Consider the following 143,848-nt stretch of genomic DNA (forward strand, 5'->3'; position numbering starts at 1 on the left):
GCAGAACATGTTCCTGACGTGTAGCCCTGGGCCTGCAGGGACTGGCAAGACTACTTTTCATTAGACTGGATGTGCTATGCATGTTAGCTAGTGTACACCGTGTTGGCTGTGGTCCTGGTTGTTAGGGATGCACCGCCCTGACTACAGCCGCCTGACATCCTTTTCTACTCCATGATTCTTAGGGGATTGCTGTTGTGTATCTGGCCCATCACCAGTCACAGAGATGTGACTCATGGCTTCAGTAACTGACTTTTGAATCTACCTCTATTATAGCCTATGATTTCCATAGCACGTGACTATCTCCTGAAGGTTCGTCTGAGCAGCATATGGCTCATTAGAAATGATGACACACTTGGGAGGCAGAGGCAGGCGGATTTCTGAGTTCGAGGCCAGCCTGGTCTACAAAGTGAGTTCCAGGACAGCCAGGACTACACAGAGAAACCCTGTCTCAAAACAAACAAACAAACAAACAAACAAACAAAAAACAAAACAAAGAAATGATGACAAATGAACCTCTCAGTCGTATGCGTATGCTGCAAACCATGGCTTTTCTGTTGAAGCTGGCTGTCCTTCCCACATCCTATGCTCTGACTTTGTTTCTGTCGTCACCATAAAACTCATTGACGAGAAGCAATGTGAGGGGGGAAACAGTTTATTTGGCTTTCAATTCCAATTACAGTTCATCATTTTGGGGAAATCAAGGTAGATATTTGAAGCAGGAAGCATCCCATCCAGTCAAGCAGAGAGAAATAAATGCACAGAAGCTGCTTGCTGCTCACTTTCAACAACCCAGAGGCACACTTGTTGGCACTGCCAGTCTTTTGGACTAGAATAGCTGGAATACCTTACCCCACCACCTCAGCTTGGAGGCGGCCACTGAATCCGATTTTCATTACAGAATTCTGATTTGATCAGTAGGAAACCACGAGACAACGAGCAAGCAGGGGTGTTTGAGCTAACCATAGTTAAAGCAAAGAGCCTGAAGTTTCCAACAACAGAAGCCGCATCCCCATTCTTTGAATGGATCATTTTGGGGGCCCTGCAGAATGGTGTATGCCTTTAACTCAAGTACTCAGGAGGCACAGAAAGGTGGATCTCTGGGAGTTCAAAGCCAACCTGATCTACAAAACGATTTTCAGGCTATATGGTGAGATCCTGACTAACAAACAAACAAACAAACAATCAATGATTAGAGAAAATTACACCCAGAAAGCAAAGACAGTAAATATGGAAATTATGAAAATGCTGTTCACTCTGGAGCCCTTGATGATCGACTAGACTTCCCTTTTATATATAACAGTGTCTGGTGCAATGTCTTAGCCTTGGGAGTCTCATATTAAAGTACTGCAAGCTGTCTACCTGGGTTCCTGTCCTCAGTTTGGTCCTCTGATTTCACTTTCTACTTAGTGTTTCACTGATATAATGAGAATTGTCCAAAGGTGGTGGCTCATCCAAGGGTGGCTCAAGGTTCAGATCATCCTCTCTGAACACACATTGCAATCCCCATCCCACCTCCAATGCACAGGGCTGCAACACCACGTGTCCCACCCACTCTCTCCAGCGTGTGTAACAAGGTCACTAGAATCCTACAGCCAGATGCTCCCAGAGGATGGCCCAAGGCAATGGCTCCTCCATCGATGTTGACCTACAGGGAAGAAGAGTGTTAAGTCAGTCCTCTGGGCACAGGCTAATACCTGTTTTACATTTCTCTCCTCGGTGTTATGCTGGCAGACCATCCTCTCAAACTCAACTTCCATTGAAAGCTTAGGAATAAGTAATGCCTATCTCCCTAGTTTCTAGGATGTTCCATTGATTCTGATATGAATTAGTTCTTTACTATAAAAAGCAACATGGATTGTGCAAGTTCAGTGACAAACACAACTTCATGTTGGTTACCTTCTCAGGGTTTAATCCAAGTTCTTTAGCTATTGCCGCAGACACCGCTGCAAAGGCTTCATTGATTTCAAACACGTCAACATCCTCCAGGGACCAGCCTGCCTTTGCAACCTACAGGAAAGATTAACTGAGGTTAAAGCATTCATTACTAACATAAAGATATATATGAGTTGCTGGAGCGATGGTTCAGTGTTAACAACACTCACTGTTCTATCATGAGGACCAAACCTCAGACCCCAGCACTCATGATGAGTAGATGGCTCACCAATGCCTGTAACTCCAGCTTTATGGTAGTATATATCCTCTTATGGTCTCCATTGGCACCGCGTATGCCCACGTGCACACACAGTAATAACCGAAAATTTATTAAATTGACAATTTAAAATGAAGAATATATATATAAATAAAATACTCTTCAAAGATACACCTCTAGTAGAAAACTGCCACTATGAGGCTAGGTGTGCCATGGTGGCCTGTGCCTGTAAACCAGGGCAGGGGAGGCTACAGTCAGCCTGCATAATGATACCCCAGCCAGAACCACTGTCAGTTTGGAGAGTTCCTTTATGAGCCCTGTGACAAACAGTTCCCTCAGTGAAGCTGATTCCATTCAAACGGTAGATGATGTTCTCTAGGGAGATGTGGTGACACGCACTCCTGTAGTCACAGCACTTTAGAAGCTCAGGCAGGGCAGTTGTCTACATTTAAGGCTATCCTGGGCTAAAGAGCAAGGCCTAGCCTCAAAACTAAAAGACTGCATGCTAAAATACCCCTTAAGGCAGAAGTCTACACTGTCCGAACTATTATGTGAAGTTAATACAGCATACTTGATCTGACTTAGAAGGATCCAGGGCTGGAGAGATGGCAGGCTGCACTGGCTGCTCTTCCAGGGACCCATGTTTGATTCCTCACACTCACATGGAGACTCATAGTACCCAGGTGATCTTACACCTCCACTGGCACACAGTGGTTTGTAGATATATGCAAACAAAGCATCTATGCATATAAAATATAATTTAAAAAGAAGCTGACCTGGGGCTGAAGAGATGACTCAGTAGGTAAAGTGCAAGTGTCCTGAGGTAAATGCCCAGAACCCAAATTTAAAAAAAAAAAAAGCATGAAGAATGGTGGTGCATCTATGACCACACTGCTGAAGGCTGAGATGGGCAGATCTCTGAAACCTGAGGGCCACCCAGCCTGGCCCACTGGGAGCATTTCAGACTAGTGTGAGACTTGGTATCAAAGATGCAGAGGAAAGCAGTCAGTACCCTCAGCTCAATGAATAATGCACTTGATGTCATTCACTCCTGAGTTTTCCAGATCCCATGAGTAGAACAATAATAACTCCTGCAAGAAGCTGTCCTCTGACTTCAACACGTGCACCAAACCTACACACACACACACACACACACGCACACAACCCCCAGACCAGGAGGTCATTCTTCATGACAGGGTCCTAAAGCACATGACCAGGAGGTAAGAAGATAAAGAAGATAGAAAGGTGTGACCAGAATGTTCTGTATAAGCTTATATTGAGCAAGCCTATTAATAAGCACAGAACCTTATCTGTATGCAGCTTTTAGGGGAGATGTGAGACAATGGGATGAAGTCAGCAGGAAGCCAATCATTCAGTGTTGTACAAGAGGAACACAGGTATCTTCAGTGTGCCACAGATGAGCACAAAATGGCCTTAGGATTGATAATTCTGTCTCTTCATGGGTAAACACCAAGCTCCCAGGAACTGAAACTTCTCCAAGGCCCTGAGCCCAGCTCCAGACTGGATTTTGCCAAGTCTGCTCCTGGGCAAGGACATTAAACTAGGTTCCCTTTATCCTATCAACCCAACCTTTGAGAAGCCTTGATTGGCCTGGATCTCAACATAAACACACACACAGACACAGAGACAGATATACACACAGACATACACACACACACACACACACACACACAAATATACACACAACACACATATACACAGACTCATAAACATACACGCAGACACTAATAGAGAGACATACACACAGACATATATATATAACACATAGAAAAATACAAACACACAGACATATAAACAAAAACAGATATAGACACACAGAGACAGACACACACAGATAAGACACAGACACATACTAAATAAAGAATGTATGTAGTTAATTTTTTTAAAATTTTATTTCGTGTATGGGTGTTTTGCCTGTATGTATGTAAGCAACTGCATCACATGCATGCCTGGTACCTGTGGATTTTAGAAAAGGTCCTGAAATCCTCTAGGACTGGAGTTACAGATGGTTGTTATTTTCCACATGGGAGCTGGGACTCTAACCAAGGTCCTCTGAAGAACAGCCACTCTTAACCACTGAGCCATCTCTCCAGCCCTCATATATGTAGACCTTTTTTTTAAAAGATGAAATAATATCCAATGTCTCCTCTGCTTCATACAAACCCAGAGTCACAAGTACCTACATAAGTATGTGATCCAAATGTAAGGAAACAAAGTAAATTCCCTTTAGGCTTGTGGAACACAATGCTACAAAAGGCGAACAGCAAATAAAACCTGGTGGAAATAAAATCTGGCACATCTTGGCACTTCAGAGTGGAAAGGGGGATGGAGGGCGTAAGGAGAGCCGAGAACAGAGCTGCAGGTCGGCTGCTCTCAAGGTCAACAGAGCCAGGTGAGGTCTGCAAAGGAGGCAGATGGACATGCAGGTGCAGGCCTGTGGTCTCAGCTGGGAGGAAAAGGCTAAAGGCCTAAAGAGTTCCAGGTGTTCAAAGTCATCTTCAGTCTGAAGGCAGCGTGGGCTATTAGGAACAGTCATAGACAGACAGACAGACAGACAGACAGGCAGGCAGACAGACAACAAACCAACCAAACAACTGAAGGGCTACAGAGTAAGACTCACAGCTTGCTTTATGGCTGGAATTGGTCCTACTCCCATAACAGATGGCTCCACACCAGCTTGTGACCAGGAGACTATTTGTGCTAAAGGTTTCAGCATCCGACGCTCAGCGTCTGTCTTCTTCATAAGAACCACAGCAGCGGCACCATCGTTCAGTCCTGTAAACAAGTGACCTGGTGTCTCCAGTGCTCCTTTCCTTCAGGTATGGACCCAGGGCTTCCTCCTTTCCATCTGAAAGCATTAAGCTACTGACATCTTGCCAAATGGTTCTGTCAGCTGTGATTCATCAGACGTCACAGCACACTTAGAAATGGTTAAGTTTGGAGTGTGATACTGACCACACAATATTACAAGAGTCCCCCAAAAGCAATGGGGAGGGGAGAAGGATACTGAAGAGAAAACCCTAGGGCTCATTCACAGGTTCTGAGATTTTCCAGAATTTGAAAAGTGTGAAGGCAAGTAACCTCTGAAGCCAGGGTCTCTTACCCTTGGGTGGCCTGGAATTTCCTATGTAGACCAGGCTGGCCTCAACCTCACAGAGATCTGGTACAATGCAGGGATTAAAGGAGTGCCTCGCCATGCTTAGCAACTTCAGAGTTTGTTTGTTTGTTTATTTATTTATTTTGGTTTTTTGAGACAGGGTTTCTCTGTGTAGCCCTGGCTGTCCTGGAACTTACTCTGTAGAATAGGCTGGCCTCGAACTCAGAAATCTGCCAGCCTTTGCCTCCCAAGTGCCAGGATTAAAGGTGTGTGCCACCACTGCCCAGCTGAGGTTTTTATTTTTGTTCTCTGTGTAGTCCTGTACTAAATCTGTAGACCATGTTGGCTTCAAACTCACAGAGTACTGAGATTAAAGGTGTACACCACGATTGTCTGGACAACTTCAGAATCTTAATTTTATTGTTTTATGTTTAAATTTGTATGCTTAGTCTAGATGTCAAAAAAAGCAAATCACTTCATTCAGTATATATTAAGTTAATAGCTAAGCATACAGAAACTATAAACGGTCCCTTAAACACAGCTTTAGGAATCATGTTGTGTAGAAAGAAATTCACTTGTTAGACCTCCTCATAGTTCGTATTTCCCCCAATGCCCCTCAGAACTCAAACCTGATGAGTTTGCTGGGGTGACTGTTCCTGTCCCATCAGTAAGAAAGTAAGGTTTCAGCTTGCCCATGGCTTCAAGGTTACTCCCATGACGAGGAAACTCATCCACTTTCACTTCAGTAAGACCTGCAGAGAGCAAAACCAGTTACTTGGAACGAATACAGAGAAGGCAGGGTTCTGGGACTGAGGACTCAGAATCAAGAGGAGTGACATTTGGAAGAAAAGTCTATTACCATTTACCCACTTCCATTCCAGTAGGAATTGCTAGAATTACTGCATGCTCTCCCATGAGAACTCTTCGAGAGACACTCACCCTGTGTTGCAACTCCACAGCCCTTCCTAAGGGCAACTGTTCTCTGTATTGTATGGACACAGGTTTGGGTCATTGCATTTAGCTAGATACACCTGAGTGGGTCAGAAGTGGTGCAATCCACCTTGTGTGAGCCGCACATCGGTGTCAGATTCCGCTTCAGATCATGGTGAGTGTGTCCTTAAGGAGCTGGAGAGATTGAGCATTTAAGAGTGCTTGCTGCTCAATTAGGTGATCAGAACTCACCCCTATCTTCAGCAGCTCATAAATACCTGTAATTCCAGCTCCTAGGGATCCGAGGCCTTTAGACAACCTCCAAGGGTATTCACACACATGTGTGTGCATATACTCACTCACACAGACACAGACAGACAGACTTCCTAAAGGTGTTCCCTTTAGAATGTGAATGTAAAAGACACACAAGATCAACTAGGTGAACAGATGCCATTCCTGAAAGGTTTGGAAAACTGTTCTCTTCTGACAACCACAAACTGATGTTCCACGTCTCATGGAACCCGAGGGAGACACACTGCAGCTGTGGACAATTTGAAGATGACAGTTTCCCATGTGTCCATACCCTGCTGTGTTGACAGTATCTTCCAGCTAGGTGTGCTGGCACACACTTGCAATCCTAGCACTCAGCAGGTACGAAGCAGGAGGATCACCCAGCAGTTGGAGCCCAGCCTGGTCCACACAGTGAGCACTAGGCCATCCAGGGTACACAGCAAGACCATGTCTCAGAACACACACATCACCACCTGCCCTCCCCCATTCAGACGTAGAACGCCTACACCTTTATAACCTGCAATGACCAAAATCCACACAGGTGTCATCCATGCCTACAAACAGGCTCAGCGCAACTGTGGCCTCCACACTCACCTTTTCTGGAAGACACCAGCACTGGCACAATCTCCTTGTCAAAGTGGCCAGCTTTCTGCGCATGCTCCGTCCTGTTCTGGGACAGAACTGCAACCTTGTCCTGGGCCTCTCTGCTCACTTGCCATTTTTTGGCTACGTTTTCAGCTGAGAAGAAGAAAAGGCAGACACAGCATCTTCATGAGCCGGGCTTTGGTAGCTCAGGTTACTCAGGTGTAAGACTCTTTCCTTTTCTATGTGTGTAACTTACAGATATCTGTATCCAGATTTACCACTGATGCTTCTGCCCCTTTACTTAACACCTCCTATATGAACCTTCTGAGACAAAGTACAAGTACACAGACCGCCCTTTCCTTATATGGATGCCCCCCAGATAAAGGTGCCTGCTGCCATGCATGGTGACTTGAGTTTGACCCTGGGATGAACATGGTAGAGGGAGAGAACTATAGCAGGCTTTCTCTCTCACTTTTTTTTTTTTTTTTTTTTTTACATCAGGATATTTAGCATTAATATTAACTCTTGGCTTATCTTCAAACCTTACCTTTGGTTGTAATAAGACTTAGGGGTAAAGCAGCTGGATGGGCATGGTGGCCCCAGCTAGGCAGCGGATCTGTGAGCGTCAGGCCACTCACCACTCAGGACTGGGGCTCGGTACCATCCATACCTTTGGATCTTCAGACTGTAACGCTCTTTAGGCTTGATATTCTTTTTTAATTTTAAAAGGATTTATTATTCCTTATATGTATATATGTGTCTATATGTGCACTTTGTGCAGTTGTCTATGGGGCCACAAGAGGGTATCAGATGTCTGGAACTGAGTGCTGACATGGCTGCTGGGAACTGAACGCTGGTCCTCTCAAAGTGCACTTTTAAACAGTGAACTGTCTCTCTAACCCATGGCTTGATATTTGTGAAGAATAAGAGGCCCCTCCTTTCATCACTTCATCTGTTTCCTCACTGAATGGCTTGTTGGCATACATGATAATCCGTTATGCTTGGTGCCTCTGGAGATAGGTTTCTACATATTTTTGGTTTGTTTTGTATGGAGCCCAGGGCATTGCACATGCTAAACAAATGCTCTAACACTAAACTATACCCCTGGCTTCAGGATATACGTGTGTGTGTGTGTGTGTGTGTGTGTGTGTGTGTGTATGTATGTGTGTTTAAAATGTGTATTGGTGTTTCAGGGGCCTGTGTAAGGCTGTCAGATCCCCTGGAAATGGGGTCAAGACAGTTTTGAGCTGCCATGTGGGTGCTGGGAGTTGAACCTAAGTGCTCTGGAAGAGCAGCCAGTAATCCTAATCTCTGAGCCATCTCTCCAGGCCCAGGACCTAAATATTTAATAATCATCTTGGTGATTTTTGTACAGGTAGTCTGGATATCACTTAAGAAACTGGCTAGTTGGAAGTAGTGGTGCACACCTTTGATCCCAGCACTCGGAAGGCAGAGGAAGACGGATCTGTGAGTCTGAGGCTACTCTGGTAAAGAAAGTAGGTTTTAGGATTGACAGAGATGCACAGAGAAACTCAAGTCTCAGAAAGAAAGAAAGAAAGAAAGAAAGAAAGAAAGAAAGAAAGAAAGAAAGAAAGAAAGATGGATGGATGGAAGGAAGGAAAGAAAGAAAGGAAAGATGGAAGGATGGAAGGATGGAAGGAAGGAAGGAAGGAAGGAAGGAAGGAAGGAAGGAAGGAAGGAAGGAGAAAGCAAGCAAGCAAGCAACTGGCTAGATACTAGGACAACTAGGATCCATAGCACCTTCTATCGTCTCACTGGAGCAGAGAAACCTTGAGTCTGTTTCTCACATCTCAAGACCCTTCTCCTTCCTTACACTTGCACACCTTATCTCTTGTGCTTCTGCTTGTAGCCTTTTCCCTATGACCTTACTCATATGCCTCATACTTCTCATAGAGCCAAGGCCACAGCTGCCAGCTTTTCAACAATGTTCTTTACTTCTCAGTTTATTTAACTCATAGACAAATGCTACTTCTGTTTAAGTTATATTTCCATATGGTAAAGGTATTATTTTAGTTTTCCTATTGTGTCAACTGTCAACACAGGAAACAAGGACCTAGACACAAGGCTAATGACACAATCATGTGTAACCAGAGAAGTATGAGTTTATCTGATAGAACCTGACAAGCTAGCATCTGATAAAATGAGGGGATCGATCAGGAAGAACCAAACATTCTTCCACACCGAGGATTCACAAGGACAGAGTGTTCATGGAGGAAAGCTGTCTGAGGAGGAACACACCGGGTGAGTGCACACCACTTCCAGCATTGCCTGAGGTCTCTCTGGACTGGGGTTCACATAGTGCTGAGGTTTCTGAGGCTGTGACGCCCTCTACCACCAGCTTCCTGGACAGGATGAGCCTTTGGGAATACACCTTTCTTTCTTTTACAAATTGATTTACTTATTTCATTTCATTGCGTGTATGTTTATATACCATATGCCTGGTTAGTGAACTAAGCAGAAGAGATCAGAAGTGGGCACTATGTCTGGGGAAATCACCTTGTGGGTCGCAGGAACTGACCTGGGTCCTCTGCAAGAGCAACAAGTGCTTTTAAGTGCTAATCCCTCTCTCCAGACCCTGAACTACACACAGTAGTCACCTTTTTTAACTTTTTTGGGGTTTTTTGAGTTTTTTTTTTTTTTTTTTAAAAAGACAGGCGTTCACTAACACCATGTGGTATATCCCGGGCAGGTCTAAAAACTCACTGAGTCCAGCTAGACCAGGCTAATCTAAAACTTACAGATCTGTCTGTTATTGTACCTCAGGTGCTGGGATTAAAGGTATGTGCCACTGTGCCTGGCTAAGGCCTTAAAAATGTTTTTACTTATTTTTATAATTTATGTGTATTTGTATGTCATGTAAAAGGCTGAATTAGCATATGTGCACCCTATGTCTACAGTGCATACGGAGGCCAGAGGATCCTCTGGAAATGGAGCTGCACATGGTTCTTAGCCACTTGATGTGAGTGCTGGAGCCACACTCAGATTTTTGTAAGAACCAGAGCTCCTGACCACTGGACGTCATCTCTGCAGCTGACATTAGTCATCACTGAACTGGTAGCTCAGGCGCTCATTAGCAACATGTGCCTTTCAGGAAGTCACTTGCTGCCTCTTCAGGTTCATGAGTGCATTGTCTAATACTGTCTCACTTATTTTTGCTCTTATGACTTTAAAATGTGGTGAAAATCTGTCATCCTGATTTCCTTTCCTTTTTCAAATTTCTTGTCTCATCTTAGAGCTGACTGTTTTATATTGGTATCTACCCTCTTCCAGTAAAATATGGGTGATATTTTTAGTAGGCACTGTAGGGAACTTTAAGGACAGAATAAGCGAGCTACATACATTTGGAAGGCATGGAATCTTGCCTGTGTACAAGGTCCAGCCACATAAGTCCTATTCATACCAAGGACACAATCACAACAAGCTTTCTGCATCAGTCAAAAGTAGACCACAGGCCATCTAGGGAAGCTCATATCTATGACTCTCTGGGTACCACTGTATGCCTCAGCTTCCTGACCACATAGATGGTGGACAATGGATGGACGTAGGATGCCTCCAGACTCAGAGCTATGCAAATGAGCCTCACTGTCACATACCCTTGTCAACCTTTTGAAAGATAGTGTTTGCAGGCATATTGTCCTTACCTGTGATGCCCATGTGGTAGTTGTGAAATGCATCTGTGAGGCCATCACAGAGTATGCTGTCAGCCAGCGACATCTCACCCATCTTGACCCCTGTTCTCAGGTGAGCCAAGTGAGGAGCCTGGACGCAGGAAGGAAGAACAGATTTAGGATGGTTGCCACTCGTCCTCTCAGCATCCCACTCAGATTCAGGAGGCTCTGGCTTGTACTTCCTCCCTCTTCATTACCCATCAAGCCCTTCTCCCCACTACCTGCTCTGCAGGTCAGGACCTGAAACCTCTTGGTGTTAGCAGACAATCCCACCTGCCTTATATCATATATGCTAGGCATATATGATAAAACAGTGTAAGAAGGGATCAAGAACGCCGGGCAGTGGTCGCACGCCTTTAATCCCAGCACTTGGGAGGCAGAGGCAGGCGGATTTCTGAGTTCGAGGCCAGCCTGGTCTACAAAGTGAGTTCCAGAACAGCAAGGGCTACACAGAGAAACCCTGTCTTGAAAAACCACACACACACACACACACACACACAAAAAAAAAAAAAAAAAAAAAAAAAAAAAAAAAAAAAAAAAGAAAGAAAGAAAAGGAAAGGAAAGACAACTTATAAAGTTTAGACTATTGAAAAACATCCAAAGATTTTAAAAAAAACTTTTGCTAGGCACGGTGGCACATGCTTGTAATCTTAGCACTCCAGAGGCAAAGCAGGAGAGAAAAGCATTTAAGGGTAGCCCAGGCTATATAGCAAGTCTTGGGCTAGCCTTGGCTACATAGTAAGCAGGGATAGCAACCAAATGATATTGTGAGTTCATTTCAGAAAACACTGTATGCTCTGGAACAACAGCTTAGAGAAATGATATTCTCCTCCAGCTGCCTGGCTGATAGGTTGTTCCTCACATGGGATTTCTCATCCAACCTGGAGAGAAATGGGCACTCAGGCAGAGGTCAGGCTGAGTCATGTCCTGTGTGTTCCTCAGCAGGACATGCTCCCTAGGTGGCCAGGATGGTGATCATCAGCACCTCTGCACTTACCTTGCTCATATTCTCCATGCCTCCAGCAACCACAATGGTGGAGTCGCCCATAGCTATGGACTGGGCTGCAAGACACACAGCTTTTAGGCCTGAGCCACAGATCATCTGGCAGCTCCATGCTGGAACCGAGTAGGGGATCCCTGCACCCACACTGGCTTGTCGAGTAGGATTCTGCCCACAACCTGGAACGAGGAACACAGAGCCTCGAGTTCTGTGGTTCTCAACCTGTGGGTTGAGACCCTTTAGGGGGCTGTGGATCAGATATCTACATTACAATTCATAACAGTAGAAAAATTCAGTTATGAAGCGGCAATGACATCCTTTTATGGCTGTGTGATCACCACACGAGGAACTGTATGAAAGGGTTGCCGCCTTAGGAAGGTTGGGACCTGCTGCCCATGAAGAAGGAGAAAGGATTTTAAAACATCAGGGGTCAAGTGTGGGCTAAGTGCCAGGAGACCGCCTGCCACAGCAGCAGAGAAGCCTGTCCTCCTCTCTCCAGCCCTGGGACAGATGCCACCTTTGTGCAACTGCTAGTAGTCTCAGAGAGAAGCTTCCTCCTCCCCAGTGTTTCTGATACCTTAACACAGAACCTTAACATCTTCACATCTAGAGAAAACTTGACTTTTCCTCCTATTAAGCAAGAAACTTAATTAAGACCAAAAGTAATAGCCAGCTAATTACACTTCTATAAACACAGGCAGAATTCAGGCATGCAGAACACTGTGCTTCCAGGTTCAGGGCATAAAACAACTAGATAGAAAGAAGGGTTATTTAAGGAGAAAATCTGTGCACAAAAGCTATGTATGAAAGTTTGCTGGTGTGGTAGCTCATACTAGTAACCCCAGCATTTTGTAAACTAAAGCAGAAATATCTCAATAAATTTGAGGTTAGTTTGGGCTACATATTAAGTTTGAGTGAAGCATGACCCAAATGGTCATTTCAAAGGCATTCTGAATTACATTATGAGTGAATTTCAAGCCAGCTTACACTATATAGTAAGGCCTTTTCTCAGAAAGCAAAAAATGAAATTAAATACACTTAACAAATTAGAATCAACAATTCACCTAAGATTTCCTCCAGCTACCAACAAAAAGAAACAAAGAAACATTCCATTTCCTTAAAAGTAGCAGAAGAGACAGGCAGTGGTGGCACACGCCTTTAATCCCAGCACTTGGGAGGCAGAGGCAGGCGAATTTTGAGTTCGAGGCCAGCCTGGTCTACAGAGTAGGCTCCAGGACAGCCAGGACTACACAGAGAAACCCTTTCTCAAAAAACAAACAAACAAAAAAGTAGCAGAAAAGTGATAAGAGTCAAAACTCAAATGCTATCAGTCACACATAATGACAAAGAGTTGTTTCCTTTTTTTCCAAGTTCCAGATCCACATATATCTATATTCTTTCTTTAGTATGTTTGTTAGAAAAGTACTAATGGAACACTGTCAAAAACTTAGGTTTATTAACTAGGGCCATTAATCTGAGGTTTGTTTAGAAGTAAAAAACACATAAAATTATTTATCTCTTAATCCTTGCCCTCAGGAGGAAGCAGTAGGTGGATCTGAATTTAAGACAGGCCAGAGCATCAGGCAATTTTCTGGTTGAGAGTAGTGGCTCCTGCCTGTAATCCAATGACTCAGGAGTTAAAGGTAACAGGTTTTCTTCAGGGATTACATATGTTGAAACACAGCCTTTCAATGTCTCAGAAATTAAAAATTAAACAAAAAGATACTATTCAGTAAAGGTATTACTATATAAGGTACTTATTCTTTAAACAACAAATGGCAAATATTTAGCAAATAACTTAACACACACACACACTCCCCATCCTCAAGGTACTTAGGGTTCAGAAATGAGTACTGGATTTGATATTGATAGTTTAGCAGACTGTGAGCCCCATGACAGAGACCTGACATAGATGGTATTTATCCCTCACTTCTAAAATAGCTTTCTAAGTGGAGAGATGATGGTTCAATAGTCAAAAGCACGTACTGTTCTTGTAAAGGCACTGAGCTTGATCTCCAGCATCCACTGCCTACAATTCTACCTCCAGGGGATCTGATATTTGTGTGTGTTTAAAGAAAAAAAAAATAGGGGTGGAGAGATCCTTTAGTAGTTAAGAGTTCTTGCTACTCTTTCAGAGAACACTGGTTTGATTCCAAGCACCTACATAGTGGCTTACAATCATCTGTAACTATGGTCTCGGGATTCAATGTCTTCTTCTGGCCTCCTTGGCCACCAGGCAGGCACTCAGTGTTTAGATATACATGTAGACAAAATACCCATATATATAAAAATATATTTTTTTAATTCTCTGGATGTTGGTGGTACACATCTTTAATCCCAGCACTTGGGAGGTAGAAGAAACAGGCAGATCTCTGAGTTCAAGGATAGCATGGTCTACCGAGTGCATTCTAGGACACACAGAAAAACCCTGTTTCCAAAACAAAACAAAAACAAACACCAAGCAAAAAAATTGAAAGGTGAGCTACAAACCCAAAACTTTAAAATACATGTCAAATACCTGTATTTTTAAAATCTCAGATGCTCCCAAGTGCAAAACTTATCATTATTTTCACGTTTTAGTAGCTTTGAAGATATTAGGCAAGTGTTCGATAACATCTCCAGCCTTTCCTGTCTTTCCTTCTAAGAAAGGCTCTTGCTCAGAGCTCAGCCTAGTCTTAATCTCCTGATCCTCAACTGCAGGCCTCAAAGCACTGAGGTTACATTTATAGACCACCAAGCAAGGCAATGTAAAACTTCTGAATGCTGAGGTGCCACTGCACGACTCAACACTTTCCAGCTAAAGTCAAGAGGCAGTTTGACTCATAATAGTTTGGTCAGTGTGAAAGACCAAATGTGTCTCTGTGTACATGGGACACACAAAACTTTTTTTCATGCACAAAATCATAAACCTTTTTTGTATAACATTCAGGCTCTGTATATAGGCAATACATAAATATATATTCCTGAATGTTCTATTAGGTTTTATATATATGAATATAACAGGTAGTCTGTAAATGATGATGATGAGATTTTCTATTCAGAATTGGGCTCCAGCCAGGACATAACCATCTTTGTAGAGATGAAGATAAAGAACACACACACACACCCTCCCAAGACAGGGTTTCCCCAAGTAGCTCTGGCTGTCCAGGAACTGGCTCTATAGACCAGGCTAGCCTTGAACTTACTGAGATTCACCTGCCTCTGCCTCCTGGGTGCTGGGATTAAAGGCATGCACTACCACAACCTGGTGATATATTATGTGTATGGATGTTTTTCATGAATGTATGTATGTTTATATGTTTGTTTGAGGGTGCCTGGTACTTATGAAGGCCAGAAGAGGGTTCTAGATTCCCTGGAAGAGTGGAAAAGGGTGTAAGAATCCAAGAGGGTGCTAGGAAACAAACCTGGGACCTTTACAAGAACAGTAAGTGCTCTCAACAGCTAAGCAATCTCTAATCTCTAAGAGATGAAGAAGCTATTTCTTAGAGTCACTTGGGTTCCTTAATCTATCAGGCTACTGAAACAATGAACTCCCCAAACACTGGAAGTCCCCTCATGCTGGGAGAAGAAAGAAGTTGAAGCCTGGTACTAGGCAAAGGGGATCTTTCCTCAAAAATATCTCATACTCTGATGACTCAGACCACCTTGCTATAGAGAGCTAGACAATGGGTCAATAGTGGTAGGTGGGGCAATAACAAGACCAACGTGTTTAGATGTGTAAATCTTCAGCTATCTGTTTAAAGTTTAATCTCACTTCTAGAGCATGAAGATGGACATGAGTGGGGTTCCTGGATCTCCTCCCAATTTAACCAAATTAAATAAATCTCCCTTTTCTGCTATTTACTATCCATTTTGCGGTTCCACTTAGCTTATGAAGGACAACTGGATGAATCTGGTTTCTTGTGATAAAGACTGTGAAACCAAGTTCTGTAACAATAATACTTCATATATACAGATGTTGCAAAATCTAGGTATTGGGATATCTGATATCAAAACAATTCTAGCACCAAGTGTTTCAGACATGAATATCCAACAAGCACACATACAAATGGTCTCTGACCGAGTAAGAGCAGAAGTTGGTCCTGAATATTAACAATTTTCTCTACAGTTGATTCCTATGTGTGCTGAGCAAGCACAGGGCAGGGCAGGAGGGTGAACTCATGACCACAGGCATGCTAACCACACACTTCACCACTGAGCTACACACCCAGGCCCCAAATCAACCATCAACACGAATGGTATGTAGTCACTGGTCTACAAACCCAGCAGGAGTCAGAGGTAACATGAAGCATTCTTAGACTCTCCTGTCTTCCTGCAGAACCCAGGAGTGAGGAACAGCCTATCTCAGGACAGGTGGACCAGGGTATAGCTGTTCTGCTGCAGCCTCACTTGCAGCTCTGGCACAGTGCCAGGCCCACACACATTTACTGACTGTGACATTTTAGGGGTATGTAGAGGACTGTGCATGCTTGACTGTGCATCAGGCTGGTCCTGCTTCTAACAGTGCAAAGGTGGTACAGACCAGTGGCCTAAGATCACTCAGGGGAAAAGCTTGTAAAGAGGCTGTGACTTCAGCTAGCAGAAGGAGGAGGGACAGAAGGAATCCTAGCAGAGGGAACTCCAAGCAAAGCAATGTATGGTAGTGGTGGTGGTGATGAGAGTGGGGGTATGTGTGTGTGTGTGTGCAAATAAATGCTTTTGTTTCTAATGAATCAGACCTGTCCTGGGGTACTGAGGACTTACCTGCCGTCAAAACGTGTCCAAATATGACCTCGGACACCTCTTCTGGAGCCACCTTGGCCCTCTGCAGGACTTCTTTGATGACAGCTGTCCCCAGGTCGTGGACAGGCACGGTGGACAGGGCACCACTGAAGGAGCCTATAACAGAATGGGGAAGGGGGGAGGCGTCTGAACCAAGAGCACGATGGGGACCACGGAGGGGGCGGATGGGGACAGATGCTTTCTAAACAAAACCGGCTGGAGCTGAGGCGAGCAAAGGCGACGGGGACTTCCAGGACGATGCCAAGGCCAAGGCCTGCCTGGAGGACCAGCTCAGACCACCAGCTCCGGTCCCCCGCCACCACAGCGTGATCCATGGTGCTCCGCTGAGCGGACCAATCAGCAATCAGCACAGAGAGCGCGTCCCAATGTCAGCCAATAGGTGAGCTTGGCAGAGCGGTGGCTCTACTGGGAGGAACCAATCGCAGCATGAGGGGCGGGGTCGCGGGCGAGGCGCGGGGCACCGGGCTGTGGAGTCCGTGGCCGGCCTCCCCCCCTCCCCGTCACGAGCGCCCGGGTCTCCGTGCACCTGACGGGGAGGTGGGTCGCAGGCCTAAATGAACCCGCGAGACACTCACCTATGGCGGTCCGCGCCGCTGAGACGATGACCACGGGGTCTGAGCCTGCACTCATCGTGTTGCTCTGCTATCTGCTAGCCCTCAGCCTTGTGCTCTCTGCGACTGAGGTAAAACTTCCTCCAGCCTGACAGGCCGTGCTGGGGGGCGGGGCTGTGGCCTCCACGCCACGCCTCCTCACGCCTGCGCAGGGCGCTGGGCGGGTCTAAGTCTCGGAATTGGATGAGATGAAGACTCCGGTTTGGGATGGATGGTATCTAAGCAACCTAGGCGTGTCGGGTTAGAGTGGGGTGTGGAGGATCCAGGGATGTTGGGTTGGAGGCACACAGCCTAGGGATGTCGTAGAGCGGTGTGGTGTGCACACTGTCTAGGTGTCATAGGTGGGGTCGGGTGTAAACTGTCCAAAAGTAAGGTTTTTCTCCAGGTGACTCTCCCGCACCTAGACTAACCTTTTCTGGATAGGTATCTCCGGTCTTTTCTGGAAGATCCTCCTCCTTAGCCCCGACAGCTTCTGACCTCGTAGCCTCTTTAGTAACAGAGATCCTTAGGGCATAGGATCTCTGCTGTCCAATCCTTTCAGACTTCTTTTTCAGCTATACAGAGTCATCCTGGTTTGCCTCTGCAGCTTACTGGCTCACAGAGAATGCCATCTGTTTAGGAAAGCAGAATTCTGTGGTGGAAGGAAAGGCTTTCTAGGCAAGTCTTGCTGTCATTAGGGACTGTGGACAGTGAAGTAAGAGAACAGCGTCACGGGTTGTGAGAAAGAAAAACAACCAAACCAAACAACAACAGCAAGTCGTCAACCTGGGATATCCTTCTGAAATGTAAAGCAAACTGAAAAATTAAGATTTTGAGAGAGGCGGATGGATCAAATCAGATGAATAAGTAGGCTCTAGAGAAGAGGCTAAATTCTGGATTGCGTTCCTTGTTTTCTCATGGGTCCAAGAGATGCTAGGCACTTCCCATGGTTCCATGCTTCTTTTAGATGTATTATTCTATGCATATGGATGTTTTGTTTGCATGTATGTCTGTGTACTGTGTGTCCAAGCCATGCCAGGGTAGACTAGAAGAGATTGTTGGATCTTCTGGGACTGGAGTTAGAACGAGTTGTCAGCTGCCCTGTAAGTCCTAGGAACTGAACTCTGGTTCCCTGAAAGACCAGTAAGTGCTCTTAACCCCTAAGCCACCACTCTATGCCCCGTGTTTATTACATTGCTTCCTTCTTCAGTGATTTCTCTTTATGTGTTTTTGTTCGCATGCATGTATGTGCACTTTCATGTGAGCCTAGTGTCTGCAGAGGCAAGAAGAGGATGCTGGATCCCCTGGAACTGGAATTGCAGACAGTTGTGAGCTACCACGTGGGTGCTAGGTACCAAACCCAGTTCTCTGCAGGAGCAGTAAGTGCTTTTCACCACTGTGTCACCTTCCTATCCCTCCCTCTGTTTGCCCACTACTCTGGCCATTCTTCAGTCGCCTTTGTGGCCTTACTCCCTGACTGCCCCTCACCCAACAGCAGCTCCCTGGGAAACAGCATGTTCACACCATCACTTCAGTTGCCACCAGTTATGCCGACAGCTCTGGAATCCTTTGTTGCCCGAGAGATTGGCCCTCTCTATTTACACTTTTTATAAAATCAGCAATTTATCGCATCTAACCCAAACTCATATTTACCTCTTCAGCTATTTCTTCTGGCTGAAGAAAGTCTCAGTGAGTGGTGTGACCTTCTGTTAGCTAAGCTAGACATCTCTGGAACTCCTCTTAGGCTTTACTTCCTCCAGGAAATCTTCCTAAACCCTACCCTCGGCTCTTATAGTACCTAGTCTTATCTTTGTACTTAACCATATAATTCTTAGTTTTCAGTTTTTTCTGTTATGTTATTCAAAGTATTCTTGACCCCTTCTTACACTGTTATATCATATATGCCTAGCATAGTTTACACTGTTATATCATATATGCCTAGCATAGTTTACACTGTTATATCATATATGCCTAGCATAGTTTAGGTAGCGAAGCTGATGAGCACTAATATATTCCATATATTCTGTGCATATGAATGAATACGTGGATATGGGCCAGGGGTAGTGATAGGGGCCTAGAAGCTGAACATTTTGAAAACTGACAAAGGAGGATGAGGAGCTCAAGGGTAGACTGGGCTACATGTGCCTTGGTTTTATTTTTTTTAAACAAACAAACAAACATGGGTCTATGGAGTTTGCTCACTGACTAAAGCATTTGTGCTAATAAGAGGATCAGAGTTTGGATCCTGAGAGAGACTGCATGTAAATGTTGGTTGGATGTGATCCACCTATAATTCTAGTTTCATGGCAGAGGCAGGGGATCCATTGACTGGGAGAAGCTGGCTAGTTAGATTGGCTGTATTGCTTAGCTGTTGGCTTACTGATCAACCATGCCTCAAAAGAAGCAAGACCAGTGCCCATGCAACCTAAAAGAGGTTGTTGCATCTTTTGGGACTGGAATTAGAACAGGTTGTCAGCTGCTCTGTAAGTTCTAGGAACTGAACTCTGGTTCTCTGGGAGACCAGTAAGTACTCTTGAGGAAGATCTCTGACACCAGTCTCAGGCCTCCACACATAAACACGCATGAAAAAAATGAGCAGAATACTTTCTTCTAGGAACAAGGTGTGTGTTCACTTGTCTCCTTCCTGGAGGCTCTACCGGAGTGAGTAGTGCTAACTGCTTTTGTTGAATGACCAACAGCAGCACCCAGAAGTCTTCACTTTAGTTCCTTAGAATGGTCTACTGAGATATGTATGTGCCAGATACAAGCCAAAGTTAATGATTGGAGAAAAGAATAAGAGGATAATTTCTACTTTTCCTTTACAGTTCCAAAGGGATAGAGTCCATGATGGCAATAGGCAGAGGAAACATGGTAGAAGGGAGCTGCTACTGGTCACATATACAAGGAAGTAATGAGCTAGAATATTTTTGTTGTTTTGCTTTTTTGAGATAGTTTCTTTGTGCAGCCTTGGCTGTCCTAGAACTTGCTCTGTAGACCAGGCTAGCCTTATACTCACAGACATCCACTGGGCTCAGCCTCCCAAGTGCTGGGATTAAAGGTGTACACCACCACTGCTTAGCTGTTTTGAGACAGAGACTATAATTCTGGCTGGTCTGGAACTCTGTAGACCAAACTGACTTCTAAATCCCCCTGCCTCTGCTTCCTGAGTGTTGGGATTAAAGGTGTTTACCACCATACCTAGTTTTCTTTTCTTAAATATTTGTGTGCACCACATGTGTGCAGGGGCCTGTGGAGGCCAGACAGGGCTTTGGATCTCCTAGAACTGGGAGTTACAGATTGTCGTGAACTGCCTTATGGAAGCCAAGAATGGAACCCAAGTTCTCTGCAAGAACAGTAAGTGCTCCGTATTGCTGAGCCATCTCGCCAGCCCCTAGATTAGTTTCTTAAATAACAACTAGATCTAGATTCATATGCTATTAGGCTGGGGAAAAAAAAGAAAAAAAATTAACAGTGCTGAAGGGGCCTTACAATCATTCTGGGGTTATTTCATGACTAGTTACAGAGTCCAACTGTCAGAAAAATGCTGTTTCATGAATACTGTTTTTACAAAAGGCCATATTAAACAGTTGAAAGGACAAGCTCATCTGTTGAAGTGTCTTTGTAATAAGCATTTTACACATGCTCACATTCATCTTCCCAATAGTAGCATTCACAGTGAGATAGATAGTAGCTTCAGGGTGGCCCTGACTTCTCAATCCTGGGTCACCCTCTCAAAGTGTTCCGATGATCAGACATCAAACAGCTACCACCACAACCAACTGCTCACTCACTGAACTGAGGATATGACAACCAGCCCATCTTCTAATGCTAGACTTAATGCTGCTTTTAATTCCTTTTGTCTATTAACTTTTTTGTTTGCATTCTCTTTTTTTGGATAACCTGGGCTGTGACCATGCTAAGTAAGCAGTCTACTACTGAGCCACACCCCTATCCGCAAATTGCTCCCAAGGACTGTATTTAACCAAGCTTGTTGTCTTAGCCTGCCATCTTTAACTATATACTTAAACAAGCTTTTGTAGTTTGCAGCCATCACATTCATCATTTCTGGCTCCAATCTCCAAATATTTGGCACAGCAACCTCAAAGACTGTCCTCCCCAGCACAGGATTTTTGTTTCTTTTCTTCCTCTTATTCAAAATCATGAAGGGAGGCAGGAAAACACTAAGGGCTGAGCTCAGAATCATGGTTGGGTGACCTGCCAGCTTAAGAGTGGATGTTGTCAAGGAAGCTTAAATCTAGTCCTCTAAGTGTTACAAAAGTATTGGAGCGTCCCAGGTATCATTGTCACATCTTATGAAAAGAATGATGGCAAACTAAGGCTATAAATCTGGCAGATGCATGGGTGGGGAGAAGCAGGAGAGAAGGTGGGCAAAAAGGGAGTGTGGTGACTAAGGAGATGGCACAGCTGTTAAGGGTACTTGCTTCACATGTCCACACCCATAGACCTCCATGCAAGGAGGCTGTTCAGGAAAAAGCTTTACTTGGCCAATGCTTTAAAGCAGACAGCCCTGAGTAAAGATAGAAATCAGATCTCAAGAACTGCTCTTCAATTAAAACTTAAAAATTAGTTAGCTTTAAAAAAATAAGATCTTTATGTTAAGGGAAACAAACAAACAAACACCCCAAACCCCTTGAACTGTAGTCAAACTCCCTTCATTCTGCAAAGAAAAGTGCAAATTAAAATTAGGTGCACAGTCAGACTATGCATAGACTGTTTTTATGTGACCTTTGTATATGTTACAGGGTAAGTAGGAATTCAGCCATTCAGTGAAAGTAAAGGACAATCACTGAACACACAAGACAAAAGGGAAAAACTGAACAGGAATCATAATAAAAATTTTTATTTAGGTTTGGTCAGTACAGGTGAGATATACTGGAGTCACAGGGCAATATGCATTAACGGGACACAACAGTTCATAAAAACTTAGTAACTATGCACACGGATTTCTTAACATTCAGTCACCTAAAGATGAATGCACAGATGTATGGTGGAAAAACTTTATCTAACGCTGAAACTACTATAGGACTCCAAGTCCAACTTTGAAGTGATAAAAACTATTGTACTGGGCAAACTCGGCAGTCCTAACCCCACATCTACTCTAACAAGTCTGAATGGTGCATGAGTAACAACAGCGTGAGGAAGAGCGCCCTGACAGCACAGGTTCTAGAGACACAGATTTATACAGACATCATTGCTATAGATTCCCATTTACAACTTCACATTAACTCATATAAAAATAACTTGACCCTACACAAAATGTCCTTTTAGCAACGTTCAAAGTAATTAACTGTTACAATTTTCAAAGTGGCAGAGGTATTGAAGCAATTAAAAAAAAAAAAAAAAAAAAGGAACCAAACAAAACAAAAACACACCCACAAAAAGGTAAATTGTGACAAAAGTATGCATTAATATTTTGACAGTATCCTCTCCCCAATTAAATGACACTGTATAAAAATTTGCTGGAAAAATATTACAAAACCGAACCCTGTACATTTACACTTGAGTCCAAGCCATTCTGAACATGGCGGGAACCCACAGTTCGATTACCTTTCCCACTCACTGCTTTCTCCTCTTGAGGGTCATGACTGGAGTCTGTGTCATTTGAGTGATGTGTGAGAGAGTTTTCACTGCCCGTGGGAGAGTCTACACTTTCATACCCCGCACTGAGTGGGTTTATGTAACTACTACCTCCTCTGCCAGTTCTCTCCTCTGAGGTGTTGGAGGCCTTATTACCATTCCCTGAAGAAGAAGGAAAGTCATCCTCAGGTGTGCTCCCCTCCCTGTGAAATCCAGACCCAGACGTCCTCTGGCGGGAGGAGCTGCCATTACTTGGTCCATTTGCCAGACGACTGCAGTCTTTGCTTGTGGCCTCTGTCTGATCTACAGGTTCAGAAGATGTAGTCCTGCTGGTACTTGGAGCTGAGGCTTGAGACTGCTGCTGCTGGTACTGTGCCAACTGCTGTCGTGTCTCCTTCAACTGCTGCTGAAGAACTAGAATGGTGCTCTGCATACCCTCTACTTCTTCATCAAGTTGAATGATGAAATCATTCAGTTCTGTGCAAAGGAGAGCCAAACTTACTTTAATATGTTAACATATTTTAAAACATTTCTGTGTTATATGTGCACACATGCACTCACCTGTGCATGCGTGTGCATGAGAGGCTAGAGGGAGGTCAACACCAGATGTCTCTTTTCTACAGCTTTTTACCTCTCCCTGAACCTGGACCCTACCCTTTGGCTAGAATAGTTGACCACCAAGGCCCCAAAATTCACCCACCTTCCACACCCTAAGCACTGGAGTAACAGACATCTAGCTCCATACCTAGCTTTTTATATCAGTGCCAGAATCCAAACTGTGGTCCTCTAATTTGCATGTCAAGCACTATACCCATTGAGCCACTTCTCCAGTCCCCTTAAATATTACATGCTAGGGACAAAGCTAAGTAGTTGATAAATGTTTACCAAGTAAATACTATTTTAAAACTGGAATAGCATTCTTAAAAGAATTTACTTGGAATTTTAATCACCATTGAAGAATGAAACGTTTGGAGGGTGGCTGGATATTTTAAATACTAATGTAGTAGAAATCAAGCTAAAATTGATTCCAACCATCCTGCATCATACAATTGACAACAACCTGTAAAATCTTACCTGTGTCCCTTTTCTTCACACTTAGCCAGGGCCTTAAATTAAATCTACAGCATCTGTAGCCCTCAGGACTGTTAGTTTTTTTACTCTAACACCCCAAAGAGGTATGTGTATGATGAACCAAAGTCTGCTCCACATACAAAAACATGATCATATAAGAAATACCTGGGGGTTGCTAAAATATACAAATCTATTTTAAGCTTTTTTTTGGTAAGGCTTTAAGAACAATATGCTACATATTGCTACATAACATCTCCCAATTTAGCAGCTTTTTTTGAAACCAACAATCAACTACACTTGTTCTCAGTTTATATCTTCACAGTGTAGCTGCACTTTTTACTATTAATCCACTTCACAAGACAAGAAAAAAAATGCAGCTACACTTGCACAAAAAAAGGACTATGGTAACAAGCACATTTAGTTTGTCTCAGCAAATTTAAATACTAAATTCCCCTTTCACTGAAGAGTACCTTAAGGAAGTATAATTATGTTACTTTTTAACCACAGAAATTACCAAGTTTCCAAGATTTATATTTAAGAGAAACTGTTAATGATACTCATGCACTGATTATCAATTTTTACACCTTAAACAAAACACCTGACAAACACTTAAGAGAAATTTCACCATATGCTATCAGTACCTTGGGGAACACTCTTGAACACGAAATGGCAGGGCTGCATGCACAATTTTAGGTAGCCATTATCTAAAAGTGTGCACAGAGTCTCATCTACCACAAGGCTGGTAGCCATAAAGCCAGTATGGAGTTAAAACTCCCTTACCATCCTGACTGCTTTTAAGCTCCTCACTGTATTTCTTCTGTAAAGCCAACTCTGCTTCAAGCTGTGCAATACGGCCCTGGGACAGCTGCCTTCCAAGCTCTTGGTTCTCCTGGATAAGCATTCGACACTTCGCCATTAACTTTTTGCCTGTTTGGCTGCAAAGGAAAGAGCCAATCATCACAAAATGAAGACAAAGCTCTCTTAGCCTTTGCTCACAATTATTACAGGAGATTAACACGTACAGAACATAACTATGTCACAGCAGATGCCACCCTGTAATTACCATCTTCTTTTCTGGAACATGTCCATCTTCTGCACTTCGGTATTTACCAATAGAGCAGCAAAAAAAAATAAACCTTAAACAAAAAGTGCCAAATCGCCGCTTCTTGTTTCTACTGTATCAAGGTTTTCATCCTAAATTATCATTTCAAGTATTAGCAGGCCATTTATTATGTATCTCAGATTTAACTGTTAATGCAACACCAAGGCACTAATTCATCAAACAGAAAGGTTCTTTGTGTAGTTTGTGTAGTGCTGGGCAGTGGTGGCGCACGCCTTTAATCCCAGCACTTGGGAGGCAGAGGCAGGTGGATTTCTGAGTTTGAGGCCAGCCTGGTCTACACAGAGAAACCCTGTCTCGAAGCCGCCCACCCCCACCCCCCAAAAAAGAAAAAAAAGTTTTTGTAGTATCAATTACAAATGTATGCCCCTTCATCACCTATAACATACCTATAAAAGAATGAGAATATATTCTTACTAGGAAATACACATAATGGATTCCTTTTACTAGGGGTAGTTCTAGACAAGAATGTATCTTTTAAAAGACTTCCCAAATAGAAATCCATTAATCCCTTGTTTAACTTAACTGAGACATAGTTTTCTTTCTTTTTGCTGTGTAGTAGAGGATGATGTTAATCCTACTTCTTAAGTACTCTGAGGCTGTAGGTGTGAGCCATTATGCCTGATGAACATATAACACTAGTATGTGATTAAGATTGTATAATACCAAGTCACAAAGATATGGGTTATTTTCCAAACTTTGAATTACCTGCCAGATTATGAGTGCCATAGAACAGTTTAATTTTCAACAATATTGCCCTAACTATTAGTCAACTCCTACAACAAAAATGGTAATCAAAACTACAAGTAACAAGACAATAAAATCCCACTGCTTTCAGCCTTAGCAATAATAGCAGAAATAATTTTAAAGGTATTTGACTTAAATATGTAATTGTGATACTAACTTTGAGACTTGTATAGGAACAATTTAATGTTCTTCGAATTGTGTTAAGAACACTTTGGTACTGTAGTGTTTTTCCCATATATAGCGGGACTCGCAGATACACAGATTTTCATCTGATCCTAGAAAACACCAGAACCCTAAAAATAGTAGTACTTTGTAGACAATTCTTTTACAGGTAATGTTGTAGGATTCCTTAACTTATAGCTTATATTATAGACTACAGTTCAATAACAACAAAAAAATGCAATTAAAATTTCCTTACAGATATTCTGGAACACTAAAAACCAGGTTACTAATGTTCAAAGGAGTCAAGAAGCCCTGAGTGCACGAAGTTTTAATTGTTTGACCATTCCCTTCAGTTACTGTAGCTCCACATCCTCCTTACTCCCACTTCCTATCAACCTCCTCAGAAGTTAGTTCCACTGAACAAGTGCTTAGAAATTAACAAGGAAACAAGACATGGACACCACTGTCAAAGACACTGGAACTCCTTCCTTCTAGTTGTCTGCCCACATTCCAATAACTTCAATTCTTTTTTTTTCTTTTTTGAGACAGAGTCTGGCCCAACATGGTGTTTGCCTTTAATCCCAGCAGAGGTAAGAGGATTTGTGAGTTTGAGTCTAGCCTGGTCTACAGAGTGAGTTCCAGGACAGCCAGGACTATACAGAGAAATCCTGTCTCAAAAAACCAAAACAAACTATGCATGCCATGCCTGGCTGACTTAGAACTGACTATCCTTGCACTCAAGTATTAGATTAAAGTTATGTGCCGCCACACTTGGCCAACTGTTTCTTGGAATCATATACAACAGATTTTCTAGCCAGAAAATTCTACTTTTCTGTGAATTAACAAAGATTTAAAAACAAGTGTAAAGTATATTAATTGGTCACTTGACTCCAAGGAAAAACAAAAATTTTAAAGTATTTTATTTAAAAATGTGTAACATAGCTTAACTAATGTGGTTGAACGCTTAGTAGGCTGATGTAGTCCTAGCATAAGCTAAAGCTAGTTCTAAGCCAGCACTGATCACACAGAGAAACCCTGTCTCAAGATTCACCTCTAAATTTACTCTTACTTAAAATACCTCAAAACTGCTTTAATTTTTATGTTAGCAACTATGTTGTATAAAATCAGTAGTTGTGGTTTGTAACAGCACACATAAATACACTCCACACATAAAATGTTGAGGGGGCTGCCAGGGTACTCTGAGTTTTATTTAGCAAGTGAGGCCATAGGTTCAATCCTTAGTACTCTTCACCAAAGAAAAGGCTAAGGCTATATAGCTCTGCTGTTGTAAAGTGCCCATCCAGCATGGTCAAGACCCTAGGTTCAAGCCTCAGCATCACAACGTAAGTAGAGAGAGAACCTAACTACAAGGAATTCTTTTTAAATGGATAGTAGAAACTATGCCTTTCATTTAATTTTTTTTTTTTAAATAGGGGCTGGAAAATTAGGCCAACAGTTAAGAACACTGGCTACTTTTTCAGAGGACACAGGTTTGATCCCCATCACATACATAGTAGCTTCCAACCTTCTATAATTCCAATTCCAAAGGATCTGACATCCTCTTCTGGCCTCCATATGCACATGGTGCAGAGAAAGACATGTAGACAAATCACTCATATACACATAAATCCAATGCCTTCGTATTTTAAAAATATTTCTGTCCTCTTTTCACATGTGTGGGTATTTTGCTTGCATGTAAGTCTATGCAACACACGCATGCCTGGTGCTGGAGGGAAGCATATTAGTTCCCCTGGTCTGGAGTTTTAGATGGCTGTAAGTTGCTATGTAAGTACTGGAAATTAAATCTGGGTCCTCTGGAAGAGCAGCCAGTGTTCTTAACCACTAGGCCAACTCTCTAGTTCCTTTAGTTTTTAAGAGTCTCAATGTGAAATCCTGGCTGACATGAACTCCCAGAGATCTGCCTGCCTTTGCCTCCTAAGTGCTAAGATGACTCCTAAAACCAAATAATCAAAGTAACAGGAAATACTAAGGACTTCAAAAAACAAGGGACATCAGTATATTACTTTAATTATCAAGGGAAGGAAGCAAGGTTAACTTTGTAAAATTGTACATACAACTGCCTAAATGACTAAGTTCAAGTTGAAAATTACCAGTATATTCCTAAACACTCTAAAATGAATGTGTTGTGAAATGAAATAGTGTGGAGAAGAAAATATCATGGAGGAATTCACAGTCCATCTCTTAGTTCTTTTGTTTACTTTTTGAGACACTAGTCTATGAATATACTCCTGAATTCCCTCTCCTACCACCTCAGCCTCACCACTGCTGGGATTAAAGGCATGAGCCACCACATCCAGCTAAAAAGATCTTTATCCCTCAAAATTAGAACTGCAGCAAAGGGAGGGAATGCCATATACATATAAGAAACCTTAAAACCCAATCATTGGAATCATTTGACACTGATTATTAATTAAGCACTACTTATTTTCAAATTTAAAATGTATTTTTAGTACTTGATTCATTATATCATATGGTTCAGTTTTAAATAATAAAACCTTGTTGATGGGTTGTTAAAATAAGATTAATAAAAAGAAATACTAAGTAACCATTTAAAAGGTAGCAATCTAGATATGCTAAAAAACCCCTAAAAGATGAAAAAAAAAAAAAAAAAAAACCCTTGAAGCATGTGTATGTATGATTACATTTCTTTAAAACCAATATACATGAAATCATTGCATATCCACAAATTATCCTGATGATACCCAAGATATTTAACAGTGGTACTGGTCCTGCAGAGTAGAATGGGGCAGGCAGTCTGACATCAGGTCCAGGAGTGACACTTTCCATCTCCCATCTTTCTCTAGCATTTCATTTGTATACATGAACATGTATTGTCTTATTGAGAGAAGGTTAACAATTAACAAGAAAGCAGGCCCATAGGCCTCAAAGTTACTGTATTCAAGTAGCAGAGAAAGACTGGCTAAATCTGAGTACATATTAGCAATACATTTTATGAATTACTATTCAACCTACTAAAACTATATTCAGGGCCATTTCAACCATGAAACTGAAAATGCATAAAATAAATACAAGATCCAATTTTGTCACAATAAACTACTTTTAAACAGATTGGTTACTTACCCTCCAAACCCCCAGTGACAATTTTAGAAGCAGACTCGTTCCTGAAAAGTCATTCAAATAACTCCTCCAACCCACCCCTGCCCACAATCAGTTCACTAAAGCACAAACATACAAGATACTTACAATTGATTGGAACGATTAAGAGAGAACTTAAGTCACCCTTGTTAAAACTGCACTTAAACGTTGGGACATGCTGGAACATTTATCTTCTACTCATCTCAGACTCCATTATCACCAAGGGAAAATTCAAACTGGTGACTTATAGACGAAAAAAATTCACCTCCAGGATTGGATGGAAGCATGAAGAATATAGTGCCTCATTTATCTAAATGAGCAAATGAGTTTGCTAGAAATGATCACTATACCTTTTTCAATTCACAGAACATCTCACTTGGGCCAGCCCAGAGTTCCAACACATTATTTCCCCAATCTTCTGTCAGGAACCTTGTGAGACTGTCCCACAATATGTTCTACTGCAATATCCTGGGGCCAAATGCCAAGTCTCCTTGTCTTTTATACCATCTGGAATAGTCTTTTAAGTGAGACAGCCTTTTCCTTCACTTTGAAGAGCACAGAATAATTTTTCCAAAGTGTTGATCTGCTCTCCATAGCCCCCCAAAGTAAAATATTGAGTACAACAAAATTATCAGATTATTCCTTGAATTAAAAAAAAAAAAAACCCAACTATTTCAAGGCACATTTAATTTAATACCAAGAATTCGATACAAAAGGCCCCAAATACAATGAAGGAACACATTCCCCCATTTAACACCAACGACAATGCTGTTTAACATGTGCCTGCTGAATGAGATGAGGGTTTGCTGAATAATGGGAATCTCATCACAGCCAAATACCATATACAATCTAGTTGTGAAATGAATGCTTATTAATGCTTCAAACAGTTTTAAACCTGAAGTGTGAGACCACACCTTCACGTTTGTACAGTCCTTGTTTAAGGTTATCTACAGTTTCCACAACCATTCAAAAAACAAACCATTGATTAAAACCACATAGATTTAAGGCTCCATTATGTAATATAGAGCTCAGCACTAAATGGATAAATATATGCACTACTTGCACTGGTGGCTATGACGTGATTCTCTCACGGCTATTAGAAGTTGGTTCTTAGCCAAGTAAATCCTTTAAAGGCAAAATTCACCTCATTTGAGTTTTGACCCAGTAGTTCAACAATCATGAAGTCCACAGTCTTATTGGCATAACTGCTGTACAGTGTCTCTAAGTCACTATGCTCATGGCTAAGAGCGATGCATATTCCATTTTTACATTTTACTGGAATTTTACATGTTCAATTCATGATTTAAAACCTCTAGGTTTTCAATCCTCCAAACTGTCTGAAGACACAGTGTGCCACAGACTTAAGACTTCTGCTTTTCCCTCTATTTTCTTCAAACAGAAACATTTCTCAAGTGTCTACATGTCCTAGAAGGGGAATTTTTCGGAGTTGGCCTCTTCTTCGGAATAGTCCGACGGCATCAGGCCTCTGAAGCAAGGGGGAGGGGAAGAGAAAGAAGCTGAAACACAAGGTTCATCTGGTAAGTTTTACATTAACCATTACAAGCTGGACAGTATAAGAATGTGGCTTTTTTGGCTCAAAAAGTCTGAGTCTTGGTGTGGAAACGAGTACTTGGCTGTCCCACCACAGCTTTCTCGAGGTGGGACTGTCAGGGAAGTCTTGACTGGGGAGTATGATTTGTTTACCTATCAGGCGTAAACTTCCAGGCACTCAGTTCATTTTGGGCTTGTTCCAGTTTGTCTTTAGTCTGTTCCAGTTCACCTTTCATTTTTAGGAAAAACAAGTTGATCGCTGGGTCTACCATTGTTGATCTCAGTTGGGCCACACTCGGCTGCTGAACTTGCTTGAGGTACTGGATTTGAGTCTGTGCAAAGCAAAAGAAACAATTAACATCAAATCAAAAGAAACCCTTAAGATAAGAAATACCCTTTTATTAACTGGACAGTCAGCCTATTTGTTAGGTCTGTACCCCTTTGATATTAAGTCTTCCTAAGGTTAAGGGTGTAACTCTGTAACAGACAGCACACATGGAACAAGGTCCTTGAGTCCAGCCTCCATTACAAATACACACAATTTCAAACACCACCACCACCACCACAAACTCTAGAAAAAGTATCAAAACTGAGAATGATGGCACATGCTTATAATTACAGCCCTAAGGAAGTACAGGGATGATTTTAAGCTCCATGCCAGCCTGGAAAACAAAGCAACACCTTGTTTTAACAAAACAAAGATACCAAAAGCTAGGGATGTAGCCTAGCAGTAGATCACTTGAATTATATGTACAAGTCCCTAGGTTTTGGTCCCTAGAACCACAAAGGAATAAAGGGAACAAATGAAAAAACAAGTGTTTAAGGCAATTCATGAGGCTACATTTCACTGTACAACCAAAACAGCATTAAAACAAAGCAAAACAAGGGCCGTATCTTAAGCTGGGCAGTGGTGGTGTGCACCTTTAATCCCAGAATTTGGGAGGCAGAGGCAGGCCTCTGAGTTCAAGGCTAGCCAGGTCTACAGAGCAAGTTCCAGGACAGCCAGGGCTACAGAGAAACCCTGCTGAAAATCAAACTAAACCAAACCAAACCAAACCAAACCAAGGCTGCATCATGCTCAGCAGTTAAGAGCATCAACTGGGGTCTGGAAAGAGAGCTCAGTGGTTGAGGGCACAGACTGCTCTTTCAGAGGATCCAAGCCCACAAACTGTCTGTAACTCTTAAGATCTGACACCGTCACAAAGACATACACAGACATGCAGGCAGGCAAAATACCAATGCACATAAAATGGAAATAAGTAAATAAGTAAGAGCATAAACTGCTCTTACAGAGTTCCAGCTCTCAGCATTCTCAATGGACAGCCCAAAACTGCTTATGACTCCAGCAGGGTTGGGGGTGGGGCTGTGGGTGGGTGGATCCAATACCTCTGGCATCCTCCAGCAGAAACCCATACAGGCACATGCATTAGTAAAAATAGTAACTTAAACCAAAACCCAAACCAAACTGGGCATGGTGGTACATGGGAGGCAGTCTGATCTACGAGTTCTGAGCCAGCCAGGGTTATACAGTGAGACCTACTCTCAAAACAAAACCAAAAAACAAGCAACATTTTTTTATTTTAAGGACTGACAACTGCTAGAAAGAAGCAAAGTTTAAAATTTTATTATAGAAGAACTGGTGAGGTCTTAGCTTACTTTCTGCCTAAGCTACATAAAACTATATAAACCTTCCACAGACAAGATTAAAATTTAATACAATTTCCACTTCTAAATTTAAAACAGTAGTGACATTATATCTTTATATTAGTGAAATTCTATAGCATCTTAAGTAGTTTCTCTGGGTAGATGTAACTCAGAAAATAACAATGTTGTACATAATTGACCTAGGCTAAGCAGATAAGGCTAGGATAAGTAGAATCCTAGCATTTATGCCTCTTGACTTCTAATGTAGAACTTTTTACATGGTACTAGAACCCTCTTACTTACGTATGAAACTTTCAATTTCAACTTCAGTTGTGTGTCATTTACTAGCACTCTAAAATAACTTTTTCTAAAATATGAATTAAAATTTCCCTAATTTCCTTCATACCCAAAGAACAACTGGATCAAGAGTCTTGTGATGCTCTAGCATCTGCTTTTAAAGTTTTAAAAAATTACACTTATTATTTTGTGTGAGTGCAGTCCCCTTCCTCCCACCATGAGGGTCATGGGGGTTGAACTCAGGACATTCACCTTAGTAGCCAGCATCTTTGACTTCTGAGCCACATAGTCAACTCTACCCTACCCTAAGGGTAATAAAATGAAAGTTTAAATACCCTACCATAAATTTAGTAGAAGGCACAAGTATACTGATAGACTTGAGACTACATTTACTTATGAGTTCACTGCACACAAATAGAAAAGAATAATTCATAGAGATACTATGTTTTTCTTTTGAGACAAAGTCTAATTATGGAGACCTGGACCGCATGGAATTCAGAGACCCATACTATACAGAGCAGGGACTAAAGCCATGAGCCCATCAAGCTTGCTCTAACAGTATTTACTTAATTTTTGTATCTATATGTTAGTATGACTGTGTGCCTGAGGGTACCCCCAGGGGCCATCAGATCCCTGGGGCTCGAGTTATATAGGGAACTGAATGTACTGGGAAAAATGTCTTCTACACAAGCAGTAAGCAAACACTTTAACCATTAGACCATCTTGCCCATCCCCTTATGGAAAAATGTAAAAGAAATTAATTTTAAACATAAAGTAAGTTATTCAAAGCGCCGCTAGCTACTAACATATTAAGAGGGGAGTAAAAGGACATCATGTAGTGTGTCTCATGTGCTCTCCCCATTATTTCAACAGTCTCACACACTGATTCAGACTAAATCCCAACAGTCAGCACTGCTGGTCCTGAAAAGGAGGTGAGTGTAACCAGAACAAACTCCTTTTGCTAGGGAAGAAAACAGGAGGAAAGATGGTTTTAGGGCTGGCAAGATGACTAGGCAGGTAAAAGTACCTGCTGTCAGACCTGATAATCTGAATTTAATTCCCAGGATCCACAAGATGGAAAGAGAACCAACTCCCACAAGTTGTCCTCTGACTTAAATATGCAAGTCATAAAATATCCATACTAAATAAACAAAATATAATAATAAAAAAGTCTTAAGGACTAGCAAGATTTTCAGTGGGTGAAGGCACTTGTTGCTAAGTCTGTTGACCTGAGTTCAATCTCCAAGATCTGCAAGGTGAGAGGACGAGTTGCTGCAAGTTGTCCTCTGACTTTCATATTTAAATAAAATTTTACTAAGAATGTAAACCTGTTTCTGTGTAGGCCAGAGAACCATCTTGAATGCTAGCCTAGCTATAAACCTCTGGTATTTTCACCCCTAGACAACATCCACTTTGTCTAGAAGTCCCACAAAAGAAGCCTACTATTTGACTGCAAACCATTTTCAATTCCTGATTTTTCTAAAACTGACTTTTTAAAAAAGATTTATTTATTAGGTAGGGTGTGGTGTGCACACCTTTAATCCTGGCACTCTGGTGGCAGAGGTAGGCAGATCTCTGAGTCTGAGTCCAACATGGTCACAATTTCAGAAGTGGTCACAGTTTCAGAACTGCTATATATATAGGGCTATATATAGAAACTATATCTAGAAAATCTATCTCAAAAAAACAAAACTAAACTAAAAAGATTTACATTTTCTTATATGTTGAGTGTTTTGCCTACACTACATGCATCATTGTGTTCCTGGTCCCAGAGGAGGTCAGAAAAAGGATTTGGATCCCTTGGGACTGGAGTTAGTTTGTAAACCACCATTTGAATGCTGGCAATTGAACCTGGGTCCTCTTCAAGAACAAGCTTGAACCAACTCTCTAGCCTACCTCGGACACTATTAATGGTTCTCAACTGGTGTGGTGGTGACGTGGATGAAGAGGTGATACTGCAGTTCCTGTTTTCCTAACATTATGCTCTTCTCTTTCTAAATTCGATCTCTTTCAGTCATATAGTATAAACTTGAGACCCTCCTATGACTTACTTAAATACCTTGTCCAACAAGATCTAATTGATCAGGTCCTACTGATTGTGCCTAAAAGACTATTTAACACATCCTTCCCAGCTACCAGTGACTTAATCAAAATTTTTCCACTGGTAGCTGCGCAGAGTGGTGCACACCTTTATCCCACACCAGGGGGGTGGAGGCAGGTCAATCTCTGTAAATTCAAGGCCAGTAGACATATCTGGTCTACATAGGAGTCCTCCAGGCCAGTCAGAGCTACATAGCGACACACTGTCACACAAAACAAAACTTAAATTAAAATTCTGCAGCTGTTACTTATACCTAGGATAAAACATAAGTCCCTAAGCCCTTAACCACGTTTCAGCCATACTCAGAACTCCAACTTTATGTGTCCTTTCCCTGTTTTGTTCCCAGTGCTGCCTGCAAAGCCTCACCTCTGAATTATAACTAGAAGAACAATGGCTGTATTATGTAGGGAAAAGCATAAACACTATGTCAAGGGCCGGAGAGGAGGTCAGTGCTTAAAGCACTGGCTGCTCTTGCTCTGACACATGGTGGCTTACAACCACCAGTAACTCCTCCTTCAGGGGATTCAATGCCCACTTCTGGCATCCACAGGTACCAGGTATACATGTAGTACAGTCATAAATGCAGGTCAAGTGCTCATATAAATAAAAATATTAAAAATATGACAGGAAAAAGGTTAAAAAAAAAAAAAAAGCAAAAAAACCTAACCCAAAACAAAAACCTAAAACAAACCTAACTCAAAAGGTGACTTTGAATGCCACTGCCCTCAGAGCCCTGTTGATTCAAAGTGCCACTGTATACACAACAGTTGCAGATTCAGACTCGAGCAGCACAAACTGCCTAATGCTTACAAAAGACATACAGACTCCATCAAAATTAGGAATCAAGATCCGTATCAAAGGATAATCCCTACCAACTCTACTCCCACCTTTTGTGACATAAGAATATCCATTCCTACCCACTCTCCATTGTACCCTTTAAAAATATGCACTTATATTTGCTATTATCACCATTTAAAAATAACTGGTCTGGACTCCGCAACTAGAAACTACAATGCCGAGACACTCACAGTGCACTCTTGCATCTCCTGCTCCTTGGTTGCTAGCCGCATGACAAGAATGTTCTCCCTGCGTGCAGACTCCTGCTGTTGCTGCTTTAGTTTTTCTTCAGATTCCCTTAAGCCAGTCACATCGTTTGCTGAGTAAAAGAAAAGAAATCCAAAATATTACAAATATTTTCAAGATTAAATTGAACTAATCAAAAGAAAGTTCTATCTCTGTAAAGATTAATTAAAAATTCAATGCCTTTAAGTTTTCATATTGTTTTTTAAACAGTATTTGTTCCTGATCAAGAGACCTCTCCAAGGAGGCAATGGTGTCATGGTATCACACTGAGCTGCTTCTGTACTTCAATCAGTCACACCTAAACACAGGAAGCCACACTCCTACACTCATTTATAGTACATTTAGTATCTATAAACCCCCCTATAATAATATATTATAATACATTCTAACCGACTCAATTTAACAATGACATTAACTGGCCTGGCAGAGCAGTAACCTGTCTAATCACAGCACTCAGGAGCCTGTGGCAGGAGATCTTAATTCCAGGATGGCTTCTGCTACATAGTATAAGACCTTGTCTCAAGCAGGGCAATAGTGGAGCACACATTTAATCTCAGCACTCAGGAGGCAGAGGCAGCTAGATCTAAGTTCAAGGCTAGCCCAGTCTACAGAGTGACAGGCCAGCCAAGGCTATACAGAGAAACCCTGTCTCGAAAAATCAAAAAACACCACCAACCAAACAAACAAAAAACCAAATAAACCACCCCTGCAACAACCCTGTCTCAAAAATCACAGACAGAAGCTACTGATGGACGATACAAACAGCACCATGACTTTTTTACATCACACCTATGAATACTACTGCTAAGTAATTAATATAGTTCTGGAATCTCTAGTTATCTGGACTGGGAAAACTGTAGTAGTTACTATACTTCATAATAGTACGTTAAACCAAAGTACCAGACTAACGGTTGTTTTAAAGCATAAAGTCTGTTGTTTGGCAGATTTTGGAAAATCTGTACTCAAAGACCTATGTCCTAGAGTCATGTAGGATGCCCTCTTCCTGTGTCTTCCTGTGAAGACAACTACGGTGTAATCATACATAAAATAAATAAGTAATTCTAAAAAAAAGTTCCAAGTAGTTAAGTTACCCTACTTGTACCTCATTTTGAGAATATACATCTTCCTTGTTGGGGGGTGGGGGGAAACATGTCAGAAACAAACAAACCAACCACAACTATCTCAAGCACCATTCATTACAGTTTTCAGATTGTCAGGACATGGCTCTTAGAATAGAGTAACAATAAACAATAAATATATTAACAATTATAATAAAATAATTGAACAACAAAACTGTATCTGCTTCAACAAAGCCCATTTACTCTGTAACAGGTTTTCAAAAGACAACTATACTATCTTTTATCTAAGAAGACCAAACTTACAATTAAGATCTGTGTATTTTCCCTCCAAAGCTTGAACATATGCTTCATATTGTTTCCATCTAAGTAAAAAGCAAATTCATATTAGTGGTTACATTGAAATTACCTTTACTAACTACACAAGAAAAGCATACCCACAATCATAAGAGTAAGAACTGTGCTGGAGCACTTTTAACTTTGACATAATTACAAACATAGTTTAATGAGCAAGAAATTCATTAGCTTTACTGTTCCTTCTCAATGTACAGAAGACAGGTAAGTTATTCATACCAAGGTAAAAGAAATTCATAGGTTGGGCATGGTGACCTACAATCCTAGTTAACTACAAAGGAGGATGGCATGCTCTAGGTCAGCTTGGCAATTTAGCAATACTGTCTCATATTATAACAAAAAGGAACCAAGTAGTAGTAACTTTAATCTCAGCATTGGGAGGGAGAGGCAGACTGATCTCTGTGAGTTCGAGGCCAGCTTGGTCTATAGAGTTCTATGATAGCCAGGACTACCTATAGAAACCCTGTCTTGAAATCCCTAGGGATGGGGGTGGGGGTGGAGGTGGGAGTAGAGTTGGGGTAGGGATTATCCTTTGATTGCAACTTTTAAAATGTTACATGAAAAAAAAAGACAAAAATTGAAGTAAGACTACTGAGCAGACTATTGTAGGACACCCTTGTATTTCTAACATTCAAAGATGGAGGCAGATCTCCTCCAATTTGAGGCCAACTTGAATATACCGTTTCAGAAAAACATCCATGCCTATAGTTTTTAGTAAAAACTTATTGTGTGGGGGCTCACATTTGTCATGGTACACATGTGGAAGACGCTAGAGAATAGTCTTGTAGAGTTTTGTTTTTTTTTTCCCCCTCTTTCCAGCTTTATGTGGGTTCCAGGGATTAAGCTTAGGCTACAGCTAGGTCTACATAGAAATGGCCTTTACCCACTAAGACATCGTGCCCTCCCTGTGCTTTATTTATTAAACTAAACACATCCTCTAGCAAGGTATATATTAAATATAAATGCTTCCTGTGTAACTAATCTGAGTATTTTAGCTCTAAAAGAAAATTTGGTCTATGTCAATCTAGAAGCAACCTAAACTAATGTTCTTCTTACTTACACACTGAGGAACTACCGAAAACATTATCTGAAACAAAACAAAAACAACAAAACAAAAAACCCAACAACAACAAAAAAACATGTTTCAAAACAAACAAAAAACCAACCAACCAAAACCAAAACCGAACAAAAATAACTCCCCCAAAATACCCTAATCCCCCCCAAAACCAACCAAACAACCCCCCCCCCAAAAAAATACAAAACAACCACGGCGGCTACTGTATAGAAGACATGCCTGTATTCCTATCCCTTGGTGGGCTAAGGCAAGAAAATTTTAACTTCCATAGGAAGACCCAGTCTCAAATATATCAGTTAACAAGAAAACCCCACAAAACAAGCAAACCCCAACTACAGATGGCATAAGTAATCACAGTATGCTGTTTATGAATTTTTGATGAAAGAACATTTTACCTTAGAATTAACTCATCGCGTGCCATAACTTTGAAGTCTGTTTCACTCAGTCGGACCTACAAAGAAAATTAAAAATGGACTTAGTACTCTTTCAGAGTGCAAAGTGGTTTCCACAGGACCAATTCTGAAAAATAGCCTGACTGCTGCTTTAAACTAACCGTGAAGGTTGGAGAGAGCTTAGTGGTTAACACTGCTTGGAACTCTTTAGAGGACCAGTTCAGTCCACAATACCTACATCAGTAAGGGAGTGCACACCTGTCTGTAACTCCAGCTCCAGAGGACACCATTTCTCTACTTTGGAGCATCCCCCAACTTACAGATACACAAAAAATTAAAAACAAAAATCAACAAACAAAAATCTTTATTAAAAATGAAAAACATCAACCAAACTTGTATATGCCACATCAACCAGTAGTTGTATCCTTGAGCATACAGCCCAAACAAAGTCAACATCCACAAACAGCTTTATTTGTGACTGTCCAAACTGGGGTCCTCCAAGTGTCCTTTAACAGTTAAATACTCGTTAAAATACAATACAGACAGGCAGATGGATCTCTGTGAGTTCAAGGCTAGCCTGTTCTATAGATTGAATTCCAGGATAAAATATAAAGCTACACAGAGAAACCATTTTGAAAACCCAGAAAACAAAACAAAAAAACGTGATCGAACCATAATTTCAATATTCTTCAGGAGCAAGTAGAAATAAGACTACTGATATGCGAAACAAATTTTATAAGAAATTATGCTAAGTGAAAAGATAATCTTAGGAGGATACACACGCATGATTTTCTTTATAGGCACTCAGGAAGTTAAAGAAAGGGAAAACAGATTATTACACAACTGGGGAAGGAGGGAGGGCATCAGGGTGGCTCTAAGGGAGAGCCCTGTGGTAAGGATTCAGATGCTTATCTGAGATGGAACTGCAGTTTCACACAGAGAATGTTTGAAAAAACTGATGAAATTTGAAAAACTCATGTGAATGTATCAGTCCCGGCTTCAAACAGATGTTGATTTTGAAAGAGGCTCACAGAATGCGCCTATATATCTTAAAATATATACATCTTAAAAAAAAAAAAAAAAAAAAAAAAAAAAAAAGGGAGAACCTAAGCTGAAATTGTTTGGTACATTTAGAAATGTTTTCCTCTAGGCTCTATTAATTTTTCTTATTAAAAAAAAAAATTCTTGGTGGAGGGAGCCTAGGTTAATGAAGAAGTGCCTGCACAGTATGCATGAAGCCTATGTGATTCCTAGAAGCACAGAAATCACTTTCTTTAAAGTTTCTAAGTATTAACAAGTAACACTAGTATTATAATACAAAACAGGAAAAACACTGAACCACAGAAAGCCAACCACAGCTTCCACATCACTAAATACTTCTCCACTCTTGAGTAATGTTGACTCCAAAACTTCAGGCAGAATTTAATGTAACATAATGCTTTTCCAAAACGAGTCACAAATCCTCCCATAGCCTCCATCACACTGCTAAACAGAACCTCAGGACATATGTAGTATTATCTATAAATAATGATGGCTAACCTCAGTAAAGGACTATGGAACCAGAAAACCGAAAGTTAGAAAATAAAGGAAGGAAACAGACTACAAGAACTAACTAGTTAGCTTGTAGCCTTGAAAAATACTCAGGTGGATAGATTTAAGTTACAACCTTGGGGGTTTAACAAAATAGAAAAATTAGGAACATATACATATAAACATACATGTAAAATCTGTAAATTATTCAGAAATTGTTCATGTGTGTATATGGCAATGTAATACAGGCTAAGAATTGAAGATCACAGGAATACTGTAACGCCTTCTAAAAGCTGTGTTCATTTATTCTAAACTGAGCATGTACAGAAACACATCTTAATGCTTTGTAGTCCCCTGATGCAAACAAAGTACAAGGAAAGGAAGTAAAAAATAAGGACACAGAATAGTCCCTTTAACTTTAAGAAACAAGCTGCTGAAACATACCTTTTTAGGAAGAGGTTCTTCGTTGGTCATCTTGCACCCTTAAAAAAAAAAAAAAGGGAGGGGAGAGTTTGGGGGAAAGATTTTCAGTTGATTTTCTTTCAATCAAACGTTTCTCCTCAAAGTTAAAACAAAACTGTTTCTTTTGAACCAGTTATTAGCAAATGTTAGTATGCAATATTTATTAAAACAATCTTGTATTCACAGTATTTTGTCCCTTCACTCACTGTAGTGAGAGGGATTCAACCTAGGACTCTTCATATTTTAGGTATTAGCCCAGGATAGCTTCAATTAATGAAAAAAAGGCACAAAGACATTAGATGAGCACTCTCTGTAACTTTCACCAAATTTCCTCTTTGCTAACTAACATCTTTCATCATCATGGTTATGTAATTTTTTAAAAGTGTTAACAGTAAGTCAGGCCTCAGAAGGCATCCTGGGCGTGTTGCTGAAGGATTAGAAGGGCAGACCAGCCACCACCAGTTTACTGGCCTTGACTTCTAAAGCATTATGCTGTGACAGTGAAGCAGAATCCATCATGTGACTGATTCACCAAGCTCTAACAATGTTAAATATAAAGTATATATGCCTTAAAGACAGAAACATGTAACAAATGGACCTTAAATAATGCATTCTAGAAGTTGGGAAATAAATATACAGAATAGGGACAGCTAACCTAACAACTATAAAACCTTCATTTGAAGACTTTGAGCACTAAACATTATTGGACTCAGTTTGAGAGACAGTATTTTTTTAAAATCTAAACTGTTTTGAAGTAATAATTTAGGCACAATTAAAACATGAATTCTTGGGTTGCAGAAATGGCTCGGCAGTTAATTGCTCTCAAAAAAGACCCTGAGTTCAGTTCCCAGCATTTACATAAGATGGCTCACAACTCCAGCTCCAGGAAGAGCCAATACCTTTGGCCTCCATAGGCAACCATATGCATACTAGCACACACATACACAAAGTAAAAATAAAGCCGGGCGGTGGTGGCGCACGCCTTTAATCCCAGCACTTGGGAGGCAGAGGCATGCGGATTTCTGAGTTCGAGGCCAGCCTGGTCTACTGGTCTACAGAGTGAGTTCCAGGACAGCCAGGGCTACACAGAGAAACCCTGTTTCGAAAAACAAAAACAAAAAAGCAAAAAACAAACAAACCTATTTCTTAATGAATATTTGACTTGTCATAAGTAAAGATTTTCCAATATCAATTTAGATATACTCCCATATGCATGAAATAGTCTAGTCATACCACCACTAAACTCTTGGTTCTCAATTAGGTCTGTTGTACAGAAGAAATCAGGATTTTAGGAAAACACCCTAAATGAGCATATCATGAGTTACTAGCTTAAATCTTCTCTAATTAAAAAATCTCACTGGGCTGAAGAGATGGCTTAGTGGTTAAGAGCAGTGGCTGTTCTTCCAGAAGTATTGAGTTCAATTCCCAGCAACCACATGGTGGCTCACAATCTATAAAGAGAGTTGATGCCCTCTTCTGGCATGCGGGCATACATGTGAGCAGAACATCGCACACATATTTTTTAAAAAGTATCACATAGGTTAAGGATGTAATGTAGTTGGATACTGCATGCTAAGCACATGCAGGGCTCTGCAACTGTAAACAAGAGAGGAAAAAAACATAAACACACTTTTGCACTTTAAATAACCAGAGTTCCAGGCAAGCACAACAAGAAAATCTGTCCACTGTGGCACAGCACATATAGTTCAGTATAGCCCCCGGCCCCCAAGAGGCAGAGTTCTACACAGCAAGGAAGTTGCAGGCCAGCCAGGGCTACACAGAGACACACCATCTTAAAAAAACAAAAAAGAAACAAAGAAAGGCAAAACAGAGAAAGTCAAACATGAATAATTTGGCAACTTCCCAACAGGTTAAAAAACTGACTGGTTTTAAAATTGCACAAGGGGGGAAGCAGCTGGAGAGATGGCTCAGAAGTTAAAAATACTGACTGCTCTTTCAGAGGACCTGGGTTCAATTCCTAACACCCACACTGTAGTTTGTAACAACTGTAACTCCAGTTCTAGGGGATCTGACATCCTCTTCTGAACCTCCAAGGGTACAGCACAGACATGGTACAGAGACAGACGTACAGACAAAACACCCATAACATAAAATAGAATAAATGTATTTTCAAATTTAAGTTATTTGTGTAGACAGTTCAAAGAATATATCTCAATTTAGAATGCCATCTACTCTTAAAGCCTAGCTTAGGTTGTGGAATTGTTTTAGTTGACTGTAAGTGCCTAGCATTCCAGATCATAACACTATGATCCTAAGTTAGGCAACTCAGTACTCTCTGGAGAAAGGCAACCACAGGCCAAGGTAAGTTATGCAAGAAGGCATGTATATGCCTCACTAAAATAAATCACAATGGATGTAAGAAATGGCATCCTCTGGCAGTGCTGGAGTCTCAGCACTGCAGGAGTAAGGGGACTCCTTAGAAATCAGAACACTATTTCAGCCTCACAGGTTTATTTGATCAAGTCACTTAACTCTTTGGGCTTCAGTTTCCACATCAGCCAAAGAGAATGACAGTGTTGCCTGGTGCACAAAGTGCTGCAGATCTGTTATTGGTACCATAAAAACACTATACAAACAAGAACTGCTTGAATACAACATAGAAAGTAAACTCTACCAACTTCATTTTTAAGGCAAAGAACCCTTAATGCTAGTATGATGGAAATGCCTAACATCTAATACTAATAGCTTATTCAATTATGGGAATACTGAAAAAATTCCCCAAGCTTAGTTAATAACAAGAAATATAAAATATTTAGAGGAAGAAAGTGGGAGATAAAGATAAGAATGCTATCTTACATCTTGCTTTGCTAACGCTGATAAAGTAACACTTCTAAAGCGCAGGATACAAGTAACACAGCTCTATTATACACCCATAATCTAGATGGCTAACAATGCTTTCAAGGAGTCTAGTTATAGACACAAAACGACAGAAGGGACCCTGAAGATGGTAATGCTTTCTCCAAATACATCAAAGGGCTATTACAAACCATAATTTAAATAGTGTACAAACACACTCATCTGTTTAAGAGTGAAGAACTACAGCACTTAGAAACATGCCTGCCCAAATCCTTAAAGTTCAGTTTCAATCACATCAGAAGCCATCCTGTAGACTGCAACCTTCCTCAACTTGCCTGAGCAACAGTTACTGACTGACTGAATGAATGAATGAGTGAAACCTGGCCACCTCAAAAATGTCCACCTTCAATAGTTTCAAATGTCTACATGTTTAGAAGAAAACCTGATGCTTGCTTTTTAAAAAAAAAGTATTTAAGCTGGTCGGTGGTGGCGCACGCCTTTAATCCCAGCACTTGGGAGGCAGAGCCAGGCAGATTTCTGAGTTCGAGGCCAGCCTGGTCTACAGAGTGAGTTCCAGAACAGCCAGGGCTACAGAGAAACCCTGTCTCAAAAAACAAAACAAAAACAAAAACCCAAACCCAAAAAAACAAACAAACAAACAAAAAAAAACCCAAAAAACAAAACAAAAAAATTTAAAAAATTTTTATGAATGTTTGGCATATATGTGTGCACCATGTGCATGCCTGATGCCACCCACAGAGGTGAGAAGAGGGAAGTCACAATCCCAGGAACAGGAATTAAGGATGGCCATGAGCCATCATTTGGGTGCTGGAAGAGCAAAAAGTGCTCTTAACTGCTGAACCAACTCTCCAGCCCCAATGCTCAAATATATAAACTAAAGGGGAAAAAAAGGGAGAATTTGTAGTGACTGATCTGTGTCTTCCACTTACCTTTAGTTACCTTTCATTTAGTTAATTAAATTAAATGAAAAAGCTAGACTAGAGTGTGAAAACGATGAAAAAGGCGTAAATAAAACATGACTATAACACGTTCCTTGAAGCTATAACAAACAGGCTCACCGATCTTCACAACCAGTTTTCAGAGTCTTGGTCCTTTGGGGTCAAATTAACTGACTTCTTCATTATCAAACTAAGAACTGTGGGCTTGGGGAATAGCTGAATGGCAGAGTGCTGGCCCAGCATGCATGCACAAGGCCTAGCGTTCCATCCTAGCCGCCCCCCTCCCCCCAGAAGAAAACATGTACACAAACAGGAACACTTTTCCCACCGTGCACTCACTATCTTATGAAAACAATTTTTAAATATGGTGAAGCCAGCTTTACAGAGATCCAAAACCAGACTAAAAGTTCATGAAAAATTTCACCAAGCTGTCAAAAGAAATCTACTCTCACAGTGCATGCACTTATGTAAAAATGGAAGTCCACAGGAGAACGTGGCTGCAATGACAAGCTTACTGCTTGACGTGAAATTCGTTTTAAAAAAAAAAAAAAAAAAAAAAAAAAAAAGAACCAATGCTTCATTTGTGTCATACAGAACTGGGTCCGGGGTGACGAACCCTAGAAGGTGGGAGGGGGCGACAGAGGCGGGGAAAGGACCGGCATGGCCAGTCAGCCCCGAGAGGGCGGCCTCTGGCCTCCCCGCCTCCCCGGCCGCGGGAACGCCCGCCGTGTCCCCTGCCATCAGGGACGGAAGTAGAATGGCTGTGAAGCGGCGCAAGTATCCCCACAGGCAGCAAACCGCTCTGCCTAACGGGAAGCCTGCGCGATCGCGGGCCCGGCCGCCCTTCGAGCCCGGAGTGCGTTTCCCGGGATCCAGGGCGGCCGCGCCTCGCTTCCCGGCCCGGCAGGCCCTCGAGGCCATTCCCGCTGCGGCCGCACCTACCTTCCCAGCCCGAGGCTGCGCGGGCGCCGCCAGTCACACAGGCCGAAGCCGTGCCGCCGCCGGCACCCCCCCCCCCGCGCTCCTCCCGCTGCAGCCCCGGCGTTAGCCTTTATTTGCGGGTCTCGCAGCCACAAAATGGCGCTGAGGGAGGAAACCAGGCCCCGCCGCCAGCCCCGCCCCGCACGGAGTGCGCCCCGCCCCGAGCGCGCCGCCGATACCCCGCCCGTGGCCCACTCACCCGAGACGCGCCTCTCGGGCGCCGCCTCGGTCACCGCGCCGGGCGCCTCAGGCGAGGAGAGGCGAGGGGAGGCCGGCCGGACCCGCCGGAGCCCCGAGGCGCGGAGAGGCAGCAGCGCTCCGCCGCCGCACCGACACCGTCCGCGGAGGCCCGCGCCTGCCCCGTAGGGGCTCTGCAAGCTCAGCCGGGTTGGGGAGGGAAGCGGCCGGAGAGAAGGGCGGGCCCGCGAGGTCGGAGGTCACCCGCGAGGCATCTCGGGACGGCAGCCGCTGCCCGACAAGCTCGGCGGGGCCACCTGCGGCGGCAGCGCGGCCTGGGCGGAGGAATCCGAGCCGACGAGCGCGTGATTGGCTCCTCGCTGTACGGCGCACCTCACAGGATGCTTCCGCGCGCGGTGCCGGAACGTGGAGGCAGCGGGTTTACGCCTCAGCGCCCGTCGTTCTAAGTTTGGGGGCCTGAGAAGCCGCCGCTGTCCCTGCAGCCCCGGGCTTGAGTCAAGGAGCAAGGAGGCTGTGAGTGTGGGCAGTTCCAGGGCAGATCGTAGACTGGAAGCCGGGGAAGGCAGCCGGGTGAGGGTTCTGGAGTCCAAGAAATCCCTCCAGTAAGACAATCGCCTGAACTACAAGAACGGCGTTCCTCGGAAGTCCCTTCAGCACTTCCCAAATGGGACAGTCATATTTAGGCTTAGTCGGTTTTATGAGAGCAGTTAATCCCCAGTGAAGGTGTCCAGGCTGAGATCGTTTTATAAGGATGCAATTACAGTAGAGACCAGATGATCAAAGGAGCCTTGGTGTCCCACTAGTCTAAGAGAAAACATTTGTAGTTTGCATCGCAGGGGCCTTGGAAAACTGAAGAAAATGGGAACGGATGATTCACAGAGAAGAGATCCTTAAATACACCATAGGAGGAAGATCAACTTTGTTCATGATGGCAATATACATTGAAATCCTGTTTCCTGGTGAGGATGCTGTCATTAATAGTTATGTGTCACTTTGGAATTAGTCCCGGGCTGAGTGAATAAAGCAAGGTGTAGAAATACATATACACATATATGTAGGTACATATTGGGAAGACGGAAGGATATTGCAGAAACTTAATAGATACTCAAAAAGAGGGTAATGGCTGTAGGAGATAAAGGTAGGAACAAGACTTCCCTGAGTTTTCAAAACTTATGAAGCCAAAAAAAAGGTAAAACAAGCCCTCCAAAGTGAATCGAAACGAACCAATCCACTCAAGTAAAATTGGTAGCAGAACTGAGATATACAAAAGAAAGAATATAGCTGCCACGTTTGAGTTCCACAATCTGGCACTGTGCCTATGGAGGGCTCTGTTCTAGATACCTAAGAATCACTAAGTGTCACTAAGCGATGTGTAATTATAACATTGTTGTGGTTTTGAAGTTATGTATATTGTAGTACAAACTTTTTTTTGTTGTTGTTTTTTTGTTTTTTCTTTTTGAGACAGGGTTTCTCTGTGTAGCCCTGGCTGTCCTGGAACTCACTCTGTAGACCAGGCTGGCCTCGAACTCAGAAATCCGCCTGCCTCTGCCTCCCAAGTGCTGGGACCACCGCCCGGCGTAGTACAAACATTTTAACTTTACTTTCTCCTGAGCTGGTTTCAGGCATACAAAAGGCACACATACATACATGCAGACAAAGCATTGATACACATCAGTCTAAAAAGATCCTCCTAGGCAAAGCAGGACAGTTGTGCCTCAGTGGTAACAGTAAGAACAGCTAGCACCCACTCTTGGTGTCTAAGGTTTGTAAAATTAGTTCTGTATACCCTGTCTGCATACCAAAAGAGGGCATCAGATTATGGGTTGTCCTGTGGTTGTTGGGACTTGAACTCAGAACCTCTGGAAGAGCATTCAAGTGCCCTTACTGCTAAGGCACCTCCCACATCCTATTTTCCACCTTTAAAAAAAAAAAATCTATAAGACAGGCAGTGGTGGCGCATGCCTTTAATACCAGCACTTGGGAGGCAGAGGCAGGTGGATTTCTGAGTTCGAGGCCAGCCTGGTCTACAGAGTGAGTTCCAGGATAGCCAGGACTACACAGAGAAACCCTGTCTCGAAAAAACAAAAACAACAACAACAAAATCCAGAACTCTTGGTTCCAGTTCTGGGGGACAAATCAAAAATGTTGTAATGCCTTAAATACAGAGGTGTCTTGAGTGAGTGAGGTATGTCCACTGTCTGAGTGAGTGAGGTATGTCCATAGGATTCAGGGGAAAAGACAAACTAACCCATAGTGATAGTCTCCGAGATCAGCAGGCGCTAGAAGTTGGGGAGAAGGAAGATTGAGGAATCAACTGAGGAGGATTAAGGAACTTAGTGTCATAGGTAAACTCTGTGTGTGGTTACCCAGTTTTATGTGTTCTTTCTCTTGTTGCCCAGATATGCACACTTACCAAAACTAATCAAGACGGCAGTAAAAGGGCACGTAAGTTACATGTAAATAATGTTTGCAAATAACCCACAACAAACCAAAACGAGAAGAGCAAAGGCTCAAAGCTAAAAAATTAAGTTATAATAAACTATAGTAACATACATATAAAAATATAATAAAAATAAAAGTTAAAAAGCAGAGGTTGTCTTTTGAGAGTCTGGTACATGGATGAAGTCAGTCCAGGTCATGATTTGGGTTTACAGAGGTTCCAGGCAGGCAGAGGAGGCTTCTCCGTGGGGAAGGGGTGCTTGGCTGTGCTTTGCTGGGAGGCTGGGCACCAAGCTTGGAGGCCAGTCACCTCATTTGCCTGCCATAGAGGGGCAGAGTTGGCTAAGTTGGGAGTGGAGATAAGGGCTGGGGATATAGTTCATCTGGTAGAGTGCCTGGCATATATGAAACCTTGGGGTCATGAAGCACTTTGTACACTGGGGGCGGGACACACTCCTGTAACTCTAGCACTGATTGTTACAGGGGGTATGCTCTAGCTTCCTGGAGGATGAGTAGAGAACACACCCTGACTTCCTACCAGCCTGAGTGCAGCAGGGTGGCTTCCTGGGTTGGTTAGTTTTGCTGTCTTGAGACAGTTGTTATAGGTGCTAAGGAAATATATACATTATATATTTCCTTATATATTATACAGTATATAGTCCGTCCATTGTTCATTATGTAGAATATGTGCTCAAAGTAAATTTGAAATCACAGGAGGCTGCTTGGAGGATTTCCCACAAGCCAAATTAGGGGCAATTTTAGCATCAAAAGGTGGTTGATTGCAAACACTAAAAACGTGAAAATTCTTATCTTGTTTGCAATCCCCAAACTCAGGAACTGAGACAGATGTTAGGAATTTGAGGGAAGCCTGGGCTACCCAACAAGACATGCCTCAAAAACAAACAAACAAAAAAACCAACCAAACCAGGCAGGACACCAGGGGCCCAATTAAAATTAATTCATCTAATTGAGCAGCAGCATCTCCACCCTAAAGTCTGGCACAAGGAAAAGAGCAAGAACAAAACTCTTCACATGTGCTGGTGCCCCTCTCGTGAAGAGATTCATGAAGGGCATATCTTCTGGGCCTTCCCATTGTGGAGGATTTTCTTCAGTGAAAGTCACTGCTGGTTTATCAAACTCTGAGGGATTAATTTCCTCATGTGGAAAAGGCATTATTTCAAGGGGTGGGGCTGAGGGTATTACTTCCTCAGGTGGGGCAAAACCTTGAGAATCTGAAGATTCAAAATTCTCAGCTTCAACAGGGTCCTCCCACACAACCACATCTCAAGTTACAGGATCCCATTCTTTGCAAATTAATGTCCTTACTTTAACTGCTGACACCCTCTGAGGCTGAGGTTTGAATTTTCGCTGTAATTCAGCCAAACCATAAATGAGGGCTTCAGTTTGATTTTCTGCAACTCGGCTCTCTGGCTGCTGGGGAGAAGATCCTCTTCAGGGGAACACTTAGAAACCTTTAGATTGCTTACTTGCATCTGGAGCCGGTCAGTTTTACCACACAACTCATTCTTTTCCTTCATCAAATTTTCCAGAGATGCTAAGAGCAACAAGCCAGCAAAATCATTTTCCAATTTTTCCCCAACTTGTAGAAAGTTTTGTACACTGGATCACCTAATTCATCGAGATAATCAAAGGCATTAGCGTCTTTTAAGTTTGAAACATAGTTTCAACCACGGGCATTCAATATTCTTCGAGTTTCCAGGAGACAGAATATCTGGAGAGGTTTCAGTAGTTGAAAGTGTTGGTGAATTATTAAACCAACTCCAGATTCTTCTTCTTTTTTTCTTTCTTGGTTTTTCGAGACAGGGTTTCTCTGTGTAGCCCTGGCTGTCCTGGAACTCACTCTGTAGACCAGGCTGGCCTCAAACTCAGAACTCAGAGGCCTGCCTCTGCCTCCCAAGTGCTGGGATTAAAGGCATGCGCCACCACTGCCTGGCCCAACTCCAGATTCTTGAAAGATTCATCCTTATATTTCTGCTTTCTGCTCCTTTAGAACCACTCCTGGTACCAACTTCTGTATTAGTTGGGGTTCTCTAGAGTCATAGAACTTGGGGTAGTCTGTATATAGTAAGGAAATTTGTCAATGACTTACAGTCTGTGGTCCAACTCCCCAACAATGCTCACCAGCAGCTGTGAATGAAGTCCAAGGATCTAGCAGTTCCCAGTCCACAAGGCAAGCCGTCGAAGAAGAGCCTTCCTTCTTCCGATGTCCTTATGTAGGGCTCCAGCAGGTGTGGCCCAGATTAAAGGTGTGTACCACCATTTCTAATCTGGGATTTGGTTTGTCCCAGATGACCTTGAACTCAGAGATCTCCTTGCCTTGATCTGGGATCTATAGCTGCTATGCCTCAAGATCTCCAAGATCCAGGTCAGAAATTGTATCTCCCAGCCTCAAGACCAGGATCACAGGTAAGCCTTCCAATTCTGGATTGTAGTTCATTCCAGATATAGCATATATGATAACTAGGAATAGCCACTACAGTGTGTTTGTTTGTGTGTGTAGACAGGGTCTCACATGACCCAGGCTAATGAGAGTAAGCTAATGAGAGTAAAAAAAAAAAGTTTCAATCAAATGGCCCGTCCTTTCAGTTTTTGTATGACTTTTTAATGTTTTTTTTTTTCTTTCTCTCTTCCTTCCTTCCTTTCTTTCTTTCTTCTTTTTGTTTTGTTTTGTTTTTTGAGACAGGGTTTCTCTGTGTAGCCCTGGCTGTCCTGGAACTCACTCTGTAGACCAGGCTGGCCTCAAACTCAGAAATCCACCTTCCTCTGCCTCCCAAGTGCTGGGATCAAAGGTGTGCTCCACCACCACCCGGCCTAATGTTTTTTTTTTTTTTTTTAAAGCACTTTTTATATGAGTTTTATATGACTTTCACGTTTATGTATGTTAGTATATTTGTTGTGGGGCTACATTGCAACATCAGAGAAAGATGACCCCTTTCTTTCAGCACCCCAACTGTCCGTGTTGACCTCCTGACCTTTTCCCTCAGTACCACTCTCCAGTGTCAGAGATGCCATTCAGTGTCAGGCGTGGGAGCACAGAGGTCTTGTGGTCACAGATAAGCTCTAGGGAAACCAGGAATATTAAGCACACAGGGTTGTCTCTTCAAGGAAAGAGATGTTTAACCTGTTTTGTGCCCAGAAGGCTGGGTGAGGGTGTAGTAAATGTGACCTCTGTGATGTGCAGCCAGGATGACACTGTACCCTCCCCCAGACCCTTTCTGGGAGTTTGTCACTCCATAGAACCTATTCGTATGTAGTTAGTCTATAAACCCCATCTTCATGGAAGATGTCTTCGATGGATATTCTTAATTGTCAATTTGGCTGCATCTGGGATTAACTAAGTAAAATCCAAATGACTCGGCATGCCTGCAAGGGACTGTTTCCTAATTGCATCGTTAGAAGTGGGCAGACACACTGCTAATCAGGATTTGAGGTGGAAAGATAAACCCTTTGATCCAGATCTTTTGAAGTGGGAAGGTCTGACTTTAATCTGCACTGCACCTTCTGCTGGCGGCAGCCTGCATAAAGAACATGGCAGAAGGAAGCTTGCTGCTGTCTTTGGCTGTTTGCTCTCATGCTCACCTGCAAACCCATCCACTGGCATCAGAGCCTACTGCTTGGAGATTCTGCTCGTATGCCAAAGACCAGCTGAGCTATCTAGCTTTGTGGACTGAACAACCATTGGAGTCTTGGACCTTCTGTTCATAGGTAGCCATTATGCAATAGCTGGACCACAGCTTATAAATCATTCTAATAAATCCCCTTTCTATATGCAGAAGTTCATCCTGTAAGTTCTGTTACAGTAGAGAACCCTGACTAATACAGATTTTGGTCCCAGAAGTGGTCCTAGAGCAATAGAAGTATAAGGGTGAATATTTTAAGTATCTGGAAAAGGCTTTCCAAATTGCCAATATTTGCAATTACCAATGTCTTCAGTCACTGAAGCATCTCCTGGGAGCTCAGAGAAACTGAAAGCCCATGGTGGGAACTATTTAACAAACTCAAGGAGACAAATGCATTTGCTTGTCCTGACCCACCAATTGTGAGAGGCCATGGATTTGGTGACCCAGGATATAAAACTTTTGACAGTTTGTAGCTAATGCTGAAATAAGAGTCACCCTGTCATCAACAGAGGATTTTACCAACTTACATACATGTGATGGTTTGTATATGCTTGGCCCAGGGAGTGGTACTATTAGAAAGTGTGGCCCTGTTGGAGTAGGTGTGTCACTGTGGGTGTGGGCTTTAAGACCCACATCCTAGCTGCCTGGAAGCCAGTATTCTGCTAGCAGCCTTCAGATGAAGATGTAGAACTCTCAGCTCCTCCAGTTCCATGTCTGCCTGGATGCTGCCATGTTCCTGCCTTGATGATAATGGACTGAACCTCTGAACCTGTAAGCCAGCCCCAATTAAATGTTGTCTTTATAAGAGTTGCCTTGGTCATGGTGTCTGTTCACAGCAGTAAAACCCTAACTAAGACATGTAGAATTCTGCCAACTTCTAAGTATATCTATCTCTGGGGAAGACTGGGAAAAGACTAACGGTAAAACTTTTAGGCATTTTTTTATCAAAGTCTGTTCTCAAGAGAACCTAACCATACCTTCATTCTAGGGGGTTCTGGGTCTGCAAACTGGCTCAAGCCTAGAAATTGGCTCATTGGCCAAAATTCCCCTTCGCCTCCATCCAATGTAGCCTTTCTTTGAGAATTTTCCTACTTAAACAGATCAAATAGAAATGCAGCAGGCTTCTTATCTACTTCACGACTGGAAACACCATGATTAATTAGCCGGCACTGAAGGTCCACATGAGTCATGCCACAATAAAATTCACTTTGCCTGTGCTGACTGTTATGGGTCAGGCTACTGTGGACATTGCTCTGTCTCTGTCTATGTTGCCAGTCATGATAGCCAAAGGCTATTGAAGAGCTTTGTGTTAATTGATCACTAAGTGTGAGAAGTGATTTCTCGGCCGGGCAGTGGTGGCAAACGTCTTTAATCCCAGCACTTGGGAGGCAGAGGCAGGTGGATTTCTGAGTTCTGAGTTCGAGGCCAGCCTGGTCCACAGAGTGAGTTCCAGGACAGCCAGGGCTACACAGAGAAACCCTGTCTCAAAAAACCAAAAAATAAAAAAATTAAAAAGAATAAAAAATAAAATAGAGAAGTGATTTCTCTCTGAGAAGGCATATTATGTCTGTACCATTTCTACTCTAGCTGCTCTGTCCTGCCAAATGCCAGAGAAAAATCAGCAAGTCGCCCAACAACAGCAGTGAGCTGAGTTTGGTTATTCTTTGGGACATCAGGACAGGGCTACTCCAAGGCCGGGCACATGGAATTGTGAGCATTTGGCATCCCTTTTCAACAAAAACTATGCTGAAAGCTCTGTATAGTACTGTTCTCTGGGAAGGAACACCTCCTGGTGGCCACACGGAAGCATCAGTTACTTTAATTGTAGTAATTGCTATGACAGCAGTGTTTGTTGTTTATTTTTCTAATGGAGTTGGGGGCGATTGCATAGTCATTAACAGGGGAGTTTTGAGAAGGGCCTGCTGGTTTGACATATGGGATGAACTTTCCTTTGAACCTTCCTTGATTCAGTTCTGGTTTCTTGGGTTCTTTGCAGGAGTGGGAAGAGTTGGTCAGGGACCAGTCAAAGGAAATGACAGGAGAGTGAGTCTTCAGTGGAGCTGAGAAGCAAAGGTAATCTAGGCCCAAGGTCAGAACAAAGGGGGAGTAGCAAGCCTCAGGTTAAGAAATTAGTGATGAGTTAAATGTAAGAAATACAATAAGGCCAGGTGACGAAAGGTATACGCGGGGAAGGTTTGCAGAGGCAGTTGGAACAAAGTTTTTAAAGAGACTGTATAAAAGACAGGTTTGACAGCTGAGCATGCAAGGTACACCTTTGTAAACCCTTCACTCTAGAAGCCAAGGAAGGGGGATTGTGAATTCAAGGATTCAGACTGAGCTACACATTAAAACCATATATATGTGTGTGTGTGTGTGTGTATGTGACTGTGTGTGAGTGTGTGTATGTGTGTATGAGTATGTGAGAGTGTGTGTATATATGTGTGTGTGAATATGTGTGTGAGACATATACATATATGTCTCACACACATATTCACACACACATATGTATATTATATATATATGTATATATATACATATACATACATACATATGTATATATATATACATATGTATGTGTATACATACATACACACACACACACACACACACACACATATATATATATATATATATATATAGAGAGAGAGAGAGGTGGGAACTTGGTTAGGACATAGCTGAGTAGGTAAAGCATCTGCTGTGTGAGGCTCTGAGTTTAGATCCCCATCATCCACATAAAAGCCAGTTGTGGTAGTGGTGCCTGGCTGCTGTTGTGGTAGTGGTGGAGACAGATGGGGACCTAGGGAATTGATGAGCTCCAGCTTCATTGAGAGAATGATTTAGGAAGACACTGGACATTGATCTCTGGCCTTCCATGAGCACAGCATCCACATACACATATGTATATATCCATATGACCATGTACATACATCACATACATACATAAAGGGGGTGAGAGACAGGATTGTGTTCTGTCTTTTGGGTGTGAGGTACATTTCACGTGCATGTCAGAGAATAGGACAGAGGAAGCAGCCCTCGTGAGTGTAAGCATTACCCCATGTGTCTTATGCCACATACGTAATTATGTTGCAACCAGTTAGTGACTCTGCTGGCTTCTTCAAGCCATCCATACTAGACGATAGGATTCCAGGGCATGGGAGAACAGGGGCCGAGCTGCTAGTTGTGGTGGTGCATGGCTCTACTCTAAGCACCCTGGGGGCCGAGGAAGCAGCTTTCCTTGGGTTACAAATATTACAAATGGGAAGATAGGTATTTCCTATATTGAGGGACATCAGCCTAAGCTGGCCCAGCTTCAGTTTAAGCCAAAGGGAGAGACAGCCTTGATCAAGAAGGAAACCTCTCAATGAAGAGCAGCAAGCCTTTACTGAGTTGTGGGTGAGGGGACCCCGAGGTTGGTAATTGTCCATGAATCATACACAGTTTCAAAAGATATTTTTCCTGTGTGCACACACTGGCCTTGAGGTTTCAGGGTGACAGGCAAAGGCTTAACTTGGGAACCGTGGGGTTTTCTTGACATCATCATCTTGCATAAGTACTGTAGCCTCATGGTTTGGTTTAAACCATATAATAAGGCACAACAGCTGTCTTTCAGAGAAAGACAGGGTGGGGCAGAAGAAACACATAATTGTTCCAGAGCATAGCAGGCCAAATTCACCCTGGGCCACGGTCTTCAGCAAAGCATTCATAAGTGACTGGCAAGTCTCAAGTTGAGACTGACTCTAAAGTTAAGACAAGGGCAGACAACATGAAGACAGAGGTGCCAAACCTGTGACTCTATTTAAGTCGTCCACTAGGTGGACAGACTTTGATAAAAAAAAAACAGAGGTTGCCTAGGCCATGGTTCTCGAATCCACATTTCAAAACTAGCAGGAAACTAACAATGTGTTGCTCAGTCATGTGGCCTATAGAATTAATAGTTTTTCAGTTAATTAAGCCAAGAGTAGGAGGAAGGGTTGCAGCTCCTAAGAGGACAGGAAACTCCATAGGAAGACCAATAGAGCCAACTCACTTGGACCCATGGGGCTCTGAGAGAGTGAACCACCAACTAAGGAACATACTTGGGTACACCTTGGTCTTCATGTGGGTCCCGAACAACTGGAGAAGGGGCTATTCCAAAAGCGGTTGCCTATTTGTGAGATACGTTCTATCTGGGCTGGATTGTCTGGCCTCAGTGGGAGAGGAAGTGTCTAGCCTTGCTGCAACTTGAAGTGCCAGGGTGGGGGGATATCCAGAGGGCCCCACTCGCTCAGAGGAGAAGGGGAGTAATGGGGGAAGGATTGTGGGAGGGGGTGACCATCAGGGGGCAGTGAGTGGGATGTAAAGTGAACAAGTAAAAAGTAAATTAATAATAATAATAATAATAATAATAATAATAATAATAATAATAGTTACTGAAGGGAAAGGGCTTCGTTAGGATTGTTGCCATGCTGGTTTCCTGTAACAGTTTCTTTTTTTTGTCATTTGTGCAGCCATCTTGAGCCCCACTAGTTTTGGCATCAAGCCCTGTTCTTTAAACATTATGGCCTTATGTGGCACTGAAAGTATGCTTTCAGTGGGTGACAGTTAAGGACCTGGAGTTGAATACCCCCGTTTGTAGTGTTCCCTACCTGGTTCAAGTGCATCTTTGATTCATGATAAAAACTCCAAAACTCTGTTAGCTGGAAGGAATGTCAGGGCAGATGGCACACTTACAAATTGTTGTTGCCATCTAGATTCTGTGAGTAGAAATTTTCTCAGAATCCGGTTTCTACCCATTTTATGAGAACTTTTTTGCTTTAAAAAAACATGGAAATTGAAATTTTGGGGATTTTGGCTTCAGAATTTCAGCATTACAGTCTTCAGGAAATTTTAGGAATTTGGTATTTTTGGGATTTCAACATTTGGGATGATGGCATTTGGGACTGTGTCTCTGGAGACGGTATAAGTAGTTTCTGCTTAGATTCCTGTCTGGATAATATTTATGACATGAAAGAAAAATAAATCTAGATGAAAAATGAAACCCATTACTGTCTATGCTAACCTAAAAAAAGGAAACTCTGAAGAGGACACAGCTGAGATCATTGTACTCATGCAGAGATTTGAGTTCAGGTTTGTGGGACTGACTAGAATGGCCCTCATGGTAACAGTGTTAGACTACCTTTCCTCCACTAACACTTCAACTTCCATTTTCAACCATGCTGACTCAGGGTATCCATAATACAACCCGGGTCTGAGGCCTGTGGACAAGTTTCCCCCTGCCAGAAAGCATCCTCCTGAAATCCCCCTTACCCTAAGCCCAGTCATCCTTAGGAGGCCTGTAAAAGGGGTGGAAAAAACCAATGTGAATTACTCAGTCTTCTGCTTCCTTAGTGTTTCCTAATCAGGGAAGACCTAAACCCTATCAGCGGCAGAGGAAAGCTGTCTTAAATTCTATGTAAGTTGTTACGGAAACATTTGAAAGCCACAGTTATTAGACTATACGTTAACAAAGGGGAACGACGTCCTTTTTTTACATTTGGTCGAGTGGTTGGTTTTTGAAGTCACTGAATACACAAAATGTTGCAGAGTTTAATCAGGAAAAATGAACCTCGCCTTCCAATCCCAACTCTTGCTAGTTAACTGCGAGGCTGGCAACCCGCACCTGAAGTCAGCAACCCCAATCTCAGGGGCGACAAAGATGAACACACGCAAACTCATCAGCCCTGTCACTGGGCAGGCAGCTCGTGGAGATCAGGCCCCGGGGAAGGTCACTCCGGGCATTAATTAACTGGGTCAGAGGGGCCCTAGTTACGCCATGGCTCTGACCAGCAGCAGGGCCGTGGCTTCCCGGAGGAAAGTCTCCAGGGCTTCCGAGAAGCAGGAGTGGAAAAGGAGTAGAGGGAGGCGTCGCAGCTCAAAGCTAGAGCCAGCCCTGGCAGCCCGAGGAGGGGCGGGGCCACACCGGAGGCGGGGCCGGGCAGCCCGAGGCGAGGCGGGACCAAGGCCGGTGATGGGGGCGTGGCCACACCAGGGGGCGTAGTCACCGCAAGCCGGCGGGCTCTACCAAGTCGGCGCGGGGGAGACGCGGCTGTTCCTGGGTGCCGTTCCGTTACGCGCCGGGCCGTCAGTGTCCTGTCCTCCCCTCCGCCGATGGGCGCGCCCAGCAGGGTCACGGCTTCGCTGTGTCCTTGCGGACGCGGGGTGGGCGCCCCAGAGCAAACGCGCGCCGGCGAGGGAACGGCCGCGTTCTGAGGAGAGCAGCGGCCGTGGGAGCCTCAGCAATGTTGTGTCGAGCGGCGTGCAGGTGAGCGACAGGGCCCGGGGCCGCGGCGTCCCCCACGGGTGGGTCTCGGGGCGGCGGACGTGGCTGGCTCGCCGTGTCAGTGGCATGACCCGGCGTCCTCTCTGTCCCTCCCAGCGCCGGCAGGAGGCTGGCCCCGGTGGCCGGTGCCGCGGGCTCCCGGCACAAGCATAGCCTCCCCGACCTGCCTTACGACTATGGCGCGCTGGAGCCGCACATTAACGCGCAGATCATGCAGCTGCACCACAGCAAGCACCACGCGGCCTACGTGAACAATCTGAACGCCACCGAGGAGAAGTACCACGAGGCGCTGGCCAAGGGTAGGTGCGAGGCCCCTGCACGGGAGACTCCCCGTGTCCAGACGATGTCTGTTTCGATGCAGGGGAATACCTCCGTTGGTTTGCATAAACGACCTTTAGTATCCCGGAAAACGCAGGACCTCAGGAAAGTACTTGATGGGCTTTACTATTGTGAGTCTTTTTTTTTTTTTTTTTTTTTTTTTTTTTTTTTTTGGTGGTAATTCGGGAATCCTTTAAAGACAGCTCCCGGACGCCTCTCCTTTTTTTTTTTTTGCGTAATGAATATTTAGTTTTTGTTTTGCATACGGATATTTAAAATCTGTGGTTGTTATATAACGTGGCTTTGGGAAAGTTTGTTTTGCTTTTTTTTTTTTTTTCCCCCAGGTAGCCTTGGCAGCCATTTGCAGGAGGGCTGAGAGTGCCCGGGCTGGGTCAGCCATGTGCCCTTGAGTGACAGGGTGGCTGGGGTTACGAGCAGTGGCTGGGGCTTTGCTGAGAGGAAGCGATGTTGGTGACCTGGCTGCAGGTGCAGGAGAGGGTCTGAAGTGGCTTCAAGAGACTGCAGCCCAAGTTGTGATTATTGTCACTGATTTGGACAACAGTAGGATTAGTTCAGTTTAGAATTTGGACTCCCTGGCCCCATGGATGTTTCTGCACTGTGGACATCCTGTTTCACACCTTTTACCTTTGTGGGAGAGGAAAACACAGGAATTAGCACTGAGCTGCAGAACAGGCTGGGCTTGGTACTTTTGGGGTCAAAGTTCACAGTAAAAATAGCTATTTTGTGAGAACCAGGTATCTGTCACCGAATGGAACAGTAGTTAAGTTTATTTACCTGTATTTAAGAGCTCAGCCAACAAAATCCGTAGTATGTGGACTTCTGTGTTTGCACCCCAGCTGATGTCTATGGGGATGCTGTGGTATTAAAAAACCCGTGTGTGTGTGTGTGTGTGTGTTTGTGTGTGTGTGAGTGCGTGAGTACATGTGTGTGTATGTGTCTGTGTGTGTGAGTACGTGTGTATATGTCTCTCTGTGTCTGTGTGTATATGTCTGTGTGTGTGAGTACGTGTGTGTGTGTATATGTCTGTGTGTGTATATATCTGTGTGTGTGTACATGTGTGTGTGGACATGTGTGTGAATGGATGCATGCTGACACATGGAGCTGGTAGAGGTTAGAGGATGACTTCAGGGAGTTGCTTCTCCCCTTCCACTGTGGTATCCACAGATTGTGGTATCCAGAAACTGAGCTCAGATTGTCAGCTTAAGTCACAGTGTCTGGTTTTCCTGGCAAGAGATTTTTTTGTTTTTTACCTGTTGAGCCAACCACCACTCTCGGGAATATTATTTTAATGGATAAACAAAATGTTTGTTGTTTATCCATTAAATGTAGTATGTTGTCTTTTTAATCTATTAGTTTTTATAAGGAGAATAATTGGTAGTCATGTCTCTAGGTTAGCTGTATTGCTTGAAAACCCAGACAGTAAAATTCACCTTTTCTTTTGTTGTTGTTGTTTTTTTCAGTTTTTTTTTCTCTCTCACCTTTTCTTAAATGTACCTTATTGAGTCTCATGTCTGGGAAATTGGTTGAGTAAAAGGTTAGTCAGTGACATCTGGTTGACTAGGGGCATCTAGTGGACAAGTGTGGTATTTCAACATAATTGTGTAAATGGCCAAACTAAGAGAAGGAAATTACCACATTCTGGAAATTTTACTTGCAATAAGCAAATCACACAAATCTTGAATACGGGAAGAGACTCTGATTTACAAAATAACAGGTTCGGGAAGGATGAGGTAATAGTGAAGCAGGGGAATAGCCCAGTTGGGAAAGCAATTCCTTTAAGGTGGCATCTGATACCTAGGAAACTTTCCTCTTAATGTTGTAGAAACATCCTAATTTTAGTCCTTCTGTGGAGACAGAGCTTATTTGTTTGGTGAATGCTTCGAGGAGAAGAAAGCTGTGGTTTTATTTGCCTGGCTGAGGACGGATTTTTAAAAGGTTTACATTTTTTATTTCAGGAGATGTTACAACTCAGGTTGCCCTTCAGCCTGCATTGAAGTTCAATGGTGGGGGACATATTAATCACACCATTTTCTGGACAAACCTGAGCCCTAAGGGTGGTGGAGAACCCAAAGGTTGGTATATGCTGGTACAGCTTTATATTTGGTGTGCAGTAGGAATGATTGCTGTCTCCCCCTCCCCCCTTTCTTAATGTTTTTATTTTCTTTAAAAGAGTTTTACTGTGTAGTTCTTGCTGTCCTGGAAATCAATATGTAAACAGTCTTTATAGATTTATTAATTTGTTTATTTTTTGAGGCATTTTATTTTATGTGTATATATCTGTGTGTGCAGGTAATTTTCTTCTTTTTATATTCTAGGGACAAACTCAGTATTTTCTGTATGCCATGTATGTGCCCATTGACTTTGCCTCCAGAGGACTGTCAGTTTTCTTATTACCTGAGTTCTCCCTGAGTTATCATATTATCATTATTATTTTCAGTCAGGATGTGACAAGTTGTTAAGTTTCAAAGGGAGGAGTAGAGAATGTGTCCAGGGAGCCCTGTCACCCACTTAAACACACACACACACACACACACCACACACACACACACACACACACACACACACACACACACACACACACGTACCCCGCATGCACTGCCCACTTTTAGGATAAGTGTTAGGGAAAACTTGGAAACCTGGGCAAACCTAGTACTTAGAGAAGATGACCTTTCCACTGCTGGCCCTGGACCCTGGGAAAGAAGACACATAGCCATCTGAACTGTACTTGCTTCATCCCTGGGATACAGGGGTGATTATGGGACTGCTTTCAGAGTTGCATATAAAGTGCTTGGAGTAGTGTTTTTGCTTATTATTCTCAATATGGAAAACTCACTTGCCCCAGTAAAACAAGTTTTCCATGAAAATAAAAACAAAAACAACAAAAAGAAAAACTTTGTGCAATAAAGGGTGTGTACAAAAGCAAATCCTCAGGCTGCAGAGATGGCTCAGCGGTTAAGAGCACTGACTGTTCCTCCAGAGGTCTTGAGTTCAATTCCCAGCAACCACAATGTAACTCACAACCATCTGTAATGGGATTCGATTCCCTTTTCTGGTGTGTCTGAAGACAGTGACAGTGTACTCATATACATAAAATAAATAAAAATAAAACCAAAAAATCCCCCAAAAGCAAAACAAACAAATAAAACCTCCCAAATCCAAAAACCAAAATAACATTAATAACAACAGGAAAACAAACCCTCTACTCTTTAGCCACACTGTACACTGTATATTTCCTGTAAGATATTAGCTAGTTATACCACCTTATCCGTATGGCTGCCATGGTTCCTCTGACTTCCTGTATGGCTTACGGAGGCTCAGTTGACTTCAGTTATCCTCTGTGAGGATATATGAAAGGGAGGGCTATAGTATAAATCTCCTCCCTCTTGCATGTGCCTTAAGTATTTGGTTTGCTGGTTCTCTTCCAGTCCCCATCTCTGTGGTGGTGATGCTGGGATTGAACTCTGGTCTTCCATGTGCTAGGCCAACCTTCTGCCACTGAGCTACGTTCCCAATATAATGTTGTTCATGCTGCTTATTTATTTATTTATTTATTTGCCATTAATGTAAAAGGCAGCCTGACTTACTCACTAATAATAAGCCCTTTGACCATGACTAGATACTTGTGAGGTTTTGGCTATGACCAGGATGTGAGGTGTGTTGGGGTCTCCTCCTTCTCCTCCTCCTCCTCCTCTTCCTCCTCCTGTTTGGTGATGTTTCTGTTACATAGTTTGTTCCACTTGAAGCATTACCATTGTTTGTAAAAATAATTATGCTTTAGCCAATAGAATGAGGGAAGTGAGATGTTGGGCCCCGTTTGATTCAGTTGATACGCTTCACGTAGGATCAGCTCTATATTGCTACAGAGTGAAAAGATTCTAGGGTGGAGTAGTACATGCTGTAATCCAGCACTTAGGAGGTAGAGGCAGGAGGCTCAGAAGTTTGAGTCCAAGGGCGTGTGTGTTGGTTGTCTTTTCCCCTCACTGCTCCCTCTCTTTCTCTCTTTCCTTTACTTTATTGGGGTCAACTCCAGGGCTTCATGAATATTAGATCTGTTCACTGAGCTCTGCTCCAGCCCTCTTAAGTGTACCATTAGCTCAATAACGAGAGAGAAGCCTTCATTTAAAGAACAATATGATAAAGATGGGAAGATCTAGGCTTGGAGAATGCTGACCAACAACAGTAACTTTCAATTTCCAAATGGGGTCATAGGATAGGGGTAAAACTATGACGTGGGAAAAACAGAAAGGAAGCCTGTGGAGAAGGCTCTTCCCTTCCTGGTTTCCTTCACTAGCACAGGGAGTGGACAGACCCTGACTGCACTCAGTAGTCAACCTCAGCCCGGTGTCCTTGTGGTGGGACGTAGGCATCTTCTCACAGGTGTGGTCCAGTTGGGCCTTCGTCAAGAATATTTTAGTGTTGTGAGCCTAACATTCTACTGTAGCTTTTGAAGTCTTTTCTGGCTTCGTTTTTTCCTTCAGGAGAGTTGCTGGAGGCTATCAAGCGTGACTTTGGATCTTTCGAGAAGTTTAAGGAGAAACTGACAGCCGTGTCTGTGGGAGTCCAAGGTTCAGGCTGGGGCTGGCTTGGCTTCAATAAGGAGCAAGGTCGCTTACAGATTGCTGCCTGCTCTAATCAGGACCCATTGCAAGGAACAACAGGTGAGAGAGCTTCAAAGCTCAATCTTTCCATGTCAGAGCTATGGCTTCCTAGAAAGGATTAAGCTAGAAATAAGGTAAATTAGCAGAGTTTAAACGTGTGAGTGTGTGATAATGTGAGCAAATGTTAATAAATTGTATGCAGAGTCTTTATAATAAAAACTGATTGATAGTCCGTAAAATAAGCACTGCGATTTCTGTAGATTCCTTTAATAAGACTGTTTTAATGATAAGTTCTGCTTCAGTCTATATAAGATTAATGTCAGTTTTATTGTATACATGACAATAAGAACCTAAGATTATTAGATAAGCAATAAGGGAAGAAGGAAATGCGGGCTGAGCCTGACCTGGAACGAGTGCTTTCCTCAGGAGTGTTGTGCTTAAACTGGGACCAGAACCTAGGCCCTCAGTCCTGCCTTCTGCATGGCTTCAGTGTGTGACACTCCCAGCCCAGCAAATGTTTTCTTGTTCCTTGGGTCTGATTGAACTGGTTGTCCTTTATGTCACGGAAGACTGAGGGAAGTGGAGAGCCATGGTGTGTAGCAGTCGGTTGGCTGTGGCTCCGATCCCTGCTGTGACGTCTCAAACAGTAGCTCCTGCCCCTCTCCTCACCTCTGCTGTGTCACTCATTCTTCTTGTACAGTCAGATTTTGGGAAGGCGAGATGCTACCAAATCTGTTAAAGCCATGGTAAACTTGCATCCAGTGAGTCCCTCAGTCAGGCCTGTTTCTCAGGTACCCCACCAAGAGGTGGTGGTCTCCACAGTTCTTTCTCTCCACACACAAAGCACACTGGGATGAAAAGTCACTCAAAATATCGCTGCTTGATTGGCAACGAGTTATGTTCCTCACAACTGACCTAGAAAAGGTGGTTGAGATGTTTTATAGGAAGGCTTGGGAAGTGTTTGGGACCTAGTCTTGCTTTGTGGCTCAGGGTGGTCTGGCCTATTCCATATCCTTCTACTTGAGCCTCCATGTGTTGGGAACACAGACCTGTGCTACTATACCTGACTTGAGGACTTCATTTTTTTTTTTAAATGTAGAACTAAGTTCTTCATTTATACCATTTAATTTCTGAAGGCAGTGTTCATTTTTCTTTGGTCCTCTTTAGCTTCTGGTTAACCTATTCTTCTTAGTGACTCATTGATGTTTATTCCAGAAAACTGAAAGTACCCTTGGAGAGTAGAACTGGTTTCTCAGCCTCCTTCCCTTCAAGCTGGAATGGAATGGAAGCTCAAGGCCTTAGCCATCCCCTCTCACTTGTGGGTCCCGACTAAGATGGGAGGAAGGCTGGGCTTCAGCTAGGCGCTTCTGTTGCTATTGTAGCAGCTGGGATTAAGGTTCTGTAGTTTATCCTGACCTTTCATATTATTTATTATATTCTCTTCCAGAATAAAATTAAATGTTTTTGCAGGGATATGCAAATTTTCTATGACCTAAGACACAAGTGAATGATGCTGTATTAAAGAGTAATTTTTCCCTCTTTCTCCTAGGCCTTATTCCGCTGCTGGGGATTGACGTGTGGGAGCACGCTTACTACCTCCAGTATAAAAACGTCAGACCTGACTATCTGAAAGCTATCTGGAATGTAATCAACTGGGAAAATGTTACTGAAAGATACACAGCTTGCAAGAAGTAAAGCCCTTGGCCACATTGAGTCTGCCAGGCCCTTGGCTGTTCTGTGGTAGTGTAGAGCACTGAAGCACTATGACTGAGATGCTGTAACCTTCACTGATGTCTGTCCACATATGTGATAAGCATAATGTTAGGATAAGTTCTTATTTTAATTAAATTTACTATTAGGCAACTGTTGGAGAACAGTACATACTCTGTGTGAATTGCTCTTGATTGAACATTTTCATTAGAGCCAGGAATTGCTTGGACACTGCAACTATCATAAGACCGTCAGAAATATTCCATCTCTATGTTTTAGAGGCCTGTGGGAGAGTCTGTAATCCTGTTCTACTGCAGTTAGAAAACAATTGAGTTGCTCTTGTCTCCTTCCTGAGTTGTTTAATGATGAAATAGAGAACTGAATAGTCCTCCTTTCTATTAAAAATGGCTATTTCTTGTAAGTAATCCTCTATTTAGTGGCTATCACCTAGTGGTCTTTGTTTATGTGATCAGTTTCACAGAAACACCATTCTTCACTTGAACTCTGTAACTAGGCTAAGGATGGATGGAGTTCGGTGGTAGAGCCTTGCCTGCCTTATGCAAGGCCCTGGGCTCTACCTTAGTACTGAAAACAAGTCAACAGACCCATCCTTTGGTTCCTGACTGAGGACTGTTTATTATGAAAGGAGTGTAATGGTGCCTCTGGGTTTTCTACAGGCAGAGATGCAAAAACAGTTAACCTTGTCTTTACAAACCAGCTGTGTGCCGTATGAAAGTGCTCAAGGTGGACAGAGTAGGTAGGGCCTGTCCAATGATGTCAACCATGGGGACTAGGTCACAGGGCATTCTGGAAGCCATTCAGCCCCATTAATTGTGTATCTCAGGAGAACTGGACCCTGAGTGAGGTGGCACCTTTCTCAGTAGAGGCAAATGGGTTTCTGAGTGAGGGCAGGCAAATAGGGTATCTTCAGAACATTAGTTTTCAGAGACATGTATTTTCATTTTTTTCTGCAGTTTCAAGAACTTACAGTCACAAGAGGGCCTTTGTGTTGTTTTCAAGGACACCCTTTCCTGAAAAGGTGACACAGTGTTTCTGGTTGTGTTCCTGTGCAGTGTTTGCATGTGGAGCTCTACACTGTGGAAATGCCAATAGAGCCCTTTTGTGAGTCTGCCTTTCCACATTTCGTCTCACCATCTTCCTTGTCATCTTTAATGACTCTGTAATCTTTAATCAGTTGGACATTACTGAATAGTTTGTTTGTGTTTAATTGTTGTTTATTACCAAAAAGGCTGTGGTCAGCAACCCCATGCATGCAAATTACTTCTTAATGGAGCATTTTTTGAAGGTTTATTTTTGTTTTAATTATGTGTGTCTGTGTATGTTCTGTTCACGATGCCCATGGAGGACAGAAGAACGTGTTGGGTCTGGGTCTCTTAGAGCTGGAATAGTTAGAGGCAGCTATGAACTTGGACCGGGACTGAGGTCATCTGCAAGAGCATCATCTGTGAAAGCAATAAGCACTTACCCACTGAGCCTTCTTTCCAGACCCTGGAATTTTTTTTTTTTTTTAATATTGAGTTTTTTTTCTTAATCCTATTTTGTAATTTGTCCCAAGTTTATTTTCTAATCCTCCCCTCAAGTATATTTTTCTTTTTCTTAACGGAAAAATGGAGTGACTTAGCAGTTTCAATATTGAAGACTAAAGTTAAAAAAAACAAAACAAAATTTAAATTCACAGTACATTTTGAGTGTCACTGCTGACAAAGGGCTTGTAAGAGTGAGTAGCAGCCATTGTATGGAACAGTGAGGCGACAGAGCAACTGAGTCACATGGTTCCACTTAGCCTTGTTTACAAGGCTGTGAACTCTTAAACAGACCTTTTAGGAAGGTCTTTGATGGATGGACTTTTGAAAACAAGTCTTCAGGTCAGAGTTTATTTTGAGCTAACAAAGATTTGCAGAGACTACTGTTTTTATATAACTTTGACTCCTATTAAGCTTCAGATTTAAAAAAATTCAATGATGAAATTTCTATGAGGCTCTATCTGTGCTGTGGGTTTCTGTTGGTGAGAATGAGGGATCACACTGTCCGGTGAGTCTCCTCTCAGTGTGTAGACTTTATGAGACCAACAGATTTACATCCGGTAGCAAATGAGGCTTTGTTTTAGAATAGAGGCAAGTAAATTTACTGTTCATCTGGGAAAGAGACTGTGTGTGTGTGTGTGTGTGTGTGTGTGTGTGTATGTGTGTGTGTGTGTGTGTGTGTGTAGTGTGTGTGGTGTGTGTGGAGTGTGTGGTGTGTGTGTATAGTGTGTGGAGTGTGTGTGGTGTATGTGTATAGTATGTGTATGTGTGTGTGTCTGTAGTGTGTGGGATGTGTGTGTATGTGTGTGTGTGTAGTGTGTGGGGTGTGTGGTGTGTGTGGTGTGTGTGTGTAACACAACAGCATGTGCTCCAGTTGTGGCTGAACTTAACAGACAGCATGATTGATTAACACTGGAGGGAAACAAGGAAGCAGAATAAATATTTCCTTTGAGGTAGTAGCTGCTGTTTGAATTATAATAATATAATAATTATAATAATTGTGTGTTAATTAAAGTTCAGAAATTGCCTATTGCACCTGAAATTCTTGGTCTAAAGTGAGATCCGAATTTCTGTTGAGCACCTTTAGGAAAAGTATAGAAGCCATATAGTCAGAACTTACGTGTTTTGTGTAGGTCATATCTAAAACTAGGTATAAATGCTGGGTATTTTTCCTGTTGTAATTTCTGTCAAACTCCTGTTAAGAAAGCTGTTAGGTACATTTTTAAATAAGTCACAGCAAAAATGCTATCCTACTGATCCCAGCAAGCTAACATCTGTCTTCTGAGCATCATGTCTGCCACCTGCTGAAAGGCCTGTAAGGTCCTGGCTAGTTTTCATTTAATGATTGGTCAAAGAAGCATTTATTTTCCTATTGTAAGTGCAAAGTGTTTTTTGATTGTTAATAAAAAAATGTTGTCAACTATCAGGAGGTCTGCATGGTGCATATGTCAGACATTAGCACTGCTGGCCTGTTGGCCTGCTGGCCTTTCTGTAAGAGGATTAGTAAATAACAGGCAGTTGAAGGGTTTTTGTTTTTTGAAATTTTATTCTTAAAATCCAGAAGTCATATAAATTCTTTATTAACAGATCTAATTATATAATGTGTATTAGGGATATAGGACTAAACTGTGTTTATATGCTCCTAAACCCCTCAACACTTTGGCACCGGATTCTCCAGGGTAACTGGTTGCTTGTTCTGTAACTGATAATTGACTCCCAGACAGCGAATACTACAGATACTCTGCAGTCCCAGGTCGTGTGTATATTTTAAAGCAGCTATCTGTATATTGGGTTTAGTGGTTAATTTGGAGTGTCCACTTTATTGGATTATGACATGCCTAGAACATTAGAGAGATACTTTCCTGTGAGGATATTTTCAGAAAACATTAACTGAGGGATAAGAGTTGCCTTAAATGTAGGTGGACCCAGACTCAATAAAAGGAGGCAGAGGAGAAAGCCAGCTGAGCCAGCATCCTGCTGGGTAGAGATAGAGGTGAGGAATCAGCCACAAGCTCTGTCATCTGGCAACTGTTCTGTTCCTCCACTGCATGATAGGTGGACCATCCCTTCAACCACAAAGCAAGTCTCTCCTCAGTTGTTTCTTGTTGGGTGTTTGATCACATTGGTGAGAGAAGTGACATATGTTGGCGTTCCCAATTTGACCGGCTCCTTGGGAATGATTAACATGTAATTTATCCATTCTAAAAATCTCATAAAGGGTACAGATGGATAGCCAGCTGGAGACGCACAGGGGGGTGGTTCAGATCGGCTCCCTCATGTATTCTCCTCCAGGCACCTCCCCAGTTCACCTGTCGTGAAGCACACCTAAATTGCTTTTCGGAGGCTTCTTTAGTGGCATGACTGATTCCCCACTGGTCATTGGTAATCGTTTCACCCTTCTTTTTCCTTTGCTGGAAGATCAGGGGCTAGGGTTCAAAGTCCCAGCACTAATGTTGCCTGGGTTTTTGGTATTCAGCCCCTATCCTATAGCTAGGGTCACTAGCCTTCAGTCATATCATCTACAAGAGACACTTTCCACAGTCTGACAGTTGTGTATCAGAAAAGGCAGTTCACATGCTCATTTGATGAAGTTTAAGAATAAGATACTCATTGCTGGAGATCTCAAGGATTCCGAGAGCCAAGAAATAAAGCCAAGAATGAAGAACAAATACTTACTTTTTAATACAAATCAAGCATCGCACAATGTTTTTATGTGAATTATAAAGTTCTCATAATATCCTAAAACAGGAACCAAACAGTGCTGCCTTGACTGTGGAAGAAAAAAAAAATGTTTTCTTTTGAGAAAGGGTCTCACTATGTAGCTCTGGCTAGCCTGTAACTCACTGTAGACCAGACTGGCCTTGAACTCACAGATCTGCCTGTCCCTGCCTCTTTGGTTTGTTGAGATTAAAAGCAGGAAATACCACATCTGGAAAAAAAAAAAACCCAAATCCTGTTTAATCACACATATTTTACATAAAGTTCTGATACTTCCTTTCACCCGGATCACTGGGAAATAGGAGCTCGCTTGGTACCACTTTCCCTAGACAACGAGCTGCCAATAGAAAGTATCCAGTAGTCTATCCTGCTCTAACACCAATGAACCACAACAACGACCAGCATGACAAGATCTTCCAAATGGTGCATGCATAGCAGCACTTATTTATTTTATTTATTTATTTTTTTTTTGGTTTTTTGAGACAGGGTTTCTCTGTGTAGCCCTGGCTGTCCTGGAACTCACTCTGTAGACCAGGCTGGCCTCGAACTCAGAAATCCACCTGCCTCTGCCTCCCAAGTGCTGGGATTAAAGGCGTGCGCCGCCACCACCCGGCCATAGCAGCACTTATGTTCTGGGATAGCCAGCAGTCTCCTAATTGGACTTGAGGCCTGCCCTATGGAGATTTCATGCTTGATAATGTAAAATTAGCCAACTACCTGTGGTGAGGCCGAGGACTCTGGATGAGAACCCACGACTGCAGCTCCCTAACTGCGGAAGATGGAAGTCCACAACTGATGACACAGATCAACTTACCCAGTGGCTTGCTGGCTCCCAGTGAATACATGTACAACACAGGCTTAAGGCTTAGGGAAGAGGGAGTGCTAGATCCAGGCTCATGGAGCCGTACCTGCTCAACGGAAGGGGCAGTGTGTTCCATTTCCTTTCTTTCCTAGAGAGTTTATTTTCTCCACGGGGTTTGGAGAAGTGTTCTGGCGGGGTTTGCCGGGGAGTGGGAAATTGCTTTACTTTCTTATGCCTTCCAAATGCATCCCCTTGCTTGAACATGCTGATAAAGATATGCTCTGGGGCTCACCTGAAGAAACTAAGAGTCCTCAGCCCTCTGTTTGGAGTCTCTAGAGTTTACTTTTGGGTCAGTACCTGATTCTCTTGCTTTACAACAACCTATGCAGATTGGTGTCTGGAGGTCGGTGTCTGTAAGTAACCGAAGCCCTTTGCTCTAGACAGGGCCTCGTATAGTTCAGGAACTCTATTTTCTCTTACCTCCAGCTCCCAAGGGCTGGGATTACGGGGAGTGTGCCATCCCCAGTTGAGATGCTCTATATCCCCTTGCTCATAGAAACCTTAAATTTGTCTTTTTTCCCCCTTAGACCTAAACATATTTACGACATGACCAGCAGGGGGCAGGCTTTCTACATTTTTGTGCTATAGCCTTGGCCCAGGATTTATTTAGAAACCCAGCGTGGTCCACATTTTGTTGGAAGAGGCCTTTCGAAAATACACATTACCCGAGACATCTTAGTTTTTCTTTTTCATTGAACACCGATCATTAAAAATATACTAAATTATTAAATTAGTTTTTGCTTCGAGACACTCTTAAATTTACATGCAAACTACAATTCCAGTACAAGACCCTTAGTTTTCCCATCATCACTTGGGACTAAGTTGCTGAGGTGTTGTCTCACGGCCACCAAATACTTCATGTACTTTTTAACAAGCAAGGGCGTTTCCCTACAGTTACCACACCAGACACTGAAATCAGACAGTAATGTTGATGGTACTACATGAAATTCTTAGGTACTCTTTATACAGCAAAAAGACCCACGCCAGAAGCACCTTGCTTAGCTATCATGTCTTTCCTTAAAATTAACATTAAATGTATTTTTATTTATTTTGTATACGTTGCGTGTGAGCCTGCGCAGAGGCTAGAAGATAACTTCCGGGATTCAGTCCTCTCCTTGTGTGTTCCAGAGATTGAATCGAGGATTTGGGTTAGGCAGCGAGAACCTTCAACTGCTTCATTAGCTCATGTTATTATTTGTACGCTTTCATAAATATTGGTGAGCAGAGAGTTTGGGGGACTTACTATTATTCGTACTGAAATTATATGTGTCACGCTGGATTTTGCACGTGTTTGTCTTTGCAACGTGCCTTCTTAATGTGTCACTGGTGAGTGGTGCCCCCACTACCGCCATCTCCCCCAGCTCTCTCACTGCCGTTAGCATCTACTTCCTTCTGCTGTAGTGAAAAGATACCTTTTCCCTTTGGTGACAATATATCTAAGTAAATCAACTTAAAGGAGAAAAGTTAATTTTGCCTCATGGTTTCGGACGCTTCAGGGTGTGGTCTCTTGGTGAACCGTGGTGCTGTGGGGCGGAGCTGCTGAGCTGGGCATCATGAAATCTCTGTTCATAGCACCACAGGCAATTGTGTCATTGGGCCCAGAGCTAACTATTTAGGAAATGTGCTGTAACACTGCGTTTACATCGGGATGTGGGCCACAGGGCTATGACCAAGACTTAGTTGTCTGAACTCTCTGCCTGTCTGTAGATCCAAGTCAAGGATGTGACACCCAGGTAACTTTTTAAATCTTGTTTTTATTAAATCTAATAGGAATTTATAAAAGCATAAGCCTATATAAGCTTTCATGTCATGTAGCTGTAAGGTGAAATTGACCTAGCGCGAAACACAAACAGAATCATGAGGGACACAAACAAACGAGCGGCATGAGCAGAACTAAGTCATCGAGCCGCCCTCCTCTGTTCTCTGTACCCTCTTCTGCTTTTCCTCAGGTAGTCATATGCTTCTCTTCTAGGTAGTGTGTTTTTTCGGCACTTTCCAGTGCTCAGAATATTCTGTGATTTGCAAGGCATTCTTTCCCCACTGAGCTGAAAATAGTTTCAATTAGTCCACCTGTGTTGAGCCTACCAAACTGGTATATTGCCAAGTGATCATGTGACCAACATATACAACTACAAATGACATTATCTTACCATCTTTAAATAGTAAGCAAGCACTCGAACTGCCTGAATCCACTCACATTTAAAAGTTTAGATTTTTGTTCTGGTTTCCTTTCTGTTATAATCAAACCATCTGACCAAATACAATTTAGGGGAGGAAAGGATTTATTTGGCTTACACCCCCACGTCAGACTCCATCATTTAGGGAAGTCAGGGAAGAAACTTCCGCAGGTTCTTGAAGGCAGATCTTTTTTGCTATTCCATGAAGCATTACCTTTAACCAGGGAATTTACTCGTAGCAGGAACCGTGGAGGATCCTGCTTACTAGCTGGCTCATGAAGACAGGCTTATACATAGCTTTCTTAGATAGCCCAGGCCTGCCTGCCTGGGGAATGGTGCCGCCCACAGTGTGCTTCATGCTTCTACATCAATTAGCATCAAGACAATTCCCCCAGACATTCCCACAGGTCAATCTGATCTGGGTAATCCTTCAATCCGGACTGCCTTCTATAGTGGTTTAGGCTTTGTCAAGTTGACAAAGCTACCTAGAACAGTTACTATTGAAATTAAAACAATGAAAAAATTAATAGTTAAGATAGAAAAACTTGGCTGTATCCGAAAAACATGCTAGTGTAGTGTCATTTAAAAATCCTATTCTAGGATCTGGAAAGATGTTTTATCTGTTAAAAGAATATTTTAGGCTGGGCAGTGGTGGCGCACGCCTTTAATCCTGGCACTTGGGAGGCAGAGGCAGGTGGATTTTTGAGTTCGAGGCCAGCCTGGTCTACAGAGTGAGTTCCAGGACAGCCAGGACTACACCGAGAAACCCTGTCTCAAAAAAACCAAAAATAAATAAATAAATAAGAATATTTTACTCTTCTTGTAAGGGACCCTGGTTGGGTTCCCAGCATCTACATGCCAGAACATAATCTGTAACTTCAGTTTTAGAGTATCTAGTTAGTACTCTTCTTCTGGCCTCTGCTGGTACCAGGCACATACATGGTACACAGGCATACACGCAGGAAAAACATTCATATGCATAAAACTTAAAAATTATGCTATTACACATTGCTTGTTTATTCAGACCTAAATAATCAATATGGTATTTTCAGTATTTTTCTTAATGTATGTAGCTATACAAGGTTTTGAGTGCGCGCGTGTGTGGGGGCAGGTAGGGGAGATAGAGAAGTCAATTAAAAAATGATTGTTTAGCCTAGCTAATGTTTTATATTAGATGGGAGGACACACTCTTAGAGGGTTTCTAGAGAATCAGGAGGGAGAATGAGCCCTGGTTCTTTTCAGGACTTTCAACATTTATTTGGAAGTTCTGAGAGGAACATTTCTTTTAACCTAGTAAATAAATTCAAGTATTTGCGAGTGCATGTCTTGGGAAAGTGCCAACGACTTTAGCATCTTGTTTGGAGATGATATTTACCATATGGTTATACCTTAGACTATTCATTGGCTAGTTAATCTGAAATTTGCTGGTGTTTATTTAGATTGTCATAAGCAGGTGAATGATGTGGTTTTAGTGTTTCTCCTTTGTCTCAAAGTACCTCAAATGGCAGCTACTTTTTCACTTTATACAAACATTGACTGAAGGGAGTTCTTCAAAAACACAGCGTGAGCTCATTACCACAGAGGAATGCATACATTGTAAATTTGAGTTTTTTGTTCTCTAATATCTGTGAACCTTTGTGATAAACTTTGGCTTTACAATTAGATTGTGAACTGATGGGGAGTTGACATCTTGAAGACATAACAATATCCACAGTATCTAGGTGACCTTTGCAAGGAGGGGACTTGGGACTTCAGGTCAGTTCCCTATTGTGTATTCTAGTTCTGTTGGATGGGGTGGTTTATAAGCAAATGGTCAGCTCTTCATTATTATTATTGTTATTATTTTTTGAGAAACTTTTTTTTCCCCACGTCTCGTGGGGAGGCGGGAGCGAGCAAGATTTGAACACGTGCAGAGAGAGAGGGACGGACCTGCGCCCTCTGCAGGCGCGGACGCCTTGCAGGCGGACGCCTTACGGGCTGCGCCACTGCCGGTTCGCTCAACTCTTCATTGTAAAAGTACTTCTTGGGGCATTTTCGATACCCTGCCCCTTGTTCCCACATAGCCATAGGGCATTTCTATGTCGGCTCTAGCCTGCTTTAGCTCCCGGATAAAGACACAGAGACTTGGTGTTTTTATTAACAAGTTGCAAGCACTATGGTGGGCAGGTTCTGTGCTGTTGTAACACTCTAAGGCTATTTCCCAGACATGTGATCTTTTACCTTCAATTTCAGTCTTGACTTGGCTTGCTCTGGTCCATGTGTGACCTCATGGAGACTCTCTTGGCGACCTGCTCATGGCAACTCCTCATTGGCTCCCTCCCATCTTCCTCTCCTCATGGTCCCTCCCTCCTTATCCCCCCCTTCCTCCCCATCCTCTCTGGGACCTCCTGATTCAGATCGAAAGTCCTGTCCTATTCTCTTCTGCCCAGCTAATTGGCTGATCCGCTCTTTCTTAACCAATCAGAGACGATGGAAAACAACTTTTAGATAACATTAAGACATGAGATGCTCGACCATGCCATCATCATCCGGACTGCAAGTCGATGTCTGGGCATAGAAATAAGCATCTGAATACACGGTATACAAAACCACCCCTCAACTCCTTATTAACAATGTGAAATTGTACTTATAAAATTCAATCCTGACACCAACAAAGAACAGTATTATAGTTGAATTACAGGATTCTCTACCCATGACCTCTTGGGGGATACCCACAGTTCATGGTAAGGTGTAACCTACAGCAAAACACTGAATTAAAAACAGGCTGGCCCCAGCAGGGATCTAACTCACAGAGAGCACTGCAGTCAGTCAGAAATATGGCTGAGGGCCCTCCAGTTGCTGGAGAGTGGAGGTTTGGCTCTCCCAGTGCAGAAAGTACCTTGTGCATGTGAGAGCAACCCCGTATGACCTGTGTGTGGTTGTCCTTGTTTGTAACTATGGGCATTTAGTTGACTGTAAAAAAAGTACTTTTAGGTGCCTCAACTGTGTAGCTAACCTTGCTGTAGGTGACACCTCTGGCATGTGGCTTTATGGAGAACAGCTGCTTGGGCTCTTTTTCAGTGACTTGAAGGTAACTTCTACTCCATTCCACTTGGACCTGAGTGACCTGATGTCAGGAGGCCACAGACTTCCACCTCAGATTGTTTTCTGAGCTCCCATCATGTGAAGAACAGTGAAAACTAGTTACAATGATTAGATTACTGGTCATTCACTGCCAAAGCACCTCCCTTCTCCATCCCATGATATCCTTGAACTTTATTCTTGGCAAAGCCATCTTGAGACTTCATTACTTGTCTCCATGGTTGGCTATCTTGTGAATCATCTCTGTTATGCAAAGCCCTTTGTCTCAGTGATTGGTGGGCAGAACAGGTCTGATTCAGGAATGTATAAGGTGCGCAGTATGTAGACAAGTGGCGTTGTGCTTGCTCAGTGGGCTTAAAGTCACCACCAGCCGACACTCACACAAAATGTCCTTCTCCTGGAGTCAGCTACATTACCCTTTGTTAAAACCCTCTTGTCTGTCTTCTGGAATCATCTGATCCTGAAAGCCCTAAAGTAAAACTGAAGACAGAGAAAGAATGTCCTGTCCAGCAGGACATTAAACAGGGGTCTGGGGAGATCACCTGAAAGAGAGTGTGTGTGTGTATGTGTGTGTGGTAGCAAGCAAAGATGCAAAGAAACACGGCTTGTTTATAGGCTGATCAAATCGTAATTTTTTACTTTTTCACACAGGGGTTATATACACAAAAAAGGCAGGATGTGGGGAAGGGGATGATGCAGGAGTGTAGGTGTTTAGGGGGAGTACAGACATCTTCCAGAACAGTGTGTCAGCTGGGTGAAGGTTCAGGGGACAGGACACTATGATTCTGCCTATGATTCACTTGTCCTAATCTAAGTTGGTATTATCTACCAAGGTCACCTATCTACAAGGTCTATAACTAGAGCCTGTCAACTATCTATCAAAGCTGTTTGCTTACAATAGCTTCTAGCCATCTGTTCTAGTGTTTTTCCACAGAGACCAAGACTTTGTGCTAGCAGGCATGCGTGTTAGGCCTACCGCTGTCTTCAGGCCTATGGCTGATTCCAGGCCTTTAGTGTATAGACAGAGATGCCCCTGACAAAAGAACTATAGAAAAATGGGAAGCTTGTGGGACCCAGTGGCATGTGCCTGTAGTCCCAGCTGTTTTGAAGGCCAAGGCAGGGATTGCTAGGACCCAGAACAACCTGGGCAATATAGTGAGACTCTCAACACAACTATCACTGCCAGACCAAATGACATCATGATGAGAATCAGAAAACGTGCTAATTTGTTCCCTCCCCCTTTACTCCTCTTCTGTCTCCCTCCTTTTTTTTATTTCCCCCTTTCTCTTCATCCCTGACTCCCCAGCTCCACATCTCATCCTATCTTGAGATAGGCTTTTATAACCTGGGCTATTTTTTAATTCTCTATTTTGCCAAGGATGACCTTGAACTCCTGATCCTCCTGCTTCTGCTCCCCAGCTGCTGGGATGACCTGTGTGCGTTGCCACACCCAGCTCCTTGTTCATTTATTTATTTATTTTTCCATAAACATTGACTTTGTCTATGGAAATGAATTAACCACGAACATATTTGCATGTTTATTTATACACTTCTATTGTTATAAGATGAGCCACTATCAACTACCTCAACCAGCATACATTAAGCATCTTGCTAAGGTGATAGATGAAGGCAGACAGCTGTAATTCTGCATTGTAAATCATAACATGATGGATACATGGAGGCCCATCTCCTTGGTATAGACTGCTGCCTGGGCTTGGTGGCTCTGGGCCACTGCGTGGTTGTGTGTGAGGCCAGAGCTATGCATGGTCATCAATTTTGCTCTGTCTAACACACATATCCAAGACACTACATTGGCTCAGTCTCCTAGGGAACACGAGGTCACTTTTCACTGTGATGAGGTATGTCAGTGTCACGGTCTTCCACAAGGCCTGTGTGCTTGATGCCACATAATGACCAATCTGTCTTTAGATGTCGTCAACAAACAAAATGTCTGGTTGTTTACTTTCTTGGGGGCGGTGTGTGTGTGTGTGTGTGTGTGTGTGTGTGTGTGTAAGACTGTTTAATTCTGCTGGCCAGGATGAAACTATCTTCTGTATATTTTATCCAATTAGACTTTGGGCTCCAGCTTTGATAAGCATCTTGTATTAGGTTCAGTGTGTTCCTTACTGTGTGACAGAGAGGGACATCACAATGGCTATTGCCACAAACATGGAGTGAAACCAGTGTGCTCACAGTGGGGCAGGGAGTAGGAGGAACCTGCGGGCCTGTTCTAGAGAGAGAGCACAGGAGCTCAATGACAAGCCTCAGGATAATAAGAAGATAGTCTTTTTGTTTCCATTTGGTCATGTGTAGCCCTGCGTTGCCATGGTTCCTTTCTCAGAAGGCTGGGAAGATGCATTCTGTGATTTGGAACTGTGAAGACAGCCAAGCCATCATTATTTATATTTATGTTTTGAAGCTGTGGGCCCAACTGTGTTCCCTTGGCTCCGTAGTAAAATTGCTGAGTTGTGAGAGAAGCTGTTTTCAGTTTTACTAGATGGGACCAACTTGATCTCGAATGTAGTTCTTCAAAATTCATCAAGAACTGTATGATTCTTATTTCTCAACATCCTTTCCTCTTCCCCTTTACCACTGATCGATCTTCTCTGGGGAGATATTGACAAATATCTGTTCACTCCAGATAGGGTGCTGACAACAGGCCATGGGAATGATTCTGCCCAAGTCTAGTTTAGTGAGTTTATTAGCGTTACTTACAAGGGCATGAATGAGGGGTGACTGACAGTAACATGGATAGATCAAAGGCAGCTGGGTCATGGAATAGCCCACCCAGCATGGATGATGTCCTGCAATAGCACACCCCTCCCCCTCCCCCGCATGGATGGGGATTTATAAAAACTGTATCCCTGACTGTATACCTGAGCTATCCTGCACCTTTTAGGCATCTCAGCAGATTACAGTCAGGTCTCCCCACTAATAATTACTGTTATATAACCCAAAGAAGGAGGGATCTTGTGAATCTTACAACTTCTGGGAACTCTTGGCCTGTAGATTTCATTTACTTCCTGGCCCTTGCATGTTTCACCTATTTCCTGAGCCTATGAGTCTCCCTCCTCTTTCTTTCCTCTAGGAGAAGATAGTTACAGAGCACTCCACCCCTTCCTCCAGTCTTATATTCTTTTGGCTTCCTTGTATACAATGTTCTCTGATCCTTGGGGAGGCAATATTACCTGATTATGTCATTCCATCTATGGCTAAAGCACAGAGTCACTATTTCATAGCAAGTCATTTCTTCTCAAGGCCTTGAGGAGTCTCTGAAGTATACCAACTGTTGCAAAAAGAAGTCTTTCTCCTTGACCAGATGCTAGCAGCAGAAATCCAAGGGGTATAAACAGGAATATTTAAAAGACAATTAGATAGGCCTATCATCCATTTAACAAGACACTATCAGTGACCACCCCACTGGGCCCATGAGCCTCTGTATCAGTCAGGGTTCTCTAGAGTCACAGAACTTATGGAATGTCTCTCTGTATTGAGGGAATTTGTTGTGTTGACTTAGAGTCTGTAGTCCAATTAACCCAACAATGGGCAGCTGTGGATGGGAAGTCCAAAAATCTAGTAGTTGTTCAGTCCCACGAGGCTAGCTGTTTCTGCTGGTCTTCTCTACATCCAATAGATGTACTAGCAAGCAAGTGCAAGCAGTAAGAAGACTGAACCTTCCTTCTTCCAATGTCCTCATGTAGGCCTCCAGCAGGTGTAGCCCAGATGAAAGGTGTGTACCACTGTGTTGGGATCTGGGACTGGCTTTGTCCTAGGCTGACCTTGAACTCAGAGATCTCCTTGCCTAAGTCTCCTGGGATTAAAGGTGTGTACTACCTTAGCCTGGTCCTAAGCTTTTTCATGACCACCTGCTTCAAGATCTCCATGCCAAGATCCAGGTCAAAAACTTGTGTCTTCCAGCCTCAAGATCTGTTTCACAGGTGTGCCCTCCAATTCTGGATTGTAGTTCCTTCCAGATATAGTCAACTTGACAACCAAGAATAGCCATTACAGCCTCCAACCATAGGCTTTTGCCCTGGCATATAGTGACAGATATGAATCTTCGCCTGTGATATGGTTGTTAAATTCAACCAGAAATCAACTGGTTGCCCTCATCACAACCCAGATATCAACAGTTGCCCCCATTGTACCAGTGGGCACACCTTACTTTGCATGTTAGAGTCTGTAGTTGGACAGAATGATTGGTGACTGTTTCTCCCTCCTCCCTCCCACCGCCTGCCCCGGAACTCCCATGACACCTTCCAGCACCATGAAAGCTACCCAGAAGGAGGATCTTCCAGAACAATCTAAACCCAGCTCCTCCACGTTCTAGAGCCACAACATGCAATGTCTTCAGCAATAGGCATTCACCATCTGGTTCTTGCATGCAGCCAGCAGACGTGTCCTAGCCTTCTTGGTTTGTGGCCACCCACCGTCCAACAATGTTCACTATCAACACAGCAGGGCTCTTTCCCACTTATGCAGGGGGCCTTCATTTGACCCCTTAACTGCTCTCCTGTATGCCCAGAAGATGGTATTTGCAGAGGTTAGGAAGGATCTCTAAGGTTCCCACTGCCATCTCCAAGCCAGTGCTGATTAATGTTGGACCACCAAGGGGGGATACCAGAAAAGCAGTGTCAGCAAGGTCCAACCCAATACCAGACAGTCACATAACATGAGTCTCAGTTTCTTCAAATGAGCAGGGACGGTGATGGGGACACTATCCTGTCTAGGCCTCCGTGACCCACCATCATTTTTAATGAGCTACTGACCTCATCTGTGTCCTGATGCAGAGCTGCTATGCATCCACCCACGCTGGTGGTCTTAGTGGGACTGACTTGCACTGCTAAGCCTGGCTCAGGCCCACGGGCCTATGTTGTAGCCTGCCATGCTTTCTGCTAGAGCTGGGGCTTTGCTTCTGACAGGCTCCAGGCTGGCACCATGGGCCTTGCCTTTCCACTAATCTGTATCTGGCGGCTGAAAGGCCCCTAGGCTGGGCAGAGAACCTTTTCTTTCTTGAAGGAGAGGAGTGTAGACTGACCATTGAAACATTGACTGTCTACCCCCTAGAACAACTTTACCTGCACTGACTGACCGCTTCAGTCTCCCGTGAACTGTCCTCAGTCCTTGAGGACTTCTAGAAGCCAAGTAGTACTGCTATCCATGCCATACATGCCTGTAAGGCACACGTGGTAGCCACGCCTGCAAGGCATGCAGTTCACGTGCTGTCCACATGCTATCCATGCCATACATGCCTATAAGGTGCATGTGGTATCCACGCCTGTAAGGCTTATGTCATGTCAACACCTGCAAGGCACGACGTGCCTATAAGGCACGTGGCAAAAGCGTATAAATACCCCAGATTTCCCTTCAATAAACGAGACTTGAGACTTGATCAGAACCTTTGTCTTGTCTCCATTCTTTGCGTCTCTTCCCCTTTATTCCCCCCTCTCTCTCTCTAGACCCTGACCCACAGACCGGAGCGGCAGCTTGGGCTGGGAAACAGTGGCTGCCAAGCGTGGAGTGGAGAGGGCCGCAACAGCATTCCAGATCTAGACTACAGTAGGCCCAGTGGCCTGGAAAAGCAAATGTTTCCAAGTCATTTCCTTCTATGTGAATGACCCATTCTCTTGGAAGAGCAGAGTTACAACTAATCCACTCAGCAATCACAGGGATGGATGGCCGCTCCCACTTTGAGGGTGTTCATGGTTATTTGGGATAAATCTATGTTTTTTCCCCACCCTTTTTGAAAAGGTGTAAACAGGAACTGGATTAAAAAAAAATAAGCATGGAAAAGACATGAAATTTTATTACTGAGGTTGAACTCTGAGGAAGAACATGGTAGATCTATCTGTTAGGGCCCCAGCTGGATGGTATCAGGTGAGCTATTTAGCTTCTCTATGGCTTAGCTTTTGCACCTATGATGTGTTAAAACAATGGTTATTTCGAGAGCGAAACAACCATAACAGCAGCATCTAGAACACCATGGGCTCCATGTAGGAGCTACCGATTTCTATCGAGCACCGCATGGTTGTGACCGAGGGAGAACAGTCAAGTACAAGTACCTCTCCCTAGGAGCCCATACTATGACAGCTTATTATTATACAGAAGAGGGACTGAAATATATTACTTACCTTACAGGTAGGAGGAAACATGTGAAAACCGCAGAAGGAGAGTTAGTTAACTCTGGTTGTTAGCAGACAAACCAAAACCAAATGAAAATCCATTGGGGCTCCATACAGTGGTGCATGTGTATAATCCCAGCCTCTGAGACGTGGAGGTGGGAAGATAAGAGTTCAAAGGTCAGCCTCTGTTACTCAGTGAGTGACTGTCTGGGGTACTAGGGTTTGTTCTTAAAAGCAACCAACTAACCAACCCACCCACCCACCCACCAACCAGTTTACTCACCCAAATGAGAAAACAACAAAAGAATAATAGGACAAATTATGTTTGAACAATGCTCTTTACTGAGGGGGGGTGGTGTGTGGAGAGCCGAGCAGGCTGTTTCCGCTAAGTCGACAACTCAGGTCTATGGGTCTATGGAACATGGGGTATGAATGATCTAAACACCGTGAATGCCAAAGCCGCATTTGGACATGGTAACACAGCCGTGCTGAATAACAGAACATGCCTCATCCTTCCATTTCCTCTGGCTCTTGCTGGGCCACAGTTTTTTTTTTTTTTTTTTTTTTTTTTTTTTTTTTTTTTTTTAAATCTCCTCAGACTTTCTTTTTGTTACATTTCCAAAACCCATGTGTTGGAGAAAGCCGAGAGGCGCACAGCAATCTTGACTTGGAGTTTGGAAAAATGAGGAACATGGAAAGCTCACGAGAGGCACCCAGACCAGCCCCATTCCAGCTTGATGACCTGCGGTTAATGTTTGTAGGGGAGAGGCTCCAATTACTTCCTTCAGCCCAAGACCCTGGACGGTGCCTGCAGTAAAGTCCGCTCTGAACACTGGGAACAACCTACCACACCAGGAGGAATCTGTCAGCCAGACAATGTAGTGCTACAATTTAGACGACTACCTCTTGGGCTGGCTTTGCTGTAAACATGAATTTAAAATTGCTCAGGAAAAACCCCGTGACCTATGAATTCCCGCTCAGACCAGTCTGTCTTTACTCCTCCTCTGGGTTTACATTTTGCTTCCTGGTCCCAAATCCAGGAATAGCTAGAATATTGTAACTACTTTGTGGATGATTAAAACCACAGGGGTCTGGGGCCATGGATCAGTTGGTAAGAATGGTTGTGGGGGCAATCATGAGGACCTGCGTTCTAATCCTCAGCATCTCTGTTAAAAATCAGGCATGTAACCCGGCGGTGGTGGCGCACGCCTTTAATCCCAGCACTTGGGAGACAGAGGCAGGCGGATTTCTGAGTTCGAGGTCAGCCTGGTCTACAGAATGAGTCCAGGACAGCCAGGGCTACACAGAGAAAAACTGTCTCGAAAAACCAAAAAAAAAAAAAAAAAAAAAAAAAAAAATCAGGCATGTATGGTATGCACAAGTGCCTGTAACCCTAGGGCAGCGGGGGCAGAGACAGAGGGTAGCTGGGTCTTGCTGACAGCTAGTCTCGCTCTAGGTTCAGCGAGAGACCTTGTCTCAAAGGAATAATGTGGAGAGTTATATAGTGAGATCCTTAGAGTCCTCCTGTGCCTCCATGTGGGTACACAGCTGCTGTGAGTGATATTACAGAATTTTAAAATAGTAACAGCCTGTTGCAACAGGGTAAGAACATCTACCGTATGCCAGGCTCGGAGCTGTGTGTCTGACAGTGGCTAACCCTGGACTTCTCACAGCAGCCTCAGTGGGGAGCATGAGCTGCTTTTCTCTGTCTCAGTCAGCACGGGGGAAGGAGTTTGGACAACGGTTACTTTGTTAACTAACTGAGTGTTTATCCCTATGTTACCAGGAGCCAGTGCGGGGAGACCCAACTCTCAGCAGTTGGCTGCTTTGCTGCAGACATCTTAATGACCCCAAACTTGTATTTTAACCCAGTAAGAAAGTCACTGCCAAAGAGAACGGTCATTAGTCGTGTTTTTTTTAAAAAATAATTTACGAACTTTAATAAGAACAAAATCCTAAAGTAGTAATGTGATTCAAATTTGAATTTGTAACAGCTGGGCTCTTTTTGTCCCTTCAAAGTATAATTTTATTATTCTAAATATTTTTCTTTGTGTTCAGAAAAAAGCTCTACCTTTATTTTAATGTTCTGGCCAATGCATTTCAAATTAGATCCAAGTTCATGTGCATGTCTTTTTTTTCCCCCCACCTTTGGAGACAGTCTTTTGTAGCCCAAGCTCGCGTTGGACTCTTTTACCTCTTGGGTGCTGGGATTACAGAATATGAATAACATGTACTATTTATATATTTGTATCTTTAAAGAGAACTCCATACAGGACTAAGGTTTTAAAATGGCAAATTTGCCAAACCAACATCTGCTTATGCCTTCAGAATATATACATATATTCCAAGTTACATATAAATAGGCAATTTGAAATAAACTCCTTCTAAAAGAAGCTTCAGAAACCAACTCTTTCTCCCTGCCTGCCTTCCTCTCTTCCTCTTTTCCTCTCTCCCTCCCTTTCTTCTCCCTCCTTCCCTTTCTTCCTCTCTCCCTTCCTCCCCTCTTCTTTCCTCTTTCTCTCCCTCTCTCCCTCCTTTTTCCTCCCTTCCCCTTGAATTTTCTTTCAAGAGAAAGCAATCCCCCTTATGTCTGTACCACAAGCCTGAAAGATGAATGTTATGATTTGAATAAAAGTCCCCTATAGGCTTGTTTGTGTCTTGAGTCCTTGATCACATGGTGCTAGTGTGAAGGCTGTGGAGCTTTTAGGAGGTAGGACCTGGCTTTTAGGTCCCTAGGGAGATAGATCTTTGGGGATAATGCTCAGTCTTAATTCCAACCTAGCTCTCTCCTCTGCCACGTGAAGACCTACTACCATTGTAGGTGTCCCAAGGAAGCCCTACTGTGATAGAATGAAGTCCCTCTGAAGCCATGAGCCCAAATAAGTTGTTTCTTGTTGAGAACCGCTCTGCCTCACACTTGGGAGCCAAAATGTCATGGACCGCTCTATCAATGTTGGAACCCGCACTACCAAAAGCCTTGGGGGCTAAATTGTTAGAGCCCGCACTGCCCCAAGCAGCTCCGGTCTGAGGGTCAGGGTTCAGCAAGAGAGAGAGTGAGGATGGTCGGAGGAATGGAGACCAGACAGAGTGCGATTCAATCCCGTTTATTCTTCAGTCTCTCTTCCTAGTCCAAGTCCCAAGTCTTGAGTTCCTAGTCCCTAGTTCCTAGTCCCTAGTGCCTCCAAGTTCCAAGTTCCAAGTTCTAGTCTCAAGTCTCATCCAAGTACAAGTGTCTAATCCTAGTTGCCTGTCTCGAGTCTCAAGTGCCTACTACTTTCTTCTGTCTGCCTCTCGCCTTTTATATGTCTCATTTCTAAGCCATGCCTTTAAGTCACACCTTTAAGTCATGCCCTTAGGTCTTGTCTCTAAATCTGATCTCTAAGTCACACCCTTAAGTCACACACCTTTAAGTCTCACACACCCAAGGGAAAATCCTGGGTATCTAAAACAAGATGTTATCAGAGTGTGCTCAGCTGTTGTAGGCTATTGTAATCAAGTCTCTTGTCAGGGTATATGGCTCAAGATGGCTGCAAGGATAATAGCCGCCTTCTCTCAGATCCCCACAGTTTCTCTCTAAGGTTGTTTCTCTCAAGTATTTTGATCACAGCAACACAAACAAAAATAACACAGAAAGTTGGTATGAGAGAGGGCCGTGCTCACAAACCTGGCTATCTGCTTCTTAGGACTTTGGAACTGGCTTTTAGGAGAATGCTGAAGAGTTTGGAGATTTGAGCCAGAAAAACTGGAGAATGCTGTAAGCTGAGCTGAATGAGCCATTCTGATGGGAGTTCAGACCAGAATGCTGATGGAGGTGGTGATGACTGATCTTGGTTGTCAACTTGACACTCCCAGGAAAAGGGAACCTTAGTTGAAGAATTGCCACTGTTAGATTGGCCTGTGGCATATCAGTGGGACATTTTCTTGTTCAATGCTCCATGGGTATGCCACATGAGTGTCTATGTCACTGTGGTGTTTCCATCCCTGTGAAGGTGGGACTGAGATGTATAGGGAAGGTATCTGAATGTGAGCCTGAAGCAAGTTACCAAATAGCATTCATCCATGGTCTCTGCTGTAGTTCCCATCTCTAGGCTTCTGCCTTGGCTTCCCTGGATGGACCATACGTAACCTGTAAGCTGAGATAAGCCTTTACCTTCCCACATTGTTTTTGGTTGTGGTGTTTAGTATAGCAACAAAAAACAAAGTAGGGTGGAACTGTAGACAGGAGAGACTGCTCTTGAGGTATCACACAGGAACCATGACTACCAGGAGCCTAACTGGAGGTCGTTGTAGCTCCATCACTAACAATCAGCTGGTGTTTAGACCATGCCCCAAAAATGGAGTCATTCTGAATTAAAAAGTAACAGACTAGTAATTGTCAGGAAGAATTTCAAGACAGCCTAACAGGCCAACTTCTGACTCCTTTAAGCCAGGTTTATACTACGAGTTAGGATAAGAAAATGAAGCAAAGAGCAGTAAGAAGAAGAAAAAGCTGTTTGGATACAAAATGTGTGTTTAACACAGACAAAGCAAAGTGGTTGTAACAGTGAGGATGTTATCAAAGAGAAGCTGTGTGCTTTGAACTATGACCATGGGCAAGGTCACTGAGCCATGTGGAAAGTTCCCAGGAGTAAAAAAATGCAAACCCACAAGAAAGGCTTTCCACTTAAAGAGGGTTGCCGTGCTGTTCTGCTTTGGTGGGACCGCCCAGTAAGGGTTTTATTTATTTATTTATTTTTAACAGTTCAGTCACTACATCTGTGGTACATGCCTTCTGGACTCCACAAATATCCTGCCATCTTTATTTGGCAGTGGAATTTGACATCATCCATGTGGTGCTACCTCTGCAAGCACGCAGAGCACAAGAGTTGTAAAGTCCTGGGGGCTTACAGCAACTGTGAAGGCTGTTCTTGGTTGTCAACGTGACGTACATCTGGAATTAACTAAAATTCAAAATATGGAGGGGCACACCTGTGAGGGATTTTTGCTTAATTTGAAGTGGGAAGTTCTATTTCTAATCCAGATCTTTAAGGTGGGGAGATATACCCTTAACTCATCTCCCCACCCCTGTGTGCCAGTTTGTTTTCCTTATAGCACTTCTGTATAAGTACATATCAAAACTGGATGAAAAGTAGCTGTTGGGACCTGGATGGAGGGGCTTGTGGGTTCTTCTTGACACGGTCCCTGAATATTTGTGTGTAATAGTCAGGTCTCTCGAGGCATGGTCAGGAGTCTATCCATTTACAAAGTTGACTCTGGGATCTATCTGGGACGCACCAATTCGACTTCCTGAAATTCTCCCGCTACTCAGTTGAAGTACACACTATATCTGACTAGAGAACAACAATGTGCTTTCGGCTCAGGAAATTTGGTTATTCATCTAGGCAGGTGTTCAAAGTAAGCCATCTTTCCTAGGCAACATGTATAGAACAAGGAAGGTTTGTCTAAATCTGACTTTTTTTTTTTTTTTTTGTTTGTTTGTTTCCAGTGAAGAACGAGAGCCAGAAGATGACAGAAAGGCAGCTGGCACCTTGGGGATGAAATGTCTGGAACAAACAAAGCATCTGCAACTCATATCCTGATTGGTTCACTGGGGCCCGAGCAGGAGGGGCTCATAATACATACTTTGCTTGCTCCCTTTGTAAAGAGTCTGGGTTGGGCCACATGACACTTGGAAGCTGACCTTAGAACACTGCTCAGGAGGTTGGCTTGCGCTGCTGTTGATGTAAAGCTGTGGGGAAGGTCACCAGGCCAAGTATTCATAGTGCCAAACCTGCTCTCCATAGCTTCCAATTCATTCCAAACTAATGGAAAACACCTGTCAAAATGGACTTTTTTCTTAAGGTTCAAATTTTCCCTGAGAGGTTCTTTCCATACCATTTTGATTTAAAATTCCATGGCTCAAATCTCTTAATGTGTCAGTATACAAATACCCTAAACAAATATCTTAAACATTAAACCATTGTGAAGAGAGAGCAGCAAGCTGCATCGTGGTTCTCGGAGTTGGGGAAGGTGAGGAGCCTAAAGGAGCCGGCTTGGTGTGGGACTTCTCATTGCCCAATCGTGAGTGTTGTCTTCATGGTCTGTACTTCAGGACTATGGAGATGAACAGGCATGGTGTGTGATGGCAATTAACAGGTGGATCACTGTTAGGCCACACAACAGCACGAGTCATTAGATAGGCTGGTCCAGTGTTGACAGAGGGTCTGGTTTCCTAGTATATGCTGCAAATTCATGGTCGAATTTAAAATTTGTAAATTAAGGATGTAAATATTGTGTGGTTCAAAACTACCTTTGAAGGTCCAGCCTGACTAGGGGATAGTCCGAGTCACGGGTGGGACACCTGGGGTGAACATTTAGATTGCTGCAGAGCCCCACTGCCCTTGAAGAAGATAATTTGGGGCGAAGTGGGCTGAAGGCAAGCATACCATCCCCAGTTTCTCTAGTTGATAAGCACCAGACGTGATGTTCTGTAACTTGAGAAGTCTGTCCTGCACGCAGCCATTGTGAAGCTGAGCCACAGGAGGTCAGAGTCAATTTGTCTTTTAGATCCGAGCTTAAGGAAGAAAGAGGGAGGGGTGGAAGGTGATAGGGAGGGAGGGAGGGAGGGAGGGAGGGAGGGAAGATCAGAAGACTTCTAATTTCTACCAAATAGGAGTAAGATTTTTACAAACTATTTATCAGACTCATCAAAATGGCTACATAGATATCAAAAACACATTTCAGATCAAAGTCAGTGAACTGAAATACGAAATCTCATAATCACAAAGGGACCAATTTATCAAGAGGTCATAATCACGACTTTTAAAACATCTGGAAGAGGGAGCTTTAAAACACATAACATAAAAACCGGATAGATTTAGGAGGAGGAACAGGCTCACTAGGGCCCTGTCAGGGACCTCAGTTTACTAGTCTCAGAAATGAACAGATGTATCAGAGGGAAAAACTGGTTAAGACGTGGAGAAGAACTGAGTAACACTAAGAGTCAACTTGGTTTTTGACATCTACAAAATGCTCTGCCCAGCAACAGGGCTGTCACATTCTTGTCACATGGAACATTTAGTAAGACAGCCCATGCACAAGCCTAGAAAAGAAGCCTCTGGACATCGAAGAGGATTCTAGTTACATGTCTTCTGACGCAATGGAATTGGATTTGACATCAATAACAGAAAGAGCTCTACAAAAATCTCAGTATCTCGGAAACTAAACAAATACAATTCTTGCCTCTGCCCCGACATTCCTCTACTGTGAGATGTAGTGGGAGTGAGGGTGATACCCTCCCCATTTGCCTCTCCACCCGTGGTTAGGAGAATTGGCACTGAGGTCATGGGAAGGAGAGAGCTAGCAGTATTCCTCACTACCTGTAGCACTCAGGAGAGTGGGCCCTGCACAGGTAAGCCAGCCCTGAGGGTGGGAGAGCTGGAGAGATGGCCTAGCCCTTTACTGGCTGTGCCACTTGGGAGAGTGGGCTCCAAACCTCAAAGGGCAGCACAGTGGAGCTGAAGACCCCCATACTCGGGAGACCCTTCCTCAAGTCTCCGGAAATCGCAACCACCCAAAGATCACAAGAAACCATACCTGGATGCAATCAGCAGAGGCTTTATTAGGGAAATTAGCCGGCAGTCAAAACTACAAGCTCTTTAGCTCCAAGAGCAAGGTTTTGGCCCAGAGTGGTGGGTTAAAGGGTCTTTTATAGCATGGGGTGGGGAAAGGAAGGCATTTTCGCGCACTTACACATGAATGGTTGCATTTTCGTGTGGTTACACATGATTGGTTGTTTTACAAATTTTGAACATAGCACTGGGAAGACCAAGAGAGGGGTAACCAAGAACAATGGAACATTTCAGAGAATCTAGCCCAAATGATCTAGAGTCATGTGAAAATCACTCTGCACACTCATTCTTCTCAAAAATGTGGTTTTTACCATGCCATTGTGTCCTATCCTGCCATTTACCAACTATTTCAGATTAACTATCTTTGCTTTTTCCTGCTATAGCCCCACCTAGGTGGCTGCATCTTTTATCTGTGGTCAGGAATGTGTCTTCCTGCCTTGGGCCTCTCCCACCCATAGGTGGGAGAGGCTTGAGGAATGTAGTCCAGCAAGTGTCCTTCACCTGGAATGTGAAGGCCTGAAATCTTATTTTCAGTTCCGAGTTCTGTAAGGCGAAAAATCTACACATATTTCATAAAATGGCCTTTATAATTTTTCACTCTACAGAGCTGGCTCTGGAGGGGTTTGCTGGTGGGCTGGTCCTAGGGCATGAGAACAGGAGAGCTGACCCTGCCTTCTGCTGATGGCAGCAGTAGATGGCGAAGCCAGAGCAAAGCTGGAGAGCTTGCCTTGGTGATATGGATTCAGGAGAGCTGGCAGGCTGCTTAGCTCAGCTACCACTCAGGCCCAGATCTAGGGCTTTGAGTTGGCCCACCTCAAAATTTTATTATCTGTGAACTGTTGGAGAGTGTGAAAGGGCCAGTCCTGATGATCCAAAGTTGCAGGTTCTCCATGGCACAGGGAAACAATAGGATAACTGAGAGGAGTCCTTGTGAGGATTCAGTACTGAGAGTGTAGCAGAAGCCAGAGGCCTCGAATCAGACCAATGACTCACTGCAGGGAACAGTCACAAGTGAAGATGTGTGGACAGAGGGACACACTGTGCGACAGCCTCCACAATGAGATGTTTTCTATGCTTTTTGTTTTGCTTATTTATTTCTTTGTGTGTGTGTGTGTGTGTGTGTGTGTGTGTGTGTGTGTTTTAAATGTTCTTTTAGTGGGGAGGTTGCAAGGGCAAAGGGCAGGTGTGAGGGGACAGGAAGACTAGTGGGGTTGGGGTGCGTGATGTGAAACTCAGAAAGAATCAATAGAAAGAAAGAGGAAACGCGTTACAGCCCGATCTTTCTTCCTTTCTTTTCTTTTCTTTCTTTTTTTTTTTTTTTTTTTTTTTTTTTTTGGTTTTTCGAGACAGGGTTTCTCTGTATAGCCTTGGCTGTCCTGGAACTCACTCTGTAGACCAGGCTGGCCTCGAACTCAGAAATCCGCCTGCCTCTGCCTCCCAAGTGCTGGGATTAAAGGTGTGCGCCACCACCGCCCGGCACTACAGTCCGATCTTATGAAGGCATTTTCTCAATCGAGGTTTCCTCCTCTCAGATGACTCTAATTTGTGTGTCAAGTCGATACAAAACTATCCAGGACAGTGCTGTCCACAGAAAAATGCTTAAGACAGATTTTTTTGTTTTGCTTTTATATTTAAAAATACCAGAGATTCAAACCGTAGTAGATAAAAGGACTCAGCACAAGCTTCCGCATCAGACTTAACCGAATCACCGGATGTGATCATGCGCAGATGAAATCTCCATCCAGGGCCTGGGTTTCTCATTCAGGTTGTGTTCTGAAGCCATCTGTGTCACAAACCAAGTATCCCATGCCACAGATGCAACCCTTGAACATGTTAAAGTCAAGGACTGTTCCCTTTGTCCTCACCCCGCTCTGTTGCGATGAGGTCTTTCTGGGGTGGTCATTTTCTGTCCCTCCCAGCTACACACATTTACTGCAGAGGGTGTGGCATGGACAAACTGCTTCATGGCTTAGGGCAGTCTGTGTTTCTCATTGTTGGAAGGACTTGAAGAAAGGGAATAGGGAAGAGGCTTTCCAGCAAAACTCCATGAAGGCTTTGGTGAACATCTGAGCTAAGATTTCTTACTAAGATTACATTTCAGTATGGAACACACTGGCCACTAATTCCTTGAGACAACAATCCATAACTCAGCGAGCAAAAGTTCCACGCTTCAAGTGTTTAGATAAAGAAAGCCTGGGTTGTACTTTAGAGTTTAGCTGCACAGATCACAGTCACACGGAGACTGGCTGTCATTGTGAACCTGAGACCCCAGGGGGGAAAAAATCCATATCTGTGTTAAAAGCTTCTATCAGGCTGACTGACCAGCACTTCCATGACTGTGGAGAATTGTAATCTTGCTCATCTGGAACCAAATAACCCCAGGCTATCTTAACCCCTTAATGGCTATGCCCTGTCCATTTCTGTGTGTGACCCAACTTCTTTGTGACTACTAGTTGAATCATTCTATAATGTATTTATAAACCACTAACTTTCACCAACTAAAAGCTAACAATATCATCAGGTAGCATCTGGACCCTCTACTAGGATTTCCTCACTTTTCTGTGACCCACCTACCTGGTGTATCCATCATTTGAACATTGATTTGATTTGTGACTTCCTTTTATCTTGTAATTATAAAACCTCAAAAAAAAAAAAAAAAAAAAAACCTGTTAGCACATTTGAACACGGTATTATGGTAACTCGAGTCTTTGTCCTAGACCATGACCATGCACATCCGGTTTTAGAATAAACTGTCTCTTGTTTCCTTTAAGGCGAGAGCCGGTTTTCTGTGGTGTCTCAGCCCCCCACAGAGGTGTGGGATATTGTACTTAGCAGTACGGAGATAGTCACAGTGCATGCCTGAGGCTCATATTTAATTGTTGTTCACTAGAAACATGTTTCTTCAGAATTCTAAAGGTGATGGAAGGCCCCCAAAGTGACTTGGCAGAAACAGGAAAGCAGAGGTAACTTGGCAACCAGGAACAGCAGAGCACTTGACAACTTACAAGCATTTTGTCAAATATGAGGTTTCATGATCCATGCCAGAGTATCCAACACTCTGCAAATCCTGGCAGAAGCTGAATCCCAGGGCAGGCTACGTGATAAAGAATGTCAACATGGCAGGTGTGATATTCAGAAGGAGCTTCACATACACACACACACACACACACACACACACACACACACACTATCAAGCCATGTCAAGGTTCTGTTAGAGACCCTGTCTCAAGGGAATATGGCAGAGAATGATATGGTAGGGCAACCAACATCTTCTGTTGCCTATGTGTGTGGGTGGGCACACATATTACACACGTGTACTTACACCATGTGCTCACACATTTATGCATACAAAACACAATAAAAAGGATGTATTTGAAGAAGGCTCTGGAACAAGATGCTAATAACATAAAAGAGATTAAATTTTAGAGCAGAATAGACTTGGGGTGGTGGGAGCCTGCTGTCCATGGGCTCCTGTAGCCAAAGAGTCTCTCTCTCTGACTTCTAGGGTCTCAAGACTGAGGGCTCCTTCCATGTGACTATTATGTAGGATTACAAAACTGGCAAGAGGGCAACATGACTCTGTTGATGCATTTTTCAATTGTGGTTCACATGTTATGCATCATTGGTCAGAAAGGATGGCCTCCAGTCTCCTGGGTTTGCTGTCCTCGCCTATGTGAGTGAAGACCTTGAGAGGCAAGAAGAGGGTGTCTTAGCGTGCTTTTCTGTGGCTTTGATAAACATCACGACCGAAAGTGACTTGGAGGAGGAAAGAGTTTATTTCATCTTAGTCCTCCAGATCATTAATTGTGGGGAGCGGAACTCAAGATGGCGCCTGGCTGGGTGCCAGACGCCCCTGGCGTGTTGGTTCACCATTTCAGGAAGCCTGGGTGGCACGTAGGCTAGGCTTTACTGTGCATGCATTCTGCTTGTTCATCGTTATGTAAGATCGGGCCATGTGACTTATGCGCTCAGCACCAATCGAGAATGACTTCGTGGCAGGTTCTGATTGGAGAGGACACAGAGATTTAAGGGCTGGGAGCTAGAGCTGGGGGGGGTGTGTGTTGCGGTAATTCAAGGTTCCTGAATAAACCGTGTTGGGAAGGAGATCCCGTGTCTGTTGTCTTCTGTCTGCTGATCGGTTCAGGAGGCGACAATTAATTGACCCAGATCACAGTCATTCATTGAGGGAAGTCAGGGAAGAAACTCAAGCAGGAGCCGAAGCAGGAATTACGGAGGATGCTGCTTACTGACTTACTCCATGGTTCACACCTCAGATAGCTTTCTCTTACAGCCCAGGCAACTTGCCTAGGGATGGTGCTGCCCACAATGGGCTGGGCCCTCCCACACCAACCATCAATCAATCTCTCACAGACACGGGCACCAGCCAATTTGATTGAAGAAATTCTTTAGCGGAGGTTCTCGCTTTCCAGGTGACTTTAGTTTGTGTCAGGTTGACAGTAAAACTAGCCAGGACAGAGGGTTGGAGGGTATAGAGTTGGGAGGGATGTTAGTGGGAAGATGAGGAGGAGAAGTTGGCTTCACATCGTACTCAGGATTCGTGAAGTCAGAGCTGGAGTTCAGTGTGGTTATTTGCATAAAGGACGATCAGACATTTCAAAACATACAACTATCATATGAAAATCAAAACAGTGTGAAAAAAAAAAAAGTTCTGTAATGCCAGACTGGCAAAGCCCAACTCTACCCTTTAATCTCCTGGTATACTTTACTGCAGTTTAGCCTTATGAATTAGTGGTAACATCCGAAGTCTGCAAGTAGGACCATTTTCCAATGGTTCTTATATCTTCTGTTGAGATGTCCCCAATGCTAGCAGCCAGGTGCATGGGCTTCACATACCCATGGTGGCAGGAGACTCAGGCAGTAAGGCCATCCCTGCACTGAGGCTGCTGTTGGAGGTCACTTGGTCTCATCCGCATCAGAGTGTCTGGGGTGCTGTTTCAGCAAGGCACAGGCTGAATCTCCCACTGGTCTTCCCCTGCTGGCCAGCCAGGCATGTGCTGAAGCAGGCTGAGCATCACGGGTCACATCATTCCTTCTTCCTGACTTTCCTGGGGTCCTGCAGGGCACAGATATTGCTGAAGAATGAAGTGGAGGACTAAGAGTGGAGTCTTTGCCCGAGTGTTCCTACTAGCAGTTTCCTAGCTAGAAACAGATGTTCCGCTGTCATGCTGGCCAACGGCACAATACAAAGAAAACCGCGGTGTGCAACGTTCAAGGAATTCCGGGCTCTGGGTCTCAGCTCACAGTAGCTTCTCTCATGCCTTAAAAAAAAAACAGAGAGGAAACCAGCCCTTTCCTGTTCTGCATTTTGAGGTCTTAAATCAACGTCAGTCCAGGTGGCTTCCTGCGGCAGGGTGAGGCTGGCCCTCTTCCGAGCTCCTGTTTAGTCTTTCTCTTTTGTAGTGCAGCCATGCATCTGTGGGAAGGGGCTGGGAGAATTTTGGCAGCTCCAGTGGAGAAATTCTATAACCTGTCCACGGGAGCTGAAGGGATTGAGTTTCCAGCTGGCCCATGACTAAGGGTAGCACAGGCAGAGGTGAGTGCAGCAGGTCTCAAGTTGGCATCCAACTCTCAAGCCCTAGATTATTGGTAGCTGCTGGTTGCCCAGAAATACTCTAGAGGCTAATGCTTAGGAAAGTGTCTGGGTGGACTCACAGAAGAAAAAATACAGGAAGTGGATGAGGAAGAGAGGGAGGCAAGGGGTGAGGGTGGGGGTGGGGGGAGAAAGGAGGGAGAGAGGGAGGTATCCTGAAGGAACTTGCGCCCACATGCCTTCCCTGTTGCCTTTAAAATTCTCTGTCAAGGTTAAAACATGGCTCTCATCTCAAAGGGGATATGAGATGTATAAATAAATAACTATGGCCCAGTAACATTGATTCAATTTACCCTAAAGACCTTCTTCCAGTGTCATAACACTTAATGAAGTTTTTATGGTTACAAAACAAAAGAGAAAGACATAAACCAAAGCAAGTTTCAAATCCATTGGTAGAAACACCAGGTAGGTAGGTTACAGTGAATTATGGATGCTTCTCTGTTATTGGCCTAAGACATCATCTGGTGACATTCTTAGTTTCTGGGTTGGTGGAAGCCAGGATTCTGTTAATACATTTCAGAGAGATTTACCTAACACGCACCAGGTTGGACCTTAGACCACATAGATTTGGATGGTAGGTGCTATCAAGGAGGTGTATTAGTTTGTGTTTGTGTCACTTCGATAGAACATTCTGACCAAAAGCCACTAGGGGGAAGGAAAGGATTTGTTTGGTTGATATTTTCGTGTCACAGTCTATCCTTGAGTGAAGTCAGGGCAGGAACTCAAATCAGGACCCTGGAGACCATGCAGAGACCATGAAGGAATTCTGCATAGTGGCTTGTTCTCCATGGATTGTTCAGCTTGCCTTCTTAAATAAGCCAGATCTACCTGCCCAGGGGTGGCACTGTCCACAGTGAGCTTTGCCCTCCAACATCAAATATTAATCAAGAAAATGTCCCTCAGAGAGTTGCCTATAGGCCAATATGATGGAGACAGTTCTTCCAGTGAGGTTCATTCTTAGGTGTCTCTAGTTTGTGTCAAGATGACAAAAACTAACCAGCATGGAAGTTGGAGACAGCCCAAGATAATTTGGCTCTTGATGTGCAACATTTTAGTTCTCCATGACCTTGGAAGTTCCAATCAATCAATCGATCGATCGATCGATCGATCAATCAACCAACCAGTCAGCTTGTATGGAGGACCTTTAGCACAGGTGTGGACTGAAATCTTTCTCCCGGAATTTTAGTCTGCAGTTTGATGCTCCTGAGTCAGAGGTTGTCTCTAGGACAAGCAGGACATCATGCCTTAGAAAGTACCTAGTTTGCCGGGCGGTGGTGGCGCACGCCTTTAATCCCAGCACTTGGGAGGCAGAGGCAGGCGGATTTCTGAGTTCGAGGCCAGCCTGGTCTACAGAGTGAGTTCCAGGACAGCCAGGGCTACACAGAGAAACCCTGTCTCGAAAACAAACAAACAAACAAACAAACAAACAAAAGAAAGTACTTGGTTTGAGCTTACACCCTGATGGAGGAGAAATCATGGCAGAGAGAAATTAAACATTCCTGACCTAATTTATGGAGCTGAGAGTAGCATCTTCCTTTCTATACCACTCCAAGTTCTACAATGTCCTGTTTCCTTCCTCCTGGAGTGCACAGGTGCAGGGCTTTGTCATGCTCTTTGCTGCCATGCTGGTTCTATGCACATTGTCCTCTCTCAAATGCTTACCTAGGTCCACACCTCTGTCCTGGTCAAATAGCCTTATGACACTGTGACCTCCACATATGCCAACACTTCACACATGGGTCCAGGCTACTGATTCCCAGAAGGCATCACCTGAAAATGGATAATCACCAGGGATGGATATTCACACCAAAGGGGCACTAGCTTTCCTGGTCATAAAATCCTTTGTCCCATTCTGAGAAGCCAGTAGGTGCTGTCTTTCCTTTGGCCAATGCCTTGCAGCCGTTCCTCTTGCTTGTGTCCTCTCTTACCCTTACACATGTGGCAGTATGAACTAGAATGGCCCCCATAGGTTCACTGTTTGAATGCTTGGTTCCCAGCTGATGGAACCATTTGGGAAGGATTAGGTGGTATAGCCTGGTAGGAAAAGGTGTGTCACTGGAGGTGGGGTTTGAGGATTCAAAGCCCATGCTAGGCCCAGTCTCACTCACACTAGGCCTCCATATTATAGTTCAGACATTAGCCCTCGGCTATGTTCTAGCAGCATGCCCACTGCTCCTTACCATGCTGTTCATGGGTGAAGACTCTGAAACTGTAAGCAAGCCAGCCCCCTATCAAATAGTTTATTTTACAAGTTGCCTTCCTCACAGTGTCTTTTCTCAGCCGTAGAAAAATAACTAAGCCGTAGAAAAATAACCACCTCTGGCACCCTCACAAGAGAGGTGAATTTTTATATTTCATTAACACTTCTCTTTCACATTTAACTTTTGATTGCCTTTGAAATCAAAAGTCCCCAAAGAGAGCTGGCAAGTTGCCCACCATCTTTATTCCTGGGGATTGAACTCAGGTAATCTGGCCGGTGTTCCTTAACCAGGTGAGGAGTGAGTGTTGCTAGTCCTACAAGATTTTAAGTGTAAATAAACATGGAGGTTTTAGAAAAAAAAAACTTCGCCTTTACTGAAGAGGTTCACTGTTAAGTAATTAAAATTCAATAGAGACAACAACTTCGTGTCTGAGACAGATTCCTCTTTCCCAAACCTTGCAAAAAATGTCTTCAATGTGGCCCCTTTTGCTGGATGCTCACTCTCCTTCCCATGTGGAGCTACAATTTGAGTTTAGGATAAGAGCTACACTCTTTGCATTTGAGAGAAACAATTTCTTCTACACCCCTCACTTCACTTGGCAAAAGCGCGTCTGATTTTCTCTACTTCGAAAGTCATTTCTCTTGTGATTTCTGATTTTAGTGACCACACATCCATTAACACGCTTAACTCTTCATTAACATAATTTCCAGAATAAAATTTTTAAAAATAAACAACAAAGGGTGGGTTTAGCAGTCAAACACTGTCAACTAACGTCTAAGGACACCCTACTTCAGCTAGATAGATTTTCACTTGTGTGAAATCGTGAGCTGCCAGTCGTTGGAGCAGCCTGTAAATTGACATCTCTATGAACCATAACTTTTAGAATTGTGTAGTTCCTCAGAATGTGGTTTTCCTGGGTGGTACAGGACATATTTGCTAACAGATTCAAATATGAGTACTTCTATAATAAGGAACCCAGGAAATGACTTGTGAATCAGGCACAAGGCCATATTTTTTCCCTGCATTCCCATGGGTCAGAAGGGCAAAAGGAAAAGAGAAACCTTGTTAGACACTCTGGAAGCAGCACAAGGGAAATCCATCCAGTGGAAGTAGGGTGTCCTTAGATAGAGACTGACAGTGTTTGACTGTTAAACCTACCTTTTGCTCTTTACCACGGACTTTGATCTATTTCTTTTTAAAAATTTGACCTCAAGACCCCTGAATCATGTGACTCTAATGGGTTCTCAATTAGAAATGTTAACAACTGCAAAATTTTAAACTCATGCTTAGATTCCCCTCCAGTGGCCCAGCCTTTCATGTATCTGTATGCTTTCTTGGTAGTAGGTTTGAATCTCCAGCAGCCACCTTGCATTTACCATGCTTGCAAGAGAATTTATTCTGTTCTGCAAATTTGATTTTCTTCCAAACACACACCTGTCACTACTTGGCATCACTATCTTCCTTGGTGAATTATTCAAAAGTCTAGAAGTCTCTCAGCTGCTTATATTTACAGTCTCCACAAGTCCTTCTATAAGAGCTATAAAACATGGAAACTATTATGTCCTGTGGGAGACTCCTAATAGCCCCTGCCTCTGCACTTATAGCCCCAGGATGGGCTGACTTGGGTCCCCCCAGAAATGATGCTACTTTCTTACCCTGCCCTCTGATGACTTTAAAAAAATAATGTTTTCATTCATTCATTCATGTATCATTTATTTACTCTTCTTCCACCACGTGGGTCCTGGGGATCAAACTCAAGTCTTTAGGTTTGGTGGCAAGCACCTGTATGGTGGTTTGTATATGCTCAGCCCAGGGAGTGGCACTGTTAGAAGGTGTGGCCCTGTTGGAGTAGGTGTGGCCTTGTTGGAGTAGGTATGTCACTGTGGGTGTGGGCTTTAAGAGCCTTCTTCTAGCTACCTGGAAGCCAATATTCTGCTAGCAGCCTTCAGATGAAGATGTAGAACTCTCAGCTCCTCCTGCGCCATGCCTGCCTGGATGCACCATGCTCCTGCCTTGATGATAATGGACTGAACCTCTGAACCGATAAGCCAGCCCCAATTTAATGTTCCTTATAAGAGCCGTGTTTGTCATAGTATGTCAACGTGGAGTAGTTCATTTACTGATCCCGTGGCCCTGAAGAGCTTGGTTGGAAGCACCTGTCGTCCTGTCTCATCTGAGGTCATACAGGTTTGCATAGGAGTTTGATGAAAATCACAAGATGGCCTAAGTTAAACCATAGGCTGAGGCTGGAGGAGAGAAGAGAGGCATTGTTTTAGTCAACAGCTCTGGGTAAAACCAATGAGGAGACAGACAAGGGGCCTAGGTAGAGCATAATCAAAGGCACAGAGCCAGCTCCATGTTCCTTTCCCAGTGTTGAATCCCCAGCTCGGATTGAGGTCAGCCATTGCCCACTGCCATAAAACCAACCACCAAGTGGCACGAGCTGCTCTTGACACACCTCCTCGAGGCTAAGACTGCCTGACCCATGGTGCCCTCCACCCCTCTAATCTGTAGCTAATGATGTCCGATGTAAACCATCCATGTACTTATATCCCCTTAAAGCTTCACTACAGAATACTGTGGTTACTCTGATCGGTCAAGGCTATTGGTGGCTTTGGAAACTAGGCCAACATTGGTTCCCCCATTGCAGGGGGTAAGAGCTTAACAAACCTTGTTTCCAAGATCTCTTGGTCTCAAACATTTTGACTTAACCAAGGTTAGACAAAGTGACATGCTCTGGAGATACTTGGGGAGACCAGGCCTGTGTGGGATGCCACTACAAGGTTACTCAGGTCCTGCTTAGAAGGGCCTTGTACCTGACTCTGTGGTCATCTGGACATTATTATTATTATTATTATTATTATTATTATTATTATTTCATTGGTTAAATTTGTTCTTTGCTGATTTTCTACACACTCTCCCTTCCTTGCTGGCCTTCCCTGTAGATCTCTCTGCAGCTTCCACCACAGGGGGGCCTCCAAGTACTGGGAAACATCTCAACCCACAGGGGTTTGTCTCCTTAAAGAAGGCTTCTTTTTAATTCCTTCCATCGACAGAGGACAAACACAAGGGCTGTTTGCTTTGGTTTTTGAAAAATTTTCCTGATCATCCCTTAAAAATTTAGCTTCAGAGGCCGTGAGATGGCTGAGCAGATGAAGCCACCCGACATTAAGTCTTACAACGTGAGTGAGTTCGGATCCCCAGAACTCACGTATGGAGAGGAATCAGTTTCTCTAAGTTGCCCTCTGACCTCCACAGGTGCACACTGGCACCCTCCCTTGAGCCATGAGTGTGTGTGCATCTGTACACACACACACACACACACGCGCACGCGCGCGCGCACACACACACACACACACACACACACACACACACACACACACACGTATGAACACACCCATGAGGGAGCGAGTACGTGGGTGCAGGACAAGAAAGGGGTGGGACTTATGAGAGTGGGAGGAGACGTCTTAAGGGTGGGGAAAGAGGCTAAGGAATGCCTGTGATAGGAAAGCAGACAGGAGGGCTATCTGGAGGGAAGGAGGGAGGGTCCATGGAAGGAAAGGAGAGGAAAATGGAGGAGAGGGACAAAAAGAACAATGTATAATGACATATATTATGAAAATGACACAGTGAAGCCCGTTATCTTGTACGCCAACTTAAAGAATTAGGAATTAAAATGGCCGTTGATTGAACACAAAGTACTTTGTGTGAATGTTATTCTTCCCAGTGTTCCTTTGCTCTGTGAGAGGAAAGGATGGCTGGGCAGGTGCTTTCCTCCCAAGACCTCCCGAGGTGTTTAAAAATAGAGGCTTATGCTTGGATGAAAGCTCTCTATTCTTTTTGAAAATGCTCGCACACTAAACAGGATTCTTTATTAGGCCTTAGTCATCCAACAGTGTGAGAGAGAGGCCTCCCACGGCTCTAGAATTTCCTCTTGTCTGACCCTGGCGGCATCCACACCAGGGATGGAAACCCACACCCTGATACAACTGGATATGGCAGTTTTAGTCTCCAGACAAGATTTCAGAGCACCCCTAGAGATCTTCTACCTCACACCCACCTAATTCCATGGAGGCAGCTGCTGCTCCCCTCCATTCCCTCGGTTGGACCGTTATCCTTACAGTGCTGCCTGACGCCTTGCTCAGACGGTTGCTCAAGTTGCTTCTGTCAACCTGGGGCTTTCCAGAAGCCACACACTCACAGGAAAGGCTCTGTGTCAACTCTGTGTGTGTGTGGTCTCTGAGCTGATAGGACCTGAGCCACCGTGCCCTCCTTGTTAAGAACAGTGGCCCCCTTCCAGGCTCACAACCTGGGAATAGAAAAGGGAAACCGGTGAACACATACACACTCTGCAGACATATGGCCTGCCCCAAACACACCCATATATACACATTAAAAATACAGAAACAGTAGTTTAAGCTACAGAGTGCAAACTTTCAACATTGGGATATGGGTATCATGTGTGGCTTACTGCACAATGCTAGTAAAAGAAAAAAGATAAATACTATTTAATTTCTTACCTCAATTCTTGGCTCCCTTCCCCTTGGGAAAGAACTCCCCCAAACTGTACAGTGGACATACATTTTATGTGTTGGCGAAGTCTCTCCTCCACAGCCAGCAACAAATATTCATCCACACAGCATCATGAAGCAAAAGGCATTGTCCTAATGCTTCATGTGTTCACTTATTTCAATCTCAGCAGTCCTGTGAGGATGGGGCCAATATTATCCTCATTTTATATGTGATAGAATGTAGGACCAGAAAGGTTAAAGAATATGTATAAAGACACACATCCGGTTCAAGGCAGTGCTAACTCTTGCTTCCAGGATGTCTAGGCTCAGAGCACGCTCATCCATGGCTTGGTGACATGAGATGGACGTTCTTACAGCACAGAGAAGTTGACCGCATGTTCTCTGTGCCTGAGAAACCATAGTTTATTGGATGCCAGCAGTTCATCAGGCGTTATGGTAACCCCTTCAGATGTATCTGCTATTCATAACCATCCCAGCTCTTTTCCAACTGCAGCCCTTTACCCTAGAGTATAAGTTAGAGGCTTGGAGTTGTTTTTCTTTGAGTTGCTTAGTGATCAGTAAATCTAATGATTGCTTCCACCTGGGCTGTCTGTCTGTCTATACTTGGTGAACACAATGAGCCAGCCTAAACACCTGAGATGCAACAACTGCATTTTCTTTGAGCTATACTATAAACTCTATGCTAGTGGGATTTCAGACATCCATGGGGGGGGGAACCCCTCTCATATCAAGCAAGTTCACATTCTTTCTGCTATTTTTAAATTACAGAATTTACTCCAGTATACCCCACCCCCTTTTTGGCTGAAGTGACCAGAAAGTTTGTGGTGAATTCCTATGGTTCCTTAATATAATTGCTTTCCCTTAGGTGTTTGGTGTATTATTTCTTTTTCCTGGTATCTCTTGTGTCTGTACAAACACTATTTCTCTCTCTCTCTCTCTCTCTCTCTCTCTCTCTCTCTCTCTCTCTCCTACTAGTAGGGGCTGTAACATGCACTTGGAATGAACATACTTGCTCATGGTTCATGGACATCAGCCTAGTAATGACCCAGATCAGTGTTTCCTGGGCAGGAGAGGAGCTTTCTGCCAGCAGAGAGTGATGGGCTGGCTGCAATGGCCCCAACGGTGACAGGAAGGCTCTGGCTCCTTTTGGAAAATAAGGTTCAGGCAATGATCAAGAGGCAGAATAGTGGGTGAAGTGTCCCAAACACAGAGAAAAGGCAAAACCACAAAGGAAGGGCAAGCTAGCACGGTAGCTCATGTCCACAATCCCAGCATTGGGGAGACATTGGCAGGAGGATTGCTGTGAGTCTGGGGGAAGCTTGCACTACACAGGGAGTTCCAGGCCAACCTGAACCTCTTAGAAAGACCCTGTCTCAAAGCAAAATCAAACACTTACAAACAAACAAACAAACAAACAAGCACAAGGTTAGAGCAGTGGAAGTACAGTGGAGCTGGTGTGGGAAGACTGGGCCCCAGGGGTGGGAAGGAGCCAAGCAGGCTCTGGTGAGTGAATTCTTGCCTTTGCAGGGAGGGCGATCGGAAGCTGTTGTGCTTTTTCCAGTCAAGGGACCAGAATGCAGAAAAAATGAATGAGCCGAGTGTTAAAAGGCCAGTACAGGTCGTGAGATATGTAAAGATGGGGGTCCTAGCTAAGGTGGTAGATGTGGAGGTGAGGAGAGCAGGGGGATGGGGGCGGGGTTGGTGGTACTCCAGGCACTTTGAAAGTAAAGTCTGCATGGAGATCTTTGGGTTCAGGGGTGTGGATCTACTGACTTATTTTTTTTTCTTTGTCTTGTTTTGTTTTCCTGTATATATATATAAAAAAAATCCCAATATAAATCAGGGAGGGAAGAAGACAGATACGCCTGCCCTTTAGTGTAGAGGAATGGAGGGGTTAGGGATGGGTATGTAGAGTGAAAAATTATAAAGGCCATTTTATGAAATATGTGTAAATTTTTTCGCCTTAGACCTTGGGCAGAAAAGCACCTGCCAGCAGGTTTGGGTCCATCTAATTAGTTACAGAGGAGGGGGAGTTACAGGACAAAGGCCTGTTAAGAACATCCCAGAAACTGATTGGCCAAGGGAGGAACTACACCCTGCCCCATGGTACGGCCTACTAGTGTTCAAAAAAAAAAAAAAAAAAAAAAAAAAAAAGGTAAAACAACCAATCCTGTGCACCCGCGAGAGAAAGTTCGCTTTTTCCCCACCCCACCCATATATAAGCGCTATGCCCCTGAGCCACGAGGTCAGTCCCTCTATCCCCTATGTGAGATATGGGAATATGGGCTGGCCCAGAGCTCTGATTTAATAAACCACCTCATGTGCTTTACAGCAAGACGGTCTCTCGTGTGTCCTTTGGGTGCATGTTATCTTGTGACTTAAGTGGACCCCCTTTCTGGGGAGTCCCGGACTTTTCATCTAAACCTCATCAGGAGACGTGGGGAATTGTCATTTAAGGCTTAAAATATTCTCTGTAAAAAACTGGAGGGCTCTCCACAGCCTCAGGGGAAGGCAGAGGCTGCCACGGCAGTGAGGTTCTCTCCATCCAAACTGTGAAAGGCAGCCCCTCTTCTCACTCAGGGTCATTTTCCTCCTTGTGCAGGTAAGAGTGCTGCGGGGCTCGGAAGGCAGAGAGTCACTTATGTGGGTTAAAGGTGAGTATCTCCAGCAGCTGCTGTGATCCAGATTCCTCCGTCTCTGGCACCACTGACTGCACTGGCCGAGGCCCTCCGGGGGCAAAGGCTCCTCGAGGTAGAGAGACCTCTCAAGGCCAGTCGCCTTCTGGAGGCAATCCAATGAGATCAAAGATTTTCTCCAACTGGTCAGCTTCAGGGTTTCCACAGAAGAGAGGTTTCCTACAAAACATCTCTGAGAAGATACAGCCAACACTCCACATGTCCACAGGTGTCCCATATGTAGACTCTAGAAGAACTTCAGGAGCTGTGTAACAACCACAGGCGTGGGGACCATCTGGTAGCTGTAGATTCTGGCTAGGCCAAAGTCAGCCAGCTTGACTGCCCCATTGCTTGTCATTAGAATGTTCTCTGGCTTCAGGTCCCGGTGAACAATGCAGTTTGCATGAAGGAAATCTAAACCGCTTAGAAACGGATGCGTCAGATCCTTAATGATCTCAATTGGCAAGGCTGGCGGAGGTGCTTTGTCCAGGTATGTCCTTAGGTCCTGGTCTATATGCTCAGATGCTAGTGTGACCTTCATATCCCAATCAGTTCGGGAAGCAGCACAGACATCCATCAGCCGTACAACATTGGGGTATTCAAAGACCTCCAGCTTCCTTAACAAGGCCACCTCATGAACTGTGCTGATGGGAAGACCCCCTCCAACTGCTCCTCCATTAGAAACTCTCACACTCTTGAGGGCCACAAAGTGGCCACTGCGGGGATCTTGGGCTTTGTGCACTGTCCCATAGGCACTGACACCAGTTTCAGCCCCGGGTTCATATCGAGTGGTAGCCATTCTTGGAGCAGGGGATCTTATGCCTGGCCAAGAGCTGTGGAGGTGGTCCTTTATCCAGGCCCGAAAGACAGTTCCTGTGGCACCAAACACTGGGGATCTGTCCCGGGCAGCCAGATGCTTTTAGACCAGACCACAGACACATCTACTGACTTCTTTGTCACCCAAGAACATTGAAGTCTGTCTTTTTTGCATCTTGGGTTGATAAACAAAAAGGTTGGGTGTGTCAAAGCCAGGGACTCTGGAATGGCATTCTATGGTTAGGTGTGATCTGGTGTCCTTTACTGGGGAAGTTGGCTCCTTTTACTACTGCTTATAGTTGGCATTATTTTCATTCATTCATTCATTCATTCATTCATTTTTGAAAAATAGTGAAGCAATGAACCAGGGCCAATCGGACATTATTAAACTCTTTTATAAGCCCAACAAATAATGTTCTACTTGTTGAGAACATTGGTAGTTTAGGATTTTCATTAGAGTACTAAAAAAAAAAAAGATGTATTTTTTATTCTATGTGCATAAGTGTTTTGTCTGTACAAATAAATGTATGTGTGCCATGTTCATGCAGTGCCCATAGGGGCCAGAAGAGGGTGCTAGATTCCCCTGAAACCGGAGTTATGGATGATTGTACCCATATGGGTGCTGGGAACTGAACTAGGTCCTCTGCCCCACAGTCAATGCTCTTAACCACTGGGCCATTTCTCCAGTCCTTTCATTAGATTATTGGATACAAGATTTACCCTGAAATTAACAATGAGGAAATGTATAAAACACAGGTATTTTATAAAAGCTCATATTTGAGTAAGTACATATTAATTTTGGTGGTCTGGGTAATGAATCCAATTTGGGAATAGGGGCTCTTTGTGGACTTTAAGCATAGTGAGTTTGTGAATCAGGATGTCTAGGAAGATGAGCTGGGTATTAATCCAACTTGACTTCTAACCAAGGGAGTTATTTCCTGAGAGTTGCTTTAAAGATCGTTTGTGTCTCCAGGCATTCCTTTCCGTGTGTTTGATTGTTCTCCCTTCTTGATTCTTCCAGGTTTCAATGGCTCAAGTTTTCTCAGTCCTTCAATTAGCTGCAAGACAGAACAGCATGTACTGCCAGGAGGCTTAGGACACTCTCAGGAGGATGCCTCTTACACCTCCGTTTAGCTTAGAGCTTAGGCAGGGCTCTAGTTTCCCCCACCACCCCTGTATTCTCTGACTGAGCAAGGTTCCTTCATCTATATTCTGTCTCTAGTCTCTTCTGGGAGGATGACTGACAGCTTGGTGGATGAAAGGCTTTCAGGGAGAACCAGGGAAGACAGGCACAGTGCTAGGTGAGTGAATGCATGCTTTGGTGAGTTTTTCCTGGCTCAGCAGCTAGAGGGTTTATGGTAAGGTTGCTTGCTACTTTGTAACTGCAATTCTGCTACTGTTACAAATCACAATGTGAGTATCTGTGTTTTCCAGTGGTGTTAGGCGACCCCTGTGAAAGGGTCGGTCAACTCCTACAAAGGGCTTGCAACCCACAGGTTGAGAACCACTGAGAGTATAGTCCCCGCTCTTAGCTGTTTTTCCTGGAAACATTTTCCTGTTATTCCATGTTTTGGCATATTGTTTAAAAGGCTGGAACAAATGCGGATTTCATAGCTATTAACTTCCTCTGGAATAATACTGTTATCTTCCTCATTTGTTATTATTCTTAGATTATTGCCTGGTAACAAATTTCTCTTTTGCATCTCTCAGTTGGTTACCAGCTCCTTTGCTTTTTCAGTAATGGGAATTCAACTCTATGCGGCTGAAGCAAGTGTTGAGATGTATGGACTTTGAAAGCTGCGAAAGGCAGTGCCACAGAGGAACCTGTGTTGTCAGGGCTTGTTCTTGTCCTCCTCCTCACCCCACCTCTCTTTGTTGGCTTTATCCTCTTAGTACAGGTGGGCTCCCCTGTGTGGTAGGTGATGTGGGAGCAGGCACACCTGGCTGCACCCTTCTTTAGGTTTGATCATCCCCATAGTTGACTAATGAACTTGGCTGGCCTTTGTCCTTGGTTCTCCGGAGGAAGCTTCTAAAACCCCTGGAATTTCCTGAGCAAAAGATAGGAGTGTCTTTGTTATTCATCTTGGGCTGCTGGACCACACCTGAGTTTATAGCAAAGCAGTGACTCATACTAGGTCTTTAGATCACACTTCAGGATGAGGCTGGTCTTGCTGGAGAGCTAAGGCCACCTGTGAGGCCAGTGTAGGCTGTGATACTAGCTGAACCTCCTGGGAGAGGAGAGCCCAGTGGCTCCCACAAGCCCACTTACATAAAGAAATCCCACGAAAAAGTTCTGGTACTTAGATGCCAATGCCCTGGGAGGTTGAGATGTTCCGAGGTTATGGATTGCTATGTTTGGAACCCTCCTAGACATCACCCCACTCGTCTCCCACTTTGGTCTGGATTTATTCTATTTTGCGATATTAAAACAGGTTTCCTGAGTTCTGTGAGTGGTTCTAAGGGACTATGAAACCCACAGAAATCTCTAAGTTAAGTTTTTTCTTTTTCTTTTTTTTTCTTTCTTTTTTTTTTTTTCTTTTTTCTTTTTCTTTTTTTGGTTTTTTGAGACAGGGTTTCTCTGTGTAGTCCTGGCTATCCTGGAACTCACTCTGTAGACCAGGCTGGCCTCGAACTCAGAAATCCGCCTGTCTCTGCCTCCCAAGTGCTGGGATTAAAGGCGTGCGCCACCACCACCCGGCAAGTTTTTTCAACTTCATTTTAATTTAATTTTACTTTGTGTGTGAGAGTTTTGTCTGCTGTGTATGTGCACCGCATGCATGCATACCTAGTGTCCAGGTAGGTCAGGCGCCACCCCACAGTCTCTTCCTTTGGCCTTGATTTATTTTCTAGAGCTGGGGTTAGAAGTGATGTGTTAGAAGTGGTTGGGAGCCACCATGTGGGTGCTGGGAACAGATCCCTGGTCCTCTGTAAGAACAGCAAGTGCTCTTAACCACTGAGCCACCCCTCCAGCTCCCAGAGCTCTGGCGTTTTAGTAGTTGATTAGAAGTGTGTGGTGTGAGGTTGGGGCAGGCCACCCCTGAGTTGCAGCTGAAGTAGGAAGTGAGGGCAGGCTATGGGGATTGTGCTTCTAACCTGTGACAAGGGGCTAGCCCAGGGATAGAACTGTATGCCACTCACTTGGCAAAAGGAGAGTTAGATGTCTTTTTTTTCTTAGCATCCAAAAAACAAACAAACAAACAAACAAACAACCTTTCACACAGGACTTTGGACAGACTGGATAATGCTGTCATCTTTGAAACTTGAACCAACTGTTGGGGGAGGGGCAGCTCTGTGGAGGAGGGGAGGCTGCTCTGAGAGAATGTGGAACGGTGTCCCTCATGGTGGACTCGGGTCCTTACCTGACTGCATGCTGCAGGGTCCACAAACATCCGTGTGCTGTTTACATCTGTTCATTCCTTGAACTTGTGTCCCTGTGGCAAGTGCTGGCTGATGGATTGGAACAGAACAGATGAGAGCTGGTTTCAAGCGATGGCAGTGAGACCAGGAAGTCCCTTCCACCACCCACCCCCTGTTGTGATCTTGGTTATGTGTTCATCCAGTATATAAGATGGGAGAGAAGTCACCCAGACATGAGGTTTTTTTGTTTGTTTGTTTGTTTTTGAGACAGGGTTTCTCTGTGTAGCCCTGGCTGTCCTGGAACTCACTCTGTAGACCAGGCTGGCCTCAAACTCAGAAATCTACCTGCCTCTGCCTCCCAGGTGCTGGGATTAAAGGCATGCACCACCACTGCCCGGCCAGACATGAGATCTTAACCATAGTAAAGTCAGCTAGGTCTGGAAGTTGTAATGGGCTCATAGTGGGTCCCCAAGGACAGCTCTGTAACCTGTAAGTATGATCTTATTGGGGAAAAGGTCTTTGCAGGTGTAATGACTGTGAGAACCTTGAGATTCTTTTGGGTTACCCGAGTGAACTCTAAAAGCCATCAGTAAGCATCATTATAAGAGAAGACACGTTAAGACTTAGCAAGGAAGGAAAATAGAAAGAGGTTTATTTGGGGGAGAGGAAAGGGACAAATGGGGGGGGAATAAAAGAAGGTGACAGCAGGCATAAAATATTATCACATTAAGTATATTATACACATTTATGAAAATGTAACAGTGAAACCCCTTCATTTGTACAGTTAACTATACACTAATACTTTTCTGAGAGAGAAAGAGGGAGAGAGCGAGAGAGTGCGCCTAGCTGACTCATATAGAGTGAAAGCAGATGGAACCACTGAGGCAGAACCTAGACTGATATGGTCATAGCTAAGGAAATACATTCTCTCTCTCTCTCTCTCTCTCTCTCTCTCTCTCTCTCTCTCTCTCTCTCTCTTTCTCTCTCTCTCTCGGTTCTGGCAGCCAAAAGACTGCCCCCAAATCAGAATGTCTCCAGGAACACTGCATTTGAAAAGGCTGAGAGAATCCTTGATCACTTCATGAAGCTTCTGGGTGCCCGTGACTTGTGGGAGCGGCACCGCAGCTTGTCTTTGCCTTTATATGTGCTTCTCTGTGCTTTGACTTTGGTGTCCTTCTTTTCTCTCTTCTGCTCCCTCTCTCCTTCTTCCCCTTTCTCCTTATTCTCTTCCCTCTTCTTGGTTTTCTTCCCTCTTCTTGGTTCTCCTCTCTTCCGGCTCCTCCAGTTCCTCCAGTCCCGCCCACTCCTCCAGTCCCACCCACTCCTCCAGTCCCGCCCACTCCTCCAGTTCCACCCACTCCTCCAGTCCCGCCCACTCCTCTAGTCCCTCCCATTCCTCCAGTCCTGCCCACTCCTCCAGTTCCACCCACTTCTCCGGCTCCTCCCACTCCTTAAGCTCCTCCCATTCCTTCTGTTCCTCCTCTTCCCACCTCTCTTTTCCATGCAGGCCAGGCAAGTATTCTACCCTTGTGCTATACCTCCAGCCTTTGTCTCTTCATATTAGAACAAATTACTGGATTTAGATCTGAGAGAGAGAGAGAGAGAGAGAGAGAGAGAGAGAGAGAGAGAGAGAGAGAGAGAGAGAGAGAGAGAGAGAGAGAGAGAGAGAGAGAGAGAGAGAGAGAGAGAATGAATATAATTATATTATATTATATTATTTTTTGTCTTGTTGCTTTGACAAAATACACGACAAGAAGCCAACTCAAGAAGGAAGAGCGTATTTTGTCGCACAGTTTGGGGTTCCAATCTGTAACAGTGGGGAATCAGCGGCAGGCTTGCGACAGCTCAGTTCATTGCCAGCGCAGTCAGGAAGCAGAGAGTTATGTATGCTCATGCTCAACTCAATTTCTCCCTTGTACTCAGCTCAGGACCCCAGTCCACGGAACGGCGTGCCTAGAGGCTTGTCTCCAAAGTGACTGGTTCTGTAGCTGATTACCAGCATCAACAATCAGGTTATACTGGCTCTATCCAAAGTCAAGGATGGTCTCTTTATCACTTTTCCAGTTACGATCGCACTCCAGTGTCTGGGTAGACATTACAGGTGAGGGTCTTCCTGATCCGCTACAGACACCAAAGACTGATAGCCAGACTAGGGTTGGTGATATCTCCAAACTGTAGATTCATTAAAAAAAATTATCTGATGAACAATTGCTATTGAAACAACGTTTTCTGCAGGAAATGTGGAATCTACCTTCCTGTGAGTACAGGGATTGATCAGTTGCTGTTTATAGAAAATGCACGGTCTATGCCTGCCTGGGAATTGTTTGTATAGATTCCACATCAGGCCGAACATGTGTCCAATCTGCGCATTGCTGTCTTGTCTTTGTGTTATTGTCTGGAATGTTAACAGCGTCTGACATGCCATTCTACCATGAGGATTTGATTAATTAATTTCTCTTCAGAAGATGTGGTGCTGGCTTAATAGATTGTCACTAACCCCAGGCTCCACATAAATAAAAGGAGATGACAGATATGACATGTTTTACTTATGAAGCTGAACACAGACCTAGTATTGACTTAAATGCCGTTCTAACTACCTCAAAGCCTGATGTCTTTTGGTTCAGTTGAATAGAGTTAAGGCTCTTCAAATTTTGAAAACTCACATTCCAAAATAATGCTTTTTTTTTTTTTTTTTTTGCTCTAAAGAAGCAGGGACATTTAGAAAACAACAGGATTTTAAATATTAATTTTGGTGTATGTAATTGGATAGAACCGTGGGATTTATAGCAACATTTCCATAAAAGGGCATCATGTTGTGTGGCCTGTACCTACCTCTCCCCTTTCTCCTACCTCTCCCCTTTCTCCTACCTCTCCCCTTTCTCCTACCTCTCCCCTTTCTCCTACCTCTCCCCTTTCTCCCTTGCCTCCTAATATTATTCCAATCCATTCCCCTGTGGCCTCATTTTTTCTTTGAAATACATATGTGCTTTTAGATATCTATGTAACACTTGGGATTCACAAGTGAGAGAAAACATGTGACATTTGTCTGAGTTATTTTGTTTAATGTGATGATGCCCAGTTATGTTTATTTCCTGCAAACAGCTTAGTGTCATTCTTGCTTATGGATGATTAAAGGTCCATTGTGTATTTATACCACATTTCTGTTATGTACTCAGCTGTTGTCAGGCTCTGGGACTTGGTGACTAGTGAAGCTATAAACTCAGATGTGCAAGCATCTCTGTGCTGTGTTAACTTAGAGTCCTTCAGGCTCTGTATACCCAAGGGTGGTATATGTGGGTCACACGACATGATCAGGTATGATTTTAGTCTTTTGAGGGCCTCTGTACCAATTTCCACAGTGGTGAGACTGGTTGCTAGCCCCATCACCAATGTATAAACACTCCATTTTCTTCCAAAGGTTTTAATTATTAAAAAAAACAAAAACTATTTGGAATGATGGCTTTTGGACTTATTTTATGTGTGCGAGTATTTTACCTGTATGTGTCTATGCGTGTACATCATGTGTGTCCTTGGTGCCTGCAGAGGTCAGAAGAGGGCATCAGATCCCATGGAACTAGACTTATATGAATGGTTGTGAGCCACTATGTGGGTGCTGGGAACTGAAACTGGGTCCTCTGCAAGAGCGACAAGTGCTTGTAATTGCTGAGCCATTTCTCCAGGCCCTGAGTTAATGCTGAAGTCAAACTTAACCAAAAATAATGGTGAACGGACAGTGGAGTCTGAGGTGGAAAGATCCCTCCATATTCTGTACACTTCCCTGCCGCCCCTGGCTCTGCACCTGATTGCAGAAAGTTTCATCTTTCCATCCACAAAGATACAATGCTAAAATACTTGAGGTCTACACTCTCTTCCAGCTCTAGTATCCCATGAATCTACAGTCAGACCTGCTTTACAACAGACCACACAGGTGAAAGTAAATGGTGGGAATGTAGCTCACCTCTGGGAGCATGCAGCAGCAGGCCCTCACAACAGAACCACAAGCAAGGGCAGATGGTGTACTAAAACAATTGAAACAGAAACTTGAGACTGAGGGGGGGGGGGGAGGAGGCAGGGGGAGGGTGCTGATTCATTTCTAATATGTGCTTTTCTTCTTCCCTGGCAAGCCAACTCTCAAATAGGCTGAATTGAAAAAGTATGAATTGTAGTCCTAGGCTCCTTCTGAGAACACTGAATGTATCACTTTTCCCATTGTGAATGTGTCACTTTCCCCATTGTAAATGTATCACTTTTCTCATTGTCTCTCTGAGGGATGGGAGCTGAGGCTGTGGCCCCTCCTGTGTGTGCACGCATGGCAGAAACAGGACAACCCTTTAGCAGCAGAAGATCATGTCTATAGGGCATGTCCAAGGAAAGGGAAGCCAGTCTAAGGAATAGCATGCTTAGGACAAACTGGGAGAAGGGAAGGCTTGGATGCTTTCCTAGGAATGAGAACATACAGCTACTTGCTTTTTGCCAGAACAATAATCTATAGCTCAAGGAATGACATGATTCCCTTAGCCTGGGCCTCCCACACTCAGGCCCAGGGGACCTCATGTGGCCAGGACAACTGACTTTGTCATGATAAATAACTCCTTAGCAAAAGACCTGCCAGACACAACCCACTGTCCTATGTTTTAGAGAAATCCATGTATAGAAACAAGAAACAAGATTCCGCCTTGCATGTCTCAAACTTGAGAAATTTGAAGCAGCTTAAAATGTTTCTTTTCTTAGTTTTTTTTTTCTTTTTAAAGTTTTTCTTATTGTTGTATTTGACAGTGCTTGGAAACGAAGAACAAGTCACGCCAATCTATGCCTTTCTCACTTGGAAGAGCCTATGGGCTGATGGGTCTGTCTCCATGGGAGCCATCAGTAAACAGAGGCCCACCCCAGAGCTCTTTCCGTGTTATGGGGCATTCGTGCTGCACGGTGCCTTTGGGTGTTTCCAAGATCACACAATCTCTGTGATAGGATCTTCAAAGAACCCAGGATGCTATCAAAAGTAATTTTTCCTATAAGACCCAGGAGAGCCTTGCTTGACTGAGAACAGGCATGAGTAGTGGCATTGCAGCGACTGATTGAGACTGGGTACAGAAGGGTTAGTATTGAAAACAGCTGTCTTCTGTGAAGCCTGACTTCCAGAGGAGGCAGTGCTGGTGAGGGGCTTCGATAGATCAGGTAAACATAAGAAGGAAGGAAGGGTGAAAAGGCAAGCAAATATGTAATCAGGACTGGGATGAAGCACTGAGTGAAACACCCATCTGTTTCCTCTCAAATCTCATAGCTCAGGTGTGGGCCAGATGATAAATGCTCCCACACTCTCTCAAGTCACAATTGCTTTGCAGTCATATGTATTCATGTGTTGAATCCACAGTCTTAGCCCTGTTTCATGTTGGATACAGTTATCTGCTACTCTCTGCATCTGCTGCGTCCTGATTAATGTGTATTTATTTACACATCACTTAGAATAAATACCAATGAGAATTACTTCTGCCTTTGTCAGCAGCGGTCTCGTCTCAGGTACAAAAGGAAGTATCCCCATGGTTGTAGTGGGGACAAGGTGAAGCATCCTCTAGAGGACCTGGGACTGTCCTTGACTTATATGACACACATAAATCATACCAGAAGTCATTGTTGCTACATCTGAGGAGAGGGCAAAGCTTTGTACAGTTGCCAGAGATTTAGAGACATCTGGATAGGGCATACATTTATATCAAAAGATTTAGAGACTTTGAAGACTTAGAGAAACAAATTAAAATATAGATGGGTGGAAGCCATTGGATCTTTATGTGTTAGAGTAGCTGGATGATGGGCAGTTCTGACCTGGGATGTCCTCAGACCCATACAGTGGAGGATTGGTCTGAAGCCGGAGGTGCTATGGGTGGAGACTGTGGGTAGAGCCTAGTGTCACGTTACATCATTGGAGGGTTTCTTTAGAAGGGATATTGGGACCTGGCTTTTTAAAAAAAATCTTCTTTCTCTCTGCTCTCTGTCCCCTCAGGAAGTTCAGTCTCACAACAAGCCCAAACATAATGGGGCCACATGGCCACAGACTGGGACTTCCAGGAGTTAAATATATTTCTTTATAAGCTTCACTATTAGTTTTTTGTAACAGTAATATGAAACTTGGTAACATATTAGTACTTTGCTTATTTTATTTAAGCAAGCCAAGATAAAGTTTTACATCTCTGATATCTAGAAAACAGTCAAAAAGGTTATTTGTGAGGGCCGGAGGGAGGATTTAGTGAACACTAATTTTCTTGCAGAGTACCTGGAGTGGGTTCCCAACAGCCATACCTTCTCTTACAACTACCTGTAACTTCAGTTCCAGAGGATCTAACGACCTCTTCTGGCCTCTATAGGTATAGCACACATGCAGGCAAGACACACACATAAAATAGCAATAAATGAATAAAAAAGGTTATTTGTACTATTTCCAAGGGGCAAGTTTCAGTTAATTTTAGAAGTGAAATATGATGTCATAATTAGGTTTGCAAATTCTGGGAGTGGAATGCTTGGATTCTAAGCTCAGCCTTTTAAGTTCTTATGGTTCAGATTCATCATCTATAAAAAGCAAGTCCACCTGCTTGATTTGTTGTGAGCACTTAGCATACATATATAATGTCAAGGATAGGACCTGGCTTGAAGCATATGACAGTGACAGGTTAGTCTCATTATCTATTTGAGTAAGAAACATAATACACTTTTTACTAGCATCTATTAAAGTTACAGATCGTGTAAGTAGAAGACTGTCAATTTGAAAATGAAACCAAGAACTTTCAAAAGCATAAATAGCTGTAGCCAAAGCCAATCAAGGGATGCTCAGACAGAATACCCTGTTAACCCAAGGAATGAATTTATGGATGAAGAGACATTGCTTTATGACAGTCCAGTGTTCTCTGTAGAGTAGGGAAGTATATGTGGATACCCACTCATGGATGAGGATGGTTTGGTAATGTTTACCAGCTGTTTTAAAAGAAGATTTACTTTTTATATTTATTTATATTTAATAATGTCGTGTTAGTGCACATGAGCATGAGCACATGTGCGTGTGCATGTGTGTGTGTGTGTGTGTGTGTGTGTGTGTTTGTGCATGCGCGCATGCGTGTGCATGGATATGCAGGTGCTTATGGAGACCAGAAGAGGGCATCAGATTCCCTGGACCTGGGGATATGAGTAATTGTGAGACCCCTAACATAGGTACTGGGAATTGAACTCAGGTCCTCTGCAAGAACAACAAGTGTTCTTACCTGCTGAGCTATATCTCCAGCCCCATAAACTGGCTTTTCTGTTTTGTTTTTGCTTTCTTTTAAAGCTTGTATCTGTTGACCTGAAATTAATTTCTTCTTCTTTCTTTCTTTCTTTCTTTCTTTCTTTCTTTCTTTCTTTCTTTCTCTCCTTCTTTCTTTTTTTTTGAAACAGGGTTTCTCTGTGTAGCCCTGGCTGTCCTGGAACTCACTCTGTAGACCAGGCTGACCTTGAACTCAGAAATCCGCCTGCCTCTGCCTCCCAAGTGCTGGGATTAAAGGCATGTGCCACCACTGCCCGGCAACCTGAAATTTCTTAAGACGCATTCAAACAAAATAGTTGTGATAAAATCTCATTTACAAGAATGACCTACAAGGCAGGCACTGTCTATGCTATGATGTGTATGTTGTCTTCAAAAGTTTGTGGAGTGGAAAGCTAACTCCAAGTATCCATCACAGTGGTGTGGAAGTGGGGCTGTTGGGAGCTAGCTAGGGTTAGATGAGTTCATCAAGGTGGGACAACCATGTTGATGCTGATGGCTTTGTAAGAGGGAAAGGAAGATGATGCTAGCCCACTCGCTGTCTCACCGTGTTCGCCCTGTGCTGTGCACAAACAGGTTGTGGTGCAGCAAACACGCCTTCACCAGCATCATGTTCCTGGGCTTTCCAACCTCCAGAACTCCTGAGTCAAGTGTGCTTCTATTCTTTATAAAAAATTCAGTTTGTGTATGTATATGCACACACACACACCATATCACACACACACACACACACACACACACACCATATATATATTGAATGTATATGTACATATATAGTAGCTGAGGATTATTTCATCGTGTGAAAATGTGAAGATTATAATTTTAAGTACAAAGAGGTTCTAAAAATCCTTCTTACGATCATCACAAGAATCTCCCTGTGGGATGGAGGAGTTTGTGTCTCAGACAGGAGTCACCATACCCTTCCCCAGGTCATTCAGTTAGGTCATACAGTGGCCTGATGCACCTAACCATGGCTTTTTAATACAGCCTGCTGAATTAAAGCAGGAATCCCCAAATTGCCCAATAGGAAACGGGCTCATTCTTTGAGTCACTAGAAGGACAGAATGCAGATAGTCCTTCTATGAAACCCTCTTTGCCCCGAAGATAAAGGAACTCTTTTTCAAGTAGATAACACATGTGATTCCAGATGCAACAGTCTGTTAATCTGTAGCAAGAACAAGAGGGAAGAAAAAGTTTGGGGCAAGAAATAGTTTATTTTGGCTAAACGACAGTAGATGTTATCCTGGAACAAATGAGGGGGAAATCTGAGTCCTTGACAGCTGGGAAGATGGAAGATTCCATGAAGGGCTCTTGTGCAATGGGTCAAAAATTCTGAGTCTTGTTTAAAAAAAATATAATGTCCCAAATATGGTACCAGAGAGCAAAGTGGTCATGTGGAGAGACAGCTCGAGTGGGACAGCCGTCTCCTGACACTGCACACCCTGGAATGAGAAGACTTGCGTTCACTGGCAGATTCTGGTCAAAATCACTGCAGAGAGAAGACAGTAGACCAAAACTCACTCAGGTTGTTCTGTCAGAACAGCACACAGTCACGCTCTGCTTCCTACATAGTCGCCACTTGGCACAATCACTTAAAACAAGCTCCTCGGTCCTGGTCCTCGTGGGTGCTCATTCATATATGAGGTCACATGTCTCAGGCAGAGGGACATGGCACCTTAGAGAAGGATGGTTTAGAAGAAAATGTACCAACATGAAGCCTTGCTGAGATGGTGAACAGGCTCGGACACGTTCTACTTCATAGAGACTGTTCTTTAGCTGGTGAGCCCATTCACCAGGGCTCTGCTCTGTTCACTGTGTCTATTGTAAGCACTCAAGTTTAATTAAGACAGACTAAGCCATTTCAAAGTTATTTTTTTACTTTGCTTTTTTTTTCTTCAAAAAATTTTTACTTATTTTTATGTGCATTGGTGTTCTGCCTGTACGTCTGTGCTAGGGCAGCAGATCTCCTGGAACTGGAGTTACAGACAGTTGTGAGCTGCTATGTGGGTGCCAGAAATTGAACTTGGGGTCCTTTGGAAGAACAGTCAGTGCTTTTAACCATTGAGCCATCTCTCTAGCCTCTGAAATTTATTTTTAATCTTTAGTTGTGCGTATGTATTTATTCCTGTGTGGAGTTTTGTGCACACTGGTACCCAAGGAAGCAGAAGAGGGTGCAGGAATCTCAGGAGCTGGAGTTACTTATAGGTTTTTGTGAGTCCCCTGTTGTAAATGCTGGGAATTATTCTTGGGTCCTTCTTCAAGAGCACTGTATACTTGTAACCTCATCTTTTCAGCCCCAGACTAAGCCACTTCATATCCAACACCGAAGTTAATGAAGTACCCTCAGGCAATGGTTTTGATTATTCCAAATCTTTAAAAGATTCTACCAAATCCTCCTCAAATTGTTCACAGAGCATAAGGAAGACTGGAAAGCTCATTTGACAAAGCCAGTCCTAACTGGCTAAGGACACCAGAAAGTGTAGACCAATTTATCTGATCAATATGGATATAAAAATTCTCAGTAAAGTGCTTGTAAGCGAATTCAAGAACTCATTAGCAGGATTATGCACTGTGACCAAGTTCTTCTCATGTCATGCATGCAAGGTTGGTCCAACAGATGCAAGTTTCCTCTTCTGCAAACTGTCTTTCTCATCCAAGGCAGAGCTGGGAATGTCCAGTGTTGGCTTCAAATATATTACTCTAGAAATCCCACAATGCAATTCTGCCACCGGGAAGTAGCAGCATCATTATCCACTGTTACTAACACGTGTGAGTGAATTCATGGCTGTTTCCCATCCTCAGGCTGGATAACAATGACAGGAGCCGGGTCACATAGGGAACTAATAGGAAACTGTTGCGACCCTCTCCACTCCACGCTTGGCGGCCACTGTTGAGAGAGAGAGAGAGAGAGAGAGAGGATAAAGGGGAAGAGACATGAAGAATGGAGACAAGACAGAGGTTCTGATCAAGTCTCAAGTCTCGTTTATTGAAGGGAAATCTGGGGTATTTATACGCTTTTGCCACATGCCTTGTAGGTGTGGATATGACGTAAGCCTTACAGGCCTCTATAGCGTGGATAGCACGTGCACCTTGCGCCTTGCAGGCTTGGATACCACGTGCACCTTACAGGCATGTATGGTGTGGATAGCACGTGGATAGCACGTGCACCGTGTGCCTTGCAGGCGTGGATACCACGTGCACTTTGCAGCTGGGGGCAGTAAACAGCAAAACAAAATATGTGGGATATCAGAGTGTGCTTCAGCTGTTGTAGGCTGTTGAAAAACAAGTCTCATGTCAGGGTATATGGCTCAAGATGGCTGCAAAGCTGATAGCCGCTTTCTGCTACAAGTCAGCTCCCAACAGGAAACTTAGTCTCTTTTTGAAAAATTGTTTGTTTGTTTGTTTGTTTGTTTTTTTTATAGGATGAAGGAATCGGCCAGATTCCAAGCAGGAAGCCTGTCTGAATAAAGAGATGGCAATGCAGCCAAGGTGTGCTGGAGGCAAGGATGGCGCTGGCTGGGTGGGTGGAGCATGAGTGTTGGACCACACTCCTAAAGTTTCCTCAGCATCTTGGCTCTGAACTTCTCACTAAACTCCCCTGCTCTTCCTGAACTGGCGTCTTCCTCTCCTGTGTAACAGAAAAAAGGTGTTGGGTGGGAATCTTCTCTGCTAGCCTGGAATCATGTTCTTACAATGGCCGCGGGAAGTTGATCTTTTCTTCCTCTTGCCTCTTATGGCTTGGTTACAAATAAATGTAACATCTCATTAAATGTTTCATTAAAACAACCCCCAATACTCCTACTCCTCCAAATGAATATAAAGTTCACCGCGGAAACACTGGAAAGATAGAACTTAAAAAAAATCTTGTATATTAGTTTTTGGATTTTAGTTGAAATGTGTGTTCTCTCTCATTATTCTATAATCTCCAAACTGTGACATATCCCTGTGCTGGACAGTTTTATGTCAGCTTGATACCAGCTAGAGTTTTCTGAGGAAATCTCAATTGAGAAATGGCCCCCATAATATCCAACTGAGATTTTCTTAATTAGTGATTGATGTGGGAGAGCCCAACACATTGTGGGTGGGGCCATCCCTGGGCAGGTGGTCCTGGGTTCTATAAGAAAGCAGGCTGAGCAAGCCATGGGGAGCAAACTAGTTAGCAGTATCATGGTCTCTGCATCAGCTCCTGCCTCCAAGTTCCTGCCCTGCTTGAGTTCTTGACCCAATTTCTTCCAGTGATGGACTGTGATCTGGAAGTGGGCAGTTGGAAACTGAATTTGGGTCCTCTGGAAGAACAGAAAGCCCTCTTAAAAGCTGAGGCGTCTCTCCAGCCCCACAGACCTAATTTCTACTTTGCTTTGTCATTGTCCTGTGTGAGCTCCTTGCCCTGCTGCTGAAGTTCTTCTGGCTTGCTAGCATCTTTCCTTTCCTCACAAATGCCAGACGCCTCTATCCCCTATCTGCACTTCCACCTTCCTTTACCCCCAAGACTCTTGAAGATTATATACTCTGTACCCTGAGCCCTGTCCTCTCACTGAAATTAGCATTATCAAAGTCTGCAGCTGCTTCTCATTCCTCATCTCATAAAACATGCTGTGACAACTTGTCACATCTGGGTGCTGCCTCCTGGAAGTGTCTCTCTTAATTTTCATGCAATTTCAATATTTATGAAGTGCCAGCTCTTTATGAATCTACCATCAATATTTTTATTTTGAAATCTCTGGGCAGTCACACGATCACATATCTCTTCCTTCTCCCTCCTTTTCCTTTTTTTTTTTTTTTTTTTTTTTTCTGTTTTTGCTGATAGCCTTGCAGGAAGACACTCAAGGCAGGCACACCTTGAGCTCACTGTGTATCCCAGAGTAGTCTTCCTGCCTTGGCCTCGTGGGTGCTGGGATTGTAGAGGTGGGCCGCCATGTTTGCTCTCTGTCATTGATTCTCTCAAGTTCACACTCATCTCAAACCTATATAGCCGAGTACCCAACAGGCAAGCCCAAAGAACACAGCCAAAGCAGAACTTAGCACTGCATGAGGTAGCATTAGGGAACCGTCTGGAAACAGGGCGTTTCATTCTGCTCACTCCCTTCCGCTAAGAACCCAATCACACTGTGGATCTCAGGGAAGCTAGCCGCGTGCCCAGAAGGAAGTGGGAATGGTGGATGCTAGGCAGCCAGTCTCTACCATAGCTATTTATAAGGGGCATTGCATGGTCCAAGCTGCCCATGTGAGTGACTTTATCAGAGTCTAATGATAAACAACCAGGAGAGAGACCAGGGAAGTTGGTGATGAAATTCATTATTGAGAGATCATTCCGAGGGAAGAAAAGAAGGGAAGACGTTAAAATCAGAAGAAGGTAACCTGTTGATCCATGGAGCACTTCAAAATGAGCTCAGAAGTTACATCTCCAAAGTGTCCGGACGGGGCCTTTCAGCGCAGGGTCTTCACACCTCTGCATGAGGTGCTGGGACAGGTTCAAGCTGGGCATGCTTTCATTTATCAGCAGTCCCCACCCCTGCCCAGGCCAGTGTCAAATTTGAAGACGTTGTTTGTGTTTCTAGATATCTGGCCGAAGATATCTAGATACCGTTTTCAAAGATGTTTGTAGTGTCTGTTTTTAACCTCGAGCCTTCTCTTTCCCTTCCCCCACATCGATTCTTGCTTCTCTCTTTGACAGATGTCTTCTCGACATCGTGGCCTGAGGAGACAGAGAAGGCTAAGTACAAACACAGTCCATCTTTGTGTTCTTTTCACTTGCTCTTCAGTGACTGTGGGACATGAAGGGTTGCTCCCTCCAGACAAATTGCAGGACTGAATAGCTGGAAAACTCTTCTAACATCTGTGTATATCCCCTTACCTGCCAAACAGATTTAAACAAGCTTAATAGCTTCTTAATAGCCATCCTACAAAAATATTTAAGGACAGATTTAAAAAAAAATATTATTTTATTTGTGTGTGTGTATGTATGTTACATATATGTCTGTGCCCCACTTAGGTGCTGTGTCCAAGGAAGCCAGAAGATCCTCTGGCCATGTGAGTGCTGAGATTTAACCTAGGTCCTCTGGAAGTGCAGCCAGTGCTCTTAACCACTGAGCCATCTCTCCAGCCCCAGGAGAGATGATTTTTTTTTGAGCAATAGATTAAATTTCTACAAATACAAAGTAATAACCTCAGGGGAAAGCTTTGTTTGTTTGTTTGTTTATTTATTTATTTTTGAGTCAGCTTTTGCTGAGCAGACCAGGCTAGCTTTGAACTTGTGATCATCCAGGCTCTGTATTTGTTTGCTTCAACTCAATGCTCTCTTGCTTTGTCCTCACTTCTGTCACCTGTTAATGGCTCTGTCTGCTTTTCAGCTCTTTGGAAGGTATCACTCACGCAGCGATTGGGAACACTGCCCTCAAGCCAGATGTCAGCAGATTCCAGCTCTGGTATTTACAGGCTCCACCTCACCCTTTAAGATATTCTCATCTTTGTTTCTTCATCTGTGGTGTGAGGAAAGCAATGGTAACAACCCAAAAGATGGATATAAGTTTTGACGAACTAATTCTTACAAAGCAATTTGGGCGGTGACGCTGACACGTCATCTGTTTAGCCCCAGTTGTGGGTATCATCCTCATGCAGATCCCTTCAGAAACATGGAGTGTTAAATCCACTGGTTTTCTAGTTAACCGTCTTTAGTGTATAAATGTCACCAGGGCCTCCGTGATCCTCCCACACTGCTCTCTTCCAGCACATTCTTTTGCTCACTCTCCAGACACCTCTGTCTGGTTTCTACTTGAGTTCACAGGGTTCTTTTTGTTTTAAGTTTCATCCTGGACGAGAGAGCCTGCTGTTCTCCGCTGAGTACCTGAGACTACCCCTGCCAACTGGAGCATCCTCCTGTTTCCCTGGGAGATGGCGGGTGTGCGCTGATGAGCTGCTGGGCAGAGTGAGAGCAGAAAGGTGACTGCACCTGCTTGAACACTCAGGTGCTTGGGTGTGACACTCGCCTTATCTATGATGTGAGGAAATGCAGCTACTCTCTGCTTAGGCTTTGGGGAGTTAGTATGAGGTTTCAATGAGGTCATCAACCAAGCTATTCTTTCTTCTTATTAAAATCACCAGGAGTAAATGGTGAGAGAATGTCCTCTATTAGATACATTGTCATGACCAGCTGGAGTGTCCGCTCTGATGTAGGACGCTATTTAATTGTTACAACAAGGCTCAGGGCAGTGCAGGGACTTGGCAAAGTTCCTATAGCTCTCTAGCCATGTACTGTTTACTGGGGCTAGGCCTTGACTCTGGACCCATCTGGCATAGGACCCTGGGTTCCTGACAGAACCCTGCTGCTTCACAGCTCCATGAGTGATGGCAGGAGCCAACACAGGATATGTAGCTCAGCCCCTCTACAGCAAAAGACTCAAGGCCACAGACAGTGTCAAGAAGCAGCTACGGAGCTCAGTGGCCCAAAAGCAGCTTGGCCATCAGAGCCTTCAAGACCTCAGAGGGTGCTGTGTTCTGAGAAGTGATCAGAAGATTTAATAGATCATCTCTGGTCAGAAATGTCTACTCTACTGAAATGGCTACCTCCTGAAGCCAGGCAGGACTTTCAGTGGAGAGAGGAGAGACATCACACCACCCACAAAATCTTCAATCCAAAATTTGTCCTGCCATCAAGATGTCCAGGGATAAAGATGGAGCAGCTGAGGGAACAGCCATTTAGTTACTGCCCCAACTTGAGACCCATCCCATGTGAGAGAGCCAACACCTGACACTATTAATGGTACTCTGCTATGCTTGCAGACAGGAGCCTAGCATAACTACCTCCTCAGAGGATTCATCCTATAGTGGGCGGAGACAGGTGCAGAGACCCACTGCCAAATATTAGACAGAGCTCAGGGAGACTTGTGAAGGCAGGGATAGAATTGAGCAAGTAGGAGGGGGTCAGGACACCCTAGGAAGACCCACAAGAAGACCTACAGAATAAACTAACCTGTGACCATGGGGCCTCAGAGCCTTGGGGACCAACCAGGGAGCATGTAGGGCTGGACCTACACCTCCACACATTTGTAGCAGATGTGCAGCCTCGTCTTCATGTGGGTCCCCTAACAATTGAATTGGAGGCTGTCTCAGACTCTGTTGCCTGCCATTGCATCCCTTTCCTTACCTGGACTGCCTGGTTGAGCCTCAGCTGGAAAGGATGTACCTAGTTCTGCTGGGACTAGATGTCCCAAGGTTGGGTGGTACCCAAGGGGGCTTTCTCTTCTCTAAAGAGAAGGGGAAAGGGTAGTGGGGGAAGGATTTATAAGGGTGGGACTGGGAGGAGAGGAAGGAGGGGGCTGCAATCAGGATGTAAAGTGAATGAAAAATTATTGAAAGAAAAACCCCTTCTACTCTAAACAAAACCCTTTTTGTCGTGTTTCTATGCTCTCTCTCTCTCTCTCTCTCTCTCTCTCTCTCTCTCTCTCTCTCTCTCTCTGTTGTCTGTCTATGGTGCATGTCACAATACATGTTGTGGTCTTCATTTTCCAAGTGGCTCAAGACAGAGTCTCTGCTCATTGCAGCATGCTCCAGGTTAGCTGGGCTTTGAGTTTTGGGGGATTCTCTTGTCTCTGCCTTCTCTGCCTCCACAAGGTCCTGTTGGGTTATAGATACGCACGTTACTGGGTTCTAGGGACTCGAACTCAGCCTGTCAGGCTTGCACAGCAAACCCCTCCCCCACTGAGCAAACTCCCAGCCCCAAGTGTCTACTCTTAAATATTAATTAGTGGAGTGCAACCCATAGGTCAGTCTGCCATATGGACATTCAAAACAATGCACATGTTGCACTCTTATCTTATAGTTTAGAAAGAGGTAGATGAGTCACATCTCAATAAGGCCAGTGACACCATCATACAGGTGTGATGGTTGTATGTGCTTACCCCAGGGAGTGGCACTATTAGGAGGTGTGGCCTTGTTGGAGTGTGTAGGAGGAGCTAAGGTGGGAGGAGTAAAGAGAGAAAGAGGAGGAGGAAGGAGAGAAAGAGAAGAAGGAAGAGGAGGAGCTAGGAGGGAGAGAGAGAGAGAGAGAAAGAGAGAGCGAGAGAGAGAGCGAGAGAGAGAGAGGAGAGAGAGGCGAACATGCAGGCGGATGTTTACATGTCTCCGCCAGTCAAAGGTAGTTGGTATATCTAGGTTGGGTATTGGGCCACACCTCTGATTGTAAGAGTATCTTGTTATTGATCATTACTAAATATATGCGCCTTTGGATAATCTAAGCTTTAGAGTCTCATCTGTACTGAGCCTGTGTGGTTGGCAGGATGATCCAGGCACTGCCCAGACTTGTGGAGACAGCGTGGAAAATTGGCAGAGCCATCTCCCATGCTGGCATCTTGTGGGTGGCAGGGCTGGTGTCTATGGCTGGCTCTTTCTAGCTGCGGCATGCACGTGGCCTCTGGCCATGTGGTTGAACTAGGCAAAGACTCCGTAGCCTAGACAGTCAGGTTAACCAGTGGCTGTTTTTTTTCCTTTTAAATAATTACTACAATAGGAGTAGGTGTGTCACTGTGGGGGTGGGCTTTAAGACCCTCATCATTTCTGGAAGCCAGGTATGTTTGCCTTCAGAATAAGATGTAGAACTCTCAGCTCCTCTGATCGTGCCTGCCTGGATGCTGTCATGCTCCTGCCCTGATAATAATGGACTGAACCTTTGAAGCTATAAGCTAGCTCCAATAAAATGTCCTTATAAGAGTTGCCTTGGTCATGGTGTCTGTTCACAGCAGTAAAACCCTAACTAAGACAACAGGTCTCCATCACTTCCTCACAGTGAGATATTGAGAATTTAAGGGCCCAAGAATTTCTCTTTAAGGAGCATAGCATGAGCAGAGACAAGCAACTATTCTTTATTAGGTGAAATAAGTGGCTGCTGAGTGGGTTTCTTGTAAGATGTGGAACAGTTGAGCACAGACTGGGTAATGGGGAAGTGAGTGATTTTAGGATGTAGAGTTTGGAGAGGGAAACCACACTGTGACTGTTTGACTCATCCTTTTCAATCCAGTTGATGGGGCCAGCAACCCCAATCACACTTGAATTCTCTGTTCCTAGGACCTACTGTGTGTGTGAACTTAGCTGTCCTCCCCCATCTCCCTGTGTACATCTCTAATCATGCTTCCCTCTATGAGACTTACTCCTCCTCCTCCCCATCCCCATCCCTGCCTGGTACCCTAGTCTCCCAGTCTTGATGGTCCACAACTCTGCTTATGACTGCTCTTTCCTTACCATGCAGCCAGGCTAACTTTCACAGCCATTTCAATGACATTTCATTGGTCAACATGTCTACTTTGCTTAACTACACAGAAAGCGATCTATTTTTAATACACAAATGAATCACTTCAATGCCATCACTTTTGGGAACCCTAAAATATTTTATATAATAAACACAGTCTGAGGAAAACCAAACACCAGAATGCAAAGAACAGACCACACTCTGTCATCGGCAACATACATAAAGCTTGGGTATTTGGACTGAGCTGCATAAGGGTTGTGTTCTGGTGGAAGACAAGTGTGAATTATTTAGAATGAACTTGCCAAATGCTATGCCTCATGGAGATACTGTTTATGTGTGCATATTTATATTTTCTTTAGAACTATGCTTAACTGATCATGAACTAGGCCATGGAAACTTGAGTGTTGCCACACAGCTGACAGAAGAGTATGCTACGTTAAAGGCTCTTTGCATGACTAGCATGTCTTTCTATTTTATTCTGTGGCGTTGGAGGCTCAGGGCAAAATTGAATCAGGCATGCCAGTACCCAAATTCTAAGAGACTTTGAAGGCATTCCAGCTCAATCTGGGTGATTTTCCTGCTCACTCCACCCTATTGCTAACGGTGCAGAGCAGATACAAATGCAGACATTGCTCAAATCGGCTAGAATGGGGTCCTGCAGTCCTTGGGCTGTGAGTCACTCAGTGCTATCCTGGCTCTGTCCTCCTGTCTATACGCACACCACACTGTTCCCATAAGCCCATCCTTCTGCCTTTCTCAGGTGTGGGAACATGTGATGGTTTGTATAGGCTTGGAGGGAGTGGCACTATTAGAAGGTATAGCCCTGTTGGAGTAGGTGTGTCCCTGTGGAAGTGGGCTTTAAGACCCTGATCCTAGCTGCCTGGAAGCCAGTATTCTGCTAGCAGCCTACATATGAAGATGTAGAACTCTCAGCTCCTCCTGCACCATGCCTGCCTGGAAGCTGCCATGCTCCCACCTTGACAATACTGGACTGAACCTCTGAACCTGTAAGCCAGCCCCAATTAAATGTTGTCCTTATAAAGGTCGAATTGGTCATGTTGTCTGTTCACAGCAGTAAAGCCTAAGACAGAACATCAGAGGGAAAGTTGGAAACCAGAGTTTCCTGTTCTCCTCACCAACACTCTATGTCCCTTTATTTGTCTTGCTTTGTTTGTTTGACAGGGTTTGTTTGTTAGTTAGTTTGTTTTTTTTTTTTCAAGACAGGGTTTCATTGTATAGCCCTGGCTGTCCTGAAACTTGCTTTGTAGTTTAGGCTGGTCTCCAAATTCAGAAATCCGCCTGCTTCTGCCTCCTGAGTTCTGGGAGTAAAGGTGTGAGACACCATCTCCTGGCTGACTTGTCCTTATTTGACAAGTCATTAGACTTTTCAATATTTACCACGCATTGTCACAACTCCAAACCCTCCCCATAACTTGCTCATCCTTGGCAATTGACCTTGGTGGCTTCTACTTTACAGAGGAAACTCACTTGGGCATCTGAATCCTCACATTGGCTCGTGCTACTCAGAGGAAGAGCTAGGCCTGACCGTCTGGGCCAGTAAGTCTATTTCCATTGTCCTCCATCACTTCCTTAAAGTATTCAGCCATGGAATCATGTTGGGCTCTCCTCATTGGCTGCTAATCATGTTGGGCTCTCCTCATTGGCTGCTAATCATGTTGGGCTCTCCTCATTGGCTGCTATATTTCCCTCCTCTTGCCCATCACTCTCTACACATGTTCAGCTCTTCTTAACAGACAGTGCCACTTGCTTTACTCTGGGTGGTCTGTTAGCTCTCTCCAGTCCTCATTGAGATTCTAATATATCTAATTGCCTTTTTCTTCCACCCTGTCTTCCCTCTGAGACTCACTGAAGCCTCTAGGAATCATAGAATTTGCATGATCTTTCTTTCCTGGCTATTATATATACCTTTTCCTCGGCTTTTATGATTTTAGTTTGATATGTTGTTATGTCTTTTTGAAAATGTTCTGTCATCACATGTAGGATCCTTAGCTGCTCTAATTCATTCTGTGTCAAAGGGTAAAAAAGCCAGGAGTGTGGGCAGTGTGAGACAGAGCCTAGGTGGCCCCGAGTGACTCACAGACAGTGGGCCCATCACAGTGAAGCACACAGCCCATGTGTACATGGTCCCGTCCAGTCAACTGTACCCTCATTATTGATTTAATTTCAGTAACCCCCACGTGCTTCCTCCCATGTCTTATCAAGTTAATCAGATTTAATGTGAAGTTGATTAAAAAAATGTCTTTCCCAATCACTTATGCCTGTCACACAGTGTGACCTAGGTAACTTAGGGACATGTTGATGTCCTTAAGGTTGATTTCATAAAGACTAGTACTGATAGAACCAAATAGAATCTGTAAGAAGGAAGTTAATAGAGTAAAAATTGCATACTGTATGAAGAGGTAGAGAGGCGAGAGCATCCTGATGTGTCTCCTGTGATAGTTGGTGGGTTGGGCAGAGCCGCTATCAGGGTAGATGAATGAATATTTCAGGCTGACTCAGGATTTACTTGATACCAAGATATATTAAAAGGTTGGCGAGTTGGCCAGAAAGGGCCCAATAAGGCAGGTAATAAGAGTATCCTCCAGCGAACCGGCGGTGGCGCAGTCCATAAGGCGTCCGCCTGCAGAGGGCGCGGGACCCTCTGTGCTCTGCGGGTTCGAATTCGAATTTGAGCCCTGCGGTCTCCTCCCACGTCTCGTGGGGAAAAAAAAAAAGAGTCCAATCCCAGGACTGGGATGTTCAGCAACTGGCTGTCTGAGCCACACCAGGCACTCTGGTGGCCCCAGAAGAATCTTCACAGGAGACTTTGATATCAGCTTTACTTTGGTCTATTCAACAGGAGGGTTGTCTTCTTTTTTATACTTTATACATTTTTGTGCCAAAAATTCACATGTGTGATTGGGGCTAGAGAAACACCTCAGCAGTTAAAGGTGTAATATGTAGCTTCTACCACCCTGCTTTAAGCTCAATGGCAGACCACACTACCAGCTACCCACCCCCTGGTTCCCTTGGATCTTCGGATAAAACACACACACACACACACACACACACACACACACACACACACACACACACGCTTATTTTTAATATGTTTTTTAGCTCAATGGCCAGGCTCTTCTAAGCCTCTCCTGGCTAATGTGCCCTTACCATCACTCCCAACTCAACACCTCTAAATCTGCCCTCACCTCAGTTGCATTTCTAATCTCCTGCCTGCTACCCCAGGCCCAGTTGGCGAAATGGCCAATGGTCACTTCACCCAAGGATCTCACATGGCTGGTGCCTCTTTCTCCCTCTGAAGCATGGTGAATCTTTTTTCCTCCTCCTGCATCTCCTAGCCCGTCTGTGGAAACCCGGAAGTTCCACCTTTTCCACTCAAATATTGGCAGCTAGCATTTTTATTGATTGATTAAGAACCAATTGGGGAACAGGACCTTTAGCATTCACATGCAAATTCCTGATTAAAGCATTAGAACCACTCCCTACATAACACTGGCTACTCTCACAGAGAACCTGGGTTCAGTTCCTGCACAGCAGCTCAGAAAACTCCTTTAGCTCCAGTTTCAGGGACTCTGACACCCTCTTCTGGATTCAGTGAGCACTATATGCCTGTCATGCACACATACATATGTGCAGAAAATACTCCTACATAATAAATAAATAAATCCTAAAAAATTAATGTGCATGACACAAAGACATATAAGCTCAATAAAAAAGAAAAGTAACAAATGACTGAATTGGTTAGGGGGAGGTCTAGAGTCACCAGCCATGGAAACTGAGCCCAACAGAGTTGCACTTTGCATTGATGAATTACCCAGTGTCAAGATGCAAGATGAATTTGTTGCTGCCACAGGACTACCTTCTAGCTTTGACAGGGCCAAACTAGAAACCAACTGGACAAAAGGGAGGCATCAGGGGCTCCTAGAAACACCAAAATAGATGGTTCTTCAATTATAGCTGAGGGTTTCACCCAATTCACGAGGTCTCAGAGCATGTGAGTCCCAGGGCATATCTGAGAGAGTGTTTGGGTGTCCAGCAGCAAGAATGACGATCTGCTCATGCTGTTTCTAATTGCAAGCCAGATGCTGAATTCATCTGAAAGGCACTGCTAGGGTGAGCGAGGATTTACAACCAAGCGACTCTACTTGAGACTGTCACCTCAGGGACACAGACACACAGACTTGTCAGAGACATGGAAGGGTTTGCGTGTGGTCTGCCTTCAGTCCTTTTAACATCTCCTCTAGTAAGACCCCTCCTGGAGCCTTGTGTGTCAGTTATGCAGGGCACACTCCACATCTGAAAGCCCCGGCACACTGCTGGAAACCCTCCAAGCTTCAGCCGCCCGCCTGGCTTTCTTAGGGATAATGCAGTGGCTGTAGCAACCAAAGGTTTGCTCTTCCTTTGTCATCTGCTCAGAATAAAGTCATCTTAACTAACCACCCTCCGGTGAAACTTTATCGAATATTAATTTAATGAATGAGATGCTTATTTTAGATCACACAAGCAGGAAAGTGTGTGGTGACCGGTGCCCTGAACTGATGATGAACCTTTTTTTTTTTGGGGGGGGGGGGCTTCTAACCCTGGGCTGTCTCACCATCCCCCTTAATCATTATAAAACCCATCATTACCAGATGAAATCTCTGTACCAAGATGATATAAAACCTTATACCTTACAGAAAAGTTTGTGCATAGCAGGTTTTTAGTGACTTTGAAAACAAAATTTCTCTCTTGTGAGTCCTGGCACTTCTTCTAAGTGCACCCTTTTCTCACCAGAGCTCAACAAACTCATTTTGGGTAGCCTTGAATTCCACTCACTTGCTCAGGAATGAATTCTGAAGACGTGCTTCACAACAAGTGTCAGAGCTGTCACTGGAGAAGCTGAGCAATGAAACCCGTTTAGCCAATTTGTTTCTTACTCAGAAACCATGGCCATCAGCTCAGCTGTGATATGTCCTCCAGGGACATGCTTTCTTGTCACTAGGGCTAGGTGGCACCTCTTGGTGACTCTGGATCTGGGGTAATTTAGAGAACATGTGATCCATGGTAGGCGGGTTGGCCCCTCCCCATAAACCAGCCCAAGTTTTGGGTCCCCAAAGTTAATTTTAGAGGAGGCTCTAGTGAATAGCTAAAGCTCTGGGAAAAGAAAAGAAATGAGGGGGGAAGCAAGGGAAGGGATGTTCTGGGGTAAGCTCACAGAAAGTGTGAAAGGGAGCACAAGTCAGATATGGATCTGGAAGGTGAGTCGGGCTGAGCGGGCATGCAAGCATGACTTCTTCGTGGCTTAACGGAGGGCAGCAAGTCTATTTTAAAGATGGTTTTGTGGCCTCTAGAAAGAAAACTGCCTTCAGAACTCAGTGGGGACATAAGCATCTTAGGCTGTGGTTAGATCAAATGGGCACCTATCTTATTAGTTAATTAGTTAAATAATCTCTCTGGGTATCTGTCTTATGTATCAGAAGGGGTTGCACACAAGCACATTTCCAATATCCTTCTAGGACTCACCATTCTTGTGGCTCTATCTACTATCTATCTACTATCTATCTATCTACTATCTATCTATCTACTATCTATCTATCTACTATCTATCTATCTACTATCTATCTATCTACTATCTATCTATCTACTATCTACCTACCTATCTACTATCTATCTATCTATCCATTGATCTACTATCTATCTACTATCTATCTATGATCTATCTATCTATCTACTACTATCTACTATCTATCTATCTATGATCTATCTATCTATCTATCTATCTACTATCTACTATCTATCTATCTATGATCTATCTACTATCTATCTACTATCTATCTATCTACTATCTATCTATCTATCTATGATCTATCTATCTATCTATCTATCTATCTATCTATTATCTATCTATCTACTATCTATCTATCTATGATCTATCTATCTATCTATGATCTATCTATCTATCTATGATCTATCTATCTATCTATCTACTATCTATCTATGATCTATCTATCTATCTATCTATCTATCTACTATCTATCTATCTATCTATTATCTATTATCTATATATCTATCTATCTATTTATTATCTATCTATCTATCTATCTATCTACTATCTATCTACTATTTATCTACTATCTATCTACTATATATTTATCATCTATCTATCTATCTACTATCTATCATCTATCTATCATCTATCTATCTATGTATCTATCTATATACTATCTATCAGCTATCTATCTATCTATTTATCTATCTATCTACTATCTATCTATCTATCTATCTATCTATCTATCTATCTATCTATCTCCAAATCCCAGAGGTCGAGAACTAAGATAAAGGGAAGAAAGGAAGTCCCCTATGGGAGCTGCTGAGGAATTCTGTAGGAAAACCCTGCTGGGAATGATTGTAAGTCCAGCTCTGCAGGAAACTGATTCAGAAATCATCACGCCTTAGAATTTTTAAAATAATAAAAAAAGCTTAATTCTTGTGCATTAATTTCTTCTGGACCTAGGGTCCAACTAGGCAGTTTCCAAAACTGTAAGAACTAAGTCTCCCTGGAGCACTCCCAGAAGGGCTGATCGGGAAGGCCCGAAGACTGCAGACAGAAACCATCTTGGACTAAAAGACTCCCCAGTTTCATGGAGTCTAGATGCAGACACCATTCTGAGGTGGCATGGTGCCTGTGAAACCAGAGCCTGGCCTCTCAGGGAGGCATCTGGGAAGTATGAGTTGGATTCATGTGGAGTATCAAGGCTGTAAGTAATTAGAAGTCCAGATGCCCTGCTTTCTTCCTGACATAAAAATGTGGGTGTGGCTGCCTTTTCAGTGTCTCTGCAGTTGATTCCACTGCCTTGACAGATGGGAGATTTAGCCTTTTGGCAGCTCGTTCAAAGGAAGAGTGTTAATTGTAGCTTGGTTGTTGCTTTTCAGAGTTACATTGTTGTTAGTGGATTATGTTTGTTTTCGTTCCTTCTTTAGTTCCCCTTGTCTTTAAAACCTTTAATTACATTTCTTTATTTTTAATGTGTGTCCAGGCACTTGTGTGCCGGGCGGCGTTTACACACACACACACACACACACACACACACACACACACACACCCACCACACTTATCTTTGCATGCCTGCCATGGTGTACCTGTGGAGGTCAGAGAACAGCTTTCAGGAGTTAGGACTCTCCTTCTACCATGTGGGTTCCAGGTATCAAACTCAGACCATCAGTCTTGGCAGCAAGCACCTTTACCTGCTGAGCCATGCAGGCAGCCTCTATTCTTTTCTTTCCGTGTTCCTTGTATCTTGTCTAGTATCATGTGATGATGGAGATAACGTGTGCTCGTGTATAAGAGAAGATCTACCGGAGGAATCTTGGTCAGTGATCTAGGGTAGGTGTGAGAGGCACGGGCAAACAGTTCTGCTCACATAGTGGGATGCGAAGCCATTAAAGGGGCACTAGACAGGTTGATGCCTTGATCAGATAAGCCAACTGCAGCTAAGGGGGGAGAGCCTGGGGCTCAGTGTGGTGGTGTATGGGAAAATGAGCAAACACTGGGGTGAGGGAGGGAGCTGCAGAGGAGACAGCAGGGGGCCTGGAAATCCAGTCAGAGCCAGTGTACTTGATAAGCAGGTACCAAGAACCACATCTGCCCTTTCGTTAGCTCCCACTGATAGGTGAAGTGAGGTCACACGGGAAGTGAGGACACATGAAAGCAATACGTCACGATGGAGAAAGTGTTACCTGAGTGTCGCTTAAAGAAGTAGCTTACAGCCCTGCTTTGAGTGAGTATTATGGGACCCAGGCACATTGCTTAATCCTTTAGAGACTGAACTTTTTCCTACCTTCGAGGTGAGGAGTTGAGTTGGATGGACCCTTTGCATTTCTTCCAGTTCTAAGGTAGGATAATGGTGACCTTGAACATGCTAAGATTTATGATACATCTACCAACCTAAAGTATTTCCTCAGGACCCATGTCCCGAATGTATTTTGAGTATGAAAAACTCTCACTGAGGACAGCATAGTATTTCACAACCTCTTTTATTATAATCAGCCAATATCTATGGTGCACACTCATGACCGAAAGGTGTAGGTATGGGAGCAAGTCAGTGGCCGTTGGATTCAGAGCTGATTGAGGACATTACCAGCCCATGTGTTTTTGTGTCCTCAATGCTTAAACTATCCAGATGATAGGTCCATATGTGTTTGTGGTATTAGTCATTCCAGGTTTGGGTATGTGTAAGATACTTGCTAATAAAAACAATTGTAATTATTTATCTAGTGAGGAAATAGAGGGCGGAATACCCCTGTATTTTTAAGTAGCTGAGGACATTTGGTGCTCAGGAGGCAGACTGAGCTGAGCTGAGGGTTTTGGGGTGTCAGGATCAGGAGCACTGCCCGCACATTCCGAATAGGCTCTCCCCGCCCACCCCGTTTTCCCTTCCCTCCTTCTGATGTGCAAGCTTCAAGGAGGTGAGGTGTTTTGTTCCTCTGTGTGAAATCCATGTCTACTGCTTGGGGTGTGGTGGCTTCCATTCTGCAAGCTTCATATCACAAAGAGATCTTTCCTCACCAACGTTGACTCAAAGCAGCACAGGACGCAGGAATGGAGACATGGAAAGACCAAGGCTTGGATTCCTTGAGTTTCCTGAGGAGCCAGGTGTCCTCATCGTAGGAGAGCGATGTAGACAGGAGAGTGTGGCGATAACAGGCGGTGTGGGGAAGGACAGTTAAGGATTTTAGTGTCTGTAGGGAGCCCGAGGGTCTCAGGATGGGAAAGAAGCTAGGAGGTCACTGCTAAACCCCAGAACTGCTTGCTGTTCTTCGTAAGCTATCTTCTCCTGGAGTCTGGCAACAGTTCTGAGAGCCAAAGATGAGGAATTTATATAAAAAAGATAAACCCGTGACTTCAAAGCTGAGACTAGACAGTCATTCTTGCCAGAGACCCCCCAGTTTTACATAAATGAATTGCTTGGCAATTTTGGCCATTTCCAGATAACGAGAATTTTAGATGGGTTCATTTCTGATTAACCTTCCTCCCCCCCCCCAATTTATCTAATTAAGGCATGCCTTAGGAAGCAAACGTTTCTTTCTCTCCCTCTTTTAAGTGTTCAAGAACATTGATTGTTTTGCATAGAGGGGCATAAGCTCATGTCGATAAAGCTGCTCGTGTGGTGGCGGCTCACACCTGCAATCCCGTTGGTTCAAGTTGGAAGTTAGCCTGGCCTTCATAGAAAGTATCAAGCCAGCCTGGGCTGTATACTGATATCCCATTTCAAAATAAAATAAAACAATAAAAAGAAAGAAACAACAAAACAAAAAAGGAAAAGGAAGAAAAAAAAATCTGATTAAAGTCAGGACTACAGCATAATGCGAGGGCGATCTAAACAAACTGTGAGTAAATTCATTCCCCTTTGGTTGGGGGTGGGAAGGGGGAGGGAGGAAAAAGGAGAAAGTGAAACCAAACCAAACCAAACCAAACCAAAAAATAACAACAAGACAATGCTGACATGAAATTGTTCCTCTGTGGTAAATAGAAAGTGAGGACTTAATATGGCAAAACATTATCTTAGAAAACATTTTAATGAAAAATATTTATTTATTCATATTTATTTATTTGTTACATATATGTACAAAATAAATCTTGATCATATTCACTCTCCACTTTCCCTCCAGCTCCTAACTTCCAAATTCATACCTCTCACCCACCTTTAAACCTGTTGAGTCCAGCTGGCGCTACCCATAAGCACCTTGGTGTTGGGTCATCCACTGAGGCCTGAGAAACCCAGCGGTCACATCCCTAAAGAAAGTTGCTCTCTCCCCGTTAGCACCCACCAGATGCTGATTGCTTCTTGGGGGTGGATGCCTTGGGAGCCCCTCCCTGACCCCTGCTGGAAATTTTACGGACTTGATCTTGATTGCGTGTGTTCATGTGTGCAACAGACATTCGTGTTCAGAGGACAACACCTCACAGCTCACTATCCTCTGGCTCTGACCTTGTCACTCTCTCTTCCTCAGTATTCCCTGGCGGTGCCCAGTATTTCCTGGGCGGTGCTTGGGGGAGGCTGACGTAGTTCTTTTGCCTAAAGCTGAGTGTGAGCCATGATTCTAAGAGCTCATGAATTCACCTTCACTGCTGCCCACTGCAGGAGGACGCTTCTCTGACCAAGGTCACGTGTGGCACGGATCTAAGGGTCCGAACACAAATATTTGGAAGGTAGTCTGACTAACGTGACTACTTAGCAAACGACAGTAAGTTCCCCTCTATGGCCTCCCCAGACAGCTTTTGGCTAGTTTTGCAGTGCCAGACAGAAGTTCCATCTTGTGGAGAAGGCCTTCGACCAATCAGATCCTTTGTACCTTTCTCACAGTCATGACTCTATTCTTTCTCGGGTTACTCAGAGTTGAACCTAGGGCCGCATTGCCTGCTGGGCAGATCTCTGTCACCCAGGCACACCAGCCCTTGCTTATTCATTTTGGTCATATTGTTGTTGTCTAAAATCCAGGACTGTTAAACTCTAGACCTTGCCTCGAGCTGTATTTTTGACTCTTCATTCTTTTGAAATGAAATTAAGCTTTCTTATCTGGTCCTAAAATTTGGTATGCTTGTCTCTTAAGAGACTTCAGATAACAAATCAGAATCACACTGGAAGAATTCTCTCTTTCAGATTAGATAAAGTGTCTCTTTTACTGCTTTGATTCCACAAATCTAGAGTAAAATGAACAGAACTGTATTTTAAAATCTATCTTAAATATTAATCTCGAATGTATTTGTCAGAAACACATTCCTTTAGACTAGAGTTCAGGCTGGCTTTGAACTCAGGTGTTATCTTCAGCAACAGGGTCTTACTGTCAGTTTATGGAGAGGCATCAATAACCTTGGCAATAACTTTGATTGTTTAGGGGTTCCTATGGGACCACTTTGGCCAAGAGCTTGATTAAATGTAACCTACTTCTGGTACTGGAAACTTTATTTGGTAATGAAAGATGTCTAGTTGGGGCTATCTCCCCATTATTTGGAGATTTTATTTAGATCATCTTCATATATGTATATATTTTAGGAAGCTTCTTTTGTATTAGGTTTCCATATGACTCCTCCCACCATGGTTTTAGCTGTCTCTCCTTGAATTCCCTCCTCCACTCCTCTTTCTCTTCTGTTTCATCCTCCTGTTCCAATTCCCACCCCCATCTCTGTCAATCCATAACTACCTATCCCATTTCCCCTTTCTAGGGAGATCTATTTCTTTCCTCACACTCCCCTACTCTACCTAAACTCTGTGGTTCTATAGTTTGTGTAGTCTGTTTATCAATGACTGAACAGCTAGCACCCACATTGTTTTAGGGTTCTATTGCTGTGAAGAGACAGCATGACCACAGTAATTCTTATGAAGAAGAGCATTTAATTGGGGCTGGCTCACAGTTTCAGAGGTTTAGTCCATTATCATCATGGCAGGAAGCATGGCAGCACACAGGCAGGCATGGTGCTGGAGAAGGAGCTGGATCCGCAGGCAGCAGGAAATGACAGTGACTCACTGGCCAAGCTTGAGCTTCTGAGACCTCAAAGTCCATCTCCTAGTGACATAATTCTTCCAACAAAGTCACAGGTCCTCTAATAAGGCCACACCTCCTAATAGTGCCACTCCATAAGGGCCTATGGGGGCCATTTCTATTCAAATCATCACACACACATAAGTAAATACATATTGTATTTATCTTTCTAAGTCTGAGATATGTCACTTAGGATGATTTTTTTTCTATTTCTATTCATTTACCTGAAATTTCCATAATTTCATTTTTTAATTCCTGAGTAATATACCATATTCTCTTTATCCACTCATCTGCTGACAAGTATCTAGGTTGTTTCTGATATCTGGCTATTATGTATCAAGCAGCAATAAACATGGTTGAACAAGTGTCTCCATGGTGGGACATCTTCAGTTTCTTTTTGGCCACTTTTGGCCACTGTTACTCTGGGTTGCTCATAGAATCTCTCAGAGGCCTTTGTTTTCCTATTCTTGTCCCTTTTAAATAGGCAACACTTTCAGTCCACTTTCTTTTCTTTTGCATTTTTTGTTTAATATCTTCTTTTTAAAAAATAAATTCTTTAATTTTTTAACAGTCCAGTTTTTATCATCCTCTCAGTCCTCCCTCTAACTGTTCCACATCCCATACCTCCTCTCCCACCAGCCCCCTGCCCAAAACCCCTCGTCTCCAAGAGGATGTCCCCACTCCCTTACCCCCAACCCCCAGACCTTCTCATTCCCTGGGGCCTCTGCTCTTGAGGGTTAGGTGCGTCTTCTCTCACTGAGTCCAGACCAGGCAGACCTCTGCTGTATATGTGTTGGGGGCCTCATATCAGCTGGTGTATGCTGCCTGGTTGGTGGCTCAGTGTCTGAGCAATCTCAGGGGGCCAGACTGCTGGTCTTCCTATAGGGTCGCCCTCATCCGCAGCTTCTTCTAGTCTTTCCCTAATTCAACCATAGGGGTCACTAGCTTCTGTCCAATTGGTTGGGTGTAAATATCTGCATCTGACTCTTCATTTTATTTTTTCTTGACTTTTATTTTAAACACACAAAGAGTTTCTTCAGATCTAATGTGACAAGTGACACATCTGGGAGTGTGGCAATGGACTCACACTCTCCCGGCTTTGGAGACTGTTTTCATTGCTGCACTTCTCGAGGTTGAGCGAGACCTTGAATCTTTAGCCTCTCTATGTCTACACAATGCTCGTTTTAAACCCTCATTCCTGGCAAATTTGATTTTCTTTTTTCCTGCTCCTTCTAATCCACTTGTCTAATTCATTCAAGTCACAGAGTTCTGCCTCTGTTTTCCATGATGTGAGCTCCCCTGCTCCACCGGACTACGTGTACCAAGCCAATGGGTGTGTCCACTCTTCACTCCTGATGATGAAGAAATGAAACATTAACTGTCAGGCTGACCTTTGGCAGACATAGTTGGATATGTTCTCTGGGCATTAGCCCTGAGCCGTGAATAACTCAGCATTGGATATAAGAGTACGTGGTTATTAGCCAACTGCAGCCCCTTAGAGCCTACCATGAGCAACAGAGATGTTTTCAAAACCACAGAAAGAAGAAGTGGATGAAGATCCTCTCCTGGGGGAGGAAGTGCCCTCCATGCCACCATGCCTCACTCTGGAGCATAGGGGCAGGTGGAACTCCACCTCTTCCTCCCAACTCCATCAATTGTTAGTGTTGGCAGCTACATGGTTCAGGAATACATAAGTCCCCAGGGACAGCTAAGCTCTGTGCCACATACACTGTCTCCTCACAGGTATAGTTTTCCTGTTACCCCTCTTTCTCAGACCTGCATCTCTCAACTGCTTGTCTGTTCTCTGCCTACCTATGGGCTCAAGGCTTTTCTCTACTGAAGGCAAGACAAAAAACATCCCTTGTGTGTCTGCTGCAACTATGATGTTTTCTTGCCTCTCACATTCATTGGCTTTTCTTCAACACTTTGCAAATAAACCCATAACTGTTCTTCCTGCTGATCTTAGACACTGCTATTCCAGCGAAGGTGGCCAGTAACCTCATCTTCACAAAGCCCAATTAGTGGTTCTAAGGTCTCCCTGGGTTTCTATCTTGACAGCATTTGTTCTGTGGCCCCATCCTTCTCAGCATCTAATTTGGGCTTTTGTCCCCTTCAACTCCCTGGACCACTTCCTCCTTTATCTTCTTCATATGTTCATTCTTCTTCCTCTAGATGCTGGTCTTGGGGTGAGGGGCCATGGTCTCTGGCTGCATTTTTCCCCTCCGGTGATCTTATTACTGTCCTCACATTCATCTGAATAACTGTGAGTAACTATTTCCCCATATCCCATCTTTTGAGACAGGGTCTCACTGTGTAGCCATAGTTGGCCCAGAACTTATGGAGATCCACCTGTCTCCGCCTCCCAAGGGCTGGGATTAAAGGTATGCACCACCATTCCTCGCTGGTATCTATTTCTATATATCCTTGACCCACTCCACAAGACTTGGGGATGTTTTAAAAATATCTCTTATCATCTTTTCTTTTCTTTTTTAAACAAGAAGACATAAATGCCACGGGACTAAAGCTTGATTCTTGGGAAGGAAGTAAAAATCCAGTGGATTCTCATACCCTCTGGAAGTTGATCTGAAACCTTTGGGAGTCATGGATGTCTTTGAAACATTTATTTAGGGAAAAATATATAGACACAGATGTCTTGAAGAGGACTCAGGGGATTGAGAGGATTCCTTTCCCAGAACTGTGGGTTAGGTTAGTTAAGGCTTGTCCTCCAGGTTCAAGTTGCTCCAATGGTCAGATGATGCTCTCCCATCCAGCCTGTGTCTGCCCATTCAGCTTTGTCTCCGTCATCGTCACTCCCCAGGGTTTTATGTTCCATCTCTACGGAACCCTGCACATGTCTCAACACACCTTATGCTGGCTCCGGCGCATACTGCTGCCTACAGGCTTACTCCTGTCTTCATGCTCACTCCCTTCGTCTTGCTTGGTAAGCACTTCTTTAAGCATCCTTCTAGAACGTCTCTCTGTATCCCCTTTTCTTCCCTGTCCCCTGTCTTTGCTGAGCTCACCAAGCTTTCCCCGAGTCTTCAGAATAAATAGAATGGCACAGATGCAGGGCCTTAGGGACTTGTGCTATGCCTGCTTTGTGGTACTGCTCACACCCACCTTTCAAGGGCTGGAGGCCCGGTGATTGGCTGTGTCTTGGGAACTATTGTAGGACGTTAAGTCCTCCAATCTTTCTTTGGATGGGCTATGCTTGCTTTACCATATTGTATATTAGTCACCAAAGCAGAAAATTGAATGCGTGTGGGAATGCTGGGAGGATGGGAGGAGGATGCTAAGAGTTCAGTCACAGGCCACTTCTTAGCCCAGAAGACGTTGTCCAACACCATTCTTAGAGGATGACCAATGAAAACTAACAAAGAGTGTGTAGCCATAATTGTTCTTTCAGCTAAGCTCTCTCTTGTGTTCAGCATAAAATGGACATCACATCACACCACATGGCCACTCAGTTGCTGGCTGCTGTCTTGGGTGTTACCATGCACTCTAAGGTCAGAGGGTGATTGGCAGTAGACACTCTGAGATGGAAGAGTCATCTACAAATAAAATGGATTCTTTATGAGAGGAGAATAAAAGTCAGTCATAAGAATATCCAAGGGTATGACTGCGGAAACAGATAAAGAAGCCATTATTAGGAAAACAGAGGAGAGCGAGATATTTACAGACATTTGTCCCCATGGCACACTGTATTTAGTGCAAACATACCAGTGGTATTTAGTCATAGATACTTTCTCTTTTTCTTTTATTGCATCTATCTCTGTATCTGTCTATGTATGTATGTATGTATGTATGTATGTATGTATGTATCTATCTATCTATCTATCTATCTATCTATCTATCTTTATCTAGCTATCATCTATCTATCATCTATCTATCTATCTATCTATCTATCTATCTATCTATCTATCTATCTATCTGTTTTTATTTCGTGCACATATGTGTGAATGTACATGTGTGTGGAGGTCAGAGGACAACTTGTGAGAGTTGGTTTATTCCTCTATCCTGTAGGTCCTGGGGGTCAAACTGAGGTTATCAGTCTCAGTACAAGCTCCTTAACACACTCAGCTGCCTGGCCAGCGTGATTCAGCCATAGATTCTTGTGTCTCTGGGAAGGAGGAGAAACTTAGATTACAAGGCAGCAAAGGCATTTTAATTCCATCTCTACACTGTCAGGTTAGTGGTCTTCAATTGTCCTTCAACCTCCAGGGCCATGTTCCGGAAAGCAGGGAGTTGGTCTGAGTGATCTCAAATGTTCCTCCACCTCAGAATTTCTGTGAGTCTCTGACTGTGTAGACACAGCCCTGGGCTAGTCTGGAAATAAACTGTTCAATGAGTTTAAAATACGACATGCCAACCAAATTAGAAGAGTCCTAGTTGGCCACAAATGGGGTTGGCCTTTAGCTGAGTTGGTAATGAGGTCGTTTTATTTTTACTTTATTGTGTTTTATTTTGTCTGCTCTCCACCCTTCCATTCAGAGCTCGGTCTTCCTGAGCATCCCCCACCACAGGCATGGTAAGCTGCTCCAGGCATGCATCCTGCTCAGCCCTTTGCACACCATCCACTCCCCCTGCTTTACCTCCTATAGCTAAAGACTCTTAGGTTCTTCTCCATAGGTGCTAGGTAGGACTCTGGCCTTGGTGGTGCCTACTTTTTGCATAGTTCATTTACAGGTTTGCAGGACAGGAAGAATACAAAAGCAGCCTGGGCAGACAGATGGGCCTGCTCTTTGTGGAGACCTTCTCTTAAATCCCACCTCATTTTTATGAGCTAACTCCTTTGAGTTCTCTGCCTCGCCCATGGCTTTCTGTGGTGAAGGAGCTGAGTTCAATCTCATCAGGTCCTAGATGTCTCAATGAGACAGCTGGCAATGTTTCTCCTCTGGTGTCAGGCGATGTTACTGTCATATTATTAGACCTGGCAGAAAGTGTGCCCATGTATATGGCTGCAGAAAACCAGGGACTCTTCTGTTCAGATGACAAGATACTGGAGAAACTGAGTCTCCTTTCCTCTAAATACTGCAGGTAACTCTCCATTTACTCTGCTCTGCAATGCTATAGACTGCTTGCATTATAGCTTCCTATCTAGAGGGCTGGGAAAACTCAGAAGATGGAGGATTTTTCATGCATGTGGAAGAACAAGGTTTCAGATGCAGCTTGACCTGACTGAGCAATGCCTCGGCTGTTTGCTGCCTTGATTCCAGAGCATTGCATACGAAGAAGGAGGAGTGGTGCCCACATCATCCTTGGGGCATTTGTCATGTCATAATACTCCTGCCTCAGGCTGTACCTTCTGATTCCTCTCATATTTCTTTCACCTTCTCAGTGATGCATCTCTGGACTGCTTTGGATCACAGCCCCCACTCGCAGCCTGCCTGGCCCTTATTCCTCCCCACTTTGCATCTATGTGTAATTGACACTGTCACCTGGGATGTGGGCTTTTCTCAGTATTATTCTCTGAACCTAAGAAAAGGATTTAGATTTGAGCATCCAGGGGCTTGTTTTCTTTATTTAGATGTACTTCTGCATTGTCTTCATGGGAGCAGGTTGTTTCCTCTCTATGGCTTACTGAGGTGCCAACATCACCACGGGTGGTTCACCAGAGCTTGCACCAGGACATGGGTCCTAGAGATGCTCCCGGCTGCTTTCTGAACCAATGCTGTGAGGCCCTAGCTGTATACAGAGTGTGGGAAGGAGAAAAGGAAAGACTTACAGCTAGACTTCAATGACAGACCGAGGAGGAAATCTCAGAGGCCTTCAGGATCCCAGATTGCTGCCTTCAATGGGTTCCCTTTGTTATTGCCAGCCCCTTCTTCACAGCAGGCACAGCTTCACAACTGCACAGTAAGTTGGGAATTCTTGTGTCCATGTGGATCAGAATGGGAACTGGTTTCCTTTCGTTCACGGTGGTGTGTTCAAGGTGGGTCTTAAGCTCTCTGTACGTGTGAGACGTAGCCATGATGGTGTAGGGGACTTGAAGGTTAAGGAAACAAACTGGAAAAATTGTTTGCTCAGTGAGGGGACTGCAGGGAGGTTGGCACCTGTGTGTGCCCTGTGGTTCCCTGTGTCTATCTTCATCTTGACATCCGCATGCATCGCTGAGTCGGTGACGTAACTAGTTCACCCCTGGGCTGTGAGGGTTGATTGGTGTGTAGTAGGTTAACATGAAATCTGGGATCAGACTTTTAGAATTCAAATATGATTCCCCATACTTAGGAGCAACACAACATTGACCATACTATGTATGTATATGTATATATGTATATGCATATGTATGTGTTCTTGTATGTGTATATGCATATGTATGTGTTCTCGTATATGTTTGTATGTGTGTATGTGTGTATGTGTGCATGTGGTAGTCAGATGATCATATCAGATGCCTTCCTCAATTACTCTTCACCTCAAGTTTTTGAGACAGGCTTCTTCACTCAACCTGGAGCTTGCTAATGTAGGTAGCCTGGCTGGTTGGTGAGCCTGAGGAATCCTCCTGTCTTTACCTCCTCAGCTCTGGCCTTTTAAGGTGTGTCTCTCGTGTGCCACTTTTTTACTTGGGCACTGGGGGTTGAACTCAGGTTTCCATGATTGTTCAGAAAGCATTTTAGCTGATAGAGCCATTTCCCCAGGCCCTCATCACACTATTTAAAGTGCTTTGTGAGTCTAGTTGTTTCTTCTGCAAACGAGGACATTCGGATCTTCTCCATAGACTTATATTGAGGATAACATACGTTGAAATGCATAGAAACAATGGACCAGGTGTTCAGCAGAGGTCTGGCACACGGTAGGTGCTCAGTAAAAGGATACTGACACAATATGGGAAATGAGAAGATGGAAGTATGGCTTGCAGTAGTTAGTTTAGCTACTGGAAATGGTGGTGGCCATAATGATCCTTATTACTGTGCAGCTCCCAGACAGGAGTGGATTTTAAGTCAGCCTCAGGCTGTCTGATCTGAAAACCAGGGCCTGGGAAACAAAC

At 43.8% G+C, this 143,848-nt stretch overlaps 4 protein-coding genes, 2 long non-coding RNA genes and 1 pseudogene across 8 annotated transcripts; 4 read left to right on the forward strand and 3 right to left on the reverse strand.

The window, feature by feature from the left end:
- Positions 1 to 636: 636 nt before the first annotated feature.
- LOC143440056 (acetyl-CoA acetyltransferase, cytosolic) lies at positions 637 to 17,292 on the reverse strand. The gene is made up of 9 exons (XM_076926670.1): positions 17,120 to 17,292; positions 16,506 to 16,640; positions 11,760 to 11,941; positions 10,736 to 10,853; positions 7,083 to 7,226; positions 5,897 to 6,019; positions 4,791 to 4,945; positions 1,897 to 2,007; positions 637 to 1,645 (listed from the first exon to the last, which is right to left on the reverse strand). The coding sequence occupies exons 1-9, from the start codon at positions 17,172 to 17,174 to the stop codon at positions 1,475 to 1,477; spliced, it is 1,194 nt and encodes a 397-aa protein (XP_076782785.1). The 5' UTR covers positions 17,175 to 17,292; the 3' UTR covers positions 637 to 1,474.
- A 138-nt stretch (positions 17,293 to 17,430) lies between these two features.
- LOC143440058 (uncharacterized) lies at positions 17,431 to 22,640 on the forward strand. Its single transcript, XR_013107960.1, has 2 exons — positions 17,431 to 18,513; positions 20,378 to 22,640. It is a non-coding gene; the product is annotated as an uncharacterized LOC143440058 (long non-coding RNA).
- Wtap (WT1 associated protein) lies at positions 21,980 to 45,607 on the reverse strand. Of its 3 annotated transcripts, none has more exons than XM_076926672.1 (8): positions 45,471 to 45,607; positions 40,497 to 40,534; positions 38,526 to 38,581; positions 37,008 to 37,066; positions 35,571 to 35,698; positions 30,654 to 30,832; positions 24,584 to 24,738; positions 21,980 to 23,209 (listed from the first exon to the last, which is right to left on the reverse strand). In XM_076926672.1, exons 2-8 carry the CDS (start codon positions 40,524 to 40,526, stop codon positions 22,626 to 22,628), a joined length of 1,191 nt encoding a protein of 396 aa, XP_076782787.1. In that variant the 5' UTR covers positions 40,527 to 40,534; positions 45,471 to 45,607; the 3' UTR covers positions 21,980 to 22,625. The 3 variants fall into 3 exon arrangements, with proteins under 3 accessions (XP_076782787.1, XP_076782786.1, XP_076782788.1); XM_076926671.1 differs by lacking the exon at positions 45,471 to 45,607 and adding an exon at positions 45,233 to 45,418; XM_076926673.1 differs by lacking the exons at positions 21,980 to 23,209; positions 24,584 to 24,738; positions 45,471 to 45,607 and adding exons at positions 29,620 to 30,435; positions 45,233 to 45,385.
- Positions 44,951 to 46,421, forward strand: LOC143439926 (uncharacterized). The gene is made up of 3 exons (XM_076926514.1): positions 44,951 to 44,957; positions 45,080 to 45,982; positions 46,294 to 46,421. The coding sequence occupies exons 1-2, from the start codon at positions 44,951 to 44,953 to the stop codon at positions 45,913 to 45,915; spliced, it is 843 nt and encodes a 280-aa protein (XP_076782629.1). The 3' UTR covers positions 45,916 to 45,982; positions 46,294 to 46,421.
- An 11,244-nt stretch (positions 46,422 to 57,665) lies between these two features.
- Sod2 (superoxide dismutase 2) lies at positions 57,666 to 64,915 on the forward strand. The gene is made up of 5 exons (XM_076926674.1): positions 57,666 to 57,829; positions 57,944 to 58,146; positions 60,142 to 60,258; positions 62,665 to 62,844; positions 64,334 to 64,915. The coding sequence occupies exons 1-5, from the start codon at positions 57,807 to 57,809 to the stop codon at positions 64,477 to 64,479; spliced, it is 669 nt and encodes a 222-aa protein (XP_076782789.1). The 5' UTR covers positions 57,666 to 57,806; the 3' UTR covers positions 64,480 to 64,915.
- Positions 64,916 to 66,544: 1,629 nt separating this feature from the next.
- On the forward strand, positions 66,545 to 66,888 carry LOC143440060 (uncharacterized). The gene is made up of 2 exons (XR_013107961.1): positions 66,545 to 66,688; positions 66,725 to 66,888. It is a non-coding gene; the product is annotated as an uncharacterized LOC143440060 (long non-coding RNA).
- Positions 66,889 to 103,524: 36,636 nt separating this feature from the next.
- Positions 103,525 to 104,426, reverse strand: LOC143439957 (cyclin-dependent kinase 4 pseudogene; annotated as a pseudogene).
- Positions 104,427 to 143,848: the final 39,422 nt, after the last annotated feature.

Source organism: Arvicanthis niloticus, chromosome 28, assembly GCF_011762505.2.
Source record: "Arvicanthis niloticus isolate mArvNil1 chromosome 28, mArvNil1.pat.X, whole genome shotgun sequence".
Lineage (NCBI taxonomy): Eukaryota > Metazoa > Chordata > Mammalia > Rodentia > Muridae > Arvicanthis > Arvicanthis niloticus.

Coding starts and splice junctions, on each gene's coding strand:
- LOC143440056 (XM_076926670.1), bottom strand. CDS start 17,174: ATGAGTGCAGGCTCAGACCCCGTGGTCATCGTCTCAGCGGCGCGGACC. Junction 7,227..10,735: donor CTACCACATGGGCATCACAG/GTAAGGACAATA, acceptor TCTTCTTCTCAG/CTGAAAACGTAGCCAAAAAA. Junction 1,646..1,896: donor TTGGATTAAACCCTGAGAAG/GTAACCAACATG, acceptor TCTTCCCTGTAG/GTCAACATCGATGGAGGAGC.
- Wtap (XM_076926672.1), bottom strand. CDS start 40,526: ATGACCAACGAAGAACCTCTTCCTAAAAAG. Junction 38,582..40,496: donor AAGAACCTCTTCCTAAAAAG/GTATGTTTCAGC, acceptor TTTTCTTTGTAG/GTCCGACTGAGTGAAACAGA. Junction 30,833..35,570: donor AGGAGATGCAAGAGTGCACT/GTGAGTGTCTCG, acceptor TGCTTTGCACAG/ACTCAAATCCAGTACCTCAA.
- Sod2 (XM_076926674.1), top strand. CDS start 57,807: ATGTTGTGTCGAGCGGCGTGCAG. Junction 57,830..57,943: donor TTGTGTCGAGCGGCGTGCAG/GTGAGCGACAGG, acceptor TGTCCCTCCCAG/CGCCGGCAGGAGGCTGGCCC. Junction 62,845..64,333: donor CCCATTGCAAGGAACAACAG/GTGAGAGAGCTT, acceptor TCTTTCTCCTAG/GCCTTATTCCGCTGCTGGGG.